At 35.7% G+C, this 144,179-nt stretch overlaps 1 protein-coding gene across 3 annotated transcripts; it reads left to right on the top strand.

The window, feature by feature from the left end:
* Positions 1-81,593: 81,593 nt before the first annotated feature.
* On the top strand, positions 81,594-134,518 carry LOC143237029 (putative nuclear hormone receptor HR3). Of its 3 annotated transcripts, none has more exons than XM_076475859.1 (11): positions 81,603-82,262; positions 117,095-117,168; positions 117,940-118,025; positions 121,290-121,431; positions 123,176-123,395; positions 124,679-124,887; positions 125,655-125,776; positions 130,101-130,233; positions 130,378-130,485; positions 130,952-131,068; positions 131,565-134,518. In XM_076475859.1, exons 4-11 carry the CDS (start codon positions 121,419-121,421, stop codon positions 131,822-131,824), a joined length of 1,182 nt encoding a protein of 393 aa, XP_076331974.1. In that variant the 5' UTR covers positions 81,603-82,262; positions 117,095-117,168; positions 117,940-118,025; positions 121,290-121,418; the 3' UTR covers positions 131,825-134,518. The 3 variants fall into 3 exon arrangements, with proteins under 3 accessions (XP_076331973.1, XP_076331974.1, XP_076331975.1); XM_076475860.1 differs by lacking the exon at positions 117,095-117,168 and adding an exon at positions 98,808-99,166; XM_076475858.1 differs by lacking the exon at positions 117,095-117,168 and having other exon boundaries at positions 81,594-82,262.
* Positions 134,519-144,179: the final 9,661 nt, after the last annotated feature.

The raw sequence follows: 144,179 nt of genomic DNA, 5'->3' as shown, positions 1-144,179 counted from the left end.
ATAATGGTTGAAACTAATATACTTTATGTAATGTTTAATCTTGTGTGTTTTGGAAAGTGATTATAAAACTTATTACAAATGTAGAATAAAAAAACTTTTTATAGTAATATAATTTACCTTATCTTAAATTTCAAGTTAATTTATGAGCCCTTTTGATATAAAAAGTAAATATCTGTAACTCAAGGATCTAAGACATATCTTCACCACCTTATGACGATTTGATATTTCTAAGAACAAAAACCTAACAAAACAGAGCTGACAGATGAACCAGTATTCTCTAATTAAAGTATAGTAACAATTGAAGACCAGTATTTGTGAATGAGAACACATTATACGAATATAATACTAAGTTGACAAACAACGAACAGTAAGCTTACTGAAATTGTTTTATTTTGGGAGCATAATATAATATATCTTTTGACAGAATATTGGCCTGTCTTCTTTAGATATTGTATAACTTAGTGTAAAATATTTAGGTAAACTGAAAGTTGTTAGGTATTTCTTCTTGAGGGTTGCGGAATGGGTGTGCTATTGGTTAAATCACAAAAATCTATCAGGCGATAGGTGTTTTTAACTAGCCGCTTTCCCACTAAGAACAACATTTTTTCGAAAAATTTAACTCCAGGTATTTTATGTAAATAAATTAACTTCCGTGTATTTTTGTAAAAATAAGTAACTCACGGATATTTTTAAAAATTAATGTCCGGGTATTTTTGTAAAAAATTAGCCTTTGAGTATTTGTTGTAATAAAAATAATTAACCTTCAGGTATTTTCATAAAAATAATTAAGTTCCAGGTAATTTCTCTAAAAAAATGTAAACTCTAGGTATTTTTCTAAAAAGATTAACTCTGGACATTTTTGCAAAAAAATAAATTAATATCTTGGTATTTTTTCTAAAAAAACACCTTTGGGTATTGCTTCTAAGAAAATTAATCTCCAGGTAATTGTAAAAAAAACCTTCGAGTATTGTTTCTAAAAAATTAACCTCCGAGTATTTTATCTAAAAATAATTAAACTTCAGGTATTTTTTATAAAAAAATTAAACCCCAATTACTTTTTGTAAAAATATTAGTCCCCGGGTATTTTATCTGAAAAAGTAAACTCCAGGTTTTTTTGATTAACCTCTTGATATTTCTTCTAAAGAAAAAAAAATTCTATAAATGCTATTAAGATAATTAACAAAATCAACTAGTACCACTCTGCCAAATCAAAATCATCGACGTTCCTTAACCACACTTCAGGTTTTTTTCGCTTTTTCTAGCAGTTCATTTCAAAACTGTCCAAACGTAATAACAGAACTAAAGGAGAACACACAGATAAAGCTACTTTCTGTTTATAAACTCTGTTATTAATAACACACACTTCTACCAAGTTAATTGTATTCATTATTTCTGAAAAATTAGTTTTTATTTTATTTTACTTTTCTCAAAATATGCTGTTGCTTTTCCCACTTTACTGAACATCGACATGACGTCAAACGACACCAAAATATATTTTTTAACTAAAATTATGTGTTTAGTTCTTTCCACAAATTCAAACGAATTTTTAATTTGATTTTACCCTTAAAAATGAGAATTTTTAGACATATAATCTAGGTAAAATAAAGTTGCTTGGGGTTAAACTTTCCTTTTCATAAGGTGTTAAGAATTATACAACTATTAATTTTTCTTTAACTTATTTATAAGATTTACGGACCTTTTTTCGAAATTTCTTCAACTTTAGAAACATAATCATTTTTATTAAGAATCACAATTTGTCCATCTTTATCTGTCTTGCAAACAAAATCTTGTTCCTTCAAATTAAAAAAAATCCAAATCCTTTTTGTTATTATTTTTTAATTTAAAATTATCTAATAAAGAACAACAATCACTTCTAATAAAGAACAACAATCACTTCTAATAAAGAACAACAATCACTTCTAATAAAGAACAACAGTCACTTCTAATAAAGAACAACAATCACTTCTAATAAAGAACAACAATCACTTCTAATAAAGAACAACAATCACTGCTAATAAAGAACAACAGTCACTTCTAATAAAGAACAACAATCACTTCTAATAAAGAACAACAATCACTTCTAATAAAGAACGACAATCACTTCTAATAAAGAACAACAATCACTTGTAATAAAGAACGACAATCACTTCTAATAAAGAACAACAATCACTTCTAATAAAGAACAACAATCACTTCTAATAAAGAACAACAATCACTTCTAATAAAGAACAACAGTCACTTCTAATAAAGAACAACAATCACTTCTAATAAAGAACAACAATCACTTCTAATAAAGAACAACAGTCACTTCTAATAAAGAACAACAATCACTTCTAATAAAGAACAACAATCACTTCTAATAAAGAACAACAATCACTTCTAATAAAGAACAACAGTCACTTCTAATAAAGAACAACAATCACTTCTAATAAAGAACAACAATCACTTCTAATAAAGAACAACAGTCACTTCTAATAAAGAACAACAATCACTTCCAATAAAGAACAACAATCACTTCTAATAAAGAACAACAGTCACTTCTAATAAAGAACAACAATCACTTCTAATAAAGAACAACAATCACTTCTAATAAAGAACAACAGTCACTTCTAATAAAGAACAACAATCACTTCTAATAAAGAACAACAATCACTTCTAATAAAGAACAACAATCACTGCTAATAAAGAACAACAGTCACTTCTAATAAAGAACCACAATCACTTCTAATAAAGAACAACAATCACTTCTAATAAAGAACGACAATCACTTCTAATAAAGAACAACAATCACTTGTAATAAAGAACGACAATCACTTCTAATAAAGAACAACAATCACTTCTAATAAAGAACAACAATCACTTCTAATAAAGAACAACAATCACTTCTAATAAAGAACAACAGTCACTTCTAATAAAGAACAACAATCACTTCTAATAAAGAACAACAATCACTTCTAATAAAGAACAACAGTCACTTCTAATAAAGAACAACAATCACTTCTAATAAAGAACAACAATCACTTCTAATAAAGAACAACAGTCACTTCTAATAAAGAACAACAGTCACTTCTAATAAAGAACAACAATCACTTCTAATAAAGAACAACAATCACTTCTAATAAAGAACAACAGTCACTTCTAATAAAGAACAACAGTCACTTCTAATAAAGAACAACAATCACTTCTAATAAAGAACAACAATCACTTCTAATAAAGAACAACAGTCACTTCTAATAAAGAACAACAATCACTTCTAATAAAGAACAACAGTCACTTCTAATAAAGAACAACAATCACTTCTAATAAAGAACGACAATCACTTCTAATAAAGAACAACAATCACTTGTAATAAAGAACAACAATCACTTCTAATAAAGAACAACAATCACTTCTAATAAAGAACAACAATCACTTCTAATAAAGAACAACAATCACTTCTAATAAAGAACAACAGTCACTTCTAATAAAGAACAACAGTCACTTCTAATAAAGAACAACAATCACTTCTAATAAAGAACAACAATCACTTCTAATAAAGAACAACAGTCACTTCTAATAAAGAACAACAATCACTTCTAATAAAGAACAACAGTCACTTCTAATAAAGAACAACAATCACTTCTAATAAAGAACAACAATCACTTCTAATAAAGAACAACAGTCACTTCTAATAAAGAACAACAATCACTTCTAATAAAGAACAACAATCACTTCTAATAAAGAACAACAATCACTTGTAATAAAGAACAACAATCACTTCTAATAAAGAACAACAATCACTTCTAATAAAGAACAACAATCACTTCTAATAAAGAACAACAATCACTTCTAATAAAGAACAACAGTCACTTCTAATAAAGAACAACAATCACTTCTAATAAAGAACAACAATCACTTCTAATAAAGAACAACAATCATTTCTAATAAAGAACAACAATCACTTCTAATAAAGAACAACAATCACTTCTAATAAAGAACAACAATCACTTCTAATAAAGAACAACAATTACTTCTAATAAAGAACAACAGTCACTTCTAATAAAGAACAACAATCACTTCTGATAAAGAACAACAATCACTTCTAATAAAAAACAACAATCACTTCTAATAAGTTGAACTTTTTATTATTTAATTTTTTCAACTTACTTTTAATTTCATTTATGACAACTTTTGTAAAACCTATTATTGGACCAAACGTGAAATTTAAACCTCTGTTTGAAACATCAACCCGTTTAGCATTTAGCAATAAACCTGATTTATTTAAGATATTAGGGTTATTTAAAAAAAACTATTGCACTTCACTGACAATGGATGCAGTTCATAACGTTTTTTATCCAATCTTTCACTAAACTACAGTTACGACAGAAAGTGTTCGTACCCCTGCGTCCAGAGTGGTTTTTTGCTCATAACTTAAACAAAGTATCACGAGTAGGCTAATAGAAGTATTTATATTATAAATATTATACTAACACACATCTACACAATTTTTTGTATAAATTAAAAGACGAATAAACTGTTTATAAACAAATAACCAGAAATAGGAGGAGCAGAAAGTGTTCGTGTATTTCAGAACGTGTGAAAAAAACTGATATTCCGGTAAAACTTTTGTTTAGTTTGATGAATAAACTACATTATACCATTCCAGAACTAGACACTGGGTTCATAATGATTGGAATTTAGCCAGCAAAAAATATACTTCCGGCAATTTAGCGCCGTCTCCGTCATTATCTGCTTGGTCATCATGGCGAACAGGAAACAAGTGTCCAGTGATTTAAAAAACCGAATTATTGTAAAATACAAGTCTCATGTGTCTCTTTCCGGTATTGGTACACAACTTAATGTGCCGAAATCTACTGTTCAAAGCATAATTGCCAAGTTTAAGCTTACAGGATCAACTCCTAACCTCCCTCGTTCCGGACGCCCCACCAAAATTCCATAGGAAACCAAGAGGAAGGTTCTCAGAGAAGTTAGTAGGAGCCCTCGTTTAACACGTAATGACATACAGAAACTGGTAAGGGAAACTGGGGTTGAAGTAAGCACTTCTACAGTTACGAACATGCTACGCTCTTCTGGGTTCAAAGCATGCCGTCCTCGTAGAACTCCATATTTAAAGCCTGTTGATTTAGAAGCACGATTGAGGTATGCAAGAAAGCATGTAGATAAACTCTTTACCTATTGGAAGAGTATTCTTTAGTCAGACGAGACTAAAATAGAGCTTTTCAGCCACAATGATGTTCGCTATATTTTCCGTAAAAAGAGGGAACGAAATCTTCCAAAGAACACCGTCTCTACAGTTAAACACGGAGGCGGCTCGATCATGCTATGGGGTTTCTTCAGCCCTTCTGGTGTAGGCAGCCTTCACCGCGTCAACGGAATCATGAAAAACGAAGAGTACGTTGATATATTAGGCACTTATATCAAGAATGATGCTCGGAACTTGCGGCTTGGGTGTCGTTGGATCTTCCAGCACGACAATGACCTAAGCACACATCGAAATATGTGCAATCCTGGTTGAGAGGAACCATATAAGCGTTTTGGAGTGGTCACCCGATCTCAACCCAATTGAAAACGTTTGGCATGAGTTGAAGACCAGGGCTCATCAGCGTCATCCGAAAAACTTGCAAGAGTTGGATGCTTTCGGTAAAGAAAAATGGAAGAAAATACCAGTCGAGTACTGTTAAACTATCATGGAGAGCTATGAGGAGAGATTATGTCAAGTAATTCACCCGAAAGGTTACACAACTGACCATTAAAGTAGACACACGAACACTTTCTGCCCCTCCTATGTTTGGTTATTTGTTTATAAACAGTTTATTTCTCGTTCAATTTACAAAACAATTATGTTGATGTATTAGTACAATATTTATAATATACTGTACTTTCATTATCCTAATCGTGATACTTTTTAAGTTATGAGGAAAAAACTACTCACGACGCAGGGGTACGAACACTTTTTGTTGTAACTGTAATAAAGTTTTAAACTTTTTGTCAGATGTAATTTTTAATTTAGTAATATTGTTCTGTTTAGATAGTTATCCATGTCTTCCTCTCTCATTTCATACAGTCTTCATTCACTTTTTACGCAGATTTAAATATAATACATTTTTTCTCAGCTTTGGAACTTTTTTGCCGAATCACATTATTCGGCATCTTCTCTTTTGTCTTTTGAAGTTAATAATTCACTTTCTTATATATGTAAAAACGGCTCGTTTGGGTTGAGAAAATTTTTCACTAAGATCAAGACAAACTTCATGTTCAACAACCACAACTATATACAAACAAATGGCCTAAGCATGGGCAACCCAGTATCACCAGTTCTAGCCAATATTTTTATGACACAAGTTGAAACACAAGCAGTTAACACAGCATTACATCCACCACTATACTGGTACAGATATGTAGACGACACGATTGCGGGATTCACATCTACAGAACACACACTTAAATTTTTCAATCACATTAACTCTATGTATCCCAACATCAACTTTACATGTGAACAGAAAAGAAGCAATCAAATATCATTTCTTAACCTCAAAATTACAAGAACCGATACACAATTTAAAACAGAAATCCACCGAAAAATCACCCATACTGGACTATACATTCCTTGGGACTCAGCACATGAAACAAAACAAAAACTCAACATACTAAGAAACCAAATAAACACAGCCATAAAATTATGCTCACCGGATAAAATTAACGATTAATTAAACAAAATAAAACAATACTTCATCAACATCAATAAGTTTCCTCCACAAACCGTAGAAAACATTATACGCACACACCTAGACATAAAGCAAAATCAACCAACAAAAGTAAATATACCTCATGAATCAAAAAATCACGAAACCATATACTGCTGCATACCATATATTCCCGACATCAGCAGAAAAATAACCAACATTTGGCAAAAACTCGTAACAAAATATGACATTCCAGTTAATACTAAATTTATTCAAAATCAGGCACAAAAATGAGGTCTATACTATGTAAAAACTACACTGACAAACGTCACACCAACAATGGGAAAATGGAAACCAGATTTAAAGAACGTAAAAAGTCACCTTCACACGTTTTCGAACACTGCAAGTCAAATAAACACAAAATAACCATAAAAAACACTTAAATGCTAAATATAGAAACAAACATAAACAAACGCAAAATTAAAGAAGCCTTACTTATACAAAAACTTAAGCCCAAAATAAACCAATACAAAGGAACACCTGTATATCTATATTAAAATATAATATAATAAATAATAATAAAAAAATAAATAATATAAAATTGTATATTCAACATCTAAACACGCCCTCTACATTCCGACACTCATTACACAACCCCTTTCAAACATGTAGTCAGCTTCCGGTCAGTTACCTCTCTCTTTCTTTGTGAATCTGACGATGACCGAAGAAGGTCGAAACGATGTTCACTCCTCCACGTAAACTGTTTTCTCAACCCAAACGAGCCGTTTTTACATATATATATTTCTCTACAAGTGGGTTTTCTCGACATCACTAATCCACTTTATCGTTTCTGATATTGTATGTAGTAAGCTACTGGTGTTTTATTGTAATTTAAAAATGGAAACTGTCTTATTTATAGAATTGTGTGTCAGATAATCGTTGTTTTAAAGTAATCGTCAGGTTTTAAACATTGAACGTTACACGATGCGAAGTAATGTTAATAATGACATTTCTGGCTATAAGGTACTTTCTATTCCAGAGCCGAGTTTTCCTGGTTTATAGAATTAGTATTTATTTTATCCCATGCAGCACAACAAGTTCGAAGCCTTATAACACTATTATTCGGGATTTGATCCCTGTAGTTGATCTGATCAGAAATTCCATAAAAAATTAATCGGTGTGAACGTTTTACTTTAATTTAATTCTAGCTATTTTTTAATGCGTGAAATTAATTAATTTATAAATTAAACACAGGTAACTTCAACAAACAAACTAATCGACAGTGTAGAAGTTTTAGTCTCAAAGTTAGGTTATATTATAATAATAGATTTGACTGCTGGCTAGATATCCGACTAGAATATAATAGTGTTGAATGCTGAAGGGTGTGATTACATCAAAGCAACTTTAGCATTGAGTGGAGAGCATACGTAAACACCATATGGTTGGTGTTTCAAGTGAGAAGCTAGATTCAGGAGGGCCGTATGGAACTCCGAGACGATAAGCAAGAAAACTTTAAACTACCAACTGTGGCGACATTTTAACTACCAAGCATACACGTTTTCAGGCGTATATGCTTTTCAAGGAACGTTATGATCTCCAATGTGTGGCTCACAAAGGCATGTTTTGGCAAGGACTAGCGATGACTAGCTAGTCACCACAGAAAGGACAGGAACCCTACCGAGTATTAACCCATATATAGTCATGGATAACCAGAGAGTTAGAAGTAGTGTAGATACAGATGAAAGTGGGACCCGTGCACAGTATTCTGTTGTACAAAGCAACAGAGAAGATAAGGCCCTTCGCCAGGCATATGATCCGAGAAATGATGATACTGTGTTCAATCCCTCGGGAAAGTGACGATCTGATATGATTAATCTGAATGGCATAGGTTACAACTAAAAGATTGCTACATGAAATATTAGACCAGGTGATTAAGGCACTCGATTCGCAATCTGAGGGTCGCAGGTTCGAATCCCCGTCGCAACAAACATGCTCGCCCTTTCAGCCCTGGGAATGTTATAATGTACGATCAATCCCACTATTCGTTGGTAAAAGAGTAGCCCAAGATTTGGCGGTGGGTGGTGATGACTAGCTGCCTTCTCTCTAGTCTTATACTGCAAATTTAGGAACGGCTAGCACAGATAGCCCTCATGTAGCTTTGCGCGAAACAAAATAGAACATGGAATAATATCTGCATAATGATGAAAGTAAAGGAAGGAGGAAGAGGTCAAAGCGTGTCTGACCTGACCCTCCAGGGTACATAAGATCACTTAAATCCCAGAGAGAAGTGCAATGGAATATTATGGTCATGTTTTCAGAGAGCAGGCAATACAGAGAACAGTACTGGAGGGTAAGACCAATGGAAAGAGACAGAGGGGGAGACCAAGAAGAAATTGGATGAAAGACATCTGTAGACTGGTACAAATGGACTGTGCAAGATCCTTCACAGCGTCACAAAAAAGGAAGATATATCACACCATGATGGAAAATGTTCTGTAAGAGAAAGCCAAACCAGACCAGGTGCTCATGTTCTGTCACATCATATCTGCCGTCCAAATGTTATCCTATTTAGAATCACAGTGAATCAAAAGGTCAAACAGTATTTTTGTAGTTATTATGAACTTTATTATGTGTCGCCGAAGTTCAAACTCTCACTTAAATTTTATCACTGTTCCTCCAAATTTTAAATACATTGAGATAAAACATTAACTAATTTATTTGATTGGTTAGTTTATTCAAAAAAAGTAAAATATTATATGTTTTATATAGAACTTTTCTACTCATTTAGACGTCTTATAAGCATTTTCCTTTCATTTTTTCTTTCTAGGATAAGTTCATGTATTTTGTTGTGCCTCTTTATATGTCTCTTAAAACAGATAACTTGTAAAGCTAATAAAGCTATAGCAATAACTTAAGAAAAGTAATTTAATATAAGATTATCTGGAAGATTTAGAAATTAGTTTCTAATAAGAACTTCAATGTTTATGTTATTTTTGTTCTTCCTTTGAATATTATACATATAGTCATAGTCAGGTGATTTGGGCACTTGACTCGCAATCTGAAGGTCGCAGGTTCGAATTCCCGTTCCCCTAAACATGCTCGCTCTTTCATCCTTGGGGGCGTTATATATAACATTTGACGGACTGTCCCACTATTTGTTGATAAAAGAAATAGTTCAAGAGTTGGCGGTAGGTGGTAACGAGTGGCTAGCTGTCTTCGCTCTATTCTTTCACCCCTAAATTAGGGACGGTTAGCGCAGATAACCCTCCTGCAGTTTTGCGTGAAATTGAGAAACAAAAAATATATGACGACATCTAGCGTTAGAAATTACACTTAAGATTTTAAAATATTTACGACTTAAAATATTTCTATAAAAATGTCCAGGTTAGAGTCAAACAACCTGAAGAGTATCTTTAACTGAAATGTCTAACATATCATGGAAAAGCAATACTCAATGAAACATGAAAAGTATGGCATATTTAATCTAAAATAACTTTCAAAGGAGGCAATAGGCGGCAGTATAACCACAGTAAATCACACTTCACTATGTAACAAAATTTTTACTTTTTCTTGTTCCTGGGCAGAAAGTGTTATTTTCCAGTTGTTTATGCCTAAAGTAAATGGAAAAGACCTATTTTTCTCTTCAAACTTTGCTTTTGTGACCTGGGTAATAAATTTTTCAAATTTATCCATTTTCCAGAACATTCCAGGCAGGTTCAGTGCTGAGTAGCTGATAGAAAATTTTCTCGAACTTACAAGAATTTTCAAGAACTTTCCAGAATGTTGTAGAACTTACAAGAATTTTCAAGAACTTTCTAGAATGTTGTAGAACTTACGAGAATTTTCTTCAAGAACTTTTTAGATTTTTCTAGAACTTTCCATAGTAATATATATATAGGGGCTCACCACTCACCACTTCAGTTTATTTCTAGCTGCCTAAGTGAGCACATAGACCTATATGCGTTTATCAGAAATGGCATCAAGAAGCTGCAAGCATTCTCCATACACATACTGCTATGTATGTGGCCAATTTATCAAGACAGAAGCGAAAACAGGCTCTGTGACAGCAACTGCTAAAATGTGTTAAGCCTACAAGGTATATTTCGACATGCCTGACGGGGATCAATACAAACCCTGGGCACCTCATTTTACCTGCCATCATTGCAAAAAAAAAAAAAAACTCCAAAAGGTAAGACGGACACTTTTTGCTTGCTTGAATAGTAAGATTTTATATTATACAAATTTTAGACCTTTTAAAATTTAAGTATCTTTTAATTTATTTATTTTTTTAGATTTCTAATAGTATATAGGATGGTACAGAGGGGAAAAGAGAGCCATGAAGTTCGCTATTCCAAGAATTTGGTGTGAACCCACTGACCACTCAAGCAATTGGTACTTCTGCATGGTGGACCCTTCCAAAAGTCGGGCTGGCAAGAATGCATCTGCTATCATGTATCCGAATCTTTCATCATCCATTGTCCAAGTGCCACACTGCTCTGAGCTTCCTGTACCCACTCCTCAGAACAGAAACCATCCTCAGAAGAGAGCAGCAAATCAGAAGAGGAGATAGACGTTGAAGATCCAGATTACAATTTCAGGTGCAGCTGGTGAGAGAAACCCATACTACCCCAACTAAAGAGACCTCAATGACTTGATCAGAGTTCTTGGTCTAACAAAGTCGAATACCGAGACTATTTTTGGGGGCTGATACGTGAAAATGATTTAAATTACAGTCGCAAATCTCGAAAAACTACTCACTTCTAAACAATTTTGTATAATTTTAGTATAAAAACAAGTAAATCTTGATTCATATGTTGTTTTATTCAGACCTTATGTAAGTGAAAATGTGCAAATTTGCCCGTTTTTACATAGAAAATAGGTTACTTTCTAAGCTTCATTATCCAGTTCACAAAAGCAAAGTTTGAAGGGAATAATGTCCATTTTTTGTATTTTTACAACATAAGCAATTAAGAAATACGTAACACATACTATCCAGGAACACAATTTGTGTTGCATAGTGTAATTCGTATTTTCATCCACATTTCATTACTTATGGATAGCTGCAAAGATTCTCTATTGTTGACTCTACTGACTAGAAGGAAGGCAGCCACTCAGTTGCACTTTAACTCTTTTTCGAACTAAGAGATTGGTTATTACTCTTATATCGCACTCAAGCATTAAATATGGCGAGCATTTTGTGAGCTCTGAAGTACACAAGGCCAACCCACGCCCCCATATTGTTTAACTTTAGAATATTCATATGGTCACAGGGGCAATCCACGTCCTCGCATTGTTTATCTGTAGTATATTCCGAAATCCACGGGGAATATATAACTCATGCCCCCACATTGTTTACCCGTTGTATATTCGTAAGTAAAACTGGCTTGGTATGCAACGCGTTATATTATTTTTTGATAAGCGCAAAGTTACACATTAGACAGTTTGTACTTTGTTCACCGGAGATATTGAAATATCCGATTTGGAGCGCTATAACTCAAAAACTGTCCATTGAATCCCTGAGAGACAACAAAATAGTTAAACAAGGATTACACAGGCCTGCAGTGGATTTTCATTGTCTTGAATATTTTACAGTGTACAGTAATTCTTGTACACTGAATTTGAAATTCATTTTTCTCCACCACATACAGTTTTCTTCACAAAACGTCGTATGTAAAACTTCACATAAGTGGATCATTTTCATTCAAATCTGGTTACATTTTGTTATGTTTAAAATGTTAAGAACCACTAGCTACAGGTTTCTCTAAGCCACTCGCAACCTGAGAGTCATATCGATTGTTCTAGAACCCACAAGAAGCACACCTCTAATTAACAGGCATTTCTGGATAGTTTGGTTTGTTTTGAATTTCGCGCAAAGCTACACGAGAGTTATCTGCGCTAGCCATCCCTAATTTTGCAGAGTAAGACCAGAGGGAAGGCAGCTAGTCATCACCACTCACCGCTAACTCTTGAGCTACTCTTTTACCAACAAATAATGGGATTGACCGAACTTTATAACGCTCACACGGCTGAAAGGGCGAGAATGTTTGGAGTTATGGGGATTCGAGCCTGCGACCCTCAGATTACGAGTCGAGTGCCTTATTCACCTGGTCATGCCTGGCCTTCTGGATTGTATTTGTTTGTGCGTGCATTTTGAGATTATTATTTTTTTCAATATTATTTATTCGTCGCTATAGCTACAACAGGTTGTGTAAATGACCCAAACGTATTCTGTTATACTTGTGATAAATTTGATCTAAGTAAGACTCTTTCCCCTCATTTGTAAAAAATCCTTATGTTATAGAAAAAAAAAGAAGATTATTTTCCAAATCTGCGAATTATGGAAAATCCGTTATTAAAACAAGAGCAATTTTTATGAAATTTAAATTCGCAAGTGTGTGTTATTAAAGCAATCTGAAACAGGTGTTTCAAAGATGTGTTAGATTATAAGGATTATTGTAGTAATCTGAAACAGGTGTTTCAAAGATGTGTTAGATTATAAGGATTATTGTGGTAATCTGAAACAGGTGTTTCAAAGATGTGTTAGATTATAAGGGTCGTTAAAGTAATATGAAACATGTGTTTCAAAAATGTTTTAGATTTATCGTTGTTCGGTAGTGTTATACACCTCGCCAATTATTGAATCAACACCAAATAGTTTGTACTGTCGATAATTAAGATCATGAAGCCAAGAATTTAACCAAAAGGTACACAAAGGTATATCTGCACCTTGGCTTCTATAATTTTGAATTGAGTTACTAGAGAGAAGACAACTAGTTAATAGAACCAGCCAATAACTCTGCAAACATTCTCGTCTAACGGCCATTCTTGTTGCGTTTGTTTTTTATTTGTTTGTTTGTTTTTATTTCGCGCAAAGCTACAAGTAAGCTATCTGCGCTAATCGTCCCCAATTTGGCAATGTAAGACTAGAGGAAAGGCAGCTAGTCGTCACAATTCAACGCAAACTTTTGGGCTACTCTTTTACCAACGAATAGTGGGATTGACCATCATATATTAACGCCCACACGGCTGAAAGGGCGAGCATGTTTGGTTCGACGGGGATTCGAACCCGGGACCCTCAGATTACGAGTCGAACGCCTTAACCACCTGGCCATGCCGGGCCCATAAGCATGGAAGAATGCATTTCTAAAAAGATTAAGCCATCTGTAGCTCAAGCGATAGCTGACTTTCTTTCTTTAAAAGTCCCAGCATGGCCAGGCGGTTAAGGTGTTCGACTCGTAATCTGAGGGTTGCGCGTTTGAATTCCTCTCACACCAAACAAGCTTGTCCTTTCAGTCGTGAGAGTATTATGACGTCACGGTGAATCCCACTATTCGTTGGTAAAAGAGTAGCTCAAGAGTTGGCGGTGGGTGGTGATGACTAGCTGCCTTCCTTCTAGTCTTACACTGCTAAATTAGGGACGGCTAACGCACATAGTCCTCATGTAGCTTTACGCGAAATTCAAAAACAAACAAACAAACGTTCTCTAAAATTCATTGCTTCATTGGCTTGAGGCAAGCTTCCTATCTTCCAGTACTTCTGGTAAGTTAAGTTGAAATAACCAGAAACATAAATAATTAATCAGTGAAAGTACCAGCAAGAATCGTATAGAAGTTTATTTAGAACACGTGGATATCAAAGAAACGCTTCAGTATTACATATAAGAAACTTTTAGGCAAAAGTGGCTTTAACTTGGTTAAATCAATTAACATGTTTGTTTTAATTTTTTTTTGCCTCATATGACCTAGTGATTAGCGAGTTCGAGCTATAAATCCGACGATGTATTGTTTGTATCCCAATGGAACAATAAACACTCCAGACTCTTCTTTTGTAAACAAACCAACAAAAATCTGATTTACTTTTATTCTCCAAATTTTTGTGTTTTCGTCAAAATTTTGACTCCTAAACTTTCCTGTCGTTCCTGTTTTTATCAACACTCCCAAACTGGATTGTGTTGAAATACCTTTTGTAACAATTTAGGAGTGTTACCGGGAATGGACACATGGCATTAAATTATCTATGATGGGCACAAATCAGTTTGTTTTGAATTTCGCGCAAAGCTACACGAGAACTATTTGCGCTAGCCATCCCTAATTTTGCAGTGTAAGGCTAGAGGGAAGGCAGCTAGTCATCACCATCCACCGTTAACTCTTGAGTCACTCTTTTACCAACGAATAGTGGGATTGACCGTCATATTATAACGCCCCCACGGCTGAAAGGCCGAGCATGTTTGATGGGCCAAGGACTAGAACCGTCGACTCTCAGATTATGAGTAGAGCACCCTAACCACCTGGCCAGGCCAGGGCCGAAACAGCTACCGACATTTTCATTTTATAGTTTTAAGTCAGTAATAAACATTTTTGTTAATATGAAAACCACAACAATAGAATAAACTAATTCTCGTTTATCTATAAATACATGTATTATAACCTTTAGAAATATAAAAGACTGAGAGATGATACAGTTATGATCAAAACCGACTCTAGTGGTTAGCATATCAGAGTCAGCAGACCATGAGTTCGAGACCTCATGTTACCAATCGCTCTTGGAATGTTCAGCTGTGACTGCATTAACAGTCAATCCCGTTATTTGACTATGAGCAGTCATTTTATACGGCAGGCACTATCTATCAATTTTTTCCTTCTTGTCCGAAATTCAAAATTAAGAACGGTTTTGCCTGAACAATATGGGCTCAGTGACCTGCTCATCCAGTTCAATATCTGCATATAAACAAACAATTTTATATTACTTCTGTCAAGGGCCTGTATGAATTTTGAAGAAAAAAAACAATTCCGGTGATTTAATTCTTAGAATAATAAAATTGTGCGAAAAAATGGTTCTTTCAGACTTTTCAGTACAGAGTGATAGTAGAGAGAAAATAGCTCAGTAGGTTCTCGCCTTGGACTCGAAAGTTGGATTGTACTCCACTTGTTCCAGTATGTTGGATTACCTGGATCTCAAGCTGTAGTGGACTAGCATTCTCCAGTCCAGATGGAATGGGTAACCATTCTGATACGCTCGTGCCATTTTAGTTGGAATTTGAAAACAACGGCCTTACGTATCTTTCAAAGGCGTGACAAATATACCTAGTAGTTGTTTTAAACTGGCTGAACTAGAATATCTAACGTGGATCTAATAAGAGAGCAATTTAAAAAAAACAAACTTTCTTTCTTCTGCTTGTTTTACTCAAAACTGTTTCTCAACATTGTAAATTATTGGTAATTAAAGCAGAACACCATCAGCATTGATTGTTTGTTATGAATTTCGCGCAAAGCAACACGAGAGTTATCTGCGCTAACCGTCCCTAATTTAACAGGAACGACTCGAGGGAAGGCAGCTAGTCATCGTTATTAATTGTTTGTTTGTTATAAATTTCGCGCAAGCCAACACGAAAACTATCTGTTCTAGCCGTCCCCAGTTTAGCAGCGAGAGACTAAACGGAAGACAGCTAGTCGTCACCATTCAACGCCAACCATTGGGCTACTATTTTACTACCGAATAGTGGGATTGCTCGTCACATTATAACGCCTCCACGGCTGAAAAAGCAAGCATGTTTGGTGTGACGGGGATTCGAATCCGCGGGCTGCAGATTGTCAATCGAGCGCCCTAACCACCTGGCCAATCAGCATCGAGCTACTCCATTAGTGGTAAAACTAATGATACAGAAGAATTCTTTCAGGTAATGAACCTTAAAATAAACTCTGTATTTGTCTGGTGATAAAACTGTCTTATATAATAGTTATCTAACATAAACTGATGTGTGTGTTTTCTTATAGGAAAGCCATATTAGGCTCTCTGCTGCTGACTTAGGCACATGCAGCTCAACTTAGAACTCCTACTGCAATAAATGAAATAAAACTCTTTTGAGAAATAACAGTTCGCTAATTATTTTACTTCATCCACAAAGTATACTGATATTTTGTCCTGAATGTTTTTTGTTTCGTTTTTAACGCAAATTGGGTCAAGCGCGGGAAGTGATTAGCGTATCAATATGTGGAGCTAGCTTCTGTGTTTCGTGTACCCTTACACATAAACACACGTATCTTACAACAAAATAAATTGCGATTCGCAGTTTGGAGCAGTGGCGTATTTAGGTAGGAGCTAGAGAGGACTCAGCCTCAGGGCTCATAGTCTTAATGGGAGGTCATTGATAATTTTATTCTATGTCAAATTACATGGGATGTAGGTCTCACAAAAATGATTAGCCCCTGGGCTCACACAACCTTAAATCCTCCACTGCTTTGGAGGTGTTGGTGCGTTATAAAAGTAGCAGTAAAACTGTACTATTTGATCTGAGAAAAGTAGTTCGAGAGTTGGTGGTGAATGGTATTTACTAGCTGTCTTCACCTCTAAACTATCATTTTAGAATTAGGGACGGCTAACATGTATAACCCTTAAATAGCGTACGAGAAATCCAACAGTAAAAAAAACAAAGTAACAATAACATAGTTTGAGCTTTAGGTGTGAAAGTTAATGATTATATGTTGACTCTATTTCTAACTGCCTCAGAATAAGCAGTAACATTTTTAAAAACATATATATGAGGATTCTGTCTGTACATTTGGAGAATCCAAAGTTTTTTAACCCACTCTTATCCAATTTAAAATGGCGGCCCTTGACAACAGGTACTGTTAAACAAGGGTAACGGGTACTAAAATTGTATAGGCTTATTGGAAAAATATCCTAATTCTTCCAAATTGAGAATGATATACGAGTGAGAAAGCTGATTCTTATATTCCATGAAACTTCATTGTTGATTTTGTTGGTTTGGAATCACAAATAGAATGTTTTCATCGTGTGTCCAAATTCCTTTTTATTTTTTAAGTGAGAAACATCTTGTTGGTAGAACCATTTCTATCGCATAAAATAACGCAGTTTTAAACTGTGCTACCTGAAATATAACTTTCAATTCCAAAATAAATGTATGGGGGTGGGAGACAAGGCTTAATTGGCCAAGCGTAGCGATGAAATGTATGCCATAGGCATATTCATTACGACCGGATTCTGGGACTCGCTTTAGGGCTTTTCAAGCTCCTGGGTCCTGTAATACGTTTTAATAAGTTTTCCTACTTTTCTGGAGAGTAAATTTTCTATTCCTCATGCATTTTTACTGGGCAGCTTGAAGAGTGCTCCAGTTTCTTACGCTCTGGAATTGGTGGCAAGCTGGAGTACGGGGCGTAAACTTTTCAAATATAATTAACAGAAATATTTTTAAAAACCGTTAACGTACAATCAGCATATTCTGTATTTTATTGAAGAAAATCAATAAACGCCCTCTCATGATTAATAGTATAAGAAAGCGATGGTACCTAAGTTAGTTCTCCCAGCCACCACCCAATTAATTATTATTTCCAGATGCTGTTGATAATCTCGTGAAAACCCGTAGACCGTTGTTCTAACAAAACTCACGTGAATGATCACAAACCAGCTTTCCCCAACACAATAGCTTCTTTGGTCACTGGTGTTGCGTGGGCTACGATTATTATGTGCACTCATCAAACGGGTTACGCCACGGGCTACAGGATGTTAATGAAGCGTGTTATTGTAGGCAGAGAACTGGTAGATAAATGAGATTTTTTTTTTTTTGGTTCTGCAACAACAGACATCCACAAGGTCTCGATTTTATCAGATAACGAACAATTCATCCAATTAAACTGGACGTACAGATTTAAGCTAAAATTCTGCTGTTTTTTTTTTATTATAATCACGTGTTTACCATGCAGATTTTTTCATCAGCTGTTTGTGTCTGACACTCGAAAGATCGTTTTGAAACTTCTGAACATATTACATAATATAGATTTATATATTCTTCAGTTTATATTCAGATATAATGTTAAATTAAAAATGAGTTACAGGACTTTGAAAATTAACAAAAATTCAAACTAAAACATAACAGTAATTTAAACTTCACGTTTAAGACATAAAGTAGATTTTACCATTAACGTAATATATATTGAAGGCATTAGAGAGCGCTCAGATACTATGATGTTATTTATAGCAATTAACAAAACAATAAAAAGTTTAAGTATGATCGAAAAAATTCACGAGGTGTTCATTGCACTACAAAGAGATTAATAGTTACATATGTTTATTTCCAGTTATTTAACATCTCGATAGTCTTGCGAACTTACCTAACACATTTATATGGTAAAATTTTATTTTAGAAATAAGCCCTACATTTTGTGAGGCGAGGCATGGGTTGATGGTTAGGGCTCTCGACTCGCACTTTACAGGTTGTGTGTATGAACTTCTGTCATAAACATGATCTCCCTTTCAGCCACGAGGACATTATAATGTAACGGTCAATGCTATATCTTCTTTAGTAAAAGAATTAGCAATGTTGGATGTCTACTTCAACTCCCTCCCAAGTTGCACAGTGGTATACATGCAGAATTACAACGATAGAAACCGGGTTTCGATATTCGTGGTGGTCAGAGTACAGGTAGCTCAGTATGTAGCTTTGTGCTTGACTTCAAACGAAAAACCCTCCAGTCTAACACTTCAAAATTAGAAACAGATAGCGCAGATAGCCCTCGAGTTACTCTGCGCAAACCCCAAAGCAACAAATGTGTGTCATGACGAAATGATTAAAACTCGAATAATGTTTTGAGCATTTGTGTTCTCTACTTTATTTTGATGCAAAATTTGAAATGATCCTAGAATTAGTAATATTAGACTAACTCTGTAATATTATAAGGAATGTTTCACTCTTTTTTTTTTCATATTTCCTACCCCGTCCTACCAACATGTTCGCCCTTTCAGCCGTGGAAACGTTATATTGTGACGGTCAATCCCACTGCTAAGTTAGGGACGACTAACGCAATAGCCCTAGTGTAGCTTTGCGCGATAATCAAAACAATTCAAACTTATTTCCTTTCTTGAAAAGTTACTTCAACAAGAATATCTTTTATCAATTATATATTTGGCGAGCTTAGCTGTAAGCCAAAAACTATAACTTAACTCTGTAACTAGTAAAACTTCCAATGTATTTAAATATTTTTTTTATTAAAAAGCCCTTAGTGGCATAGCGGTATGTCTTTGGACTTAAAATGCTAGAAACCAGATTTTGATACGCGTGACGGTCAAAGTATAGATAGCACATTGTGCAGCTTTGTGCTTAATTGAAAAATAAAAATTTATTAAAAGACCAATTTATCTATAAAACATATATTTTCACTCATTAAACTAACTCCAAATACTTTTGAACTTGTGCATAAAATTCTGAATTCGACTGAATTACGAGTTTTAGGTCGGACTTGGCGTGGTCTAGTTGTTATCATGCTCTACTTGCAAATCCAAAGGTTCTTGGTTCGCGTACCGTTACTGTAAAAACACGGTAGGCACCTTGAAGCTTAATGATGCACTACACGAATCGTTAACAGTTAAGTACCACTATGTGTTCAGACAACAGTGGTGAGAGAGTTGGCGGTAGTTGTTGTTAAACTAGACTGACAGATAGCTTTTGTGTAACTTTACGAAGAAGTTCTAAAAACAAAACCAACCAAGGTAGATTTTCCAAGTAACTAACTCCACAGTTTAGTGTGCGCGTGTGTTTGTGCGTGTTTAACTATAGCAAAGCCGCATCGGGCTATTTGCTGAGTCCACCGAGGGAAATCGAATCCCTAATTTTAACGTTGTAAATCCGTACACTTACCGCTGTACCAGAGGAAGACCCACACCGTAGTAACATGCTTGTTTAAAAGCTATCGTTAACGCTTACAGCTATTGATTTCAATTCTCATGTCCAATTATTGCTGAAAGGAAAGCGTAATGGAGTTTATGCTTTACTTTTAAAGCTTTATCTTCTATTTTTAGCTAAAGTTGTGATTTCGTTTAGAGAAATGTTTGCACACATTCTCAAGATAATAATGGCAATAACTTCCACGAAAACCGAAACCTGCCATACCTCGAATTTATCTGTATAAATAATCCTCAATATTTGTGTGTATATCTTGCCTTACGCGTTTCCAGATTTCTTGATCAGTTAGCACCAAATCATAGGCCCGGCATGGCTAAGTGGGTTGAGGCGTTCGACTCGTAATCTGAGGGTCATGGGTTCTAATCCCCGTCGCACCAAACATGCTCGCCCTTTTAGCCGTGCGGACGTTATAATGTTACGGTCAATCCCACTATTCGTTGGTAAAAGAGGAGCCCAAGAGTTGGCGGTGGGTGGTGATGAATAGCTGCCTTCCCTCTGGTCTTACACTGCTAAATTAGTGACGGCTAGCGCAGATAGCCCTCGAGTAGCTTTGCGCGAAATTCGAAACAAACAAACAGACAGCACTAAACCTGACACAGAATGACGTGAGGAAAGTCATGGAAAGGTTGGACCCCCACGTGATTTCCTTTCTAATCTCGGAAAACTACCAGATCAGCACAACTTGACGTAGTGATATAGAATGATATAAGAAAAGTTATGAGGGGGCTGGAACCCCCATAGAATTTTATATTTGTAGAATTCTTGAAAACAATGATTTCCTTTTTAGTATTGGTACCTTTATATATGTTATTGCTCTTTTAGTGTTTATTATATTAAGATAAAAATGGAAGCACAGTTTCCTATCCTTTGTTACAAACAATATTTTATTTCATTCGTTCAACGGATGGATATTCTAGTTAGTATACAATACGTTCTACAATGAAAACAATAAACACAACACGCGTGAATCTCAGTTCTGCTGCAAAGTTAACCCTAAGTGAGATTATTTAAAACGACTGTGTCCACGTTTTAAGAAATTAAAACACCTAGTTCGAAACCTCATAAACTAGTTACGTTAGCATCTATTCACTTACGGAATGATGCATATAATTGTCAAAATATTTATGTTTATATAAAGAAACGAAGCGGTCTGTTTCAAATGTAGATGTATTTACCAGAACGCGGACCTTTCATGATACGTTTTATTCAGCTGGTCAATTAATTACGCAGTTCACACTACTAGAAAACACGCGTTCAAATCGCGTACAGTAACGCATACTGTGTTGTCTTTCGTGCTAAAAAAGAATAAAAACCGACATAACCTCGCTATAGTAAGTGCGCATGCGTCACCTGCTATCGAGAGAATATTGAGGTTAACACCTTCCAGTGCTAGGTGGTGTTGCAAACGCGTTTGTTTTACAGCTACACGTGAGGGCGTTCGGTAGAGTAGACGCACGACCACCTGGCCCGGTGCCCGCTTCACCCAGGAATGGATTTGTTGGATTTCACCTTGCAGAATGTTAAAGAAACCTACCGGGATCCTCCCGTGATTATGGAAATTCTTCGCACGTAACGAAGGTTTTAGGAATAGTCACGTTACAATACTGAATGACCATATTGTTGTTCCAAGGACACATAAGTCTGTACCTGACCTCGGTACCACGATTACATCTTCATACTACGGTTGCCAAAATGCCACTACTTACTTACAATACTTATTTATCTTGAAGTATAACACTACAGTTCAAGGTTTCCTATTGTTACTAAAAACAGTTTAACTCATACTTCCTGCACGAATTTGAATTTACTGCGAATTGTATTTGATAATTATATCACATAGCTGCTTGATTCGACAGATATATGAGCTTAAATAAACAAACACCTATTTTAAATGCTCAAAAATAGCACGTAACTTTACAATTAAAATGACTTACTTTCAACTTACTGACAGCCAGAGAATTATTTCTTTGTTCTCATGTTGATGAGAGTGTGGGCCAAGCAGGTTCGAATCCCCGTCACACCAAACATGGTTACCCTTTTAGCTGTGGGGGCGTTAAAATGTTTCGGTCAATCCCGCTATTCACTAGTAAAAGAGTAGCCCAAAAGTTGGTGGTGGGTGATGATGACTAGCTGCCTGCCCTCTAGTTTTACACTGCTAAATTAGTGACAGCTATTGTGGATAGCCCTCGTGTAGCTTTGCGCGAAATTCAAAACAAGTAACTGTAAGTATGATTACAGTCATGTGAAAAAGTTAGGACACCCTATTAAAGCTTGCGTATTTTTGTAACATTTTTGGATATATAGATATTTAATCTCAATTTTAACAATACTGAGAGATTATAGTAATATAATTAAACAATTAAAACTGAAGAAAAGACTTTTCAAGATCTTCTGTAAATGTAATGCTACAAAAATGCATATTCTAACTGAGGAAAAGTTAGGACACCCCCACATTTATTTCCACTTAAAATGGCTCAACTCACACACAGGTGTATCACACCAGGTGCATGTGATCAGAAGATCGTTACTCAGCATTTTGAATGAGGCTTGCCCTATTTAAACCTCAGACATTTAGTTTGGTGTGTTCCTAACTGTTGAAGTGAGAGTGAGCACCATGGTGAGAGCAAAAGAGCTGTCTGAGGCCTTCAGAAAGAAAAGTGTAGCAGCTTATGAGTCTGGTAAGGGATTTAAAAAGCTTCCAAAAGATTTTGAAATCAGCCATTTTACTGTCTGGAAAATAGTCAACAATTGGAGGGCTTTCAAAACAACTGCCAACATGCCCAGGTCTGGTCGTCCAAGCAAGTTCACCTCGAGAGCAGACCGCAAGATACTAAAAGAGGTCTCCAAACACCCTAACATGCTATCACGGGACCTACAGCAGACTCTGGCTACTGTTGATGTGAAAGTGCATGCCTCTACAATCAGAAAGAGACTGCACAGGTTTAACTTGCATGTTAGGTGTGCAAGGAGGAAACTTTGCTCTCTAACAGAAACATCAAGGCCAGACTGAGGTTTGCCAGAGAGACAAAGACCAGAACTTCTGGAATAATGTTCTTTGGACAGATGAGTCCAAAATTAAATTATTTGGACACCAGAACAGAGGACATGTTTGGTGTAAACCAAATACAGCATTCCAGGAAAAGAACCTCATACCAACTGTAAAGCATGGAGGTGGAAGTGTCATGGTTTAGAGCTGCTTTGCTGCAACAGGACCTGGACAGCTTACAATCATAGAATCCAACATAAATTCTACTTTTTATATGCAAAAACGGCTCGTTTGGGTTGAGAAAATATTTTACATAGAAGAGCGAACAACGTTTCGACCTTCTTCGGTCATCGTCAGGTTCACAAGAAGAAGGTCGAAACGTTGTTCGCTCTTCTATGTAAAATATTTTCTCAACCCAAACGAGCCGTTTTTGCATATAAATTTTCTCAACAAGTGGGTTTCTCGACATCACTGATTATAAATTCTACTGTGTATCAGAGGGTGCTTGAGGATCATGTGAGGCTATCTGTACGAAAATTAAAGCTGAAGCAGAACTGGACTCTGTAACACGACAATGACCCAAAACATACCAGTAAATCCATCAAGGACTGGCTGAAAACTAAGAAATGGAGAGCCCTGGAATGGCCGAGTCAAAGCCCAGATCTTAATCCCATTGAGATGCTGTGGGGTGACTTGAAACGGGCTGTATACGCAAGAAACCCCTCAAACATCTCACAGCTGAAAGAATTCTGCATTGAGGAGTGGGGTAAACTTTCTTCAGACCGATGTCAGAGACTGGTAGATGGCTACAATAAGCGTCTCATTGCAGTTATTTCGGCCAAAGGGGGTAACACTGGCTATTAGGGGGTAGGGTGTCCTTACTTTTTCCTCAGTTAGAATATGCATTTTTGTAGAATTACATTTACAGAAGATCTTGAAAAGTCTTTTCTTCAGTTCTAATTGTTTAATTATATTCCTATAATCTCTCAGTATTGTTAAAGTTGAGATTAAATATCTATATATCCAAAAATGTTACAAAAATACACAGGCTTTCCATAGGGTGTCCTAACTTTTCCACTTGACTGTACATGAACACGTCTATTAATGCTTATTAATATAAATACGCATAGTGTAGTGACATATAGTGTCATTATTGAGAGTACCTTTAATAATAAATAGTTTATTCAGTTGGTACTAGCTATCTAAAATCAATTTTTATTGACATGTACGATCTACACCTTAAATATCTAATTTATTTCATACCTTCAATTTAATAATTTGCCTACATTATATAACTGTAGCGTGATTAAGAAGAGAAAGTATTGGAAAAACGTTATATCCGGCAGAAAAAGTTACATTTAGTAATTTATATTCGATTGTTAGAAGGAACAAGTTATAATATTCAATTAAAATTTTTGAATTAAAAAAAAAGACATATTGAGAAAGAGAACAAACAGAAGCTCGTTAAAAAATTCTTTAAATCTTGAAACTCTAATCAATAGTAAAACGTATCCGGAATTAGAGTTTCAAGCTTTAAAGAAATTTAACGAGCTTCTGTTATAAGTGTGACAGATAAACACACTATTTATTACGTCATACAAGAGTAAACGGTTGGCTCAGTTGACAAATCCATCAGTTCAGAAATAAAATTAGCATCACCTAAATTAGCCTCTGATACCATTTTTATTCTAAAATGATAGATTTGTCAACTGAGTCAACCGTCTACTCTTGTATGACGTAATAGTATGTTTATCCGTCACACTTATAACGCATATTCACGACCTAAAAGAAATTCGGAGTGCATTTTTGCAGAAAAGGGTCACGAACCTTGAACTTTCGTCCCTCGATGAGATAGAGGTAAGTCTAAGGATTTACAACGCTAAAATCCAAAGTTCGATTCACCATGATGGACACAGAAGACAGCCCAATGTAGCCTTGCTCCAAAACAAACATGAAGTTCCTACTAGGTGCTTCCCAGACACATTATTACAACTACAAGTAACTGAAAATAAGATTTGATGTCACAATCTATTTTATTTTTCTTTATTAAATAGAATCAACAAAATAAACTATAGATTTTCAACTTCAATGAAACGATCAAACACTAAATCTGGTGGATTTTGAAGGGTAAGTCTTACAAATGTAAGTTTTCTTTTATTTGATATATCGAATTTTAACGAAAGTACAGAAAATCTGAAATAGATTTCCCGAATCATTTTAGAAAAAGTAAAGAAAAAAAACAATTCGATGATTACTTTAATAAAGTTTCATGAATTGAAATTTTTATTAGTAATTTTAATGTGTTATGTTTTCTGTACTATTGGTAAAAATATTGAATGCTTGCATCAAACTATGGCTGCATATTGTCTGCATAATGCTTTCTTGCCTTGGTAGTTTAACTGCACAGTAATATTATGCCTTATTTCGTGGTATGTTTAAGCGACATTGAATTTAACTTCTAATAATAGGATAGCTCTGCTGAATAACAGTGATGCTTGAGAACGAAATCAAGAGGTTGAACACAATGTAACACACAAATGAATGATTTCAATCATCACAGTAACACAAGTACGGTATGTGTACATTTCCTTATGCACATTGGAACGGAGGATGTTTTCTTTTCAAACTTACTTCTTTAAGGTCGTGTCACAAACTGTTTAAATCCCTCACTTCACAGGTAACGTCCAATTTGTTCAGACAGACTAGTCCCACCAACGTGATTTGTCACTGTCATTTAAGCATAAAGAAGGCCATAATCTCGAGATATCTCCTGACTTACCACTGAAAGCTATTGTCTATAATGCATTTTTGCACAATATATAGCATTGTAGCCAACCCACGCATGTGCAAAACAGGTATTATTTCCAAGGGATGACAAAGGAACACTGGCCCGGCATGGCCAAGCGTGTTAAGGCGTGCGACTCGTAATCTGAGGGTCACGGGTTCGCATCCCGGTCGCGCCAAACATGCTCGCCCTTTGAGCCGTGGGGACGTTATAATGTGACGGTCAATCCCTCTATTCGTTCGTAAAAGAGTAGCCCAAGAGTCGGCGGTGGGTGGTGATGACTAGCTGCCTTCCCTCTCGTCTTACACTGCTAAATTAGGGACGGCTAGCGCAGATAGCCCTCGTGTAGCTTTGCGCGAAATTCAAACCAAACAAACCGAACCGTTTGCAAAGTCTTGTCAGAAGTGTAGTGTTATTATGTGAAAGTGTACTTTACAGGTATTACGTCATCGAAACATGAGGTTTTTTAGTATTTAACTGACATAAATAAAATGAGACTGAACACAGTAGTTTAAAGACACATTATTGAAACAATAAAAGAAAAATGACGCGTCAAATTGAAGCGACGACACAACGTCCTTTTGTCTCCAACCTAAGGGCGGTACTTCAATGACAGTAACACAAGACAATCACCACGGCTACACTGTATCTTTCTAAACCCAACTTTTGGCTGGTTTATTAGAGACAGTAACACAAGACAATCATCAAAGCTACACTGCATCTTTAGAGATCCAACATTTGCTGGTCTCTCTGTGATAATAACACAAGACAGTTCTTGACAAACATGATACAATTATCAAGTCTTGTGTGTCCAACTTATACTCAAAGTCTTATCAAAGTACTCTTGTCAAATAACTACACTCATTGTTGATTACAAAAAAGTGGAAACCAGAGTTTCCTTTGTCTCCATCTCTACATACATGCTTTACAAAAATGAACTAATAACTTACATCGTGCACTGGTTACATTCACAGGAAAATACACCTGCTCTACTTATAACCATGAGTGACAGTCTAAGGACAGATATAAGTGTAATTCACAGCTGGACACATCCCGTTCATAACACTTACCTAAGTACATGCAACCTGTGTTTAGTGTTTGTTTTAAATGCTCTAGCATAGAGGTACAAAAATATATTCGTTTGTTAAGTTATGAAGTTGTTACAGTTATAATACTTGCGTAACACGTTGTATTCTTGCCCCATGAAGCCTATTTTATTTAATAGATATTTTAGAGATATGGCGTTATGTCTTCAATATATTTTTAAGATGAATCTCTTCTTAACGACATTCAGCTATTGGCACTGTGGTTATGGGAATAATTATCATTCCAGAGGTCGTTGTTGGGATCAGAGCACGTGTAACCAATCAGAACAGAGAGCCTTTTGCCGAATGCCAAATGTTGATAAATGTTTCACACATTTTCCTTGTGACAAAATTAAGGAGTGAATTTTAATAATTCTTAAACACATTCACACACAAGGGACGTAGGATGTGTAACTGTCTTCCTTTTTTTATATATGTCCATGACGAGTCTATCATTCAACTAGATTTTCGAATGATGGAGAAGGTTGAGGTGTCTCTCATTAGGAAGTTTTCATACAGGACGACGCTCTCTAGTGAGCATGCTGTGTAATTCGAACGGAGAATAATTTTCGAATGTTACCATAGTAACATTCTTTCATGAAGTTTTCTTACTTCTTATCTCATGAATAAAGTGGAAGCGAGGTCAGATTCCACTTACCTGTCACCATGTAATAACAGCCTCATGTCATGAAGATAACACTTGTGATGAGAAAAAAGAAAAAAAAAAGACAACCTTTGTTTTATCTGAGCTGAAGGTCACGTGACGTCAGCTAAACCGGAAAGACTCATAAAAGGCGACATTTTGTAGATGAGCGTCCAGAAATTGTGTGTTTTTTTTTTTTATCTGCTGATATGAATCGTTCATTAATTTGACTTCAACTTCAAGGAAAACCAGATAGAAAACGAGAAATAATAGCTTCAAGACATTCTCGAAACCTGTTTCTACCAAGCACGACGTTCTTACAGACTCTAGTATCATCTAATATATAATTCAAATTATTGTTCTCCGACAGTAGGTGTCAGATAGTTTACACCATGTAGTTAAAATCCCTGGTGTCATGCTGAAAGGCTGTTGTGACAAGAAATATTTGATTATCTTACTTAAATAAATCCAACCTTTGTGAAACTCATAACTCTCCCTGTAAAATCAAATCCCACTATAGTTAAGTATTTCTATAACTTAGACTGTTACAGACCACGACATATTTTTACCTAGAGGTATAGTGTTTGTCGAGGGTACAAATAGTAATTGTTTGTCATGTAGGTGTGGCATGTTAAATAACTCCCAAATTTGGTACAATAAAGTTTATTAACGTCCCAAATAAACTTTGAGCCCCTCCATTTATTTTGGTGATTTATTGAGGGAAATTATTTAAAAACTAGCCTTCGGTCAGAAGAAGTTCTAAACTTCCGGGAAGAGAGGTCACCAACTTCCACTTTACGAATAATCAGTTATTTACCATAAAGTTTCAAATGTGTAGTAATAATTATAATCTACAGAGCGCGGTACCGAATATTGTAATTCATTGAAATATTATGTGTATAGACCTGATTGGAAAACATAAATAATTATGTGTGTCTGGAATAATTTATTAATTAAAGTTTCTATATAATGTATATATTTCTTTTTAAAACATTTTTATCAGCTCGTACACACACATATACGCCCTTCCACGGAACACATAAACACATTTCACATCATATTAAAACTCCAAACAAATATCTGGTACACTGGGCATGAAGTTGTTGTTTATCATACCAGACAAATTTATTCAACTTAGAAAGAACTTAAATCATAGATAACCTACTAGAAGTAAAATTATGTTGCAATGAAGAGGTATCGTCCCACTAGATTGCCTCATGTATACAAAATTTTTCAAATCGGCTACACTCCGTTACTTGTGGCGTGTTAGTCCTACATTCCTATAACTCGATTTCTTGTAAAACTACCCCAACCACACGCAAAGTTAGGGTCGTGGTCTTTAAACAAACGGGGGAATTTTTCTAATTAGAATTCGAGACTTTAACAATTCGCATGCAAATACTTTGGTATCGATCACTCGTAAATGTAAATTAATTGAGACTGGAAATATAATGATCATGGCGGAAATGACGTTTGGTACCTCGATCAAAATGTGGTAAAAATATTTAACATCTAAAAGGCACAAAATTTGTCACGATAAAATTCTCTTTAAAATCAATTAAAGGTTGGGCGTGGCCCGGTGATTAGCCTGTTGGAATATAGTCCCGTACTTGAAGGTTATGGGTAAGTTATAGGTGTGACAGTCAAATCCAACTATTCTATTAACAAGACTAACCCATGAATCAAAATTTGATGGAGTTTACTAGAGCTGTCTTCTTTCTAGTCCATGGTTTAGACATTATGAAGAACTAACAACAATAACAAATCCAGCAGACAAAAGCTAACCTAAAGCTTCCAGAAGTAACTGCTAGGGGTTGTTCCAACAACAACAAGCACGTGGGCTTGACTTACGTCTTTTTGTTGTTGTTTTTCATTAATGCATGCTTTAAAATAAAAACCTTTTAAACGGCCACCCTGAACCCTTAAGGCTGCTGTAGGTTTTTAAACAATTACACACATACTTACAACTGTTGAAATATGCAACAATATTTATTTGCGTTTACCATAAAATAACACGATGAACAAGTCACTTTACTACGTTCTACTTTTCTTTTATCGGCTAATGAGATACATTTTATTATTTCGAGTTGGCACAATGTTTGTGTTTTGTTATTCCAAAGTCACATCGGGCTATCTACTGTGTCCACCGAGGGTGTTCGAGCCTCCTGATTTTAACGTTTTAAATCAGAAAACTTACTACTTTCCCACCAGGGGAGGGAGGGGGGCTGTTGGCACGTGGCCAATCACTCATTTATTTCTTGTTTTCATCTTTGAATTAATGATTTTATTTTCACTAAGCTATCGCCTTTTTTTCATCAGCACACAGTTGTTGTTTTGCCCAAGGTCACCAGAAGCAAAATTATACTGATAAAAACATCAAAAATGAACTTATCTTTATAGACTTACAAGTTTCTTGTCAAAGTGCTCGTGTCTAATTGCCACCAGTCTCATTCGTTATAAATTATTCTTATAAACGCATTTCTGTTAATCTGAAATGAGGTTTTTATGGTCAAAAACAACAAATTTGTATGTCTTTACATTGTAAAATGTAATTTTCCAGCATGTGGTATCTAAAGATCAGGACTTAGAAATCCTTCAGAACGTATGTTTTATAACTGATTAAAATGAAAAGTGATAGATTTGACGTTTGAGCTTCTGAGCTTAAATGGTAACAACCCGGGGGAGGATACAGAGATTTTATATAAATGGTAACAACCCTGAGGGGTTACGGCGGTTTGCTGTAAATGGTAACAAACCGGAGAGGGGTTACGGGGGTTTTCTGCACATAGTAACAACCCGGATTGTTCACGAAGGTTCCCTGTAACTGGTAACAACCTGAGGGTTTACACAAGTTTCCTTCAGGCATGATTCACTTTGTTTCTCGAAACATAATCTAATATAATTTGTTGTTGTTGTCTCTTGAAATACCGTTGCTTTATATTATAGGCCTGCCATTGCCAGATGGTTAGGGCGCTCAATTCGTAATCTGAGAGTCACAGGTTCGAATCCTCGTCATACAAAACACGCTCGCCCTTTCAGCCATGGGGCATTATAATAGGACGGTCACTGACACTATTTGTTGATAAAAGAGTAGCTCCTGAGTTGGCGGTGGATGGCAATGACTAGCTGTCTTCCCTTTAGTCTTATATTGCTAAATTAGGGACGGCCAACTCATATAGCCCTCATGTAGCTTTGGAAGAAATTAAAAACAAACAAACAAGCAAACTTTACACGTGTAAAATGCTCAGGCTCTACTGAGGAGTTCAATAGGTACCGATGAAGCTCCTCCATTCTCCCAAGTTACTTCTGTAGCTATCCCGAAAGGATCCGTAGCTATAAACCCACCCATGGTACTAGAGCACTTTTGCCGAGTTTGATTACTTTATGATGATAAGAAACCCACTTGAAGTAAATATGTATCCTAACGATAGCTGGTGTATACATGAAAACTTTAGTTAAAAAACAACAACAACTACAGAACAACGTTTCAACCTTCTTAGGTCATCTTCACGTTGACGAAGAGAGTTTGCAAATGACCATTGCTGGACACATGTTTTACGGACGAGAGCGTGAACGGGTACGTGGTTGTAGCGGGCGTTGTAGTGAGACTACTTAATATAGGTATAAAGGTGTTCTGTACTTTATTTTAATTAAGTTTTAATAACAATATCAGCCATCTTTTGAATAAGAATTTGGTTCAATACCTTGTGAGTTTCCAGACAAACAGACAAAAACATTCACACAGTGTGAATTAATACAGGATTACCAAGAGTCTTAAAGAGCGAGCCCTCGAGCTAATTTAATAACACTTTTTATTCCACTTTTTATTATTGTTTGCTTTCTGTTGAGTGTGACCTAATGGTTAGTGTGCTGATCTGAGCGTTGGAAAATCCAAGGTTCGAGCAACTTTCAACTGTAAGGGTTTGTGGTATTAATAGTGATTTTTTTGTCCATTCCGTTAAAAGTAACTGAGGAATTTGAAGGATGCTGCTGACTGAGATTTTGTCAGTGTTTCAAAATTAAGAATGGTTGTGCCTCAACTACATGGATCTCTGAGCTGGCCTGTTAGGCCATGGGTTACATAAGTTGCTGTTCTCGTTGGAAATGCTAATATATTTTCATCACAACATGCTCTCTCAGAAAGTCTTTAAAATGTTTATCAAATTATGTAAGAAAGCCACAAGAGTTTCTTTTGCAAATAACCTAGCTTCACAATAACTACTGGTTGTGATCTAGTAAACAGGAAAATAGTAAATATTGTGTGACACATTTTACTTTGTTTATTAATATCATTTAAATATTTGCGTTAATACGTCTTGTTTGGGTGTGACCGTGCATGGACTAGGAGTTAACGTGCGCGGGCTGTGTGTGTTTGTAGGTGGTAGCTTGTTTTACCACAGCGTGGCGCTATTGCATTGAGTCATTCGTAGGGTTTTGTTTTTGTTCAGAAATGTAATAACACTGCCTTCACTTTTACTAAAGTAGAAATATTTAAATAAACCCCATTCGTCTAAGCAAAGCACGGATACTTCACACATATCATGTTTTCCAAATATTTCTAGCTTTTAAGTTTGTTTGTTTTGAATTTTCGTGCAAAGCTACACGAGGGCTATCTGTGTCAGCCGTTCATAATTTAACAGTGTAAGACTAGAGGAAAAGCAGCTAGTCATCACTACTCACCGCCAATTCAACTCTTGGGTTACTATTTTACCAGCGAATAGTGGGATTTACCGTCATGAGATAACGCCTCCACGGCTGATAGGGCGAACATGTTTAGTGCGACAGGATTCGAACCCGCGACCCTCAAAGTACAAGTCGAGCGCCCTAACCACCTGGCTTGGCCTAGATTGAAGTAATAAACGAATAAATCTAATGGAAGTAACGTACTTGTGTCTGAGAACGTTCTTTGTATAACAGTAACGATATAGAACAATTCATCCGGTAATTAACAAAATCACCTCCTCGGTTATAACTTACGTTTAATTGTTTTTTACCATCTTTAGAAATTTCAAAGCAAAAAGTTTTATTTATTTGTTTGATTTTTCATGACTAGAACCCTTTCAGTGGCTCAGCAATAACTTTAAAGGCTTATAACGCTAACATTTGAGTTTACATAACCGTGGTGGGCACATCGTAGATAGCCAGCCCGTTGTTCAGCTTTGTGCTTAACAATGAAGTAGAACAAAAGAGACAACGGAGGGAAGTACATATACGGTTACTATGGCCTTTGGGAACATGTAACCGATTCTACGGTTCTCTGTGCTATGTAAGAATATCTTAGCGTGGAATCATTTGTGGAAACAATCGCTCAGTCTGAATCGAAGACTACATAAACACAGCTTCTTCTTACGGAAATTAGCTCAACGGACTTAAGCAGTCAGCTGACTTGTGTTTTCGAGAAACACGTGCCAACAACTGGTTGTATGCGTGACGCGTGTCTTTAATCGATCAATAAAGCTCTTGTGCGCCAAATGCTGCTTGATCTCTTAGCAACTGACGTACGGATCGATTTCTGTAGTCAACACCAACCCCGGAAGTCGTAACAACGAAATTGTAATTATATCTTTGGGCAAGTTTCAAATCTCACGTCTTCCTCACTTTCTTACAGCTGTTCCTCTTTTTTTATCTCACTCGTACAATGAAACACATACCTTCGATTTAATAACCAAATCTTGCTGGTTTGTTTGTTTTGTTATTATGCACACAGCTACACAAAGGAGTAGCTATGCTCTGCCCACCACGGGTATCAAACCCCAGTTTCTAGAGATGTGATTCCGCAGACATACCACTGTATCACTAGGAGAGGGTGATCAACTGTAACTCAAATATACTTATACCATCATTTAATAATAATACTTTAAAAATGTCCCCTTTTGATTGTGGAGAAAAGTTACTTCTGTTATATGTATCTGTTAAACACAACATTTTATGTAATAAGATAGCTATCGAAAAACTAAATCGATGTCTTCAGAAAACATTTATCTTTTCCCGATATCTATACGGCAAGCCAGAGGAAAGCAAAAGGTACTATGTTTACACGTGCTTGATGTCAGTGGATACGTCAAGTGTTTAAATAACATATTCAGAGCATGCGTCAGATTTTTAAAACACAAAACACGCGAAATGAATTCAACTTTCTTTGACTGAGAACGCAGGTCGCACAATTGTTATTTGACAGAACACACACTGGATATCTTAAACTTTTCTAAAAGAAAACACATGCCACATATCTCTTTTGTTTTTAAACAGAGAACAAACGTCAGATAAAATTAGATTATTTTTTGACAGAAAACACGCGTCAGGTAAACCGGACTATTTTTCTTTCTGCAATAAATAAATTCACTCGTTTTGTTTTTTTTTTAATCTGACTTCTGTTTTATATCAAGTCAGATAATTTTTTCAGATAATACATCTAAGATTAATTCAATTTATTTTGTTTTGACAGTAAACACACGTAAGATTTTTTTTTTCAGAGAGAGCAGGCATCAGGTATGTTCCACTATATTTTTGACAGGTAAATTTAAGTTTTTTTTATCGACAGAAACTCGCAACACATAAATTAAACTTTTTTTTTCTAACAGAGCACATCTCAGATTTTTTTAAGACAACGCACAACACCTGGTTTCTTTAGTGAATTTCAGACAAAACTACAGGAGAATTGTTTGCACCTAGTATCGAACCTGAGCAGATAAGCAGACAAAATTGTTTAATTCATAGAAACACTTAGAACTTTGTTTGTTTTTTTGAATTTTGCACAAAGCTACTCGAGGGCTATCTGTGCTAGTCGTCTCTAATTTAGCAGTGTAAGACTTGAGGGAAGACAGATAGTCATCACCACCCACCGCCAACTCTCGGGCTACTCTTTCACCAACGAATAGTGGGATTGCCAACTCTCGGGCTACTCTTTCACCAACGAATAGTGGGATTGACCGTCACTTATAACGCCCGCACGACTAAAAGGGCGAGCATGTTTGGCGCGACGGGGATGCGAACCCGCGACCCTCAGATTATGAGTCGCACGCCTTAACACGCTTGTCCATGCCGGGCCTCAGTCAGAACTAAAAGTCTAGACTTGAAACTGATAAAATAACAAGTAAAAGTAACAGTTTTCAGTGAATGTTTGATAAATTTTGCTCAAAGTTACACAAGAGCTATCAGCGCTGGTCGTCCTTAAGTTAACAGTGCAAGACTAGAGTGAAGTCAGCTAGTCATCATTACTCACCGCCAACTCTTGGACTACTCTTTTACCAACGAATAGTGGGATTCACCGTCGCAATATAACGCCCCCACGACTAAAAAATGGAGCACTTTTAGTGTGATGGGATTTGAACCCGCGAACTTCAGATTGCAAGTCAAACGCCATAACAAGCATCAGACAAATTCAACTTTTTTTTCTTTTGAAGAATGAGTAAAAGTACACACACATACACACATACATACATATATTAGCAACTTACGCCCCCCAGTGGATCATTGGTACATTTAGGAATTTATAATGCTAAAACCTAGGGTTCAGTTTTCGGTAATAAACGGAGTGTAGGTAGTATAGTCCATTGTGCAGTTTTCGCAAAGGGAACACCTGTAACATGACGTCAGCTATATCCATGAATGACGTCAAAATGACGTTGTTATTTACGCAAAATAAATGCGATAAGGTGAATCATGAAAAATAAATACGGAAAAGTAAATCATCAACTATTGAAGCGACTTAATTAACTTATTTTTAATACGTGAAAGCTGCATATTTTATAAGTCTTTTAAAATTTGATTGTGGGGTCAATGGCTTCATAATTTAATGACGTTGTTCTGCCGTCGACCACACTTCCACGTTTGCCTATAGATTGATGAAATGCAGATATGGCGACAAAGGTTTTATTACCGCATACACGTGTTAGGCTCAGTAATTAAATCTAAGCAACTGATCACAAACACGTATTTGCCCAGACGACTATCTCGAAAAACGAAACGAACGGTTTACCAAAACCAGAAATGAATTCAGATAGAAATAATAATAATAATGGAAACTACTGAGGAAACCTAAACAATCAGATAGTGTCTTTTAAACTGGAGTGATTGTAGGTTTAACTTTTGTTACTTTTCAGTTACATAACCATAAAAGATAATTAGCCCTATTTTCAAATTTAATTATTCAAGTCTCAAAGAACATCGTGTCTTTTTTTTTTTTACTCAGGTAAAGTTTAGTGGTAAACGTAGTCTCACCAACATCAGTTATTTTTCACAGTAGTTAGGCTTACCGTTAACGATAGGATTTCAACTAGCTGTAGTTCTTGCTCAGAATTTAAAAAGAGGTTATTATTTGATTACATTACTGCTTTAACTGATATACGTCTGGGATATCGTTGAACAACAAGGGTTGTTTAAAAGTGTATAATACTGAACAATTTAAAGTACTGTAGTATTGAATAACGACATTATTTTATAACTTTTACAAACAATGACACAACATTTTATTTAGTAAACCAAATAAGAATAGACGTGGAATGGTTAGGGCATGATACTCGTAATCTGAGGGTCTCGAGTTCGAATCCCTGTCACACCAAACATGCTCGCCCTTTGAGCGGTAGGGGCGTTATAACGTTACGGTCAATCCCATTACTCATTGGTAAAAAAGGTAGCTCAAAAGTTGGCAGTGAGTCGTAATGACTAGCGTTCTTCCCGATAGTCTTACACTGCTAACTTGGGGACGTCTAACACAGATAGCCTTCGTGTTGCTTTGCGCAAAGTTCCAAATAAACCAAAAGCCAATAATAAAACGTAGTTAACCAACACTCGACAGGGGTGTTTGGTAGGAACATTACGATAAGCTGGTGGATTTAATTCTTAGTTTCAGTCGTGATAAGTGACGTGATGTTATTAGAAGTTACCGTTTGTTTTATTTCTGAGTTTTGCGCAAAGCTACTCGAGGGCTATCTACGCTAACCGTCCCTAATTCAGCAGTATAAGAATAGAGGGAAGGCAGCTCGTCATCACCACCCACCGCCAACTCTTGACCTACTCTTTTACCAACGAATAGTGGGATTGACCGTCACATTATAACGCTCCCACGGCTGAAAGGGCGAGCATATCTGGTGTGATTACGAGTCAAATGCTTTAACCACCTGGCCATGCCGGGCCTAGAAGTCACTGACAATAGGTTTAAGATACATTCAACTGTTGAATTACACGTTTCAGTCAAAGTGTGTCAGTAATATGTAACGTGCATTTATTTGTTACGCTATTCAAGTTTTTTGTTCTAATGTTTTTAATGTATTCTGTAGAGACATGTTATTTTATACCTTTAAAATCACACCACAGTCTTTTTACGTTTTATGTACTTTTTCTTTATACGTGTCTTTGATAACATAAAGTTGTTTATTAAATGTAATTATGAGACGATATTCCCAACACTGAAAATTATAAGCTGATTTAAATACAATTCGTTATGGAGGTAACAGCAGATAGATAGCTTTTAAACATGAATAGAATGTAGGAACATTGTAATAACAACAACAATCACAACAACAGCAAAAGTTATGGGTAACAAATTAGAATAAAAAAAAACGAATTTACTCTCCGCTGCTGATTCGTCAGGCCTGGGGGTAAATATGTGTGTTTTCTTATAAAGAGCCACATCGGGTTATTTGCTGAGTCTACCGAGGGAAAACGAGCCTCTGATTTTAGCGTTGTAAATCCGTAGACTTATCGTTGTACCAGCGGGGTATGGGGGTAAAATAACTTCCAACATTTATAGAAGATAACAGTGCTGAGAGGCCTGGCGTGGCCAGGTGGGTTAATGCACTCGACTCGTAATCTGAGGGTCGCAGGTTGGAATCCCCGTCGCACCAAACATACTCCTTCTTTCAGCTGTGGGGTCGTTATAATGTGACGGTCAATCCTATTATTCGTTGGTAAGAGTAGCTCAAGAGTTGGCGGTGGATAGTGATGACTAGCTGCCTTTCCATTAGCCTTACACAGCTAAATTAGGGACGGCTAGCGCAGATAGCCCATCTTGTAGCTTTGCCCGAAATTTCAAACCAAACCAAACAACTCTAAGTGTATTCTGATGTCAAAACAACCAGCAACAATAAAGAGAAATGAAATATAGCTTTTCTGTACAAGTACGCAGAAACTGTTTACCTTGTTTCTTTAGGTTTTTTCAAAGTTAATGGATTTTGTAGTTAAAGAATACCTGTAATATACAACTTACACACGTTCAAAGTACATGGATCGCTAAATGAGATACAACAGTCCTTCAACTGACTACAATTATTCTTTAAACAATATACCAGTTCCTTAAACAAATAGTATTTATTTAGATACCCACAATAATACATGAACGGGACACAGTAGTTCTGAAGAAATATACATTTAACTTTAAAATAGACGTAACAATCTTTGAAGTAGATAAAAAAATTAATCAGATAGTTATAGTTTTATCTTACAGAACTGCAGGAATCATTAAAAAGACACAGTAGTCCTTCAGGCAGACAAAGTTGTGTTTTCAAATAGATACAGCAGTTCTTCAGACAAAGTAGTTTTTCAAATAGATACAGTAATCCTTCAGACAGACAATGTAGTTTTTCAAATAGATACAGTAATCCTTCAGACAGACAATGTAGTTTTTCAAATAGAAACAGTAATCCTTCAGACAGGCAAAGTAGTTTTTCAAATAGATACAGTAATCCTTCAGACAGACAAAGTAGTTTTTCAAATAGATACAGTAATCCTTCAGACAGACAAAGTAGTTTTTCAAATAGATACAGTAATCCTTCAGACAGACAAAGTAGTTTTTCAAATAGATACAGTAATCCTTCAGACAGACAATGTAGTTTTTCAAATAGATACAGTAATCCTTCAGACAGACAAAGTAGTTTTTCAAATAGATACAGTAATCCTTCAGAGAGACAATGTAGTTTTTCAAATAGATACAGTAATCTTTCAGACAGACAATGTAGTTTTTCAAATAGATACAGTAATCCTTCAGACAGACAAAGTAGTTTTTCAAATAAATACAGTAATCCTTCAGACAGACAAAGTAGTTTTTCAAATAGATACAGTAATTCTTCAGACAGACAAAGTAGTTTTTCAAATAGATACAGTAATCCTTCAGACAGACAAAGTAGTTTTTCAACTAGAAACAGTAGTCCTCCAGCCAGACAATGTAGTTTTTCAAATAGATACAGTAATCCTTCAGACAGACAAAGTAGTTTTTCAAATAGATACAGTAATCCTTCAGACAGACAAAGTAGTTTTTCAAATAGATACAGTAATCCTCCAGCCAGACAATGTAGTTTTTCAACTAGAAACAGTAGTCCTCCAGCCAAACAATGTAGTTTTTCAAATAGATACAGTAATCCTCCAGACAGACAATGTAGTTTTTCAAATAGATACAGTAATCCTTCAGACAGGCAAAGTAGTTTTTCAAATAGATACAGTAATCCTTCAGACAGACAATGTAGTTTTTCAAATAGATACAGTAATCCTTCAGACAGACAAAGTAGTTTTTCAAATAGATACAGTAATCCTTCAGACAGACAATGTAGTTTTTCAAATAGATACAGTAATCCTTCAGACAGACAAAGTAGTTTTTCAAATAGATACAGTAATCCTTCAGACAGACAATGTAGTTTTTCAAATAGATACAGTAATCCTTCAGACAGACAAAGTAGTTTTTCAAATAGATACAGTAATCCTTCAGACAGACAATGTAGTTTTTCAAATAGATACAGTAATCCTTCAGACAGACAATGTAGTTTTTCAAATAGATACAGTAATTCTTCAGACAGACAAAGTAGTTTTTCAAATAGATACAGTAATCCTTCAGACAGACAATGTAGTTTTTCAAATAGATACAGTAATCCTTCAGACAGACAAAGTAGTTTTTCAAATAGATACAGTAATCCTTCAGACAGACAAAGTAGTTTTTCAAATAGATACAGTAATCCTTCAGACAGACAATGTAGTTTTTCAAATAGATACAGTAATCCTCCAGCCAGACAATGTAGTTTTTCAACTAGAAACAGTAGTCCTCCAGCCAGACAATGTAGTTTTTCAAATAGATACACTAATCCTTCAGACAGACAAAGTAGTTTTTCAAATAGATACAGTAATCCTTCAGACAGACAAAGTAGTTTTTCAACTAGAAACAGCAGTCCTCCAGCCAGACAATGTAGTTTTTCAACTAGAAACAGTAGTCCTCCAGCCAGACAATGTAGTTTTTCAAATAGATACAGTAATCCTTCAGACAGACAATGTAGTTTTTCAAATAGATACAGTAATCCTTCAGACAGACAAAGTAGTTTTTCAACTAGAAACAGTAGTCCTCCAGCCAGACAATGTAGTTTTTCAAATAGATACAGTAATCCTTCAGACAGACAAAGTAGTTTTTCAAATAGATACAGTAATCCTTCAGACAGACAAAGTAGTTTTTCAAATAGATACAGTAATCCTTCAGACAGACAATGTAGTTTTTCAAATAGATACAGTAATCCTTCAGACAGACAAAGTAGTTTTTCAAATAGATACCGTAATCCTCCAGCCAGACAATGTAGTTTTTCAACTAGAAACAGTAGTCCTCCAGCCAGACAATGTAGTTTTTCAAATAGATACAGTAATCCTTCAGACAGACAAAGTAGTTTTTCAAATAGATACAGTAATCCTTCAGACAGACAATGTAGTTTTTCAAATAGATACAGTAATCCTTCAGACAGACAAATAATTTTTCAAATAGATACAGTAATCCTTCAGACAGGCAAAGTAGTTTTTCAAATAGATACAGTAATCCTTCAGACAGACAATGTAGTTTTCAAATAGATACAGTAATCCTTCAGACAGACAAAGTAGTTTTTCAAATAGATACAGTAATCCTTCAGACAGACAATGTAGTTTTTCAAATAGATACAGTAATCCTCCAGCCAGACAATGTAGCTTTTCAATTAGAAACAGTAATCCTTCAGACAGACAATGTAGTTTTTCAACTAGAAACAGTAGTCCTCCAGCCAGACAATGTAGTTTTTCAAATAGATACAGTAATCCTTCAGACAGACAAAGTAGTTTTTCAAATAGATACAGTAATCCTTCAGACAGACAAAGTAGTTTTTCAAATAGATACAGTAATTCTTCAGACAGACAAAGCAGTGTTTTCAAATAGATACAGTAGTCCTTCAGACATACAAAGCAGTTTTCAAATAGATACAGTAATCCTTCAGACAGACAAAATAGTTTTTCAAATAGATACAGTAGTCCTTCGAAGAGATTGAATAGCTTACTTAGACAACAGTATCTCAATCAAATAAAGTTGTTTTTTCCAACAACTCCTTGAAACAAATACAATAGTTCTTCAAATGCAACACTAATTCACAGACAGTCCTTCAAATAGATAAATCATTCCTTTAAATATTTCTTGTAGTCCTTGTAAGAGATACAATAGTAATTGCAACATCTACTAAAAACCTTCAGGTAGATATGGGCATCTTTCAACCTATTCCTTTCTTATTATTGTCAATATTTTCTGTTACTATATTATTACACGTATAGTAAAATAACGTAAAATATAAAGATCGCGTGAGCATGCACGCAAAAGTACGTTAGGTCTTGAACTGCATTTTGGTAGTAAAAATACATAATGTAATTATCCTCTGATATAAATTGTCTGGTTGACCCTTAAACAACTTTGCTCATAAAGAAGTAAGAAATCACGTGTAAAAAAAGGCTGATTTATCAGATGCTGTCAGCAATTTTAGGGTTAAGAAATGGGTGTGACAACATTGCAACTGCCCTTTATCCGTTTTACGTTGTTGCTGACTCATTTATTTGAACAATTAAGGTAAAAACAGACAAAGTCTTATTTCAATTGGTACCTAAGTTAAATCTCACTATAGAAAAAAGCCAAGACTGGAGATATATGATCCTTTTAGGGTTAACAACTGTGGTGAAACATTGTAGTGTAATTGATAAAACTATCAACTTAGAACCTCCTTCCTCTCCCGGTGGTTCAGAGATAATTATTCCGGAGTTCTGGACCAACGATAAGGGGATACTTACAGAACCCATGCTTCCCAACTTTACCTCTGCATGTGCCTACAGTGGACTCTACCACGTGATCGGGTCTTGTTAGTTAATGGAGAAGACATCATATAGATCTCAGACCATATAATATGATACTACGCATGCACACACAGCAAAAATGTAAATAAAGTAGACCACAATATAATGTATTTTGATTTTAAACTTAGCTGTCAATAACGTGTATACAGATGTGTCAGTTGCATAAATACGAGATCCCCATAACATCTGAAATATTTAATTTAGATATTTTTTTATTTATTTATTTTTACTGAAGTTGTTTTGGCAACAGTCAATGTTGGTGCAATGAAGTCACTTATGATCTTCATATAATAACAATTTGTGCTGTCATCTAGCGACCAGAAATGAAGACGTTATTTATTAAAGACGGAAATATAAAATTGTCATTAGCTGAACTCACCGTACAGCAGTAGTTTTCTTTTTTAATATCCCACAAAAATACGTGTCGTAGAAGAATTGAAAAACATGGCTGTTAAACTAGCTATCGAACACTAAATAATTGCATTAGTTGCTCAAATAAAGTTATAAATTAACTTTAGCAGTTATTTCTAAACATCACAGAGAAATGGATTGAATACTGTGGCCATTTTTGTTTAACATAGCGATAACTGTATTTCTCGAAAACGTTTTGGAAAATGACGACAATCCTATTTAAAAGAAGCTCATGTTGTGATATATATATAGATATATATAAACAAAAATGAAAAAAGAAACATTAAGTGCAAACCCATTTCAAAGAAATGTTTATATAACTGAACTATCAGGAAAGAAAAAACAGTTTTTGTTTGTTTTTAAAGCAAAAGCCACATCACGATATTGGTTACGTACACCACAGGAAATAGAGCCCTAGATTTTAGCATTGGATCTCCATAAATTTACCACTTTTCTACCGTGTTTGTTTGTTGTTGTTGTTTTTTGACAATAACTTTCATCTGAGCATCAATATCGTAACAGTAATAAACAATCAAACTTAATTAAACAAGTAGATACAAGTTATTACTTGTCTCTACTGAAGCAATCAATATTCCTAAGGTTATTTGCTTTGTTCACCGTGAGGAACTGAAAGCCAGATTACAACGTTATAAGTCAATAGTCTTATCGATATCCCATCGGGAGACACACCACTTCGTTGAAAAGTGTTAATATTCTTTGTAGGTAAGCACAAACTACACAACGGACTATCTCTGTGCTGAGTAGACAAGGGATATCGAAATTCGGTGTTTAGAGTAAAAAGTTTTCAGATTTGCTGTGCTAATAGGAGGGAAAGCAAAAATTAAAAGGGATAAATTTTCTCGGGCAGAAAAACTCACATTTCCATTTAACACAAATATTAGTTATTTTCCTTGAAAGTTGAAAGTAGGTATATATTTGGAACTCACTATGAACTTTTCAGAGAAATGTTCTTTTTTTTTGTGCCTCATTTATACATACATTACATCCTGTACGAGGCTTCACGTAAACCACAAATTTTCCTGAAAGTCTGGGAGAACTAGAGCACCACAGAGCTGTACTAGATTTGTTTTCCATGAAGTGACATAACACCGGGGAGAGGTCAGTGGCCCTTGGAATCTGGCTCAAACTGCAGTCACAACGTTAATATCTTTCGGGTTTCTTTGGAAGAGCCACATGTCATGTATCGCTTTAGTACGATGAGATACGGTCACACTTTACAATGATAAGTGAGTGTTAGTAAACAGGTGGTATCGATATTACACAAGATAGGGTTGGAAAGGGAAAACATGAAAAATGAAAGTAAAATTTGTCTTTCTGAAGTACATTTATTTGGGTCACCATGTCGCAACTATTCAGTCTAGTTTCTAGTGTTGTTGTTTGTTTGTTTGGAAAACCTAAAAAAAAGTTATCCTCGCCAGTTAAGTGCATGTTTTTATCGTACATTTTGGTTGACCTACCTGCAGGCGAGGGCATGTTAGGTTGTTTACGTAAACGCATGGGGCAAAACCACCAAAATGTTGTTGCAATGCGAGTACAGATAAAGGACAAGGTTCCTGAAAAGGAATATACGTGTCAAGTTTAACTCTAAACGGCCTACATAAACCGAATATGTCAGCAGAGTGATCATATTTGTAATTAAGCACAAAGCTACACAATGGGCTATCTGTGCTCTGCCCACCACAGAAACTCTGTTTCTGGCGTTGTAAGTCCGTAGACATTCCGTTGTGCCACTGAGGGGTATGGAAAAAACCAATGAATTTGCACAATGACGCATGAAGTGGATCGTGTACTGTTGCAATGACATGTAATGGATGTTTCGTCACTTAAAGAAAGGTGTCGCTCTACTTATATAGACGACCATTATTGTGCAAGGTTGAATAAACATTCATAAAAGTAAAGTGTCTTCAAATTATGCATATATATTATATATATAAATGTGTGTGTGTTTTATAAAACATTTTCCAACCACTTCATAACACGTGACTGTTAAGGAAGGCCTACACGTTACAGCATTAATATTATGTCCTTTACTCACTAAGTATTTATTAGTTTTTCTTTCTTTCTTGACGTTTTTTGCGTTAGGATGGCCATTAAATTTATCTTTTGTTTGTGTTTTGTTGTTGTTGTTTTTTTTTAAATATAGCTAGATGAATAGACAAATAGAACAGGTAGAAAAACATGTGTCCATTTCACTGCAAAGAACAGTGAAGCGTCTTATGTTAATTTCATTTACAGCCTGGTGTATAAATATATCGAGTTAATAACTTCTCCATAGTTCTATTATATTAATTCAACCTACAGATTTGCGCGAATATCCGAAATAAATCATATCAGTATTATGGTGAGAATACAGAGGTGGGCGAGCTTTCTAAATTGTAAAAATATTTTCGTGAAAAACAAAGAAAAAAACGGAAATGAGTACTCCAACAAGTTAAAAATAAAATAATATTTCACGTGAAGGTTATAACATAACACTGTTAAATACAATAAGAAAATAACAACTAGTTAAATAACCACCAGTCTTATTTAACTATAACAAAGAGTAAGAGCTGTGACTTTTAATGCCATCTATCGGTAACCTTACAATTGGATTTTCATTGATCACTGCATGAATTATTTAATTCATTATAATTAATTTCTTTCACTGGGGCAATGTAAATGCAAAGGACGATGGAATATAAAGTTAAAGCCTTAAGACTATTAACTCGACTTCCTAATGGCTCATCAGAAAGCTTGAGGGCATATGACACTAAACTTCTGGTGACGTATACATCGTGAATAGCCCATTGCACAGTTGTACGTTTAATAACAAAACAAGCAAACAAACGTATTTATTTCAACCAAAATCAAAATTTGTTTTCGTATTTAAATAAGGAAACTTGATTATACTAAAACAAGTTACGTGTATGTGGAATATTTTCAGGTGAAAATCAAGACTTAAGAAATAAGTAGAATTGAACACGCTTCTTACTAGTAGCAAATATGTCACACCTTATTTTACTTCATTCAGTAAACTGAAAAGTTACGAAGAATTTTAGTTATATATTATTTAGACTAAATATTATAGTACGTATTTTATCAAGAAAGAAAATTCTAAGTGCTTTCAAAGAAGACATATGCTAATTTTGTGTATATAAAAGAAGCAACTAGTATTTTGTAGAATAGCCTTCCAAGCTTTAATAAATTCAGTATAATTTTTTTTTTATTTATGTAGCCGTAGTTTCCAGCAAAACCTTCAAATGCTTCAGCGCCCTCTAGGAAAAGATAATCTGATTGATATATTTTGTTTATTAGGTGGTTTAGAAAAATAACTCGTAGGAAGTTTACTCTTTTCTTGAAATGACAATAACCACAGGATCAAGTTTTTCTTGTTAACAGATAGTTGTACGTTGTCCTGAATGTGGTGCTGTTTGAATAATTTAATCTTTGTTTCTCAGCGCCACCTGGTGACGACCTTACAATAGGATTTTCATTTTTCAATTCGGGAATTACTTAATTAACATCACCAAGACATACACACTACAATAGATGGTAAAATGTAAAAATAACGCACTGAGGTTTTATATATTCTGGTTCCTTAGTAGTATGCTTGAAGAACATAACCTCAGAGTTCGACATTCGATGGGCACATCGTAGGTGGCCTATTATGCAGCTTTGCGCTTGACAACAAAACATGCCAACAAGCATATTTATTTCAATTAAAACAACAAACGTTTCAATACTTCGATGGCCAAAACTAGATTATATCAAAACGAGTATTTCTAAAAACGTTTCTGTGGCACACACTCAATAAAATCAAGGTTTTTGAAATAAGAACTACCGTGGCTCTCCCTGGATTTGTTTTGTAGGTGATCCTGTGTGTTAACGTCTTAACCAAAACTGGATTTGTTTGTTTGTTTGTTTGTTGAAGGTACGCGATGCTGGGCCCACCACGGATATCAAAACTCTGTTTCTAAAGTTATAAGTCTACAGACTTTCCGCTGTGCCACTGAGGTCAAGCACATTAAGCCTTACTTTATTTCATCCAACATATATAAGTTTTTACAGCTAAATATGCTTCAATAAATGGAAATGTCTATTGCAAAGTACACAGTGCTCTGAAAGCAAGTGCAATTATAACTGTACTGCGAAAAGCAAGTTTATATCGTTGATTCTATTATGGATATTGGAAAGTAACACAAAAAAACAATTATACCCAAGTCTTTCACTGGTAATAAAATGAAATACTGTGAACATTTAAACAAAATCTTATAGACTAACACAAATGTTGTTTACAATCTCACACCGACGATTACCGTCGATATTTGTCACGTGAATTACATTCAAGATAAACGTAAAACCCACTCTCGAAAACAGGGATTCTCAAAACCTAAAGTACAAAATATTTATTATCACAGATAACTGATAAGCGAAGTGTACATGAAAAAAAAAAGTATTATCATAGTTGTTGTACCTATAATCAAGGCTATAATTAGCCAATGGTGAAAAACGTACATGTTACGCATATATATATAAACCAATAAAGAAACTGTAGATACAAATGTATAGCGCAGAGTTTTAGAGACATTTGGGCCTAGTTTTTTTCTTGGAGTTTTTCACACTCATAAATGGTCCGACTAGGTGGCTAGGGTGCTCGACTCGTAATCTGAGGGTCGCGAATTCGAGTACCCCTTCGCACCAAACATGCTCGTCCTTTCAGCTGTGGAGACGTTATAACGGTACAGTCAAACCTACTATTCATTGGCAAAAGAGTAGACCCAGAGCTGGCAGTGGGTGAGGATGACTATTTGCCTTCCCTCTAGTCTTACACTGCTAAATTAGGGATGGCTAATACAAATAGGCCTGGTGTAGTTTTGCACGAAATTAAAAAAAAACAACTGATCCCTTGCATAAAAACTAACTGAATCCCTTATATTTACTTCCTTATAATTGTAAATACAATAATGCCTAATTGATATAACTGAAAACTAAACCAAACTTAAAAGTGGCTCTAGTGCTTATTTTAGAATTGCACGTGTATCAAATTTATGGCCAATTATTTTACATATTTTCTATAAACGGTTATATTCTACCAGAATAGAGTAACTACTCTTACATTTGTCAGGCCCTTTGAGACTTCTTTTGACCCCCCCCCCCCCGCAATTGCAGGGGCATGCTTATGGCATGTACTTTTTACTTGTTTTTCACGAATAGGCTTACATTGTTACAAAATATGTCAGAAACGAAATTAATATTGTATACATATAGATAATAGATATAGAATATAGAATACATATAGATAATAGATATAGAATATAGAATACATATAGATAATATTGTATACATATAGATAATAGGTATAGAATATAGAATACATATAGATAATATTGTATACATATAGATAATAGATATAGAATATAGAATACATATAGATAATATTGTATACATATAGATAATAGATATAGAATATAGAATACATATAGATAATATTGTATACATATAGATAATAGATATAGAATATAGAATACATATAGATAATATTGTATACATATAGATAATAGATATAGAATATAGAATACATATAGATAATATTGTATACATATAGATAATAGGTACGCCAGATGTACTTCTACAGGTTCCCCAAAAGTGTTCTGTTTCGAGAATAAATAAGACCAAAATTACGAGAAACAAATATTTCTATTACTGGTTTTTGAAGTTCGAATGTCATGCTATGTTGTAGCCTACTGGGTGCATAATTCTTCTCATGATTCATGGCATGCGCACATTTTACTGATGTCACGACAGTACAAAATGCGGTGCTATGATTCCATTATGTAAATTTACCATCTACTTACTGACTGGTCAACAACACACTACTGTATTGTAGTGCAAGTAGCTGATCCCTCAAGGCGGCCTTTGGCCCTCTTTGGAGGAAATAAGCTCTGGGGAAACATACCCTGTAATTAAATTATTTAAGTGTAGAAATCTCAGGTGAAAAATTCTCAGTCATAAAAATATGGAATATTTTCAACCCCCTCATGTAAATGATCAAATTTAGATACTACAATAAAAGCAGTACTTAAGATCATATCACTAGGAGCCAACACAAGAAGCAATTATAGTGTGTTTATTAGTGCTGTGCAATATAATTTACTCCAAGTCAAAAATGTTACATAAATATCTACAAAGAACTATTGAGGTTAAAAATATCCTTTTGTTTATTGTTTTTATCTAACTCCAAACATCAGTTTCTCTAGCTTTTAAAATAAGCGACCGAACAGAAGGCTTTCCTAAATCTCTCGTTTTGTGTATGTTTTATCTGATTTTGTACTTAATGTTAAAACTCTGGTCAGAAGAAACTTTGCTTTATCCTAGCTCCACCTAGGAAAAAAATTATTCCAGTTATTATATATATATTTTAAATTTATTAAGGTTATGTAGAGGAAATGTTCATAGGAAATTTCCATTCTTTTTGAAATAACGACACCATCGGAACAATATTTTCTTTGACGACAGATAGTTTTTGTACCTTGGCCTGAATATGTTAATCTTTCAATAATTCATTTGTTTGTTTTTCAAACAAAGACGTTGTACCAATGGTATGTCATCACTTAGCGGGTTGAACGAACATTACAGATGTGTTCCTATATAAATACTTCCCAACACTGAGATTTTCTACCTGACGTTATTTAAATAATTCTTTATCCTCACTAACTTTTAAAGTTCGCAACAGACATGGAAACTATTAGGTGCGCGATTCTAGATCTTTCTTTTTACGAAGATAAAAAAATCTCATTTTGTTACGTTTCTAATAACGTTTTCGTGGGTTCGCTGTGTTTAAAAACGTGAAAAAACTGTGATTTAAAAAAAGCGAAAAAAGAGACAATTTAATATGAATTTCAAGTAGGGCTGAGCAAGTTTACTGTTTCATATGTAATATATTAAGTACGTCAATAAAATAGTAGGTTGTTGAAGAACTTTAAAAAGATATACTTTAGTTTCTTCACTATAACACTAATCATTACCATTAAAATTTCAATGTTTTCAGAATAAATAAATAAATAAGGTTTTCATATTTTTTATGACATAATACATTTATTTTCGACATTGAGGCTATTTTATATATTTTTTATTTAGCTAGAGTTTCTGTCTTTTCTTTTGAGTAAGATCACGTCTGACCTATTACTTAATATTTAAATAACGATTTTGTATTCAGAATAGTCGATTATAAATTAACTTGTTGATTATGAGCCTTTTAAAACTATGCGTTAGGCTTAGTAAGAAGAAAACCGTTCAAAGGGGGGTGGAACTGACGGATATGCGATATTTAAACTCAGGTTTTATTTTGGGACAGAGCAGGATTTTGTTGCGACACAAAAAACTTTTGGTTCGCGAAGTTGGTTACGTGGCCATTCCAGTTTTGTTCACGTAGCTCAACTCAGCTTGGCTGGCAGCTCTGTGATTGGTCAATTGCTCACGGATCTCGTGACCGCTCTCAGAGAGGAAGAGAATAGCACACGTATGATAGCAGCAGGAACCGGTGGGTCCTGTGAGGGGAATGCCCTCTCTGTGAACTAGTTCATCTTCCTAGTGGGTCAAACTGAGGCTCAGGAAACTTGGGCAGCTCTCCAATTAGGAAAGTACGTAGCTGCGTTCGACAGGGGCTGAATATCTTAATATGAACAAGATAAGTCTACACAGTTTGGAAGGCTTCACGACAGCTGTAACCATAACTGCATCCAATATTTCAGCCACTTATTAACATTAAACATTTCACGTGAGATAAAGAGTTATCGGTTCAAATTTCTATGTATTTTAAAAACCATATTTTCTTTGCTTTTTTTCACACTACTACTACACAGTCTATGAGGCTGACAACAGAATCATCACAGTCGTCAAGTGAACGGGAATTTGGACGCGACTTGTGGTAAGTGTGTCGGGCTACGGGTCGAAGGTTTAAGGCTCAAGTTAACACGATGGTAGCTAAATACAACATTTGTGCTAACTACAGGTGTGTTATAAAAGTGACAGTCAATCTCGCTATCCAGTTTATTCCATATCCCTGGTGGATGTAGATGACTGGTTAACTTACTTCTGGTCAGTGGGACGGCTATGCCTGAACCGTAAAGGTCATTTGCTTCATTCCTCATTAGCACAGTTGTACATGTGTGAACTCACACTGCTAGAAAGCGGGTTTCGATACCCTTGGTGGGCAGAGGACAGGTAGCCCATTATGTGGCTTTGCGCTAAATTCCAAACAAACAAAAACATTTATTTTACTCTATGTGTCTTTTTCTTTCTTTACATTTCTAATTGGCCCGGCATGGTCAGGTGGTTAAGGCGCTCGACTCGTAATCCGAGGGTTGCGGGTTCGAATCCCTATCACACCAAACATAATCACCCTTTCAGCCGTTGGGGCGTTATAATGTGACGGTCAATCCACTATTCGTTAGTAAAATAGTAGCCCGAGAGTTAGAGGTGGATAGTAGTGACTAGTTGCCTTCCCTCTAATTTTACACTGCTAACTTAGGGACGGCTAGCGCAGGTAGCCCTCGAATAGCTTTAAAGAAATCTAGTCATCACTACCCACTGCAAACCCTCGGGCTACTCTTTTACCAACGAATAGTGGGATTAACCGTCACATTATGACGCCCCCACGGTTAAAAGGTTGAGCATGCTTGGTGTGACGGGGATTCGAACCCGCGACCCTTGGAATACGAGTCGAGTACCTTAAGCTCCTGGCCATGCTGGGCCATGTTTTAAAGCAGCTAAGCTAAAAACGAAAATCTTAACTTTAATGATGGAAAGTCAATTTTACTTACTCAAGTAAAATATTGTCATTCATATGATTTGTCGGCATACTACTTGAATGAAACACAACATGTCAACAACAACCATTGAGAAGTATTTTCATTGCTGGCGTGTTTCACTTTAAAAGGCCAGCGACATCTATTTTTTGTAACAAAAAAAACACTTTCTTGATATGGCAGCTGGCATCATGCCAATATGAGCATATCTTTCTTTCTTTTTACTTTTTTTACCAGAAGTCGTGTTGTTTTACTATGGGCCTAAAACAGCTTAAAAATAACTTAAGTCACACTTTGCAGAAACTTACAAATACTTACTTGCGCTTATTTGCTAAACGATTCACTCGAAAAAAAAAAAATAAACAGAATTATTTGACTTTGGATCATATAGACCTCCTGCAAGCAGTGTGACTGAAAAACAAAAGCTTCTTACACTGGTAACAAAGACAAACCTTGGTAGTCTAACTAGATATTTTTGTTAAGTCGTTTTAAGGTTGAAAAAATATAAAAGACAAAGTAAACAATTTTGGTTGTTTGAATTCCGCGCTATCAGCGCTAGCCATCCCTAATTTTGAAGTGTAAAACTAGAGGGAAGGCGGCTAGTCACCATCACCCACTGCCAACTCTTGGGCTACTCTTTTACCAACGAATAGTGGGATTGACCGTACCATTATAACGCCCCCAAGGCTGAAAGGCCGAGCATTTTTGGTATGACAAGGATTCAAATCCACGACTCCCAGATTACGAGTCAAGCAAGTGCCTTAACCACTTGGCTATGCCAAAGTTAGGTTGGTTTAACAAGAAGTGGTGGTGAAAATTCGTAATCATGATATGACCTTCACGGTCACAGACGTTGCTTTTCAGTTATTTTCCCATTGTGCAGTTGGTTTTTTAAATATGGACATTTTGGATCCATTGTTGCTGGACATTAGTCATTCAAATGTATCTCCACTTTCTGACAATACACGTCACATATCGCTGGTAGTGTGACTTACAATCCAATGTAGGTTTATTATCACTGAACAGGCAGGCCCGGCTGGCCAAGCGTGTTAAGGCGTGCGACTCGTAATATGCGGGTCACGGGTTTGTATCGCCGTCGCGCCAAACATGCTCGCCCTCCCAGCCGTGGGGGCGTTATAATGTAACTGTCAATCCCACTTTGCGTTGGTAAAAGAGTAGCCCAAGAGTTGACGGTGGGTGGTGATGACTAGCTGCCTTCCCTCTAGTCTTACACTGCTAAATTAGGGACGGCTAGCACAGATAGCCCCTTCGAGTAGCTTTGTGCGAAATTCCAAAACAAACAAAATCACTGAACAGGTACGATTATTTTATTTGTAACTATGAATTATTGAAATGTAAAAAGATAAAAGAAAATCATTATGATTCTGAAGTAACGTACCAGTGTTTATAGTTATATACAGCGCTATTAATAGGTCATATGTCTACCTAATATTATGGTATAAAATAGTTTTTTTTTTTTTCGCGCTTACACGTTTCTAGTCGTGTGTTTAGTAGTTGCTCATTATAAATAGTTGGTCAAACGTGGCTGACTATTTTTCGCTCTGACACTCACCTGATGATGTCAGATAAATTTAGTGAAACGTTGTATACAAATAACAAAAAGTTTAATATATACAATCGATAACAAAAAACTGGTGTAAAAGTCATTATTGTTATTTATCAACAGCCTTTCGTGTAACATAAGATCTAATCACTTACACTTGTTCAAAAGTCTTCCCATTATTCATACCATCTTCGTCCAGTCCTCGTCCTTCTCTATTTCAGTCGCTCAGCAACAAACCTGAAGGTTTGTAACTCAGGATGAATACAACACAGATTGCGGCCAGTTGTGTAGCTTTTCGTATATCAACAAACCTTTCTTTATAAATTTAATCTTCAGGTGATTTTAAAACTCGATGGTATAACAGCAATGAGACACGTGCACTTCACGCTATACGGTAATATTTGTAATAATAGCATGATATCAGTTTGTCGATTCGAATTGCTTATATATAACGTGTTGTGAACTTCGGTATAGTTTGTTTTGAATTTCGCGCAAAGCTACTCGAAGGCTATCTGCGCTAGCCGTCCCTAATTTAACTGTGTAAGACTAGAGGGAAGGCAGCTAGTCATCACCACCCATCGCCAACTCTTGAGCTACTCTTTTACCAATAGTGGGATTGACTGTAACATTATAACGTCCCCACGGCTGAATGGGCGAGCATGTTTGGTGTAACGGGGATTCGCACCTACGACTCTCAGATTACGAGTCGAATGCCTTACCCACATGACCATGTCAGGTCGTAAACTTCGGAACTGAAATAAATCATTACAGTCAGTTAACAGGAAGAAAATGCAAGTTTTTAATTCAGTGAGCAGTGTTTTTATGAGACATAAAAAATAATTTAATGAAGGTACATTTACTATTAAATTAACGGTGTTTCTGTAAGTTCTGTAATACATTAAACAAGCATATGTTTCAGAGAATATACGTTTACTATTAAATTAGCGGTGTAAATCGTAAAACAAGCAGATGTTTCAGAGAATACACGTTTACTATTAAATTAGCGGTGTAAATCGTAAAACAAGCAGATGTTTTAGAGAATACATGTTTACTATTAAATTAGCGGTGTAAATCGAAAACAAGCAGATGTTTTAGAGAATACGTTGAAACGACGCATAATCTAAAAGCTTTCCACATTTGACATGTTTTTGTCATTTGTAATCATCTTAACGTGTTTTACAGTAAATGCATGTCATTGGAAAAATTGAAGAGACTAAAAAAGGTTTTTAAAATAACCAAAAACCGTTTCTGACTCATTGAAATTCACTATCTTGTTAATAAATAACAACAACACTGAAAACATGTCGATAAATTTAATCATTCGGCAAACTAAATATATAATTAGTGACGATAAGTGATTAAATATAGCGTCGTGTTGAACCAGATGGATTGTTTGGGTTATGTTGAAGATGTCCATCAGATGACGCTGATATATATATATATATATATATATACAGGGTGAGCCAAAAGTAGGTGGACTTTGAATATTTATATATATTAATGCAATTGTATATTATAACACTATATTATTTGTGTTATATAATTACAATTTTATAATTACATTTGTTTTAATTTAATCTGTTTTTTTTTTTTTTACCCATAATGTCACCTAATTCAATATCACACCATTCTAATTCAAACACACACACATATATAAATTTGGTATATGCATGTTTACTACGTGTATTAATATGAAACAGAAGTTGTTTTATAAAGTTAAGCCAAGATTTATTATCTTCAGAGAGCGTTTTTAGAAAGGTTTCTTTTACTAAACAGTTTATCATTGGTTACAACAGTAAACGGAATTCAAAGTGTGTAACCAGAATAAAATAATCTCATATAACTTTACGTTTTTATTGAGAGTAATTACAATAAATATTTAAGGAAGCCATCAAATGAAGAGGATAAATAAAAAGCTACAATGTAATCGTTTATTGTAAGGGTTACATTTATATTTTGTATATTTTATGAAAAGACGATTAAAAATATATAATACTTTAATGGAAGAGTAAAACTGTGTGGTAACTATCGAGTAGACTCCAATAGTTCCAGGTATCCACTTATCCGTGACAGTTGGAGTTACATAAATGTTTATGCAAAAATATTTCCAATTTCCCTACAATTCAAAATATGTTTTTTGGGAGGGAGCCACCAGTTACTATGGATAATATTGAAATTATTTTCGATTAAAAACGACAATAATACATTTTGATGTCGAAAATAAATAAATTGTATTGTTAACCCTTAACCTAATTCGCATTTGAAATTACTTGGAATAAAATGTATGCTAATTAATCTAGTTCACACCATCACAGTTATTCTTCAAACAAATGGGAATATAAATAGCGTCTACACAAGTGTTCTACGTCTATGATATCTCCAGCAACCCTGATGAGCTTTGGCATTGTGCAAAAGGCTTCGTGGGCACTGTGTATGGCGAAATAGCGTGTGTTTGACATCTGATTACGAACTGTTATATTTTCACTCATAGGTTATTGTAATTCAATGAATTATTAACTTTTTGAATTTCATCTATTCCCAGACTAAAAGAGCTTAGAATTACATACAATATTCTGCAACGTAACCACTCTCACCGTGCATGTACTAAACACGTCACTGGTGGCCATTTCTACAACAAACAAGTAAAAAACCTGTATCCCCAAGGTACCAACCACCTAACTATACAGTGAAAAATATCATTGCCCATCTATACAGTTTGCTTCCCCACATTAAGTGATTGTAATGATTTATTTTAATTTCGAAGTTCACAAAATGCTATATATAAAAATTACGAATCGATAAACTGGCATTACGCAATTATTACAAATATCATCTTATACCGTAATGTGAATGTGTCTCATTGCTGTTATACTATCAAGTTTGGAAAGAAAACTAAAGTTTAATTTTATAAGGAATAGTTTGTGGTCATGCGCAAAGCTACACAATCGGTCGACATTCGTGTTATATCCATTCCGGGTTATAAGTTGGACGAAGATGATATGAATAATGGGAAAACTTTTGAACAAGTGTAAGTGATTAGAACTTATGTTACACGAAAGACTGTTGATAAATAACAATAATGACTTTTACACCAGTTTTTTGTTATCGGTTGTATATAGCACACCTTTTGTTATTTATATACAACGTTTCACCAGATTTATCTGGGATCAACAGGTGAGTGGCCAGAGCGAAAAATAGTCAGCCACGTTTGACAAACTATTTATAATGAGCAACTACTAAACACACGACTTGAAACGCGTAAGCGCAAAAAAAAAAGTATTTTATACCATAATATTAGGTAGACATATGACCTATTAATAGCTCTGTATATAACTATAAACACTGGTACGTTACTTCAGAATCATAATGATTTTTTTATCTTTTTTTACATTTCAATAATTCATTGTTACAAGTAAAATAATCGTGCCTGTTCAGTGACCCCGAGATAATAAACCTACATTGGATTGTAAGCCACACTACCAGCGATATCTGACGTGTATTGCCTGAAACATGAATTGAGTTATACTTTTGACTGACCACTGGCCAACAACAATGGATCCAGAATGTTCATATTAACAAATGCCAACTGCACAACGGGACAGTTTGATAACAGGTTTTTTTTGTATATTGAATTATCGTTCCCCCTTTCTTTTACCCCCACCAGTGTTTGTTTTCGACAGAAACACCAAGTCGGTTCATTTATGTCACTCCGCTTATAGAAAGGGTGCACAAGCGTATTTTGACGTGATGAATCTAGTCGTATTTCTTACCACTTTCTACCCAGCGCCTTTTCTGCCTTAGTTGCTGGGCGGGTCTAAAACGTATGTTGTTACACACATACACAAACCAGCGAGTGCATCAACCCAATGACCCACATTTCTGTTCACTAGACAGCAAGCCGCGTTATCTCCTCTAATTTTACCCAGCTGAACGAAGTGGGCGATGCAGAACGCTGAAATTGACCCAATTGCGCAGGTCCCTGTAGAAGTTTTGTGTAAGCTCAATTGAAAACCAAAATGAATTCCTTCCCATTTACCGTCCCAATCACTGCCCAGCATTCTAAATAGTCTAGATACCCGTTTTAACTGATACTTTTAAATGAATAAAATATACTTAAAACTACAACAACAGCATCAAAAAGCTTATGATATTTAAATAACGAATCGAGTAACTTTTAACACTTCGTTAGTGTTTAAGCGGATATATATCACCAAGTATTAGGTCGTTACAAACGAAATAACCAACTTTCACTCAGTTGAAGAGTGAGTGTGATTAGAATAAGTTGAATACAGTAATTTGACTGTATGCTATTCATCATTGACGAGCGTGCTGTGCTTTTCTGTTGTCTGTCATGACAAGTTGTATTATAATTGTTCTTGTGTTGTTGTTGTTTTTTGGAACCCTATACAAGATGAAACCTTTAAACGAATTGAGACTACTTTTTTCTATGAGTTCAAATTGGGAAAAAAATGCAGCTGAGGATGCTAAAACATCAGTGTGGCGTTTGAACAATGGACTATTTTTCAACAGACTATTCGGCGTTGGTTCCAGTAATTTTGTTCTGATGAAATGAACTTCAATAATACAGGCTGAGGAAGGCCTCAATCTGTTGTTAATGAATAAAGATTAAAAGCTATTGTGGAAGCTAACTCACAAACGACAGTTCTGGCACTTGCAGCAAACTTAGAAGTTTCCAGTGCAACTGTTTCTTGTGACCTAGCTGCAATCGGAAAGGTTAAAAAAATTGGACATATGGGTACTGCACGAATCGACGGAAGGGCAGAAACTGGTTAGGAACAAGAGGGAGTCATTCTTGAAGCGAATCGTTACCTGCGACGAGAAGTGAATCCTATACTACAACCCGAAGAGATCAAGTAAATGGTTAGATGCAGGTGAATCTTCAAGACATGCGTCGAAACCGCCTTCGCACCCAAAAAAGGTGTTGATGGCAGTATAGTAGCCTGAAGAAGGAATAATTAGTTACTCCTTTCTGCAACCAGGTGAAACAGTTATACCACTATTGTACTGCTAATGTGTTGATAAAATACATCGAAAATTAACCACCAAACAGCCATCATCGGTGAATAGGCAACGACTATTCTGCTGCAAGATAATGATAGATCTCATACCTCATTGAGAGATTTGAAACACGAAAGTTTGGAGCATCCACCAAATTCACCGAACCTACCTCCAACTGAATGTCACCTTTTCCGGCATTTGGAGCTGTTTTTCTGGAACAAAACATTTAGAAATCAGGAAACTATTGTCGAAGTTTAAAAAGTTTATTGTTTCCAAAACAACGGAGTTTATAGACAGGATGTTGTCATTAGCATCCTGTTGGGAAAAAACATTGCAGCAAATATAGCATATTTTAATGAATAAAATTGATGTTTGTCAAAAATATGGCGTTTTAATTTTTACCTATACCATTGGCCATTTCATATGAAACGAAGTAAAATAACATGTGTCTTAAACATGTACACATATATCGAAAAATGACCATTTCTTACTTGATTTTCCCAACATTAGGAATATAAAGTCACGGGTTCCTGTTTCTGACTCTTTGAATCAAATAAAAGTTTTTTTGTGATTTAACTCACAAGCAATGTTAGACAAATACAACCAGAATGCTCGCGTTAATTTGAGGCATTTGGGAATCCAAGACGTGAGATCTAAATCAACTTATTAGTGATCGTTCATCACCCCTATTTCTATAAAATGGATGATACTTTATCAACGTTGGTGTAAACAGCGTATAATTAGGTGCCTTCTAAACTACTTCCACAAATAGGTTTTCAACAAAAACTGAATGGTATGAACTAGCATTGTTAATCCGAGGGTCCTTGGTTTGCTTCTCGCTGCTTCAAAATCGCGCTCTGGACTTGACGGCCATGGATGCATTATTGATTAGAACATCCCAAGTGGTAATGGTGGGTGATGTTGATTGGCTGTCTAAAAGCTTACTATCAGTTTAAAATTAAAACTTTTGTGCAACTTTCTTCACATATCTGAAAACAAACACTTTCAACCAATCATTTACAAACATTTCTGTATTGAAAAACAAAACAAACTACGACAACATAAAATAAAATATGACGTGTTTCTTCGAGAACGGATTAAAATAAATAATGTATTTTTTTGTACGTTTGAGCTTTTTCTACTGGAAGCCAGTTGGAATACCACTTTAGTATCATTTACACTTATACAAGGATCGTTTTATATATATGTATATATGTCATTGTTTCTACCATTTTTTTGTCTTCATTTCCGGAAAATTTTTCACGGATTTGGTTTACGAATGTGGGTCAATTTAGCCTACCTACGTGTGAGGTAAATTAAGAAACGATGGAACACGATGGACACGTAATTTACAATAGGCTTTCAGCAACTTACTTCAAGGTAAAATTACACTTAAAGCCATGCCTCGTTTCACACAGATAATGTATAAGATAGTTAGCGGAAGAGTGAGATAGTATAGTAGTATAATAAATTACTTTGTCCTTTGCGATCGCCGATTCCGTTCAAAACTCGACCTATTTGCTTCTTACCGTATCAGTTGCCAACAGCCTATACTAATCTGATAACGGTTTAAGTCTTGCTGCAAGTGTTTTTGTTTTCCTTGCTCCCGTTGAACCGTACGAAACAGCGCGAAAATATACGTATCTCCCACGAACGTGTACTTGCAGCGCCTATTGACACAACCTTGAGAAGGACGCATCTCTCCGCGCATGTGTTAGCGAGTTAGTTGGGAACCTGATGACAAACGGGTTCGACCTATATTTACATAATAGGTTTGATTTTGTATTATAAAATAAATAAAAAGTAAACACATTCTAGAATAATTATTATAAACTTGGCTTTCATTGTTTTTAGTGTACACTCAGATTTCAATAACACTCCACGCGAAGCAATAGCTTTCGAAACTATGGGAACAACCAAATATTATACGCATATAGTCCTTAATCCTATTATATTATTATTATTATTTGGTAACTTACAGCTGCGCAAGAATTGATGCTAGATCAAAATTTTGTGTAATATTTTCGTTTTGAGTTTATTCATTGATGACGTATATTTTACTGCAATTTACAGCTTTGACAGTAAGATTAGTTCTTAGAACAACCACAACGTTTCGGTAACTGGCGCAATCATCCAAACTTTTTTTACATGATAATGATCGCACCAGTGAACGAAACGTTGTGGTTGTTCTAAAAACTAATTTTACTGTAATTTGCGCGATATTGTTGAATAATACTTGTAAGTCAGTGCTGCTATATTGGTTACAAAAATAATCTATGACTTAAAAACTATCGTACAATCAGCCCGGGATGGAACGACAACTGCAGAGATGTTGGAGTTTACTCAGAATTACATAAATGTTACCTATCTGCCCTAGTCAACACCAATGCCTGCCACCTCTTGGACTTGACTTTCACTCTTTTAACTCACACACTCTTCAAAATGCAGAGTTGCTTTTTTCTTAGTATTATTATTGTCAGTAACTAATTTTAAATTATTATTTGATAAAATTCTTATAACCAGCTAACCGACTGTAATCACATCTGCCGTGTAACCCTTAAGGGATCCTTGAGAGTTGACACAGGTGGTCACGTCAGCATTTGGATGTGACACTCTAGCAACTTCCTTGTCCTTTGTATCCATTTATGACTGATGTACCTCTGGACTGAAAGTCACCAAACCTTCCATGAACGCTTAGGCCTTATTCCCCCCCACCACCACCTGAACTTAACATAGGAAATTAGAAATGTTATTTAGTTTTCATTATAGAAACGTATCAGAAATATAACTAAGCCGTATAATATGAAAAAATATTCATTTCAGTATTATAATATAATCTATTGGTTATTAGAGATAAATAAAATAAAGGAAAGAATATTACAAGCAACGTTATAATGTGACGGTAAATCCCACTATCCGTTGATAAAAGAGTAGCCAAAGAGTTGGCGGTGGGTGGTAATGACAAGCTGCTTTCTTTCTAGCTTTTCACTACTAAGGTAGGGACGGCTATGGTAGATATCTCTCGTGTAGTTTTGCGCGAAATTCAAAAGGAACAAAAACAACTCAGATTTTACCTTACGTGTGTTCTGCTTAAAAAAAAACAACTGAATTTATTTCGTCTGTACCTCTGCGAAATACAAAACTTGAAGTTGTCTGATGTGTGTTTGGTCCAACAAGACTTGGTGGTTATGGCGCTCTACTCGCAATCTAAGATTCGCGGGTTCGAGTCCTCGTCAAACTAAACATACTCGATTTTTCAGCGGTGGAGGCGTTATATTGAGACGGCCATTCCCATTATTCATTGGTAAAAGAGTAGTCCTAGAGATGGCGCAAAATTCAAAACAAACATTCACTGGGGACGGGTATTTTGCTTGTTATTTTATCAGTTTTAAGCCTAGACTTTTAGTTCTGAAAGTCCCCCGTTAGTAAAGCGGTATGTCCACGGATTTACAACACTAAAATCAGGGGTTTGATTCTCCTTGGTGGGCTCAGCAGATAGCCCGATGTGGCTTTGCTATAAGAAAATACACAGTTCTGAAAGTTTCGCTGAATTAAACGAATTTGTCTGTTTGGGTTTGATACTCGTCTCATCAACACAAAGCTTACGAAGAATCTTATACCTCATCTCTCACCCCTTCTTTTAAAGTCTGAAATGACTGTAACACATTTGAATGTTATGAGGCTAGAGGTCAAAGCTAACTTTTTACAGGTTTCCAACTCTTAGTTTAATAATATTACACTCGACATTTTTCTCCTTACTTCTCTTTGTAGTATTTTTAGTAGCTCAAAAATGATAACTAGGTAAAACTAGGGGACTACCTCTTAAGAGCATTTGATATACGACTCTCCCAGTAGGTGACAAGTTATGGGTACAAATCGAAGGCAAGGAAAAATACATTGTGAAAAAAAACACCACTTAATACTTGATGACCAATGGCTGTCTGGTAGTTAATTTAAAATGAAATTTTACCTTCCTTTACAAAACGAATGATATGTATTTTTATGGTCTAACTTAAGTAGGTGATTTTCTATTCAAATCTCACAACATACCTCTGCTAAATTCTTAAAGCAATCGTTCAAGTGCTATTCCAGTCGCCCCCCACTAGTAGAGCGGTATGTTTATAGATTTACAATGCTAAAATTAGGCGTTCGATTCCCCTCGGTGAGCTCAGCAGATAGCTTGATGTGGCTTTGCTATAAGAAAGTATGCAAAAACACACGCTATTCCAGTTCTTGAGGTCATCCCAAAGTCATTTTATATTGCTTGAAAACAAGAGGGCTATTGTATAAACTAATCTCTTCACGTCCCACGGAATGACTTTTTCCAGCTTTGGACTATAGAGGGATGAGAGGTTATTTTCTTCTGCTTTAATAATAAGTAATCACAGTAGTTACGGTAACTATCGTATTTCATCAATCTGACATCTCTGTGCATCAGTCCGTGAATAAGCAATATCCTCATTTTCTGTTACAACTGACAAACTTATATAGAAAAGAAAAAAACTTAATAAAAATAATTATATATTTTCATGTTATTTAATAGCACAAAAAACAAAACAACAACAACAAACAAACAGTGAATCAGTCTCAAGAAAGACAACTCGGTTTTCAAGGAAAGTGTGTTCATTCTTTAGATTGGCTCTATTTCTCAGAAAATCAAAGAAAAATATATATTTAAATACGCTCGTTACTCTGAAAGCGTTTCGTACGACTGGATGGATTTGGACAATGTTAGAAATAGGATTTGGTTGTATATATATATATATATATTTATATATTTATATATATGTGTGTGTGTGTGTAAGAAACTGGCTACAATGTTAAATTCAAGCATAAGGTTTAAACATACACGAAAAATAAAGTTTCAAAATCTAGGTTAATACAGTAAAACAACGTCCAAGCATTTCATCTTATTATATTTGTTGACTTAACGGCTAGTTGGCTTTGTATACATACATTAATATCAGAAGTCACGTAATTAACAAAAAAGAAAGTTATCCAAATGAACTGCACTTTAAACGCGCTAATGGACACGTGCTACAGCTGAAATATTGTTGGTAATGATTTTAACTACAGGTTGTTTTCGTGGGTTTACATCAGCGTTTCTTTGTTGGTTTATCCTGATGCACGAATCATGTGAATATAATATAAATAAAAAAAATGTTTGTTTGTGTTTGAATTTCGCGCAAAGCTACACGAGAGTTATCTACGCTAGCCGTCCCTAATTTAGCAGTGCAAGACTCGAGGGAAAGCAGCTAGTCATTGCCACTCGCCGCCAACTCTTGGGCTATTAATATTATCAACGGATAGTGGGATTGATCGCGACATTATAACGCCCCCACGGCTGAAAGGGTGAGCATGTTTGGTGTAACGGGTATTCGAACCCACGACCCTCTGATTACATTTGTTTGTTTTGGAATTTCGCACAAAGCTACTCGAGGGCTATCTGTGCTAGACGTCCCTAATTTAGCAGTGTAAGACTAGAGGGAAGACAGCTAGTCATCACCACCCACCGCCAACTCTTGGGCTACTCTTTTACCAACGAAAGTGGGATTGACCGTCACATTATAACGCCCCACGGCTGGGAGGGCGAGCATGTTTGGCGCGACTCGGGCGCGAACCCGCGACCCTCAGATTACGAAGCGCACGCCTTAACGCGCTAGGCCATGCCAGGCCTCTGATTACGAATCGAGTGCCTTAAACATCTGGTCATGCCGGGCCAAAAAAGAACCAAAAGAACTCTCGTTCACAGATCCGATGAAAAAGAGATAAACAAGTGTAAAACAAAGATAAGCAGGAAATAAAATCATACCTGCTCTTAAGCCTACAGAACTAAGACAATAAACAGTCACGTGATCGAAACGCTGGTCTGTGAAACAGTCACGTGATGACATGTACAGACATTCTTTGAACGTGACCAAAATCATGTTTCTTCTTGTAGTTACTAATGATGTGGAACAGATATAATAAAAAAAAATATTAAGTGTAAAAGCAGGTATATGTTTTCCTCGATATAAAACTTATTATACAGGGTGGCCCGTAAGTCCCTACCCATCCATATATCTTATGTATCCAGTGTATTTGTGTGGTGGTACTAGTATTCTTGCGCTCATGTACCCACGTACTTGTTACAATACGATCTTCAAGTGTAAATGGGCTTACATCGGCCATATTTCTCTAAAAAAAAAAAGAAACAAATTTATAATACATGCGTAATTGAATATAACATAATAACATATGGATGGGTAGGGACTTATGGGCCACACTGTAGTGAAACTATTTTATTTGGTTTGAATTTCGAGCAAAGCTACTCGAGGGCTATCTGCGCTAATTATTCTTAATTTTAATGTAATAGACTAGAACAAAGACAATTTTTCAACACCACCCACCCCAAGTTCTTGTACTGTTCTTTTATCAACGAACAGTGGGATTAACAGCAACATTGTAACGCCCCCACGGCTCTAAGTGCAAGCATGTTCGGTGAGGGGAGTTTCAAACGTGCGACCCGTTTGAAATTGGGTAAAATGTTAATGGGGGCCGTAACTGTTGCAGTAAGTGATAAAAAACAAAAACAAAACCGTGTCAGATCACTTTGTGCGTTAAGTGAATGTTATTTTTTGTTGTTGTGTCTCCATTAAGTATTATCATTTGTATTTTTAAGAGGCATGGATAACTTACAAAAACCTTGATACGACTAATATACATTGTAAAGCCAGGTTATGACAAAATACTGGTATTTGTGTGTAACGTAATCTTTCCAACGTTAAATTTTGTGTATTATATTTGAAGAAACAAACGAAACACACACACACCAAAAACATACAAGAATGATGTATTTAAAACGTTGATATTGCAATAAATGTCACTTAATTAGTACTTGTACATGGACTGATCACTGCACAAGCTGAAACTAGTCGTTAGAAATTAGCTGCTGTTTATATGTTTGTTTTCTGAATTTTACGCAAAGCTACACGAGGGCTATCTGCGCTAGCCGTTCCTAATTTAGTAGTGTAAGACGAGAGGAAAGCGGGTAGTCATCACCACTTGTCGCCAATTCGTTTACCAACGAATAGAGGTGTTGTTCGTCGCATTATATAACGCTCTCACGGCTGAAAGGGTAAGCATGTTCGATGTGACGGGATTCGACCCTCAAATTTCGAGGAGTCGAGCACCCTAACCACCTAGCCATGCTGGGCCTTACAAAGAAGGAAACCTTATAACGCAAATGACTGACGATTTTCATGAATGTTAGTTACTTGTAGAGTCAATAGAATAATTAAAATTACAGTAAAAAGAATCAGCAGAACATTAAAAGACGTAAACTGCTGTCTCTGTGTTAACTGATGAAGATGTTGTTATCAGTTCTTCCTAAAATCTGACTTAAATAGAATTTGCAATAGTTACAACTCACTTGTTTAATATCACACCTGGAGAGTTGTTCTCGAACATTGGTTTTATATATATATATATAATTAATATACATATATACTACATAGATCATTACAATGTAGTATTTTAGCCAGTCTGATGACCTCTGGTATTAAAGAAAGATCTCTTCAGCACTAGATATAACAGATATAATGTTGTTGACGTATTATAACATTTCAATCATGGGTTGTTAGATCTATGTTTGTGACTTTATTTTTAGGTTTACACAAAAATAATCTTATATTATAGTATTCTTCTTGATGTAATAAATCAGTGCCTGCATCCCATTGCATCGAACCCAAACCTCTTATGCGCTAAGCGAGCACGCGACCAAACGAGCTAAAAGGGTTACCACTTAGCAATTTCACGCTACCACATTTCTCTCCCCTCTCCTAAGCAACGTCTGTCCACGGGTCTAATCTCAAGGTCGTGAGACAACCACTAGTTGAGTGTGATTACTATAGAGTTAGCCTAGAAGATACTGCTAACATGGCACGTTTTTAATATTCAAATTACTACAATGATACACATCAAACTATGATAAAATTGAAAACAGACAGCATGTTAAAAATAAGCACGTGTCTTTGAAACGGAATATTTAACGTAAATTCTCCTTGTGTTATACCTAGCAAAAAATGTGATTTTATCACACAATATTTTTATTTAATTCATCATTGTACGACGCATTGTATTTAAATATATCTTCAGAGTAGAATTACTTATCTGTCGAAAAATTTAAATTAGATTAACATGAGGCGCAATTTTTAAAAATTACTTGTCATAAGTTACACTGAGTAATGTTATGTGCTAAACATTCAGAAGTAACATAGGCCTTCGATGGTTTTACTGTCTTGAAGGTTTTACGTTTTCTGCAGTAATTCGTACACGCTGAATCCGAAAATGATCCGTTTCTCTCCATCACGTACAGATTTTTCACAAAACGTCAGAGCGCAATACATCAAAGAAAGTTTGTTTGTTTGTTTGTTTGAATTTCACGCACAGCCACACGAAGGCTATCTGCGCCAACCGTCCCTAATTTAGAAGTGTAAGACTAGAGAGAAGGCAACTAATCATCATCACCCACCACCAACTCTTGGGCTACTCTTTTAACAAGGAATAGTGGGATTCACTGTAACTTTATAACGCCCCCATGGCTGAAAGGGCGAGCGTGTTTGGTGAAAGAGGATTCGAACCCGTGACCTTCATATTACTAGTCGAGTGACTTAACCACTTAGCCATGCTAGGCCCATAAAAGAAAGGCTGCAACACGTAGGTTTGAGACTAAATGACGTAGATTTTCACAAACAGAATTAGGGTTAATGATGATACATATTCGTTTAAAATCAATGTTCTTCCATTTTCTTTAGCTTATTCATGTTTTTATGCGACCCGGTATCGCCAGGTGGGTAAAGGCGTGCGACTCGTAATCCAAGGGTCGCGGGTTCGAATCCCCGTCGCGCCAAACATGCGCGCCCTTTCAGCCGTGGGGCGTTATAATGTTAGGTCAATCCCACTTTTCGTTGATAAAAGAGTAGCCCAAGAGCTGGCGGTGGGTGGTAATGACTAGCTGCCTTCCCTCTAGTCTTACACTGCTAAATTAGGGACGGCTAACGCAGATAACCCCTCGAGTAGCTTTGCGCGAAATTCAAAATAAACAAACATATTTTTGTTCCCAAACATATTAATAAAAATGTTCATTGTGGTAAAGGAAATAGTAATTTGATCTAATTAAGAGTTTTTCTTCTAGATTTGTAAAAAAAAAAAAAAATCCTTACGTGATAGAAAAGCATGAATATTATTTTGAAGTTCGCGTAGCTGAATTATGAAAAGTCCGTTATTAAAATCATAACAACTTTTACGAAGTTTAAACTAGCAGGCATGTGGCATATGCAATTAGTTTGTATTCAGTAACACGATATTCATTGAGTGATGAAATGAAACCTCTCTATTTTTGTTACCCATGTTCCATGTAATGTACTAAATAAATAAGAACATTGTTAGTTTTTGTTTTGTTTTTTGTTCTCTACCACAAATAAGTCATCATTGTTCAAACCACTTCTACTGAGATTTAGTATTTACATTTCGAAACTGTTTATTTATATTAACTAGGTTATACAAACATTTACCTTATATAAGCTGGGTGTGTTTGCAGGTTAGCAATCTTCTTCTTAAATATTAACCCTAATCTGTTTACCAAATGTCTTTTGATGTTTAATACATGCATTTGTAGCTAGATCACGTGATGTTAATGGTATAGACATCATAACAGCTGTTCTGTTTAGTTCTAGCACCTAGATCCGAACCTGTTATCACAATGGGACTGTTGGCGCGCTAGCTGTCGTAAATAAGACGAAAATAATATTACAGCAACATGTACTGCGCCACGAAAAGTTTAATTTATATTTGTTGTAGCATAAGAATAAATTTAGAAACCACACACACACACACAAAGCTGCAAAAAAATGTAATAACCAAACTTTCCAAAAGCATAATGGAATAAATAATCTAAAAAAAAAAATCGTACAACGAATATGCCACAACCTTTGTAGCTTTAGTAGTTTGAATAAATCAGTTCACTGGAATTTGATACAAAGTTTTAATACCAGCAACTTAAATAACTCAGCTTAACGGTATTTTACATTAGGGTTTAACACCAGCAACTTAAATAAATCAGTTCACTCGTATTTGATACAAAGTTTTAATACCAGCAACTTAAAAAAATAAATCAGTTTAGCAGTATTTCACACAAGGTTTTATCAACCAATACCAGAAGTTCAAATAAATCAGTCTAATGGCATTTCACTTCATTAGTTTAAGTATATCAACTTAGTATTTCACAGTAATATTTTACCAACATCACCACTTTGAGTAAACCACTTCGTTGGTATTTCACGTTAAGTGTTGTCACCGCCAACAGTCTGAGTAAATAATATCAGTGATACTTTACACTAAACCTTTGCCAAAATCAGCAGTATGAGTGAATAAATTCAACCGTGTATTGCTCAGAGCTTTGTCAACATAGAACAACTAAATCTATATCTACCAAATATCGTAACGTGATAATAGACCTTTTTTTTTTAAGTTAAACCATTACCAAAGGAAGATGGCCTGGCATGGCCGAGCGCGTAAAGCGTGCGACTCGTAATCCGAGGGTCGCGGGTTCGCGCCCGCGTCGCGCTAAACATGCTCGCCCTCCCAGCCGTGGGGGTGTATAATGTGACGGTCAATCCCACTATTCGTTGGTAAAAGAGTAGCCCAAGAGTTGGCGGTGGGTGGTGATGACTAGGTGCCTTCCCTCTAGTCTTACATTGCTAAATTAGGGACGGCTAGCGCAGATAGCCCTCGTGTAGCTTTGCGCAAAATTACAAAAAAAAAACAAGAAAAGTTTTCTTCCTTTGGTTCTTGGAATTTCGCACAAAGCTACTCGAGGGCTATCTGTGCTAGCCGTCCCTAATTTAGCAGTGTAAGACTAGAGGGATGGCAGCTAGTCATCATCATCCACCGCCAACTCTTGGGCTACTCTTTTATCAACGAATAGTGGGATTGACCTAACATTATAACGCCCCCACGGGTGAAAGAGATGAGTATGTTTGCTGCGACCGGGATTCGAACCCTCGACCCGCAGATTACGAGTCGAAAGCCTCAACTCACCTGGCCATGCGGGTCCCAGGAAGAGAAGGGATGTATTTGTTTGGAATTAAGCACAAAGCTACTACTCTGTGCTCTGCCTACCACGGGTATCGAAACCCGGGTTTTAGAGGTGTGAGTTTGTAGGTATGTTGTTGTTTTGAATTAAGCACAAAGCTACACAATGAACTATCTGTGCTCTGCCCACCACGGGTATCGAAACCCGGATTTTAGCATTGTAAGTCCGCAGACATGCCGCTAAGCCACGGAAGAGTCGTCTGCAGATATACCGCTGTACCACGAAAGACAAAAAGAAGAGAAGTCTACTAAAAAAAGGTGTTAAAAAAAGAGAAAAGGTGTGAAAAAAATTTAAAAGATGCCATATTTGACGTTTAACACCCAATAATTCGCTCTCGAGTGAAATATCCGTATGTCTGGAATCTTACAACAATAGAAACTGGATTTCGATACTTGTGGTGAGACGAGCATAGATACTCAATTGCGTTGCTTTGTGCTTGATTGCAAACAGATGAAATAAACCAAACAATTCAAAGGGGAACAGGCAATCCATTCTGACATTTAAAATATATAACATTAATACTCTCCAGTTTGAGGTGTCTGCGCCCCCTACATATTAATATACAAACTACTGTCACAGCAGGCAGTACATCAGTTAACACTTCAAAGACTATAATAAAAAATTAGTTTACACTCATATTTCGCCACAACATTGCGCTTATCAGATCTGATTCCTATGTATATTCCTCTGCGTATGTCTCTGTTACAAGTGAAACCAGTCTTAACTGGTAAGGTACTAACACTACTAAAAAGTAAAATAGTAGTCTTCAGAAAACGTTGCGTACTATGGTTTTTAATTAAATTCATTCTGCCATATTCTCTGTGAGCAGAAAGCAAGAATCCATCTGACACCAGCGCGATCTGAGAAACTGAAGAGAAAAACAAGAAGAAATAATTAACTACGCTTAGAGTCACCTATAATCTGAATCTCTATCAGAACTTCCATCATGTGACGTCAACAAGGCCAATCCATTAAAAGAGAGCCGGAATTTTCGATTTCTCTGTTTCTCACGCTAAGAGAACTCAATGACTTAACCCAGGAGTTCCCAAATTTTGCCAACCGGCGTACCCCATTCAGCACATTATTATATTGGCGAACCACTTCTTTAAAAAAAAAATTGTTTTTCTCATGTCTAACTGACGTATCATATGCGTATTTTACTACCTTTACAGTTTGGTTTCAGGTTTAAAAAGTACAATGAAAAAATATTTAAATGTGGAAAATTAAAAAACAACAACCTTATTTTAATTTGTGTGTTTTATTATAACAAAGCCACTTCAAGCTATCTGCTAAGTCCACCGAGGGAAATCAAACCGTTGGATATCCATAGACTTACCACTGTACCAGCGGGATACTACTTTAACGTGAAGGATGACACTGGTTTTCTGAAACAACCTTGTCAATTTTTGGGTCAATGTCTGATAGTTTCAAAAGAGATCTGGCTCCACATTTGTGTTATTTACATACTTTCATTTTATATCCGTCAATCCAACTGGAAATCAACTTTTTTCTTGTTTTTTTGTGACCGGTAGGCAACGCTGCCAGGTTCGCAACGAATTTACATAATTTAATTTATGTTGATTACAGTTATTAAATTGGGAATTATATATATTGCTATATTCGTATTATAATGTCTTAGCTTTTTATTTTATTCATTACTCTTTCAGTAAATGGTAATTCCATAAATTTGGCCCCCCGCTAGTAGAGTGGTAAGTCTACTGATTTACAACGTTAAAATTAGGGGTTCGATTCCCCTCGGTGGGCTCAGCAGATAGCTCGATGAGGCTTTGCTATAAGAAAAACACAAACACCATAAATTTGACGTACTACTGCGGACACCCAAAGCTCGCGCAACATAGTTTGGGAACATCTGACTTAACCAACAAAGAGATGGTTTTTAAATATATATATGTAAATGTATAAACAATAGAACTCAGTAAAATAAAAAATAGAAAAACGCATTTTCTATATAGTTTTAGCACAATTAGTTACGCACAGTTATTAGATGTTTATAAGGTAAGGTTTTAACACCTTTGTCCAAAGCTTTGCGCATTTTTTTCAACAGAAGTTCGAGATTATCTACACAGAAGTGAAGTAATAAAAGGGATTAAAGTTCCCCGCACACCGCTAGAAATCGGGTTTCGTTACCCGTGGTGAGCAGAGTACAGATAGCCCATTGTGCAGCTTTGTGCTTCATTCCAAACAAAGACGAGGTTTGATTACTCAGAAACTTTGAACAAAGTTTTGTACAATATTCTCAAGAGAAATTCTGGGTTATCATTACAATGGCGAATTAATAAACGATACAATGCGAGGTTTTCAACTACCTTCGACTAAAGTTTCGTCTATTATCTTGAAGAAAGTTCTGGGTTATCCAAGAAGTTAATTTTTTTGAGATATCAAACAATGTGGAACATTTCTAGTCAAGTATATTCCACTCAAAAGTGCTCAGAGACATTGTTATTATCATGCCTCTCGATTCCATGAAGGAACAAAGGGCCGCAATCACTTGCGGATTCATTAACATTGTTAGCCTACTGCACAACCCCTAACCAGGAGGAGAAATCTGAGCCGTCCCTAATTTTGCAGTGTAAGACTAGAGGGAAGGCAGCTAGTCATTACCGCCCACCGCCAACTCTTTTACCAACGAATAGTGGGATTGACCGTAACATTATAACGCCCCCACGGTGAAAGGGCGAGCATGTTTAGCGCGACTGGGATGCGAACCTGCGACCCTCGGATTACGAGTCGCACGCCTAACGCGCTAGGCCATGCCGGACTCAAGAGACATTATGAGAAGTTATTATATAAATAAATTCAACATACAGTTTGAAACCTCTACTATAAAAGATACGGCGGTAATAGATCGTTTATTATAAATGCAATACAAGTATTTTATTGAACTTTCATAAACAATATCAAACCGGTCCATATATAAACTTCCACTTACAGCGTAAGACATGTTTATAAACAATATTCACATATCTATCTATGAATCTATATATATATATTCATATATCTATCTCTACATCTATTGTGTGTTGTGTTTAAAATAAATTAAATTAATATCAGCACAGTTTTTCATCAAAACATTTCAGATTTAGATTTTGGTACTTTCAACCCAAACGGTATCTTATGTGATTCACAGACTAAATGACCAGGTCAGAGACCTTCGGCTTCAGACATATTTATTCCTAATTTAAAAGTAGTGACTAGAAGGAAGACAATTAATAAATAACTGTAACTGCTTACGTAGCTATTCTTCATCGAAAGGCTGTGATTGGCTGTCACATACCATGGTTGTCGCACTCTATAACCAAAAGTGCGAACTTTGTTCAAAGGCATATCGTATCTTAGAACATTCCGACCCGCAGCCCAGGACACTAACCACCATCCTACCCACGTCTGCCATCATAATTTTAATGCTATTATTCTACAGATTTTAAATTTTGTTTTCGTGCTACAGTACAATGTACAAACCGTGACAGAAGTTTTTATATTAATCTTGCAGCGAAACGGTTGTCGAAGCTGTGTGCTTATATTTCTAGTCTTTATTGTTTCATTCAACCACGCCATAAAATAGTAAGCCCTTAAGTCTGAAAACATATAGATTAAAGCAACGTTAGCACTATTCAAACTATAGATACATATATAAAAATACTCCAAACATATCAGTTTTTACACAGAGGGTAACACGAGTTGAACTTTGCTACTCAAAAGGTTCAACGCTCCAAACTATCGCATATATTCCTATCACTATGGTTGTTGATAGTGATAAAATACATAATTTCTAGAACTTTCTCGAGAGTCAACAACTCTCTCTAACAATGTTTACTTGCTGCTTCAAATATTTATCTTGTTAGATCACAGATAGTATATTGGTACTGATGTGAATACAAACCTTGGTGCTTTTAGCCAAGCACCAAAAGGAGCCCTGGAATGATTAGAAAAAAACAACAGAAAACTCAACGATAACAAGGGCTTGTCACTCACTTTACTTCGTTTTATCTCGCTCCAAGCAGCTTCCTCTATAGAGCTCTTTAACACTGCTACGAAAAGACGTTTCTAGTCCTGATTTCTCCAAGCCCGTTCCCCTGGCTGTGGTTTCGCTAGATAGTAGATAGGGACAGTGGGAATCTCGTTAATCCATTCATTAATGGATTTAAATGGCAATTTCATTTAAATACAAAATTATTAGCCTAATATTAATAACCTTTCAAGTTGCTCTGGGGCCTATTAGGCCCCACTTTTCGTAGGCCCCACACGTCGTCAGTTGTTTTGTTTTTTGTTTCTTTTTTAATTTCGCGCAAAGCTACACGAGGGCTATGTGCGCTAGCCGTTCCTTATTTAGCAGTGTAAGACTAGAGAGAAGGCAGCTAGTCATCACCACCCACCGCCAACTCTTGTGCTACTCTTTTACCAACAAATAGTGGGATTGACCGTCACGTTATAACGGCCCCATGGCTGAAAGGGCGAGCACGTTTGATGCGACGGAGATTCGAACGCCTTAACCCACCTTGCCATGCCGGGCCCCAAGTCGTCAGTGTTAACCACTAAAGGCATGGTGCAATTCACTCAAAATCGTGTTATCAATCAGATAATATTTAAATTAAATCTAGACATTAAAGAAGCCACTAACATTCACACGTAATTGCTGAACGACTTTCGCCACTCAATCCTAAAACAAACAATTTTAACACCAGAAAAATCGTAAAATGTCTATTTCACTTCTTGGAAATTGGAAGAAGGTTTCTTTAAAACAAATCTCATAGAAGTTGGTTGGTTGGTTTGGCGTTTTATGGCGCAAAGCAACTAGACTACCTGCGCCAAACAACTGGTAAAAAAAATTAAAGGTAAAGTAAAATCATTAAAATACGTAAAAAGGAATTATAATAAAACAAAGTCTGATTTTGAAATAAAAACTTAAATAGCAATAAATCCAATTTTTAAATCTAGTTTATAGCAGTAAGAGAGAAAATAAAATAATTATGGGTTTTAAAGGACTTCTGTAACATAATTTTAATTATCATAACTCGCCAGGATGACTAGCAGGTAAGTTCAAACATCAGCGTTAGAGTCCTGAAGTTTCGACTCGGCATGGCCAGGTGGTTGAAGCACTCAACTCGTAATTTGACGGTCGCGGGTTCGAATCCTCGTCACACCAAACATGTTCGCCTTTTCAGCCGTAGGGGCATTATAATGTTACGGCCAGTCCCACTATTCGTTGGTAAAGGAAGAGCCCAAGAGTGGGCGGTGAATGATGATGACTAGCTATCTTTCCTCTAGTTTTACACTACTAAATTAGGGACGATTAACGCAGATAGCCCTCGTGTAGCTTTGCGCGAAATTCAAAACAAACCTAACCTAAAACATTATGCAAAAGACAAATATTCCAAAATTATTTATATCTCTGTTTAGGACTTTCAAATAATACATTTGTACTAAATCCCACGTAATTTGGTCGAAATGTAGCCAAGAAATCAACCAAAACTCCTAACATTATGTGTTTATTCAATCGTTTCATCATCCACCTTGACTTCCTACAATAACTAAAAATGTGCAAGCTTAATACTTTTTTATTGTCAATGTGTGTTGTCTGTAGAAAATTCTCTTTTTACCAATTTATATGTAAATTATTCGAAACAAGGTTAATTAAATGTCCAAAAGCCTAAATTACGGGTTTATTTAACATTTTAATCCCCGTAAAATGATGAAAAGTGAGCATGTCCCAAGTTTTTTATGTGCATGTATGGACCCTATAAAAAGGTATTTTTGTACCAAATCTCATGTAAGTTAGCTGAACTAGGACAAGGAAGATGTCAAAATACCCTGAAATTATGCTTTTTTTGTGTCATCTTAACCCCTCTATAATTACTAAAAATTGAGAAGTCTCTCCCATTATTATTCATTAATGCGTTGTACCTGTAGAAAAGTATCTTTATAGCAAGTCTCACGTAAATTTGACCAAAATATTGCCGAGTAGTGAACGGAAACCGTAAAGTTATACTTTATAATATGCTCTGAATTCCATACAAAGATGTGCAATAAGCAAATCCAATTTTCTTTTGTATGTCAATGTACTAGGCGTTTGAAAATTTATATTTGTGCCAATTTTCATCTTGATTGTTGTAAATACGAGAGCAGAGGAGCCCAAAATATACATTTTTTTTTTGGTTTGATTGACCTGTGACCATATAAAATGCTTTTAAAATGACTTAAGCCAGAAAGAAAAAATGATTAAAGAAGTGTCTTGGCGTATTGGATCAAGTTTCAAGCTAATCCTCCGAGAAGTGAAGGAATGGAGATCAACTGAAATGTATTAGGAAGAATAAAAAGACAGAAGCAATAGAAAAACAGCATGTCCCTTTGTGGGGGCATAAAAAAAAACGTAACGCTAAAGGTCTTACTTGGGGAATCAGAAAATTCGAGTCGTTGTTCCAGATCAGAGAGTAGGTTTTGAAGGCTAATGTTTCACTATCTTGCTGTTTCGTCTAGACTAGCCCAGCATGGTCAGATGGCCAGGGGACACTCGACTTGTAATCTGAGGGTCGTGGGCTTAAATTCCCGTCGCACCAAGCATGCTCCCCTTTCAGCCATGGGTACGTTATAATGTGACGGTTAATCCCACTATTCATTGGTAAAAAAGTTGGCAATGGGTGGTGATGACTAGCAGCCTTCCCTCTAATCTTACATTTTAAATTAGGAACGGCTAGCGCAGATAACTCTCGTGTAGCTTTGCGAGAAATTAAAAACAACAACAAACAAACAAACTTTCTCGTTATCTCTCCCAAATGCCCAAGGAAAATAATAATTAAGCCTTAATCTCTAAGCACAATGAGGGTGATAGATCAGAGGTTCCTTAAAACCTCCCACTAACATGCAATTTATTAGGAGAATTTATAGCGTGATCTAATTTTCCTGTTCCCCCCTCCCAGTGGCACAGCGGCATGTCTGCGAACTCATACTGATAAAAACCGAGTTTCGATACCCGGTTGAGCAGACCATAGATAGTCCATTGTGTAGCTTTGTGCTTAATTCCAAACAATCTATCTATCTATCTAATTTCCCTGGTATATGGAGAATCGCACTTGCTTGGAACGACATCGAACTAGAATAACTGTACAATACTTACGTACCTATTTTCGTCATCTGCACAGAATGTCTACCGCTAGTACATCAGTAAGTCTACGAATTTACAACGCTAAAATCAGGGGTTAGATCTACTGGGTGGACTCAGCAGACAGCCCAATGTGGCTTTGCTATAAGAAAACACACCCACCCTTTACACAGTGTACGTCAGTGAGGAGTGCACACGTGGCTTTAAAGCAATTTTTTTTGTTCGGTGATTTTTCGTGCAAGGCTACTCTAGGTCACTTTGCGCCAGCTGCTCCTAATTTGGTAGTATAAATTAAAGGGAAAGCAGTTAGTCAATACCGCCCATCGCTAACCCTTAGGCTACTCTTTAGCCTAAGAAAAGTGGGAATAAGCGAAACATTACAACACTACCATGGCTGAAAGGGCTAGCACGTTTGGCGACGAAATTTGAACCTACAACAAACAGAATACGAGTCGAGCGCCACAGTCATCAGGTTACGACTTGAAACTGAATAAAACATTATGTTACGTTCAAATTAATACAACAGAGTGCAAGTTAACAACACATGAATATAAGTAAGTATTACACGATGAGTTAGAAATCAAACATCTTATTCCTCCATATAGTAGTATTCAAAGAAATGTATCTCAGAACGGCTGTGATAATCGGGTACCGAATTGTAGAGGGCGTTGCAGGTGGATGTTAGGTTATTAATTAGTATAGGTATAAAGGTGTTCCTTTGGATTGGTTTAATTTTGGTTTTAGTTACTGTATAAGTAGGGCTTCTTTGATTTTGAGTTTGTTTATATTTGTTTCCCTACTTAGTATGTGGGTGTTTTATACTCTCGTCCCTAAGACACGTGTTCGTCACATTCAAACTCTTTCTTAACCTGAAGATGACCTAGGAAGATCGAAATATTGTTCTCTCCTTATCAATAACAGTGTTAATACTCATACCAGCTGTTCTGAGATACATTTTTATTTCAATGACTCTCTCAGTATTTAATATGCTGAGATTTACTATTACATATGCAGTGTGCAATTATTACGACTGTAACATTGTAAACGCTTTGAATATTAATATAAACGTTTAACAATATTAAAAAAAAACTAGGTTCCATGTATTCATGTAGGTATTATTAGGTTGATTATGGTTATGCAGGTGTTCTTGTGAGTTGCACGTGTTTAGATAGGTGTTATTGTTAGCTGTATTTGTTTAGGTAAGTGTTCTTGTAGGTTACGTGTATTTATATGGGTGTTCTTGTATGTTTCATGTATTTAGATACGTGTTCTCCATGAACAGGAAGTACCCGTCTCAGAACTACGTTTAATTATGTCCCAAGGCGTTCTGTATGGTCAGGTAAAGAGCAGGTGTGTCAACTACTGTGAGCGAACTGTATACATGGTAGACCGTAAAGTACTTGTTCGTCAACGTCTGACATGCTGGACATTTGAAGAGACATTATCAATAGAAACTTTGCCCCATACGTGGGTGATACGGTGACATGTTAGACATGAACTTGAATGTATTTAGAATTGAGGCCAGTTCTTCATCAGGATCTGCCCATCTTCATTGCTACGGTGAGTTTATCCAGAAGTCTCACCCCCCCTATCGGGTTTCCATTTTCGTATAAGCCTATCACAAGCTAACAAAGACGAAACCCAACTGAATCCAGTTTCAATTTCTTTCTGAACGAATTAGACTTCATCCGCCTTCTACACACACTCCCTTAATGTGATTTTAACTCAACTGAGAATAACACACGTTTAACGTTGCAGTGATGTATTAGTAGAGTATCAAACCTGGAATCCCTCAGTCTGACTTCAATATATAAATAATGCATAACTGTAAACTTATTGTCTCTGATGTTGATATTCCATGAGACGGCAAGTCATAATTAAGAAGAGATCGGTTTGAAACTATGTTGGTTACGGTAAGAATATTTAAGTAGCAATTTAAAAACAAAATGTAACTGGTCGGTAAGGAATATCCAATAACAAATGTTGACTTACGCCGCAGTGATGGACATCAAACGATATGAAAAGGCAAAACGTTTTACCGAAACTTCACAAATGAAAGCGAAGTGGCAACGTCACTGTTTTTTGTGTGTGTTTTTTTAAACAAGGGGTAGTTTTGAAATACGAAAAATAAAGTTCAGTGATAATTACTGAACGAATAAATAAGCACAGTAGAAACCAAGGAGCGTTCCCCTAGTATCTATCGTTTTATTCTTAACCCAGTCATACTAAAGTTATCTAAACGTTGAAAGTGCAAGTGAAAATATTATCAAATAAGATACCTTTTCTTAAGGGTTATTAGGTCATGTGTTGTTGTTTTTTTTTAGCAACTCAGCATAACATGACCTGTTGTATTCGAACAATAATCGCAAGCCCTGAATGTAGGTCGTTGTTATAAAATAAGGTTGATTAATATCACCCACTTCAAAGAATGCAACTAGGAACTCCAGTATGACGTAACGTGGTTGACCTGCATAGAAACCTTTAAACTTTCAAGAAACGATTGTCTGTTTTGGATTTTACGCAAAGCTACACGAGGGCTATTCGCGCTAGCCGTCCCATAATTTAGCAGTGTTAGACTAGAGGTAAGGCAGCTAGTCATCACCACCAACCGCCAACTCTTGGGCTACTCTTTTAACAACAAATAATGGTATTGACTGTCACATTATAACGCCCCCACGGTTGATATGGCGAGCATGTTTGGTGTGACTAGGTTTCGAACCCACGATCTCCAGATTACGAGTCGAGTGCCTTAGCCACCTGGCCTAGTCAAGAAGTGAAAGAACTGGGTTTATTTGAGAAAATATTTCACTGAATGCCTTTGTTTTGAAGGACTGAGATCAGGTTTTAGCTTGGTTTGAATATTTAATGTTTTTCTTAAAGGGCTGTCATCATCTGAGCAAAGTGTTTACTGACGTATCAATAGAAGCATTCACAGAATTTATAGTCCTAAATAATAAACAGTACATACTTTTCATGTCTGCCCTAAATAATCGCTATTTGTTTAGTTGATCTTTTAAATATAAATTTTAATGTGCTATGTATATGGTTGTCTTTCCGTTTCAGTTATAAACCTACTTTAATTAAGTACGAGGTTTAAGTAAGTAAAATATTCGTACTTAAGGACAGAAGCGTATTATGTTAATATAACAATAAACTTACAAATAGCGATGTACAAGTACAATGAAGTGTGGGTTTTTTGGCGGGAGGCACACTATGTATTTCGAATGAGCATTGATTTGTCATCAATTTGAATTTCAATTGAAATTTACAGTATGTTCCCTTTTCAAATAAACAATCGCACTTTGCTTTTAACTTGTTGTTTGCTAGTTTTATTTATATATTTACAGGGGTAATTTTATCAGTTCTTTTCATAGGTTGTATTGGCACAAACTAAGTGTTGAAAGCAACTTTTAATTAACAACTTTGCGACGTGACTTCGCTTTATCGTCACTTGTGAATATCTTGTTTAACCATCCACTACTACTCCGGTTTACCGGCAGGTGGTTTAGTCAGGTCATGGGCGTCCGCAAAAACGTTTCCAGGACTTAGGGGGAGAAGGGGCAGTAGTGTGAAAATGCGGATTTAATAAATAAATAATTGTTTGCTTTTATTTTTTTTAATTTCGCACAAAGCTACTCGAGGGCTATCTGTGCTAGCCGTCCCTAATTTAGCAGTGTAAGACTAGAGGGAAGGCAGCTAGTCATCACCACCCACCGCCAACTCTTGGGCTACTCTTTTACCAACGAATAGTGGGATTGACCGTCACATTATAACGCCCCCACGGCTCAAAGGGCGAGCATGTTTGGCGCGATGGGATGCGAACCCGCGACCCTCAGATTACGAGTCGCACGCCTTTAAGAACCTTCGGGTCTACGGAGTTTTCATTGATGCATTATTTTTATCACCACAAACCTTCATCGCTCACGAAACAAGGGTTTCACTAATTCTTTAGAACTTATGCTTGCTATATTCGCTTTATGTTTAATTACTATTGTCAAGTTGCTGTCATGATATTGTTTGCTAAAAATTCGTCGATTCTCGAACCCGGCTAGCTGATTTTCTGAGATACGGCCTTGGTAAATGTGCTTTGATAGAAACAAATCTACGTACTTATTGTGCGTATGGGAAATGTACAAAGATACAATGTACGAAAATAAAGATAAAACATTCTATACTTTTGAGGTTAGCTTTTAAACAAATTGTTTTGTAGCTAAGCCTGAAGAATTTATGACGACAAAGATGGCTTACACTTCTTATTATCCTTCGAGAGATTTACTACGTGGGTCATAAGCACGAGTAGTGTCTCATGTTGAACGGCCCGCCTTTCCCAGCACCTCTTAGAGCGTGACGCGCTTAACGGTACACGAGGAAGATTGCGTTCGTGGTGTCATACAGCGTAGCATCGCTCAAACGCACTACCGCATTCCTGAGTCAGACGGTTCTATTATGGGTGGAGGGCAGTAGCAGGGCGCTGAGGCTTGACAAGAATATTTGGATGGAGAACTGCGAAGGCTTGTGCTAACAGTAATAGTTGCCTATGGCAACAAGCCAGAACAGTACCACGTCGTATCAGGCTTTAGTAGACTTGGAAAACTTGTTTAACCAGTGCTGAGGTCGGCTGGCCTCCTATTATTTCGTGAAGAGCACAGTTTTTCTCAGGGCTTTCGGTATACAGGTTACTGAGGCGACCTTTTGCTCAACCATAACAGTGCAGGTTTAACAGCTGTTACATGTACAGTTAGTTATCTTTTATTGAAGAACATTTTATTTTCTCTTACAGTTGCAAGAAATCAAAATCAGCCCTGCGGTTAAACGCGTTTCAATCGATAAGTGACTACAAAAATCGCCTTTCTCGAATACTTCAAGTGTTACTTGAACGTTTTATTTTCGCCGCTATCAGTTTTTGGTGCTGAAGTACTCTATAAAACACGACAACGCCGTTCGCGTACCGATGATTGGCTTAACTATATATAAATATGTTTGTTTTGACATGACTGTAAGTTCGTTTGAGTTTGAATATTTCGACCACTGCTGACAAATCAGATACAAGGTTGTGAAAGTTCAGTAGGCATGTATTAAACCTCCACATTGTAAAGAACAGACAAAAAAATGTTTATTGTACATAAAAAAGCGCATTTGTCCGGCGTAAATAAAAGAACTTTGGATGGATTCAAATATTCGACACGATCCTTGTTCGAAAAAAATAGTTTAAATCAGAAATAGGTACAACTAAAACAGTAATAAAGCATGTTGCTTAGAGTTGTATGTGTTTAGTATTGTTATTAATGCATCAAAGACTTCTACAAAATGTGCAAAAATAAAAATACATTGTTGACAGTTTCTAGGCGTTTAGTAACGTTGCTAAGTGATAAAAATAAAAAGTACACGAATATTATCTCCCTTAAAAGAACCCGGCTCTTCACGTTCTTCGAGAACTGGGTTTTCACATCTTACAGATCTATAATAAACCATAGGTACAATCATTATTACTACAGCTGTATACGTTTTTTTGTTGTTGTTTTTTTTTACAAAAACTGTTTCGTCTGATAAAACGCAATGACCAAAGATAATTGTTATTGTGTAAACGCGCTAACGCGCTCATACGCGGAAATACCAGATCTGCAAACATCCTCAGTCGAGACGGATAGGCAGATCACGTTAACTTTTATGCACCTCCGAATCGACGCGTTCTACCCAAAAGTATAAATTGGACTGCGCCTATTGACTGTGGCCCGTAGTGAAGTATTGAGCTAGCAGAGCACGAGACCATACGGAAGAGGGCTGACTGAGAGAACAGGTGTGAGAGAAGTATCAGAAGAAGACAACTGTTAACACGTACCAAATATTTGTAACCGCGCATTGCAAGCTTCTTTGGTTTTCAGTTCACCTGGTCTCTCTGTATCTGTCCCCGCTGTGAAACACTGCTGACAGTGGTGGCGGGACATGGTGTAATGAATAAAAAGCATGTGTGAAGATACCCGTAAAAATACAACAAACTAAGTAAATATACACACAGCTTAAATTTCCAGGATTGTGCGTGTCAAAAATAATTGGTTGTATTAGGAGCAATTGACGACAGATACTGAGGATAAAAAGGTCCCCTATTAGCGTTTTGTTTAGTGTGATCTGTGCTTTTAAGTGGCGTACATGCACGGACCCATGTCGTGGAGTAACTTTATCAAGGTACAGGTGGCTCAACCTCAGACATCGACTGGTTCAATTAAAGGTAGGTGTTACTGTACAATATAGGTGTGTGTGTATTTCGTCTGTTTGTTGGTTTGTTACATTCGTCCCAAGAAATTATCTTCACATGTGAGACATGCATGCCATATCACAATAATATTAATAATTATATCTGGTGCATGATGTTTGGTGTGACGGGGATTCGAACACGCTGTCTCACATTAGGAGTTGAGAGCTCTAACCACCTGGCCATGTCGGGCGGAAGACGTATTAAGAATAGTAATATTTGAAAAAGTTTAAAGTTGAAGTAATTTATTTTTGCTTTTAAAATGTGATATTTAATAGACATCCATTTCTGGAAATGTAGGTTCTCTATCATAAATTGTTGTTTTTCATTAAGCGCAAATCCACACAGACCTATTTGTGCTCTGTCTACCACGAGTATCGAAACTTAATTTTTAATCCGCTACTGGGGGAGCTTCTATCATAAGGTTATTATAAGCATCAGATAAATTGGTTGTTGTTTGTAATTAGGCATAAAGCTACGCAATGGGGTATCTGTACTTTACTCACCACGGGTATCGAAACTTAATTTTTAATCCGCTACTGGGGGAGCTTCTATCATAAGGTTATTATAAGCATCAGATAAATAGGTTGTTTGTAATTAGGCATAAAGCTACGCAATGGGGTATCTGTACTTTACTCATTACGGGTATCGAAACCTATATTCTAGCGTTGTAAGTCCGCAGACATACCACTGAGCCACTGGGGGGCCAGATAAATAGGAATTACTAGGTCCTTTTTTCTGAATTGTCTCTCCACGTAGAGGTGTATCTAACTCAAGATAATTATAACACCAGGGATCGGAAGTAGCAGAAATGGTTCCGTCGATTTCTTTTTGTTGAACTTCGCGTGAAGCTGCTCGAGGGCTACTACACTAGTCGTTCCTCATTTTCAAATGATATTCTAAACAGAAGACGGGTAGTTAACATAACACACACCGCCAAATGTTGAGCAAATCTTTACCAACGAATAGTGGGGATTGACCGACACGTTGTTACACCTCCATAGCTGAAAAAAAACAAAAACGTGCATATTCAACGATCCGCAGAATTCTAGTCAAACGTCACAACCACCACACCATGCAAGGCCCAGTTTCTCAGATAGACATTTCCCAAAGTATAGTTATTTATATCACAAGGCTTATCGTAAACGGTGGGAGAATAGGAGCAGATTCCTTTGTCGGATAATCAACACTTTAAGTATAGATGTATCTATCATAAGGCTTATCATAAAAAGTGGGTAAACAACAAGAAACAGTTCTCCCTGCCGGAAAAAATATATCTCCAAATACAGGTGTATGTATCAGAAACACCGGATACAGGAAGCAGCAAATCACTGCGTCGGATAAACATCTGTTGTGGTTTGATTTGTTTTGAATTTCGCACAAAGCCACATGAGAGCTATCTGCGCTAGCCATTCCTAATTTTGCAGAGTAAGACTAGAGGGAAGGCAGCTAGTCATCATCACTCACCGCCAATTCTTGGGCTACTCTTTCACCAACGAATAGTGGGATTGACCGTCACTTTATAATGCCACCACGACTGAAAGGGCGAGCATATTTAGTGTGACGGGGTTCGAACTCGCGACTCTCAGGTTACGAGTCGAGTGCCTTAACCACCTGGCCATGCAGGGCTAATCTGTTGTGATTAAGTTGTTCTAAAGCGTAGTAAACACTAAGAAATGAAACTTTGTAAATTCAAGTAAGACGTTCTATCATGATTTGTTATGACTAACTCATGTGAAAAGGCAAATATCATGGTTTTATAAGTTTTTTGAATTGTAACATTTTCTTAATCTGCACGATTAAAAAATTAGTATTACAATATTAGTTTTATTAAAACATATGTGTTTTTTAGGGTTTCGATATGAAACATTTCATCAAAAAAAAACAAGGACTTCAAACTACGTTGCCTATCGCCATATGTCTTTTGTAGACAAACTGTGTTCAGAAATTTTATTTATAATTGATGAAATGTGAACATTTTTTTTTCAAATCATACTCTACAATAGGGTAAAGACAAGTTGTACAACATTCAGCACCTGAATTTTTGAACAGAGTTAAAAAAGTACACTGAGGGTTTTTATTTCTTATTTCTAGCTCCTTTCAACGTCACCACAGCTCTATCACCAATGTGTTCGATAAAATACTTTTCTGTTCGGTTTTGTTTTTACCTACATCTAACATTAAAAAAAACTTATGAAAAGGGTGGCTTTGTGTGTTTTATATGTCTCCGTTAAGTTCTAATGATTGTGTACGTTAAGAAGGAAGATAGATATCGTAAGACTGTTGTATTTTACTGCTAACTTCACTATTGTGTATTTTGAGAACTTACAAAGGAACTAATCCACCGTCCTAAACCCTAAACTAACGTATTATCCAACAACACGTTCTTTCACGTGAATGAGGAGTGGGATAAGTAATGTTTTGAGCCTGACTTTTACCTGTGACAAGCACAATAACCGAGATCATATCCCTGTTTCCTAGGGTTCACTGAATCAGTAACACTCCGACTACGTGACAATATGTTTTTCGTGTGTGGTACACACAGTACTGATTTGACTTCTGTGCTTATTATGAGAGATAAAAATGGTGCTGATTTCGCTTAAGCATTTATAATAAAGTAAATACGGTGTTCATTTCACTGTGACGTGTTTATTCTACGTACTACGTATGTTACTCTTGTGACTGCAGTGTATTTATTGTATGAGGTGCAAACGATGCTGATTTGGTTTAAAATGTTTGATATATGTGATGAATACGGTTTTACAAAGTGATATACTGATATACTTACTGCATACATCAGGTGTCGTGTGACTTATCTGTTTCAGCTACTATCATTAGAGTTGTTTTCTACTGACATGAGGCCCTATGTGGCCAAGCGGTTAAGGCACTCGACTCATAATCTGAAGTTTGCGGGTTCGAATCACCGTCGCACCAAACACGCTCGTCCTTTCAGCCGTGTGGTCGTTATAACGTTTTAATCAATCCAACTATTCGTTAATAAAAGTGTAGCCCAAGAGTTGGCGGTGGGTGGTGATGACTAGCTGCCTACCTTCTAGTCTTAAACTGCTAAATTAGGGATCGCTGGCGCAGATAGCCCTCGTGTAGCTTTGCTCAAGAAACAAACTGACACGTATCATGCTGAATACAATGTCTGATGCATGCATTCTTTAATCGTCGAACAACATCAAAGTTGCACTCGTGTTATTAGGCTTAGCGTTAATGGAAATCAATCAAAGGAGTGTGTCTGCATCGAGAAATATACAACAACCTAGTGAGAAAAAGGCAACTCTCTCGACTCATCACTTTGTATTTTCCCAAACGTGTTTACATAATCCGAACATCAGTTATTAAGAGACGCATTACTAACACCGTGATTCACAGTTGTATGGATACTGGTGGCATTGGATTCGCGAATCTTTCTTATGACTTTATAAATTAATGTTTATTGGTTCGTGCGTGCACTTGCTGGGTTGTTGTTTGTTTGTTTTTTTCACCATCGTCGATTAATCTTTTCGGTTTGCTGTTCAATAACACATCTGTCGTTATCAAGATATCGTATTAGCTTTCCGGTTTTCCATTCATTACCATATCTGCAATTATTATTAAAGTATCAGATCGGTTTTCCGTTTTTTTTTTTGTTTTTTTTTAGTATCGTGCAAAACTACACGAAGGCTATCTGCGCTAGCCGTCCCTAATTTAGTAGTGTAAGGCTAAAGAGAAGGCAGCTAGTCACCACCACTCACCGCCAACTCTTGGGATACTTTTTTACCAACGAATAATGGGAATGAGCTTCACATTATAACGCCCCCACGGCTGAAAGGGCGAGCATGTTTGGTACGACGGGTATTCGAGCCCGTGACCCTCAGATGACGAGTCGATTGCCTTAACCCACCTGGCCATGTCGGGCCCCAGCTGTCCGTTAATTGCCAGATCTGTCAATATAAAGATATCAAGTTATAACGAACTGGTTAATACGAGCACGTAGAAAATAAACATGAAACTCGTATTGAGGCCTTAATAAGAAAATACCCCGAAGCCAAGGTTAATTAACACCTTGATTCAATCAGAAAATATACAAGAAACTCGTATTGGGGTCTTAATAAGAAAATGAGAACCCGAAGCCAAGGTTAATCAACACCTTAATTCAATCAGAAAAAAAACATGAAACTCGTATTGAGGTCTGAATAAGAAAATGAGAACCCGAAGCCAAGGTTAATTAACACCTTAATTCAATCAGAAAATAAACATGAAACTCGTATTGAGGCCTTAATAAGAAAATACCCCGAAGCCAAGGTTAATTAACACCTTGATTCAATCAGAAAATATACAAGAAACTCGTATTGGGGTCTTAATAAGAAAATGAGAACCCGAAGCCAAGGTTAATCAACACCTTAATTCAATCAGAAAAAAAACATGAAACTCGTATTGAGGCCTGAATAAGAAAATGAGAACCCGAAGCCAAGGTTAATTAACACCTTAATTCAATCAGAAAATATACAAGAAACTCGTATTGGAGTCTTAATAAGAAAATGAGAACCCGAAGCCAAGGTTAATCAACACATTAATTCAATCAGAAAATAAACATGAAACTCGTATTGAGGCCTGAATAAGAAAATGAGAATCCGAAGCCAAGGTTAATTAACACCTTAATTCAATCAGAAAATAAACATGAAACTCGTATTGAGGCCTGAATAAGAAAATAAAAACCCGAAGCCAAGGTTAATTAACACCTTAATTCAATCAGAAAATATACAAGAAACTCGTATTGGGGTTTTAATAAGAAAATGAGAACCCGAAGCCAAGGTTAATCAACACATTAATTCAATCAGAAAATAAACATGAAACTCGTATTGAGGCCTGAATAAGAAAATGAGAATCCGAAGCCAAGGTTAATTAACACCTTAATTCAATCAGAAAATAAACATGAAACTCGTATTGAGGCCTGAATAAGAAAATAAAAACCAGAAGCCAAGGTTAATTAACACCTTAATTCAATCAGAAAATATACAAGAAACTCGTATTGGGGTTTTAATAAGAAAATGAGAACCCGAAGCCAAGGTTAATTAACACCTTAATTCAATCAGAAAATAAACATGAAACTCGTATTGAGGCCTGAATAAGAAAATAAAAACCCGAAGCCAAGGTTAATTAACACCTTAATTCAATCAGAAAATATACAAGAAACTCGTATTGGGGTCTTAATAAGAAAATGAGAACCCGAAGCCAAGGTTAATTAACACCTTAATTCAATGAGAAAATAAAGAAGAAACGTAGAATGATGTATTAACTTAATAAGAAAATTGTTAAAAAAATAAATTTGTATTAAGCCCTTTGGTATCTTTCTTGAACAAATAATAAACTGGATCCTTATTTAATAAGAAAATAAGTAATAAATATATACATTTACTTTGCAGTAGTAATAATGCTTAATGGAGCATGTTAGAGTACAAGATTAAAAACAGGAAACTTCACAAGTCCCTGGTATATGATAATTTTCCGATTTTTTTGTTTGTAAGAAAACTAAAACAAGATGATTTGGTTGAACGCTACATCAGAATCGAATACGAATTTGTGTTATGAGTTAAAATACAAACCTACAAAACTTGTTTTTTGGTATTATGAACGAACGTAATTGGTGATAACCCCTCCCTGGTAGTGGTATATTTTTATCTTTATATAAATCACGATGGTATATTTCAGTAATACTTATTGACGAAAGCAACTTGTTTACAGTTTGGTTTCTTTAATAAAGTAACAAAAGAAAACAACAGTAGATCTAAATCAACAATGATCGTAACTTAAGTTGGTTTCCGATTCGTCTTCTCGATGGTGGCGCCACTCGGTGATTACTTACACAGTTAATGATAATAGATATTGTCAATAAGCCTTGGCCCCGATGGTAGTTATCTTTAAAAAGCAAAAACTTGTGTTTTGAATTTCGCGCAAAGCTACACGTGGGCTGTCTGCGTTAGCTGTCCCTAATTTAGCAGAGTCGAGAGGGAAGGCAACTAGTCGTCACCACCCACCGCCAACTTTCGGGCTACTCTTTTACCAACGAATAGTGGGATTGACCGTAACATTATAACGCCCCCACGGCGGAAAGGGCGAGCGTGTTTGGTGCGACGAGGATTCGAACCCGCGACCCTCAAATTACGAGTCGAACATATTAACCCACCTGGCCATGTTGGGCGTAAAACAAAAATCGACTTGTGCTTTTGATCATAAGAGTTTAGTATTTGAACGACTGCATCACAAGTTCAAGTTAAAAACAAAACCATTGCTGTAAAACGAAACAAATGTTTTGGCTGATGCATCATCTTTGAGCTCAATTTTATAGAACATATGCATGTTCAAAATTATAAGTTCAATACACATCAATGTAGCTTAAAGTAACATTAAAATTAAAACTGTACTACATTGCTGTTGTAAGAAAACACACAAAACTTCTGATTACGTTTCTGCACGGTCCCCGCTGTTACAGCGGTAAGTCTACGGATTTACAACGCTAAAACCAGGGGTTCTCAGCAGATAGCCCAATGTGGCTTTGCTATAAGAAAACACACACACATTTCTACAAACGATAAAGGTGGCGCAGTGATGGTGTCTGACGCCCGAAGGCAAACCGTAACTTGGCGCCTCCCCCTCCATAAAAATAATAAAAAAATAAAACCCAGCTCCACCCGCCCTTTGTACTCTTTTTTTTTTTGTAACCTTATGTACCAGTTCCACCTACCATGGTACAGTACCTCACCGTACTGTCAGGATTATCTGATCTTTATGAAAAAAAATGGTAATTCATAGAATGAGTTACGAAAATTAATTAATGGTAAAAAAAAAAAAGTTAAAGTCCATGGGAAGTAGAAACTAACACAATTGAATGCGTGGACGTATCACGTGACTGATTCAGTTGACCCTTACATGGCTGCCAGACATTTGGAAGTTATGGTTTATTCTTTATGAATGCAAATTATTAGCTAATTAAGGTTTTTGGTTTGTATGACGATGTTTTACATATTATTCTGCATATTAATATAAAATTTCACCACAACTCTCCTGATTGATATTATTACAGGACGAATAAATCTGGCATAATTATTTGGGTCGCCAAAATACGGCCTCAAACTGTCAGGTGTTCAGAAAATTGTAAAATTTGTTACTAGTTATGAGATATCATTGTATTTTAATCAATCTAACACTGAAAATGTGTCAACAAGTAGAAACACATTGTTATTCACCATAGTGAGAAAACAATAGCACATGTATTGTTCGTCGCTTTAGTATGAAAGTATTAGCACAAATACACTGTTGGTTACTGTGGTGTCATAATATTAATACATTTTAAACCACTAGACTGAAAAGAAATGGTAGTTGTTTGTTTGTTTTTATTTCGCGCAAAGCTACACGAGGGCTATCTGCGTTAGCCGTCCCTAATTTAGCAGTGTAAAACTAGAAGGAAGTCATCATCACCGACCGCCAACTCTTGGGCTACTCTTTTACCAACGAATAATGGGATTGATCGTCGCATATAATGCCCCCACGGCTGAGAGGGCGAGCATGTTTGGTGCGACGGGGATTCGAACCCGCTACCCTCTAATCAAGTTGTACCGTAAAACTCCAATAAAAGAGCTTGGTTTATGTCTGAAGATTCATTAGTTGCTTCGGTCAGGTCCTCGATAAAAATGACTAATAGTAAGTCCAGAATGAACTTTAATGTATTGAAACAGCGAGTCTGTAGTAGGACACTCACCATAGGACGTAACCCTCCTCCACATAAAGTTTACTTGTAGCTCTGTACGCCCCCGCTAGTACAGCGGTATGTCTCCGGATTTACAACTCTAAAATCAGGGATTCGATTCCCCTCGGTGGGCTCAGCAGATAGCCCGATGTGGCTTTGCTATAAGAAAAACACACAGCTCTGTACGTAGCATTTAAACTAGATCCTAAGGAAATATGTAATTGTTTATAATCACCAACTCGCACAATTATTTAAAAAGTTGAAAATGACACATATGAGGAATGTATATTCACTCTGCTCAGTGGTTTGGTCAAACTAAAGTTGTCTCTAGTTGTGTTGTGCGTCAGTAAATTTCATAACAGATTTTATTTTTTAACGCTAGATAACAAGGGATAACTACACGAATTGTGGGGTCGTTCTGTTAGAGTGATGTTGATTTTTTTAGCTACTTTTCTCCTTTTCCCTTCACCACCCTGCTGGGGTGGGTGGATCTGTCTGTGTTGTTTCATCTGATAACAACAGTCTAGAGTCCAACTCAGTGCTGTAAAACCATTTTCCACTTCTTGTTTACCACGTCTTTAAACTGTTCGAATACTACAATTTAGTCGTATGGGCAACAACATCTTTTGTTTTCACAGTAGATAGAAGGGAATGTACTTCCGTGTTTCACCTGAATTAGTACCCGCCGATCAGTGATCTCTGATTGATTAGGTACGGTGGCATACAGGGAGCAAAATGCACATTTTGTTTACATTGCAACAAACAATCGAGGATCATTTACTTAATCTACAGTTTGTTATAAGTAACTTTACTGATCCCACTTGTCCACGTTTTCCTTCTTAAATTGGCTGTAGTGTATTGTAGTGCAAAATATGAGAAACAAGTGTATTTTTTTCAAAGCAACTGTATTTTCCAAGTAGTACCCTAATTCTTTGTTGTGTTTTATTTGGTTGGAGTTGAGAGAACCTCAATGTTAAGTTGCAGAAATTTACCACCACGAAAAAAATTATTCGAAAATTACAAGAGAGGAAGTAAATGATACAATTACATCCGTTTTCATTGTATATAAATATGTGTGTGTTTATTTGTTTGCTAGAAATATTATCTCTCTCTTTTTTGTTCATTTTTGAACTGCATGAAGGACCATTTTCAATCTTGTGCTGTAGGCTCAAGTTGGACTCAGTATTAGTTGTGTTAACCCTATAATTACCTTAGGTGTATGTGTTTTCTTATCGCAAAGCCACATCGTGCTATCTTCTGAGCCCACCGAAGGGATCGAACCCCTGATTTTAGTGTTGTAAATCCGCAGACTTACCGCTGTACTAGAGAGGGGCTATAATTACCGATGGTTCGTATTTACCCAAACGACTTTTTAAAGACATTTTCTATTAATTACTTATGCACCACGTTGTAAATGAATCACTGACTTTGTTTATTATAAGGTTCTTTACAACATGAGTCACACACGTAAAAATGTGACTAATATTGCAATGAAACATTCTACCAACTGTTGCCAAAATGTCCTGTGTATTGTATTAAAAAAAAGTTATTTTACTTGCTGTTTTGGGGTCATTTCATTAAACCGAATGTTATAATAGACTAAAACATAATGTTATTTATTATGATGCAGTGTTTGGGTCCCAACGGTAAACAAGTCGATAATCCAAAGGTTATATGGTCTTGAAGTAAACAGTAGGAGTTTCGTTTAAGTTTAAAAAGTATTCATTTCCACAACAGACTTATTTGTAGGTCATTACAGATACAATGCATGGTAATTATATTAGTTTAATGTCCGTGGAGAAGAAAATTTGGAAGGTCACGTTTTTCTTTATCTGTTTTACTGAGAAGACCGAGAGTGGCCCACTCGTTGTGTGCCGAGGTGAGGTTCTGTGTTCTGTGGTCAAATTCTACGCTTGATCTGACAAGAGTAGCCCAAGGGTTTGCGGTGGGTTGTGTTCATTTTGAAATCGGGGAAGACTAGAACAGAGTACTTTTGTGCAAGACTCAACAAATACTTAGGACAAAGAAAATCAACAATTGCTTCACAGAAAATCTGATAGCTACTGAAACAGTGTATAAACCAATACAACCGTTGGTTCAAGAACGTGAAGCTATCCGGATATTAAAATATAGGACCAAGTATGTTAACAGAGACGAAACAATGGTGTCTTACCTTAAAGTATATTACATTAGCTATAATGGTATTTGGAAGTAGTTTGTTGTTTTTTTCGTAATTGGAAAGTTAATATTAATATTAGTATTGAATTTAAACAATAGCTGCAGCATTTGAAATTATTTTAGGTATGATTATAGTAAATTAAGTTATGAGATCTTTTTTTACTGCTTCAGTTGTACCAAGAGAATGGAGAGCGCGTATACACGATTTGATTTTCTTACTTAAAAGATTTCTACCAGCCTACCCATAAATTGAAATTCTTTAGACAGGCTTATATTAAATTAATCTGAAACTTTGGACGTGGTCAAATACATAAATCGAAAGGATTAAACCCTTCTGAGTTCAAAACTATAATTAGATCTCAAATCGATCAAGAGATGACGGAGCTATGAGCTGAAAGTTTGTACTTGGAAAAACTGGGAACCATTCTATGAGCCGTTATGCCGCAGCTAAACATTCGGAACCATTCTATGAACCGCTATGCCGCAGCTTAAAAAAACAATATTTAAATCGCTTTGCTGTTACTGTATAATTTGATTATTTACCTACAAAGAATGTCGGAATTTGTATTTGAGCTATTAAAGAATAAAACATCTCTTTTTAATGGTAAAGATGGATTAATAGGCAGAATGTCTGAAAGAAAGGAGGGGGGGGTCTAATTCGTGACGTCAAAAGCCAACATATAATAAGTGAAGCGCAGTCACCATACTAAATACCACAGGAGTTTTGAGACATGCGACTATTTCAGGTCAAAAAATATAAAATTCTTCATCACGCTCCGTGATTGGCACAGTGGTATGTCTGCAAATTTACAACGCTAACAACCGGGTATCGTGGTGGGCAGAGCACAGATAGTCCATTTTGTAGCTTTGTATTTAATTACAAACAAATAAACACGTTTCATCAGAAGAATGTGGATTTGTAGAAGACGTTAAACATTGTAAGAAGCTGTGCTATACCTATAAAACATAATTTTTTTACACCACGTGCGTGAATATATAGAACGAAAAGCTGTAAATCTCAATACATATTGCACATTTCTTGCTACACAAAAGTCTGTACGAGCATGATACAAATATATGTTGAAGAATGTTTAAAAGGCGACTGTGGCAATCGAGGGAGTCATTGCATAAAGATATCTTTCTCTGTGCGGCCACCGTTTTCTTTACTGAAGTACGTATCGTCTGTAAGCGTGATTCTATTTACACATCACTCGTGAGTCGCTAATCTAATTTCATCAACGTAATGACCAAATATTATTTGTTTTATTAATATGTTGTTCCCCATCTCATGCGAATAGGTTTCATCACATCAGACTCTTTATGTACTCACAAAACAATTCCTATCTCTTATTAATAATCAGTTTACAACTTATGCCTTCCAACAAATAAAGCGCATGGACCAACAGGCTATATAGATTTTGATGGAAACCTAGATGGCGCAGAAGACATTAATACAAAAAAAAATACACAAAATTATCGTTTCTTTTTTAAATTACAGCTTTTGGAAAATTAGCACAGTTTTTAACAGGTGTTTACACAGTTTCAAGTTAAAACTATGATAAAATAGTGTTTTTTTTCTAACAAACTTTGTTTTTTATGTACACAGGTGTTTTGAAAAATTAGTGCAACTTTTGTTTTTGAAAATTATCGAATCGAACTGCAAAATGTAACACGTGTTCTATTTTCCATGAAGATAAGCCTACAGTGGTTTTGACATTAAAGATTCTTTACTGTAACTTTTCCTACCACGTGATCCGTAAAGAAATATTTGTGCTACATAAAATCTTGTTAATTATGATGGTATTTAACGGAAAGATTATTATATAGCCAATATTTATGTGTCACTGCAATAAAAAAAAAGAAAGAAACGCCGATAAGGGTCTGTAAAACATAATGTTTATAAACTGGTCTTACTGTATTACTTCAGGAGCGAAGTGAGATATTGATGCGAGTCTGTGAAACGTAGTGTTTATAAACCAATTTTACAGTATTATTTAAACAAAATTAGGTGATGATAAAGTATATTGTTTTTGTTTTGTTTTTTACAGCAAGTAGGGAAAGAACCTTTTCATTCGGAACTGTCAGCTAGATAGATGGATATTCTGAAATGTAATTTCGCTTTTATTTCAACTTGTGATATGTGCTTGTTAGTGTTAACTCCTGAAGTGTGTAATGAGCATGCCCCAAACTCAGAGAAAAAGATTTTGTTTGTTAAGCACAAAGTGCACAGTGGGCTATCTGTGCTGGGTTTCACATTCTTAACACGTGCTCTTCTCCTCAAAGTGCTCCGGCCTCAGGAAGCGTATACAACTAGCATAATTTGTCTCCCCTCCCGATGGGACAGCGGTAAGTTACGGATTTACAACGTTAAAATCAGGGATTCGATTCCCCTCGGTGGACACAACAGCCCGATGTGGCTTTGCTATGAAAAACACACACATCTAAACAACCCCTTGGTGGCTTACTGTTGCGTCAAATCATGTCTTAGTCATAGACGTTTTTCTTTTATATGTCATGACACGTACCTTCCAGTTTTCGCGATGCTTCACAATGAATAGCCAGCGAGTTTGCAATTTTAAGGGTGTGGGAATACGTTAACAAAACCCTCATGATACTAACTAGATGAAAGCCGCAAAATATTTGCAATGAAATTAGTATCGTTATTGCAATAGTACCTCTTTAAATATATTTCTATAATAATATAAAAAACATCCCAATCGTTGATACTGAAATAAGTCCATTTGTTTTAGGCTTGACATTAGTTAAGCCTTTTATTAAGTAGGCCTATATTCGACAAATTAACACTGTAACTTCTATACGTTTTTTGCTTTAGTTAAGCCTAAGCTATACTGCACTCATTACGATCTATAAATAAACTTGTAATGTTATTTTACGACCTAACATTAAAACTTTTTTTAAAAAGCCTTTTGATAAGCGTTTAATGTATATACTGGCATTCACCTTTTGCTTCCGTTGAAAGAAGTGCGTGTGCATTCGCAGTTAGAGTTAGACGCGCTCACATTTTCAGGAGAAACAAAAATTGTTATATGAGATAATCATTTGTTATGTTTCTTTTGTTGTTAGTGCAAAGCTACGAAATGGACAATCTGTTAGAAGCCTTCAAGACTTACCGTTTGGCAACCAGGAGGTAGTTTATTATGCAAGAATATGAAATAATGTATAAAATACTCAGCTAAAGAACTTTATTGAAGTAGCAGTGCGTAACAACAGTGAAAAAAAATCTGTGAAACGCAGATCAGTTGATAATAGTCGTTACGCTGCTCTGTGTGTTCTACGTGATGGAACACATTACTGTAGTTGTATAATGATTATTACTAAAAGGTTTGTATTCTTGTGTGAGAATACGGCGTAATAATATGCATCAACATGGGGAGACGGTAAATTAATAAAGTATGGTTTCATGAAAAGTTAGGGAATTATGTGTAATTTATATATTATATATAGTTAATAGAAATCTGTATTCTTAAAGGAGATAATTACGTTTACAATAAACTAATATAGTGTACAAATATACGATTGATTGTTTTGTATTTCGTGCAAAGCTACACGAAGGCTATCCGCGCTAGCTATCCCTAATTTACCAGTGTAAGACTAGAGGGAAGGCAGCTAGTCACCATCCATCGCAACTCATGAGCTACTCTTTTACCAATGAATAGTGGGATTGACTGTTACATTATAACGCCCCCACGGCTGAAAGGGCGAGCATGTTTAGTGTGCCGTGGATTCGAACCTCCGACCCTCAGATTACGAGTCGAGTGCCTCATCCACCCGGCCATGCCGGTCCTACAAATAGACGAACACCAGTGAGCTAGCTAGTGAATGTATATTGAATCAACCGAGTGTGATAAATTAGAAAGTGAAAACCTACACCGAATTCTTATAAACTATTACAGATTAACAAAGACGAGAAAACATGGTATTTTTAATAAGTGTTTTATTCTTTGCTGTTTTCACTTCGTGTGTAACAGCTTTTTATGCATTTTATATAATATATTTTTGTTCACTGGTGAAACAACGGGTAACTTTAGACTCACAACGCTAAAATTTAGGTTTCGATTCACCGCAGTGGTCGCGTAAGGTAGTCCACTGTGACTTTTCTCTAAAACAAACAAAAAACAATAATTTAGTTTTTCAAGTAAGGAATTCTCTCGTGTGTCATTTTTCTCTCTGATAGTAGAAATAAGAATCAGGTATTTTTTTGTTGCTATCACCGCTTAGTGGGTGGAGGGAGCTTCCGAGGTTTCTAAGCCAGCGGTCTACGAGTTACAGTATGTAGTTGTTGGTAGTGAAGTGTAAGTTGTTTTTACGTTTTTTCAAAACGTGTCCAAGGTTCGAGGTTGTTGTAAACAATAAATCAAGAGAAATCTCGTTTCTGCAGGGCGTTCTGTGCAGTGGAGAAATGACTGTGACTCGCACCCTGTTGTATTTGTCGATACTTTAAGCAGATAAGCTTCACGCACATTGTAAAAACAGAATCGTGACGTCTATCTTTCCAAATTTTTAATTAGATCGTGGCCTAGCGTTTAGGATTACGCATTATAGACATGTAGGCCCAACGTTTGCGTTCTGTTACTGCTAAAAAAGAATAAAAAACGTTCCATACTTTGGAGCTGTTATTGTCAATTTCTTCTTGTGATTTTGAACCGGCCTGGCATGGCCTAGCGCGTTAAGGCGTGCGCTTCGTAATCTGAGGGTCGCGGGTTCTCGCCCGAGTCGCGCTATACATGCTCGCCCTCCCAGCCGTGGGGGCGTTATAAAATGTGACTGTCAATCCCACTATTCGTTGGTAAAAGAGTAGCCCAAGAGTTGGCGGTGGGTGGTGATGACTAGCTGCCTTCCCTCTAGTCTTACACTACTAAATTAGGGACGGCTAGCACAGATAGCCCTCGAGTAGCTTTGTGCGAAATTCCAAAACAAACAAACAAACAAACATTTTGAACCATTAGTGATGTACGAACCATTATGTTTAAGAATATCTCTCGCACATTGTAAATCTGGCGTAGAATTAATTATTCCAGTGTTATATTGTTAGGTTAATTGATTTATTCCAAGAGTGACAAGACAGGATCCGCAGAACAATGTGGGGGTCTAACAGGAAGCCTATAATGAAGCAAAGCTGAATTATCTCAATGTGATTGAGAAGGAACAGTCTTTAATCACAAACACAATCAAAGTAGTTTGTTTGTGAACTTTGGACAGAGGAAGGCAAGTTTTCCGGAGAGAGCTCTTACTTGCTGTGAATAAAAGTAGTGAAGTTGTGTCTGTGGTAACATGTGGCCTAGACAGAGGGCACGTGTCTTTTAAAACTACTGTTACTGTAATTTCTCTATGGCTGCTGTACACTAGATATAGAAATTCGATTTCATGCTGTTTAAGTTTTAATTCAAAAACTAAACTTTTTGTTTTATCTTGATTCATTTTTACGAATTTTAATAATCTTACTTTACTTTTACCGGATGTTTGGCGCAGATAGCCAAGTTGCTTTGTGCCATAAAACGCCAAACCCACCTTTCCACCAATAGAATTATATATATGAAACAATAATGCTATGTTGTTGTAAGGCACTTGCACTGACCACGGGACTGTTGGTCATTTTAATTGAAAAATAAGGGATATTATATCTTCATGATAATTTAGTTTATTAAATGCTAGTATTTCATAAACGATATAACAGTGAATCAGAATATTTACATGGGGTAAAAAGGTTTGAAATAGAAAATGGAACACATAATCTCTTAGCAATATAAATTAGATTAATAAAGGAAAATGAATACCACGCTGAAACTTGATAGAATTCTAATAGCGTGAGTCGTCATAAATGTGACGTCATTTTTATAAGCAACTGATGTAATATTTTGTTTTCATTTGCTTTTAGAAGATTGCAACGTACCAGAAGCTACACATGTATATGTATTTTATCTTTTTTTTTCTGCCGGTGTATATTAGATCTTTTATACCCTAACTGTCACGCGAATAAGCACGTGCGCGCAAACACATTATCATAGAACTAGCATACTTTCGCTTCTGCTCATGGTGTTGTTAAAACTATTGTGAACTGTAAGAGCATGTTTATATGAAAGTTTGATTGCCAAGCCCATAGTGTTGAGTTATGCCTTTTCAAGAAACATATATATATATAATTACTTCAGAGAGTACATGTTGAAAGTTGAACGAACTTCTCTCGTTAGAAAACTGCTTGGAACTGGGACATATACGCAAACACTTAAATTGTATCTTAACAAATACTTCTTTGTACGTGGACTCAGTATTATTTTTAACTTGTTATATTTTGTATATTTAACTGTGTCAGGAGAGTGCTTTTCTTATAACAAAGCCACAACGAGTTATCTGCTGTGCCTATTGAGGGGGAATTGTACCTCTGATTTTAGGGATGTATATTCGAAGAATTACCACTGTCCCAGAAAGGGATTGTTGTGTTACAACTTTGAACATTTATTATTCGCGGGAACAAGGGGTGATGAAGTACAACCATATGGTACGTGAGTTTTGGGGCGTATGCATTGAATCACGTGAAACGGACATCTGCTTTCTAGTTCTTAACGGTACTGTTCGTTTTGTTTTCACAGACAGGTTGGAGACCATATACCATGACCTTCAGGTATTGACATCTTCAACCCGAACGGAACTGTATTTACGTGAGCTAAGCGCCAGGTTAAAGTCCTTTAGGGCTCAGTATAGCCATTCCTCATATTGGATTATTCGTCGGATGCAGGGCAACCAGTCAAGGAGTCCTCACCATCACTAGGTAACGAGGTTGACTGCTACTCTTATAACGTCCCTCTAGCTGTAAGTAGGGAGCGTGTTCAGAGGCTCGTATCTTAGATATTCCGATCCACAACCCGGTGAGCTGCCTTGATCTAGATTACCGTCAATAAATCGAACGTTATCGGCCAGTTTCTATAGGAGTTGCTGTATAATTTTCACAGTTAAGTACACCGACCTGAGTTGCTCTTTACTATAGGAAAAGTGTTTAAATATTAACATTTTAAAAATAAAAGTTCTCTTACGTAACATAATATTGAAATAATGTATAACTTATACAAATGTTGTTTTTTATTTTTATTTCCCAAACTGGGTACCGTTCAATACAGCTAAAATCTCTCATAGCTGCTGCGAGATTCAAATGTAATTTAACCTTTTAATAGTTATCGGTTATTTCTTCGTCTGTATTCTAATTTTGTTCGTAAAATCGGGGAGTGCTATAAATATTTATAACTTGTCTAGATCCTCGTATCTGTTATCGATGCCTCTAAAAAATCCGTAAATTTTTAACTCTGCCATTGATACACGTGTCACACACATCTTAGAGCGCTATCATGAACGCATCTATGGTGTTCTCCTTCAAACTTCCAAGTTTCAGATAAATAGCAGAAGGTTAGAATATATATTTTCTTCTGAACAGTACTTCCAGATACACCATGGTTGTTGGTGTTACTAATCTTATGATTTTGTCCTAGTCGAAGTAAAATGATCGTCCATGACGGCAAGAGCGGTATGTATGTCTGTGGACTTACAGTGCTAAAAACCGGGTTTTGATACCCGAGTACAGATAGTTTTTTTTTCTAGAGCTTTGTGTATAACATAAAACAAATAAACTAGTGAATTGTTTTACTGAATCGATTGTTTGCAGTGTAAATGAATATTTTTAGTAAATCTGTTTAATGTGTAAGTCACGTTTTAGTAAGCAGTTCAACCTGCTTCAAACCGGCCTGGCATGGCCAGGTGGGTTAAAGCGTTCGACTTATAATCTAAGGGTCGCGAGTTCGAATTCCCGTCGCACCAAACATGCTTGCCCTTTCGGCCGTGGGGGCGTTATAAAGTTACGGTCAATCCCACTATTCGTTGATAAATGAGTATCCCACAAGTTGGCGGTGGAATGGTGATGACTGCTAAATTTGGGACAGCTAGCGCAGACACCCTCGAGTAGCTTTGCGCGAAATTTAAAAAAAAAAAAAAGCTTCCAACCACGTGCGGAACCGTTCTGGATGAACCTAGTTTTCTTTGTATCTTGGACCGTGTACTCAACAGCCTGGTCTCGTACGATTCAAAAGTCCTATTATGGAAATAAATAAATCCAGATGGAATTTATTGACAAGTTGTTGCTACTTCTTAGGATCAGTTTTATTTTGAGGTTAATAAACGCTATGGGGTCCGACAAACAAATGTCAGCTAGGAACAAATGCCGAAACAGGTTTTCACAACACACAGGCCCAGATGACCCAGTGGCACAGATGAGGATCGCTGAGCCATGAACCGGAAGTAACACGACGGAAATATGTGACACAACCACGCAAATGACATTTTGAACATTTATAATTGCAGTAAAGGTCTAGTAGTTTGAGTTTTCAAAATTACCTTATCTCGCTTTTCACAGCACTCACCTAAGTGTGAGGGTCTTAAGTTCGATTCATGCTCACATTGAATACAGAAAACAAATATTATTATAGTCACCACTTCCATGGGGCTTTTCTCTAACTAGTTTTTAGACTTACTGTTTACACTTAGGGGTAAGTGTACAGTAACACTTTTCGTGTGACATGTACATTAACCTTCTGGCGGCAGCGTTGCTTGCGGTCCACATCTACAGGATAGGTTTGCGTGTATATGTATCCATTAGCATTAGCAATATGAGTCTAACACTTACAAGCGCCAACGTTAATAGAAAAAAAAAAGGCCTTTTATGTGAGACAGTGTCAATGCTACTTTTAACTTTTCTTGCATGTATTGAACATTGTACAAGCATAGAATAGCAAAAATTCTTATATAACTATCATTACTTTAACCTTTTGCAGAATTCTTGCTGTATTTTTGAAATAGAAACTATATACGTACGTATGAAATGACATAGGATGATCCAAAGGACTAGGTCACCATGTTCAAAATAACCTTTCTGGAATAAATAGGTCAAACCAGTCCTACTGAAGTATACTCTGGGTTAAATATAACTCAACTGTACTGAAAGAGTTAGAAGAGAAAAGATGCACTAGTCGTACGCCATCTTTTTTTTTTTTTTTTTCTGGTAGCCAGTGTACAAAAATAAAGTATACAAGTGTATACAGTGTACAAAAGTAAAGGGCCATTCCGTACAGCACGAGTCTCCACCAAGGAGCATTCATCATATTCGGCCCTCAAAAAATAAGAAAATGTATAATATATCCGTGGAATCAGCATTCAGGGTCATAGCAACAATATTCATGTCACCATAGCAACTGGTACTAACTTTGATGAGATGGTTTTCCGAGGAGGCTGTCCAAGAACTCCACCTGCAAGGTTGAATATTCAACTACTACACTGTTGTAATGAATACCGACGTGGTAAGCGTATTGATTATTGCTGATGAAATATGTCCAATTTTAATGAGTATTGCAAGGAAAATGCAAGTGAAACCTTTGAAAAATCCAGTAACTTTAAATGATTTGTGTTTTACTCCATATAGCCATCACTTTTTTGTTTTAACTTATATATAAGAGAAAAAATTACTACTGGAGTAAAACGGAAAACGTGAAGAAACATTCGTCACCTTATCAATCATTTGGTTGGTTACTTAACGAATAATTCATTATTCAAATTTTACGACTGTCTAAGCATATACCTAGCACCGAGGTATCAATTATGCATTACGTAGAAACAGTAATTACAATTCACTGGAGATGAGAGCCCGGCATGACCATGTTTTTAGGGGGCTCACAACTCGCAATCTGAAGGCCGCGAGTTCGAATCCTCCATCTCATCAAAGGTGGAAGCGTCATAAGTGACAGTCGATCCTACTATTCGTTAGTAAAATAGTTGGCGGTGGGTGGTGATGACTAGCTGCCTTCCCTCTAGTCTTTAACTGCTAAATAAGTGATGACTAGCGTAGGTAGCTTCATTAGCTTTGTGCAAAATTCAAACCAAGCTTGTACTGCACGCTATTTACTTTAATATGTGTAAGAAAGAGCATATAGTGACCAGATCATAGAATTGTAACTTTCGTTTACATCGGAAGATGGTAAAATATAATATTTTCTCCGAAGTTTTCTGTTGTTTGTGTTCGAAAGCCCCTCAGTGGGAAGGAGAACAGTAAGTTTGTGTACGTAAAGTGTTAAATTCCGAGGTTCGATTCCATATGGTGGATATTTTTTCTTATAACAAAGCCACATTGGGTTATCTGCTGAGTCCACCGAGGGAATCGAACCCCTGATTTTAGCGTTGTAAATCCGTAGACTTGCCGCTGTACTAGCGGCGGGGACTTCCCACAGTGGACGCAGCAGATAACCCAATGTGGCTTTGCTGTAAAATAAACAAACAAACATTTTCCCCCCAAGTTGTGTTAGTGTTAAATCAATAATGTTTCGGAATGCTTATTATATTAGAAGTTATTTTGATTTTCTTGTACTTGTTTTTCCTCCACAAACGGAGAACACTTCTATCAGAAAAATGTAAGAAACAACAACAACATTTTCAAACAGTGTGTAATCACTACCAGTTCATCAGTTCGGTAAACTTGATTGAAATTTCACGATTACTCGTCTTTCTTCAGTGTTTGGCCCGGCGTGGCCAGGTGGTTAAAGCACCCAACTCGTAATCTGAGGGTCGCGGATTCGAATCCCCGATACACCAAACATGCTCGCCCTTTCAGCCGTGGGGGCTATATAATGTGACGGTCAATCCTACTATTCGTTGGTAAAAGAGTAGCTCAAGAGCTGACGGTTGATGGTGATGACTAGCTGCCTTCCTTTTCGTCTTACACTGCTAATTTAGGGACGACTAGCGCAGATAGCCCTCGTATAGCTTTGCGCGAAATTCAAACAAACCAAACAATCTTCAGTGTCCAAATGACACAAACACACACAAATAATTTAAAATAAATATTAAAGAAAAATGCCTTTTAAGAAATTATCTTCTTACCATTCTTACTCACGAGATGGCCGTCTTACGGAATCTGATACATCTCTGATTACAAATTTTAGGTACTTAGACGTCAGTAGAAAGCCCTATATCAGTAAATCTCCATACCGTGATATATACTAGTGGATAAATGTTTAATGTATCTTGATTTACTACCACTAGAGGACGCTAAACGTAATCGTATATCAAAATTTTCACATTTTGCTATCAAGTGTTCTAAGTAAACACTTATCTGAATAATACGAAGCCATAAGTTCAGTAATTATATATTTTAACAGATTCATCGAAATCTATGTATAAAATTAACTCAGAATGTTCTGGAAAAACCAGGAACTTCTGTCCGAGATACATTTTAAACTGATTATGATTTAAAAGTTAATCTTATTAAAGAGGATCATTCTGAAAGATCTGTGCGTTGTTGTTTGTTTTTCTGTACCTTTACTAAAATTAGGGAAGCTGTCGTTCCGTTGATCTCTTGTTTTGTAGTTTTTAATGTTAAAGATACTTGTGAGCTCATTTCAACGTTTCTATAAGTTTTATATACAAGTTTATTATTGGTACATGTGTCATAAGATGTGGAGTTGTAATTATTTAGATACAAGATTGTAACGTGGTTGTGAGAAGTTGATATTTTGTACACTTGTGACTTTACGTTAGGTCTTTAGTTATTAAAAACTTTAGTAAAAAAAAAACCCAGTAAATATACGATGCTTTAAACCTCCTGGTGACAGTAAGTTAGTAACTCATGTAATAACTGTCAGCTGTAGAAATGTGTGTCAACCATAACGAAGAAACAGCCAAAATTATATATGCTTTTTTTTTTTTTTCTGGGCCAACTTCCTGGTTATGTTGGCTAGACCTGAGTGGGCCATGCTTGAGCTGTGTCTTTGAACCTTGCCTGGCAGGAATTCAGTAGACCCACATTTCTCGAATATAGGGAACGCCCCGGCGACCGATAGGAGCTTGTTTGGCTGGGTAAAGGAAATATTCACATATTTTAGGATTGGTATTGACCCAACACAAGTAAATATAAGCAATGAAAGATTCTTCGCCCAATTTCGGGCATGCAACGAATTTTTTGCTGAAACTGACTTTTAAAACCATCTCTGGGAAAATTGCTAAATATAAGTCTAGTGAAAAAGACCAGCATTACTTACTGTAATCCACAGTAAACACTTCAATGTGAAATACACTCCTCGTTTCATTGATAAAAAACAAAGTTTCTATTCTCATAGGTAAATAAATGTTATAACGTAAAAATCTGAGATTGAACAGGGAAAACTTCAACTCTCATTTTCAAAATATGTCCACTTGTCATTAACTACAAGAACATGACTTAGTCACATTGAAAACTAACTTTTTAGTAGCAAAATAACGAGCTGAATAATAGTGGCGTTTGATTTTGTCAGTAGTAAACTTTGGTTGGAAAAAGTAACAACTTATAAAGAGCCAACCAATAAGATAACGATATTTAATTTTGCTAACAGCTGATTTGTGATGTAGTGTGCAGAACTTTTATAATGTTAGTTTTGAATTATACAAGTAAATCAGAAATTGAATAGAAGGTTCTGTGACGTTTGCTAACGATTTAGAAACAGAATAATAGAACTACAGCTAGTGTTACCAAGCGATGCATGGCCAAGCGCGTTAAAGCGTTCGACTCGTAATCCGAGGGGCGCTCGTTCGAATCCCCGTCACACCAAACATGCACCCCTTTTTAGCTGTGGGGGCGTTATAATATGACTGTCAATCCTACTATTCGTTGGTAAAAGAGAAGCCCAAGAGTCGGCAGTTAGTGGTAATGACTAGCTGCCTTCCCTCTAGTCTTACACTGCTAAATCAGAGACGGCAAACGCAGATAGCCCTCGTGTAGCTTTGTGCGAAATTAAAGAAAAACAACAAACATAAGCCACAGAAAGGTAAATAATTAAACTGTTTTCTTGTGTGTTTATGTTATTGAAATAATTGGCATAGTTTTGGATTCATATAGAATAAAGCACATTAAACATCATTCATTTTTGGACTCGTATAAAATTTGAAGTATCACTGTACATTATTACAATGAGCCAATAGAAACATTGGGTTTCCATGTGAGCCAGCACGCATGCATGCACAGACTGACTGGCACACATTGTTCTTTTAATTACATAGGTAGATTGGTGAAATAAATCTGAAAATCAAATGTACTGGAAACATCACTTAGCATATGCTTTGTTTTAGCACAACTTGAAACCGTTTTTTTTTACGCAAATAAAAGTTATATTTTAGCTCAATAGTTCTAAATTTATTACTGCTTAATCAAGAATAGAATCCGTTTAGAAATTAATATTTAATCGAGAACAATACGTAATAAACTAGCATTATTTGGTCAAGAGCAGTATGTTATGAACAAATGTGTTTGAATTTCGCGCAAAACTGTCAGAGGACTATCTGCGCTAGCCGTCCCTAATTTAGCAGTGTAAGACTAGAGGGAAAGCAACTAGTCATCACCATACACCTCCAACTCTTGGGCTACTCTTTTATCAATGGCTGAAAGGGTAACATATTTGGTGTGATGGGATTCGAACCCAGAACCTTCAGATTGCCATGCCGGGCCGACAAGAACAAATAATTAGATTTAATCCAATGCAACATACAATTAACAAGAACAGCGTGAACAATTAATTCTATTGGCAATACGTAATGAACAATTAATTACATTTGAAATACAAGCAATTTAATCCTTAATAATAATAATAATAAATCCAACAACTCGATAGCGAAAAACTAAAACTTTGAATGTATACATTTCATCCCTTGTTTTTTTTTAATTTCGCGCAAAGCTACTCGAGGGCTATCTGCGTTAGCCGTCCCTAATTTAGCAGTGTAAGGCTATAGGGAAGGCAGCTAGTCATTACCACCAGCTGCCGACTCTTGAGCTACTCTTTTACCAACGAATAGTGGGTTTGACCGTCACATTATAACGCCCCAGCGGCTGAATGAGTGAGCATGTTTGGTGCAACGAGAATTCGAACCCGCATTCCTTAGATTACAAGTCGAACGTCTTAACCCACCTGGCCATGCCGGGCACCCGTGGCTTATTTAAACAATACCACTACATCTCAATACAAATTCCAACAGGCGTCTAAAATCGGCAATTAGGCCTAAAATTTAAATATGATTGGTACGCGAAGTTTGCCAGCTATGCCAATTAAACTGACATAACCTCAGTAATTTCTCGAAGCTCTACAGCTAACACATTGCAAGGAAGAAATTAGTTAAAGGTTTTGAATAATATACATATGTAGTTTATACAAACATGAGAAATTTACAAAAGAATCACAGGACGACATTTGTTTTTTACACTTTTCTGATACCACATTTTCAGGACTCACTGATTTATAACTATTATGTTTTTAAATCTCTCAGTAGAAGGGCTCAGAGTATTTTTTTTTTCTAGTACATACTTTTTAGCTCACAACTCCGTAACCTTTTGACCGATTTGAGGCCCAATTACAATTTTGTAATTAGGAGGTCAAAGCCTTTTGATTGGCGTGTTGTCCACGCCCAAGGACTCATAAATAATTTACTCTAATTCTACCTTAAAAAATTTCAAGTGCCGCAACTATTAATGATTCTCTATTGTTTTAAACGGTGCTTAAAGCCAAGACTTCTCCAGTTAATTAATTAACACATTTTTTGTTTCTCCACCTTTAACACTGTGCCCCCTGAGTCATCGACGAGTTTCAACACTTAACAACACTAAAATTCGATTTTCGATAACCCTCGGTGGAGATAATTCAGATTACCTATTGTTTGTTTTAGCACAAAATCACACAATAGGTTACTTGCATTCTTTAAGTTTCTGAGTTGCATTAATTTTTGTTTGTGAAGGTTTGTGTGTAGGCCCGGCATGGCCAAACGTGTTAAGGCGTGCGGCTCGTCATCTGAGAGTCGCGGGTTCGCATCCCCGTCGTGCCAAACATGTTCGCCCTTTCAGCCGTGGGGGCGTTATAATGTGACGATCAATCTAACTACTCGTTGGTAAAAGAGTAGCCCAAGAGTTGACGGTGGGTGGTGATGACTAGCTGCCTTCACTCTAGTCTTACACTGCTATATTAGGGAGGGCTAGCACAGATAGCCCTCGAGTAGCTTTGTGCGAAATTAAAAAAAGAAACAAACAAGGTTTGTGTATCTCTGTGTGTCTTTCTTTGTGTACACGTAATAATTTCAACGCCTGACACAAAAAAAACCATTGATAGGATTAAATCGACCTATGAACTGTTGGGGGGAGGAGGTTATCAGTTTTGAACTAGAGTTTTTGTTACTTTACATATAAAAATGACATTTGTTTCAAAATAAAAGGACTAGAAATTAAAATGGTGAAGTATGCAAGTTCACTGATAAGTACATAAATGTATATATTATCCTAGATGTAGTTCTGTAGGGTTCTCGAAAGTGTTCTATTTCAAGAGTAAATAAGATCGAAATTAAGAGTAATAAATATTTTTATTTATTGCTTTTGAAGTTCATAATGTCATGCTGTGTTGTAGCCTAGAAGGTGAATAATTCTTCTCGTGATTCATGGCATGCGCATGTTTCATTGACGTCATGACACTAGAAATTGCGACGTTAAGTGCCCCTTATGTGACGTCATTTTAGTGTCTACTGATTGACTGGCAGACAACACACTACTGTATAATGGTGCGAATAGGTCAAATAAGTAAGCCCTTGAGACAGCCTTTGGCTCCTTGTCGGGGAAATGAAGAGAAATAGAGAGAGAGTATTTGTCAACTTGCATATACTTATATGTATAGTAAGTGTACTGTGTGTTGTTGCTAGAATTCTTCTATAGTAGATGCTTGTGACTTGTTGGCGGGTGTGTTTGTGTGTTTTCTTATAGCAAAGCCACATTGGGCTATCTGCTAAGCCCACCGAGGGGAATCGAACCCCTGATTTTAACGTTGTAATTCCGTAGACATACCGCTGTACTAACGGGGGGCGACTTATTGGCGCTAAATTAAAAGAAATAAAGGAACAGCACTCACTTCACTTATTTTAAAAATAACATATTTATTCGGAACTAGTTAAACGTACGTACAACAAATTCTTCTTGTCAAAAGTCCACTTAGGCCTATTCAATTCCTTTAGAATTTCATTTAACAAGCCGAACTATTTTTTTCTATTACTATCGCCAAACTATCCGAGCATAATCCATTCACGTTTCGTCGAGTTATCACGGTTGTATTCTCTACGTCTAAAATTGTCTACTTCTCTTTCATATTTAGGCCTCCTTTCAAAAAACGTTTGCTTTTCGCCTATAGACCTGTTACCAAATAATCGTTTACGTTTTGTTAAAGTCAACATGGGCAGGTTCGATTACTTTACAACTAACTCTTTTTAATGAAATAAACTATTTTTCTTATCTCTTTAAATACTGTAAAACTCACTTTAATATATGTCGTTAGTCCTTCCACTACTATAGTGATTTAGCTGTCCGTTTCTCGCGTATCTCATGCTGCTTACATGTTTATTCTTCAATCGTTTTCTCATTATATCCTCGACACCAATAAATTTCACGCGACGTTCTATAATCTCGATATCAATGAGTTATAAATCCAATGTACGACTCTTACCGAGTTACGTAACTAAACTTTTCGTAACATTTTCTTTAATGACTTCTAATTCTCTTGTTATGAATAAAACTAAACAATAATAAAATATTCACTTTAAGAGTAAACTAATTCACTTTATCTACACAAAACAGTCTTTTATATCATGACACAATCTAACCATTTCTCCAAAACTAGTATCTTATTGCACTTATTTCTAGTTTTTATATTATCTGTAACATGATGTACATTATGTATGTATGGAACAGAGTTCCGTTTTGTACACAACATTCATCATAATATCAGTATTTCTTTTATTTTGTATCCTGATATTCGTGATGTTTCGACTTTGCTAATTCAGAATGACCACAAAAATGTCTTATATGTATAAGAGTATTCATGTCTTTATCTGAAAATTGTTATATTTGAAATAATTATCACAAATCTGCTAAATGAAAAAAAAAGTTGAACAAAATATAAATAAATTAAAACAATGCTAGAAAATTGCGTTTCAATCACGCGCTTTCGATACTGTATTCTAAATCAATAAAAATAATACAAACATTTTACGACAATATTTTTATCAAGAAAGAAAAGGAGACATCCAAATATTATTGGGCTTGGCATGGCCAGGTGGTTAGAGAGCTCGAGTCGTAATCCGAAGGTCGCGGATTCTAATCCCCCTCGCAACAGACATGTTCGCCCTTTCAGCCATGGGGGCGTTATAACCGGACGGTCAACCCGTTGGTAAAAGAGTAGCCCCAAATGTTAAAGTTATAACTGTGTAAGCTCTCCGTTGTTTTTTAAATCGGCCATAGTATAGAATTATTAGAAATCTCTTACAAAAGAAAATATTCTGACAAATCCTTTCTTTCTTGGAATCTTGGAACCCAGTTCGATCTTTGCGGTGTGCCCAGCACAGATAACGTAGCTTAGTACTTTTCTGTTTTCAGCATTTAACCTGAAACTCATTAGATGCATATCAATGGGCATATTAATTCAGAACTCCATGATGAAAAATGCTGACAATATTCATGGGGAATTTCACTGTTACTCATTTTGTTAAAAGAAAAAGAAAAGGACACTGAAAATGCCTATTATTAAATCATTTTTCTTAGTTAACTGATATATTAGTCCAACAACTTCAGACAGAAAGTGCTGAAACAACTGAAACTTTAGTCCAGCAGCCCCTGACGGAAAGTACTGAAACTATTTATGAGGAATTTCACAATACCTTGTTCTTCCAGGAAAGAAGAACGTTTGTTACTAAATCATGTTTTAGTTAACGGATACATTAGACCAGTAGCTCCCTACGGGAAGTGTTGACACTATGAATACATTAGTGTAGCAGCCCTTGACAGAAAGTACTGACAACACGATACCTTAGTCCAGGGGTTCCCAACCTTTTGGCACTCGCGACCCTTTACCTAAAAGTTTGAAACCCATGTGACCCCCTACTTAGGGCTTACTATCAGCAGCTTAATTTTTCTTTTATTTTCTGTGAAGGAGAGGGAAAGAAACATCTAAAAAAATATTTAAAAATTCTGTAATTATTTATTAGCAAATAAAATCATGTTGGTCCAACCTGAATTCACAAAAAAGAACATATATTTCTTAAAATAATATTAACATAGGTTTGAACAGCTATCCAACCCAGCTAGTGAGATGCCTGATGTTGCATTTCAGCAGCAAGCTTTGAAATTCGTGGCCGAGCGTTTGTTAGAGCCAGTCTCATGTCATCTCCAAAATCCAATCTGTTCCTATTCTTTGTTTTTATTTTGACAAGAGTAGAAAATCCTGCCTCACACAAGTAGGTAGAAGCAAATGGAACAAGGACACGTAAAGCTATCATGCTGACTTTGGAGTATGACTGATACATAGCGCACCAGAACTGAGTCACGGATTTCACCTTGAAGAGATCACGAGCTGAAGAGTCGTTCCTTAGATCCAGAAATTCATCTTGGATATCATCTGGGATGCTGGATACATCAAGTTCAGTACAAAATGGGTTCCTTACCAGGGCCTCCTGTTCCTGTGATAGCTCAGGGAAGTAACGCTCGACTTCCTTTTCTAGAGACTGAAGATGTTCGGTAATCTCATCCTTGAGGAACTGATCCAGTTGGATCTGAGACTCATCCGTCACTCCACAAAGTTTTTCAAACATAGCAATGTTTCCAAGATTGGTTTTCCGACGCCAGTTCTGCAGTTTGGGAAACAAAGGCCCGAAGACTATCTTGAAAAAGGAGAACATGTGTTTCCCTCCCTTGAAGCTTCAAATTGATCTTGTTCAGCTGGTCAAAAAATGTCGGCTAGGTACGCAACCCTTTTATTACATGCTTCATCTTCGAAGTGAGCTACAAGATCTTTCCTTTCTTGAGTCTCCAGGAATAGCTTTATTTCATCTTTCATTTCAAAGACACGATTAATAACGTTTCCTTTCGACAACCAACGTACTGCTGTGTAGAAGAGAAGGACTTCGTGGTCAGCATTCATGTCTTTGCATAGTTCTTTGAATAGGCGAGTGTTGAGTGCTTGAGTCTTCACATAATTTACAATTCTGATTACAGATTCAAGCACTTCCTGTAGAGAGGCAGGGAGAGTCTTACTGGCGAGAGCATATCGGTGAATCATGCAGTGGATGCCCTTTGCTTGAGGTGCTAGCTTCTTCTCTCTCGACTGGAATCCTGATTTCGATCCCAGCATAGCTGGTGCCCCATCCGTACAAACCCCACACACGTTTTCCCATTGAAGATCTTCGTCTTGAGAAAAAGTTGAAACTTTTCCATGACATCATCAGCTTTTGTTGTGGTTTGAAGTGCACTGCAGAATAAGAATTCGTCTTTGATGTCACCTGAATTAATGTATCTCACGAAGACAAGCAACTGAGAACATGAACTTACATTTGTTGACTCGTCGAGCTGAAAGGAGAACAAAGGGGAACCCTTGATTTCAGTCAAAACCTGTTGAAAATACTGTATAGTATTATTTGACAGGGATACTTGCTGCATATTCTTTGCACTGGGTTCTCCAAGAATAAGATTTACTGCTTTCATCATGCAGGGTTTAAGACGTGTTTCTCCAATCGTGTGAGGCTTTTTTTGTTTAGCAATTTCGAATGCAATCTCATATGAAGCTTCCACTACGGCTGCACTCTGCTGCTGAAACGACCCACTTCTATCGATTCTTTGGCTTTTAAGACACCGTTCATGCCGTTTGAAGAAATCCAAACCCTTCTTTGCGTGTTCTGGATGTTTTAAAACACACTGTGGTTTCTCGATGCCGTCGTTGGCGAGCATAGTGGTGAAGCCAATGTTGAGGTAGCATTCTGAGTATCTGCGCCGTTTAGCCATGGACACAACTCAGCTCTACTGCTTACTTATCTTCTTGTTAAAATAAAATAAAAATGTTGAATAATGAACGCTTTGGCAACTGTAGATCTTACACTGACTACTTGTGGGGGTGCAGGTAGAGTAATGATGGGGTAAGTATTGGGAGGGAAGGGAGCGTGGCCAGTCACGCGATTCGTCATCCACCAATCAGCAACGGACATGTGACTCACGTGTCGACAGCGAGCACACACACACTTAATCACAGCTAAACAGACACACAAGCATACGTACATGCGCGTGCACTCACATACTCGCTACTCACTAGTACACACATACATACAGTTGCAGACACATACACATTCACACAGGCACATTCACTCTCAGGCACGCATACATACACCATAATATCACCTAATGACATTGAACTAACGTAGCACACGTTTTGCTTTGCACCGAAACAAAATAAATGTAAGAGCATGAAAATGTAATTGATGAAATAAAATTAATGTTATCCCAAGCTACTTCTAACAAGGCTATGCGATCCCCCAGGGGGTCGCGACCCTCCGGTTGGGAACCCCTGCCTTAGTCCAACAGTTTCTGACAGAAAATAGTTAGCCTGGAATGGCAAGGTGTAAAGGCACTCGACTCGTAATCTAAGGATCGCGGATTCGAGTCCCGTCGTACCAAATATGTTCTGGGAACGTTGTAATGTAACGGTCCATCCCACTATTCGTTTGTAAAAGAGTAGCCCAAGAGTTGGCGGTGGGTGGTGATGACTAGCCGCCTTCCCTCTAGTCTTACACTACTAAATTAGGGACGGCTAAAGCTGATAGCCCTCGTGTAGCTTTCCGCGAAATTCAAACAAAAAAAAAACATGTTGCTATAATTTATATTAACAGATACAGCGATTTGATTTGTTTCTTTTTTCCCCTAAACTCAGAGTCTGGTTCAAAATGTATTCGCACTATAATAAGAATATTATTATTAAAAAGTAAGTGTATGTTAGCTACAATAACCCTAAAATGTAGTGTTTTATAAACGAAGGGGATTTTAAAGCGAAATTCATTATTGATTTTTTTTTCTCTTTTAGTGTTGTATTAGCTCGCATGAGGGAGGCTCGCGCAGCTGTTCTTCCTCTACCAGAGTGACAATAAATTATCTTTTCCCCGCTGCTGCTCTTACAGAACGACTATTAAGAGATGGAGTCTTTTAGAATAAAACATTCTAGTTCAGTGCATAAACCCGCGAGTGCGAGAGCATTGACTTTCGATCTTGAATTCAGTATGCTCGTATATAAAAGTTAGTGTGCTCTTGGTATAGTAGGGGTCAACAGGAATGTGCTTTGTTATTTCAGGATCGTATATTTCACTGGAATGGGGAAGCATTAGTAGCAAATATCGTTATTCCCATCTTTTATCACCAACCTTCAACGGAGCCTCTGAGTTTAACCACTAGAGGGCTGTGGCTTAGCTTGTCTAGATGTCGTGTGTAAATAATGTGATAGCACTGTACATCTCTTCCGAATGAAGTTAGTTCGCTCTTGCTTGGCCAGTTTTTTTCACACCGCGTGCTGATTGTTTAAGCTCTTGGAGTCCATATGTGCCCTGGTGCTTTTGGTTTTACGAGTTGAAAATTGGTGGCAGTTTCTGTATATTTTAACAGGTCGAAAATCCTGGGTAGGCAATTTGGGCACCACCAAGAGTTCCCAAATGAGCCCAGAGGCACAGCGGCATGTCTGTAGACTTACAGTGCTAGAAACCGAGTTTCGATACCCGTGATGGGCAGAGCACAGATAGCCCGTTGTGTAGCCTTGCTCTTAACTTCAAACAAACAAGCTAGACCTTGTGTAATATAATTGTAATTAATATGAAATATATAGTAACGAAATCGTGATTCTTGTTTATGCGTACTTCAGATATTTCACATGGTTTCAAGAAAATAAAAAGTAAATCTTTCAAAATTTACTTACAGAAGAAACAGTTTCTGTTGTAGACCATCCCCAGAAGAAACAGTTTCTGTTGTGGACCATCCCCTTCTCTCGTAATCTATTTCCGCTTATGTACCAGTTCTGTGCCATTTTCAGCCTTCATCTAGCTATTACTTGCAAAACTATAACACAAACCCAAAACCTAAAAATATATATAACAGAGACGAACTATCTTATGACAAATTTATTAATAAATCATAACAGCAGTAAGTAAGAACGAAAGATTTGTGTAGATCTATTAAAATCCTTCAAGAAGGTGGCGAGGAGTGGATGGGTGCATCTGTCTGACTTCTTGCTTAAACACCAACCAATCTATTTTAACTAAATGGAACGAAGTCGTTAAAACTTTTTCCACAAAAATTTAAAATTAGAAACAGATTTATGTAGTGAAGTCCTAAAAATTGAATAACATTTTAGAGAGATGTTAACGATTATTTAGAGGGTTTAACAAGGGTAAAATGCAGAGCTTTCACTAACCAATAATATTGTACATATTGTGTAAAGTACAACAGTAATAGTACACACTAACAAGACAAGAGAATCTTCAGGATAACATGTTCTGTTATCTAATCTCTATTTTGTTTTACGTTTTAAATTAGGTATTTTTAAAATATAGGTCGTACCCTTCCCCTATAGTGGACCAAAAACTGTACAGTTCTATATTTGTAGGGGTTTTCTGCACATCGTATACACAAAGTGTATTTTTATTTCTCGCTGTACAGACTCTAATGAAAGTTTCCTACATTGTATGTATTTTTGTAAAGTGTGGTCCTGTTTCTTGCTGTACAGACTCTTTAGATCGTTTAACCAAAATCTAGTGTTGGAGTTTGTCCTCCTGGACTGTTTCTGCATATCAAAGGGCGCCATCTTTTACACTATGCTCATTCGCCCCACTCATAAGCTAATGGGACAAAATGTGGCATACACTCAGGCACTACGAGCGAGTGTATACCAGTTTCTTTTCCTCAGGTACGGAACCCCTTGGGATAACTACAGAAGTAATTAGGGATAATGGAAAAGCTCGATGGATACAATGGGGTCTCTGTAAGTTATGAAGTTCTATTAAAACCCAGCTGCGGAACGCAGGTATTTTACGCTAGTAAACACAGTCCATAGTAATTTATCCTTTACTCTTACTCTAACGTTTGAAATTTTTTATTTCCGCATAAGTTCGAGTGTTTGATTGCTATACGTAGAGAGACGAAGAACAGGATTTCCCTGCTATGTTTACAGTCCAGAATTACGTAGAGTCAGACAGTTGCAACAAAACCTCCAGGTATATAAACCTGGAAGTTAGCTTGCATTAAACCAGAAACTGAACAATTTCAATTCCACGTGGGAAACGCGAAGTATACTCGAGTGTATGACATGGCTGAAATCTTGTTACAGAAAAAGTGGCTGCATGTCTTGGTTTATTCATCATGTTAAACTGTTTTCAAAATGTTCATAACGTACGCTACAAAAACAAAATGTTTCTGATAGGCAGTTAATACCTGGGTTGTGAAAAAAGGTCTATTTCATGTGACCTTTGATGTTGAACGTTACCTTGACCTATTTTCAAATACTGGCTTAAATCCAAGAGAAATTATGCTAAAACACATTTCTGCATGTCTGATAGATCTGTTTTACTGGCTTTTGTGTCCATACACATGATTAAAATGATATTTCAGGCACTCCGGGAATTATATATGCTATAAAATAAGAAGACAAACCTATGGAAGGAACCTTAGAATAAGATGATGCGTTCGTTCGTATGTGATACGTATGGTTTTTTTCTTCACTTATTGTTTCTTTTATTTCGCTATCTGGATACTAACTCTGAATATGGTTTCGTATTTAGTTCCAACAAGTTTTGTTGCTGAGTTTCTTCTTCTTGAGGTATATAGTTTAATGTCGTGAAACGTATTATATATCTGAATTTTATTTACAAGACGAGTTGTACACGTGCCAATAGTGTCTCTTGTTCTTTGTGTGTGCCCACACCTAATATTGTAGTATCCACCACCTAATCATTTACGGCTCTGAATGTAGAAATTCACAGTGCTATTACAATACTGTTCTAAATTTCTAATTGTTTTAATTGAATTATATAAGGTGCTCTCACCTTTTTTAAAGCTGTTTGTGAAATGTAAAGTAGTCACTGTAATAACAGTCCACTTTCGAGCGCCATGTTGTTTGGTTACAATCGACCTGTCAACAAGAACAGATAGAATCACGTTACTGTTCATGTGGTGACACCTTTCGAATAATTTTATTCAAAAATATGATAATTATTCGGTTAAAACATATTAGAAATTAAAACTATCGAATAAAAGAATGGCACAAACCAAGAACATTTTTATAATCTCAGGCAGCTAAAAGTTATTTAATTTTAATTTAATCTTTTGGTGATTATAGCAACCTGGACTTAAGCCTTTCTTCCCACAGAAATTGATTTAATATTAACGTAACCCGAAGGTACAACAGTGTTAATCGAGGTTGCAAGGTTATATCGACAGCCTACCTTAATTATGAACCATATTACAACTATCGTAGTATGATTGACCTACTTAAAACTGCTATTGTAACAGACGCTGTCTGCCTGAATTATACCGGATTGCAACGATTTCCTTATCTCTTACTTCATTTCGGATAACAGAAAGAAAGATCTCTTCTCTATCAACCGGACAAGGTGTCCTATTTACCACCTTTGCGTTACTTAGTTAATATTAACAGCGAAACTGTTTATCGGTTGAATATTACAAATAATATTAAAATTGCTTATGGTGTCGTTTAGTGTTTATGGTTTTACACTAAAGAAACTGTTATTAAAAATACACTGAAATTTACAAAACTTACATTGTTTTTAAAAACCTTGATTTATGTATGAAATTAAGCACAAAGCAACACAATGAGCTATCTGTGCTCTGTCCGCCACGGGTATCGAAAACCGGATTCCAGTTTTGTAAGTCCACAGACATAAAACTTGGTCTTAAAAAAACATTAAAAGTGAAAACAGTTATTATCATTTATCTAAACGATATATTTGTATTTATAGTTATAATTTTGTTTGTTTGAAGTTAAACACAGAGCAACACCATGGGCTATCTGTGCTGTACCAACCAAGGGTATCTAAACCCGGATTAAAGCGATGGTAAGTCCGCAAACACACCGCTGTGCCATTGGGAGACAATAGATATAAAAACGTTTAATTGAAAACATATTGAAAGGTGAAAGCTGAAAAATGATTTATATTATTTTAAATTTAATCGAAAATACAATAAAGATGAAAATAAGTTAATCTTTTTTGACAAAATACAAACACGTTCTATTTGAAACTAAAATATAACAAAAATAGAAAATTATATATATTTTTAGTAACTATTTTGGTTTTTGCTGTATAATTATGTAACATGTACAAAGTTTTTAACTTTGTTCATTGTTAACTTTACGCGGTGTATGATAGAGATCTTTATACCATGTAATTTATACCGGCAGCCCCTCCTAGTGGCACAGCGGTGTCTGCTGACTCACACCGCTAGAAATCGGATTTCAATACCTTTTGTGAACAGAGATTGCTGTTCTTGTTTGTTATGAAGCACAAAACTACACAAAGGGCTATTTGTGCTCTGCCCACAACGAGTATCGAAACCCGGTTTTAGTGGTGTGAGTCTGCAGACATTCCGCTGTGCCACTGGGGAACTTATGGTAGTGTAGTAAGAACTTTCATATATATATGTAGCATTAATCACATACAATCTTTTATTTAAAAGAAAAGTAAGAACTTTCATATATATGTGTAGCATTAATCACATACAATCTTTTATTTAAAAGAGTTATTTTATTTTATTTAAAATTTGAGTTTTAATTTGTTGAATTTAGAAGCTTTATATTATGTTATTCACAAAATGGCTGCTTTTTACAGCTCAGATAGAAATCATACCGTGTAAAGTTTGTGGAGACAAATCTTCAGGCGTTCACTACGGGGTGATAACTTGTGAAGGATGCAAGGTAACAGACTTTTCTTCTTTTTTTCACCTGTCTGATTAAACCGTAAGAAAACTGGAAGTGCAGTTAGCCGATAATTTCTGAACTGGGTATTTAAACTGGGCAGTACAGTTTATTCTCAGAGACTTTGATGTTAAATATTACCTCGCACGTTTCCAATACCTGATTATCATATTTATTCCTGAAAAAGACAGGCCTGTCTGTCTAAGACGCTAGGATTTTATTGTGTTCTTTCGTTAGGTGATTTACTAAATGTTTATAAGGACAGTTTTTTTTTTTTTAAATGTCTATAAAACAAATTGAAGTTGTGGATGCATTCTGTGAAGAAACAAAATAAATTTTGCAAGGAATTATATCTTTTAAAGTTGCGCTTTAAATACTAAAATTTGGTAAAACATTGTAAACTCGTAGGCCAAACGTATACGGTAACAATCACGTAAACATACAAAACTTCGTACGGTTCGGTGACATCTGGAAGACAGTAAACTATATCGAAAAACAAATCGTCCACTGGACAACTCGAAATACAACTAGTCCAAAACTCAATTTGTCGACAATTGTATCATTAGATGGATTTGTTATTATATTTACGTTTACTTAGGGAAATGCATGCATGTTTACATGTACATAAATCAGGCTTACAACGTACGTGAGCATTTTGTTGCATTTTGAATAGATGAAAGTGGAACGAATAAGAAAAGAAAATTGAAATACGGTGGTACCTCGGTTCTCGAACTTAATCCCTTCCAGAAGGCTGTTCGAAAACCGAATCAATTTTTCCCATAAGAACTCCTGTAAATTAAATTAATCCGTTACAGACCTCCAAAAATTACGCATTATGAAGCATTTTAAGTAAAAATATTACTTATTTATACCTGTCTCATAATACTTACATGCATAAAGTCAACCACAAAAACAATAGACACAATAAAAAAACAATAACTGAAAATTTAACTGCACTTCACCTGTGCTGAGGAGAGCTGATGGTGTAAGTGAAAGGTGGTGAGAAACATGGAGAGTAGGAGTGTTATTATTGTTTGGAAGGGGAGTCACCTTCCATAAAAACGTCAGGTAACTCTCATTCTCAGGTTCTTTCTCTTTTCTGTCTCTTTGCATTGCTACAACCTGCTTGAGACTCACTGGACCTATTTCTTACTAAAAACTTGACTAATGAAGTTCGTTTCTGCCTGGCACCCTCCTTATGTCTCACCACACTATGTATGTCACTTCTCTTCCTAAGTTTTTCAAATCACCCCCTACTAGCCTTAAATACATCACTTGTATCAGCACTCGTTCCAGGGGTGTTTTCCAGGAGGTCAACATGCAAGTGCTTTGCTTTCTCACAAATGATGGTCTCAGAAATGCTATCATCAGCTAACTGTTTTTTCGTTTACCCAAATCAACAACAGTTTTTCTACCTTTTCCATTGTTTGTTATCTTTGTTTCGTAAGCACTGTCACTCCTTCTGCAACATCAGCTCCTTTGATGACCTCTTTATTTTTCCGTATGGTGCAGACTGTAGACTTCGTCATACCAATGTTTTGTTGTTTTTGGAATTTCGCACAAAGCTACTCGAGGGCTATCTGTGCTAGCCGTCCCTAATTTAGCAGTGTAAGACTAGAGGAAGGGCAGCTAGTCATCACCACCCACCGCCAACTCTTGGGCTACTCTTTTACCAACGAATGGTGGGATTGACCGTAACATTATAACGCCCCCACGGCTGGGAGGGCGAGCATGTTTGGCGCGACTCGGGCGCGAACTCGCGACCCTCAGATTACGAAGCGCACGCCTTAACGCGCTAGGCCATGCCAGGCCCTCGTCATACCAAACTGTGTAGCAAGGTCAGACACTTGAACACCACTCTCATACTTTGATATGAGATCTTTTTTCACCTCTATTGTGGCTCTAACAACTTTTCTGTTTGGTTTGCTGCTTTCATTATCCATCTCTGACCCCAGGGTGGCTTATTTAATCAGAATATTTAGAAAAACAACAAAAAAAAACGAGAACGTTCACAGCAGATTTTAGCGGGGGTGTGGACTGAGCGACAGGTGTGGTTAAAATGTTTTGGGCAAGCTTGGCGTGGGCCGAAAATGGTCGAAGGGTCGTTCGGGTCATCAGTCGAGTTATTTCGGGGGTTCGGGCCACGACAGCTTGGTTAGGGAACCGAGTTTATGTTCGACAACCGAGACATTTTTTTCTCAAACAATATGTCAAAACCGAATTGTTCGAGAAAGGAGTTTTTCGAGAACCGAGGTACCACTATATTGAAATTTAATGTATTATAGATGCCTTATAGTAAAACTAAAAATAACGTAATAATGATTTTATACAGTAAAAAAGCTACAGTTTTGTCAAAGAACTGAAATAATTATATTACTTTGATAGCCATAAGCACTCGCGTCGCTAGTGCTTTTCGTGGTTTTTCTAACCACTATCAGCAATACTACCAGTATATTCGAAATATTGATATGCCGATGTGTCTGTCAACAAGTAATAATATTGTCAACGAATGGGTTGTCACCGAGTTGTCTGTCGACTGTTAATATTGACTCCGATTGACTATCGCCCACTGTAATCCTGAACCTTCTGTATACGTCAAATATCTTTCGGCCACGTTTTCGTTATGGACCTTAACCGCCATCTCTGGAATTTTTTTTTTTTTAAATTAAGCACAAAGCTACACAATGGGCTATCTCTGCTCTGCCCACCACGGGTATCGAAATTCGGATTTTAGCGTTGTAAGTCCGCAGACATACCGCTGAGCCACTGGGGGGCAAATATTTGAATAATATTTTGGCATGTACGGTTTAAAATTATTATTACTTTCTACTTGTATAAGTAAGGCATTTTGAAAATTGTTTACGATACTTGACACATCCGACATTTTAGTGATATAGACTAAAGCATGTTATGAAAATTGACATGTTGAACCATTAGATGAAATAGTAATGTGTTATATCAGCCATAATGTTCGAAAATTATAAATCAGATGTGATCTAATTCACTGAGGTTATAAGAAACATAGACAAACAGAGAACGCCAAAATCACTAAAAATGCCAAGTTTAAAAGTATACATGCTATAACAATAATAGATTTGCGGAAAATGTGTGTTCATCTTTTCCATTCGTTAATTAAAGTATTGTCTGACAAAATATATGTGTTACTGTTTGAAAAATCTATAAATAATATCAATATAATATTCCTTAATTGTCATACCTAAAATACTCTGAATGAAATAAGAAGCGATTTGATTGGATATTTAGGGTTTCTTCAGAAGAAGTCAGTCTAGCGTGGTGAACTACCAATGTCCAAGACAGAAGAATTGTGTAGTGGACAGAGTGAATCGAAATAGATGTCAATACTGTAGGCTGCAAAAATGTTTAGCGTTAGGAATGTCAAGAGATGGTAAGAAATTAATAAATTTTACTAATTTGTTGGTACTATATAGTGTTTCATGGGGTGCTAGCATGTTTTGCGTTCTTTTCGTTTTCCTAAATGCAGTTTATACTACTGAACCGAGAGAGTGCGCGCCATTTTATTGAATGTCACACATAAGGTTTGCATTGTAGTTTTTAATGAAATACGCCAAAATAAGGTTGTAATTTCCTAATTGGCGTGTTGTTTTTTAAGTATATAAGTTAATATTTTAAACAAGATTCAAATAAACAGTTCTTCCTAAGTGCAAAGCTACACAATGGGTTTGCACTGTGTTCATTGTAGGAAATGAACCCCTAATATCAGGGTTATAAGGTTCAAGTTTATTGCGGACTTGCTCTAGGTTATTAAAACAAACAGATTAAAATGACTTTAAGCATACAAACAACCCCGGATTAAAGTATTGGCTTATTGGGCTGAAGCCCAGGGCCTCACATTAATTAGGTGGCCTCAAGCTATGATGTAGAGGTTCTGTCTCGAGGGGGCGTCTATAAGTTGAAAAGCCTAGGGCCAATAAAACACTTAATCCGGCCTTGCGTACAAACAATAAATAGACGCTTAAGAGGATGAGCTGTGTACAAATAACTAAAAGATATAAAATTATATGTATGAAGTTGTAATAACATATTAATGCTGTATTTCTAGCGCAAGTTTAAGTGAATGTAAACAAGTATTTAGTATACTATCTACTTGAAACTGACCACGCAGATGCAAATATATGACAAGTATGGTAATTTCAAGTGTTTTTGTATACATTTATGACCCTCAATTTAGTTTAAAATTATACTTTCAACTATAAATTAGACGTTAATGTCAGTATATCTATAACAGTATATCTGACTTATAACCCTTGAATGGTTAATTTCGATTCTAAAAACCCATGAAAATGAAAGCAAAGTTGAATATATGTTATAATATGCCAGCCATAGATAGTCCTGTATATTTTGTTACTTAATAAGGTGCATTCATAAAATATATAAGCTACTAATTGAGCATAATTGTTTGTTGTTACTAGTTTTGCCTATTAATTTACATTTTACTGTAATATTAATATTTTGTTAGAGCTTTAATCGCAATTTCAGCATTCACTGTATGCATTTATTCTGTTTTGTTCTTGTACAGTGTACTGTGTAGTCTGAACAAGTAATTTTTTTGTAAAACAGTTCAAGCAATCCCAAGAAATACTATTCTGAAATTAAATCTAATTATAATGTTTATTTTTAAGTTTTATAACAAAAGTTGACATACTCTGAGTTTGAAATAAGTGACAGTAAATTTTTGTTTGTTAATGTGATTTATGTGGAATGTTACACACACTGTCACTATTTTTTACCTTTAAATATTTTAGGAAATAAACTACTGATTCACAAATTCCCTTCTTTAAGATCACCTAATTAATTTTAAGGATACGTCAGACATTTACCTTTTATTTTTCAGTCTTACAATAGTTTATGTTCTGTATTTTTTTTACATGTTTTAATTTTCTTGCTTGACAAAACAAAGTAAACTAAAGTACCACGATTAAATTTATTTTGTGAGAATGAATTTGCACAGTTCTCCATCGTACACTTCTAAAAAAAAACAAGCAACATATTTCTTTCCACTACTTTTGGAGATAATTATATGTCACTATGTTTGTTGTGGTGTTACTTCTACATAATTTGTTACTTTTTCTTTTGTGTTCAATTTACTTAAGTTTTATTTCTGTTTTCAGCTGTCAAATTTGGAAGAATGTCAAAAAAACAGAGAGAAAAGGTAGAAGATGAGGTTAGATTTCACAGAGCCCAACTAGTCCATCCTCAGTCTCATCAACAAGGTCAGCTAACACCTCAGCAACATCCACCACAAACCACAGAGACCTCACCAGACAGTTCTGTCTTTGAGCAACAACAGCCATCTTCATCCAATCAGCAGCCTTCCTATGTGAATGGAGGGTATGGATCAGCCAATAAAATACTTTCCTATCTTTTTATAAACCTTTAAAACTTATATATTAAAACTCTTCTCAGTGGCTTGAAAACTGAAAGCAATCTGAAATTATTAATTACTTTTTTTTTAATTTTGTGATTTATTATTTATGGCAAAGCTACTAAAACTATCGGTTTCTGTACCTAATGTGGAATTAATGAACAGAAGCAAAGAAGCTAGTTGGCAGTGTGCACCCTACCACATGTGATCCAGGCTAAGACATGCACTCTTGTAAGGCTTCCAGAGCATAAAATAAGGAGAATACTTTGTGGAGACACAAGGATTCAAAATCAGTTTTATCATGAGGAGAACCTGTAGTCTTGTGGTTATAATTACATTTAACACAAACTGGAGTAATTTTATGTAGAAATATACTTGAACAAAAGCAAAGAACTTATCTGATTGTCTAAACAGTTTTGATGAAAAAAAAATCAAAATATAATAACTTCACTAACTTTCATAGAACTACAAATTCACATAAAAATTTCGTATAATTGGAAGAAATATATATACAAATTGTTTATGTAAAAATTAAATGTTTTGAGATACATCAAGTAAATATTGATAAAGAAAGTTGTTGTATCAGTATGAGTTCAAATATCTGGGGTACAATGCAAATTCTGATTTGTATCTGTTTCTCTATTTACTGGGCCAAACCATTTCATACATTTCTCATATCAAACCACTACAATCTTTCACATACCTTGCTTTGGATGTTTGAGAAGTTATTTTCATTTTTTTTTATTTTTTTGGGGGGGGGAATATACAGAAAGGACTCCAGTACATTTTTTAATATGTATAACATCTAAATGGATATTTTCAAATATAAAACTTGATAAAAAAAATGTAAATTTCTGAAATTTGTGGTATGCTGAATAACCGTGTTTACTCTGGTCAATGACTAAATTTAACAACTAACATTTTGTAAGTGCAGTTAAAAGGTTAAAAAAGTAGTTAAAAACTCTATGTGAATTATTGCAAAATCAAAAATATTAGTATGCCAGAATAATAAGAAAAAGGCTAAGAAACAGTTAATGGCAAGTAATTCTTGATGACGAGAAACCCATTTGAAATAAAAATGTATCTCAGAACGGCTGTTAGGAGTATTAACACTTTTATTGATAAGGGGAGAACAAAGTTTTGACCTTCCCAGGTCATCTTCAGGTTAAGAAGTTAATGGTAAGAATTGGGTAGTAATACTTATTTTCCTAACAATTAACTTATGTTAATGCATTTCTTTCCCTTGTAGGTATGCTTACAATGGAGACCTCAACACATATACTCCCAATGGTTACAGTTACACTCCTCAGGCCATGACCTTGGACTTAGCTGGAACAGATTTTGCAGACAGCACAACATTTGATCAGTTTCAGCAGTTAGAAACTTCTTTACCAGAAACTAATGGTCTCCTTACAACCACAGTCCCTACAACCACAATATCAAATAATTCCCATTTAGGTTAGTCACAATTTGGCCATAGAAGATCACATTCATAAAATCTATTAAGAAAACAGTCATACAGTTATGACTACTGGAAATCAATGGTTATACATTTACATTATGCAAACTTACTTCACCCAATAAGTAATTGTTTTAATGTGTCTAATGAAACTCAGGAAAGGCGTTCCTATGACAGGAAGCTACATGTAAATATCATATTTTACTATCATAAGTATCAGATGTAAGAGCATCAACATTATTTTTGATTAAATGCTGACTTCAGACTTTAAACAATAATGTTGTGTTTAAAGTGAACCTTCATTTAACATGAAAATTTTTCATCAACTCTCTTCAAAATTTCCTAGTTTTTTTATAATTACATATACATCTTTAATTTTTGATAAGTAAAATGAATCCAAAGGAAAAAGTAGATAATATTTTTAAGTATATATATATATTCTGTAGGTAAACTGTCAAGAAGAAATCCTGTGCCTAACATCTAATTTTCTGAACATAAGTAGTATAAGAACTTTTCATTTACCCTCAATTATTGAATCTGTACTTGTGATTGTATTGAAAATAAGGGTATTAAACCAGAAGTTTTCTTAATATTTTGTTATGTTTTTCTCTTTGCTTCTGTTTTTGTGTTTAAAACAAGGGTCTTCATCAGGACTAACAAAACATTAAAGTGATTGGTTTTGATAGGAGAATTTTTATTATTAATATGATATTTTAAATATTACAATTTAACTTAATAACTGATAGCCGTTCCATTCATGTTCCAGAGTTATTAGCTAAGACCATAGCTGATGCACACAACCGTACTTGTTTATATACAACAGAACAGATTTCAGAACTTTCGAGGAAGCCTCAAGATGTCTCACTCCTTTTGTATTATAAGAACATGGTAAGTTTCGTTATTAATATGTTTAATTGTATATTGGTTTGCTTGTAATTAAGCACAAAGCTGCACAATAAGCTATCTGTGCTCTGCCTACCACAGGTATCAAAAGCCAGTTTCTAGAGATGTAAGTCAGCAGAAATACTGCTGTGCCACTGGGGGATGTTAATGTTATAATATACTGTAATTATGAGTTTAAGTTGTTAAAAGAGTGCTTTACTAGCAATGCTGGGGAGCTAATTTTTTATTTCCTTATTCTTCCAAAGTATAAGTTGACTGATTATAATTCAGCACAAAGCTACAATGGGTTCTCTTTGTTCTGCCCACCACAGGAATTAAAATGCTGTTTGTCTATGATGTAACTCTGCAGACGTATCGCTGTACCACTGGGTGCCTGATGTATAAGAAATCTTGCACTTGAATCTAATGTGGAAAAAGAAAACGAATTACATTACCATAAGATAAATAGGTGTCATCATATAATACTAAGATAAGATCTGGAAACAAGACCTGTTTATGAGAGGGTATAAACAGGTAATAGCTTGAGTTGCCAAAAAATATTAACTTGCTAGCACTAATTAGCTGGTTAACCTTTTTAGCTTCATTAGTAGAAAGTTTGACTGGTATGCAAGAAGTTCCAGGTTTGATTCTGAGATCAGGAGATGCAAAAATAGAATTATTGCAATTAAAACCTCTTCTGTATTTGTTAGGTAACTACAGAACCAGATTATTTGGCTCCTGCATAAGAAAATCTTTAATGTTTTGTAAACACAATTAATTCACTACTTGCATCCTAGTGGTACAGAGGTATTTCTGCAGATTAACAGCTCTAGAAACCAGATTTCAATACTCATGGTGAGCAGAGCACAGACTGCCCATTGTGTAGCTTTGTGTTTAATTACAAACAAACAAGCATTCACTATTTGAAAAAGAATCCTAAATAAATTGCTTTATATTTATAAAGCTACTTTAAGTTGACTGATAATGTTAAGTTGATGGTGTTTGTAACTTTGATACCCACAAATCATTAGGCTAGGAAACACAGTAAAGTTAAGTTTTCTTCTTGTGTGATGAACATCTAACATAGGGTTGGATACGTTAGTAGATTAGATAGAAGTATGGCTGGATGGAAGAATGCAGATGGTTGTTATAAATTGAGTCCAGTTAAATTGGATTAATGTTACAAGTGGGATGCTTCAGGGCTCAGTCTTAGGACCTTTGCTTTTTTTTTATTTACATCAATGACATAGAAGAAAAACAGTCAGTAAGTTATTTAAATGTGCAAATGATATTAAGGTCTTGAGTGTTGCTAAATATGAAGAGGGCTCTTCTGTTTCACAAAAGAATTTAAATCATTTAGTAAGTATGTGAATAACTGGCAGGAGGGTTTTAATTACAATAAGTGCAAGATAATGCATGTGAGTTGTCATAATTTAAATCATTTAGTAAGTATGTGAATAACTGGCAGGAGGGTTTTAATTACAATAAGTGCAAGATAATGCATGTGAGTTGTCATAATTTAAATCATTTAGTAAGTATGTGAATAACTGGCAGGAGGGTTTTAATTACAATAAGTGCAAGATAATGCATGTGAGTTGTCATAATTTAAATCATAAGTGTATTTTGGGTGAGAATCTTGGTATAATAGTTGATCAATCTCTTAAGTTATCCAACTACTATGTGGTTGCTAGTAGTATGGCAAATAGGATTTTAGGTTGTATCTAAAAAAATACTGAATAAAAATTCTAAAGGGGTTATAATTTCATTGTACAGATCACTGGCTATGCCACACTTGAATAATTTTGTTCAGTCTTGGGCTTCTTATTTTAAGAAGGGCATTGAATTGTTGTAAAGGGTTCAGAGGAGGGATGCTATAATGGTGTCTGGAGTGGAGGGGTGTCATATACGGGGAGAGGTTGACATCTCTCATCAAAAATAGAAGAGGTAGAGGGGATCTGATTGAAATGATAAGACTGTAAAGAGAACTGATAGTGTTTAGTGTTGATGTATCTTTTTGTTTTTCCTATTTAACTGTGATAATAGTAGGACTAGGGGACACAAATATAAATTTTGACATGGTAGGAGTCATGCTCAGCTGAGACAATTTTATTTTTCTAACCTGGTGGTTGGTCATCAGAATTGGTTGTGTTCAAATGTTGTTGAGGCAATAAATTTAAGTGGGTTTACTCATGAGAAAGCTTGATGTGTGTGTGTTCTTATAGCCACAGCAGGCTATCTGCTGGGTCCACTGAGGGGAATCGAATCTCTGATTTTAGCATTGTAAATCTGTAGACCTATCACTGTACCAGTGGGGGACAAAAAGCTTGATAATAACTAGCTTTATTCTTTCTTTTTTTTAATAGTTTTAGTTTAGTTTAGAAGATAGAACAGCTGAGATGAACCAGTAGGTTCCTTGTTGTCCTAAAACATTAAGCTGTGTTATTTTGGAACTTATTCTACCAATTACTGAATACAAACTACAAATTTTCTTGGGATAAAGAATCAGATTTCTTAGAAGATGACAGTTATAACTAAGATGAAGAAAAGTTATTCTTAGCATTTCAAATTATTATGATATCAAAAACTGTTCCTGAAGGTTTTCATGATTTATTTCAGTTGCATGTTAGAAACAAAGTGGAATAAAAATGTATCTAATATTCAAAGGTAAAAGTGTATATATTATTTTTCCTCTGCCTTTGTTACTGAATGTGTAATTATTTAGAAAGATAAGAACAAAAGATTTGTTCCAGATGACTGATAACTGTACATAAACAGGAAATACTATGTGGGTGCTAAGATGGTTTATTTATCTTAAATCAAAGTTCTTTTCAGTGCACCCCCTTTAGTACAGTGGTAAGCTTACAGATTTACAATGCTAAAAACAGGTGCTCAGTTCCACTCGGTGGGCTCAGCAGATAGCCTGATGTTGCTTTGCTCTAAGAAAAACACACACACACACTCTTTTCAATACTCATGAATTTTAATTTGGAAAAAAAATATATGTGTGTTATATCAGCTACAAGTATAATTTTGATTTGGACATTTTCTTTGTAGTTTGTTAAATAAAAAATTGTACACCTTATTAAACTGATTGAATAGCAAATAAAGATGTTTCTTTTTAAATTAAGAAAAACTAAAGCTTTTACACAGGTTGTAACCATAAGAGAGTTTTGTAAGATGAAGTGTTTTAATAACTTTTATTTTCTGGTTTTGTGTTTAAATTGGAGACACAAATTTTTTTTTAAATACATTTCTCAATCTTAAAAGCAAGAGGGTATAAATTGTTTTTGTAGTATCTAAAAATGTTGGTTATTGAGATTGAAATAAATAAACAATTACATAAATAAAAAAGAAGTGATTTATTGTGATGACGTTAAATTTTATGTCTCTTAAACTTCTGATTTTCTTATGTTAATTTCCTCTTCACACTCAGTCACTCAAATCAGTCTTGATTGACTTAAAAAAAAAAAAGAGTAGATTTTGAGTTCCTTCTGGATGATATAGCATCATTTGGCATCTCAGAGCTTTTGTTGCAAAGTTGAAATATATTCTTGCAGAAGGAAAAAAAAGTTTATGACTTTTATAAATTGGTGTGCTTGTTTGACGCATTAATACATTATGTATTTAACATAATGGCCCCAGCATGGCCAGGTGGTTAAGGCACTCAACTCATAATCTGAGGGTTGCTGATTCATATCCCTGTCACACCAAACATGCTCACCATTTCAGCTGTGGGGGCATTATATTGTGACAGTCAATCCCACTATTCGTTGGTAAAAGAGTAGCCCAAGAGTTGGCAGTGGGTGGTGATGACTAGCCACCTTCCCCCTTAGTGTTACAATAAACTCACATTTTCTTCCACTAGATTGATGTGTCAGGTAATGTATCCACAAGTTTAGTTTTCTCTTCACACCCAATACTGTAAAAACTGGTCTTGTGTATAATTTTATTTGTATTTGGATGTTCTTCAAGTTTGTGAAAATAGGCTTTGTTTTATTCTTTGACTGGGTGTTCATGTTTAATATTTCAATTTGCAGCAAAACTTTAGCTTGTTTGCTGAATAAATATTGTATATTGGTTCTATTTTCTTAACTGTTTCATTTCATTGAACTTTGGATTTACTTTTAACACAACCAAAGTTATATTTTTTTCATATAAAATGTTTATCCTTATAATTTTGTTTTTATCAACTGAATATGAACTAACTTTTATTTATGAAACATAGAAACTATTGACTATTACTACAAATGCAAGTTTTGTTGCCCAAGAAGTAAAATATTTTTTTAGTTGGTCATAATGACAATTGTGATTTCTTTAACATTTTTTTAAGGCTCAAGACGAACTTTGGTTGGATTGTGCCCAAAGATTAACAGCAGTTGTTCAACAAATTATAGAGTTTGCCAAGATGGTTCCAGGATTTATGAAGCTGTCCCAAGAGGACCAGATTGTATTATTAAAAGCTGGTAATTCAGAAACTTCTAAAGTTTTATGAAAAAACCAACTGTAAATTTGTTATAGAATAGATTGAATGACTGTAATTAGGTGTTATTTACCATTAATATAACCTTATCTGTTAGAATTAACCTAATTTATTTTTTGTCAAACAGGAAGCTTTGAACTGGTTTTGTTGCGGATGAGCCGATACATTGACCTAAACACGGGTTCTGTTTTGTATGGAGAAAATCTTTTATCTGTTGAAGCATTCTTGACATCTGGTAAGTAAATTGATTATTTAAGATATTTTTTGTCATCACTTGGAAAAGTTTCAGTAAGTAGAACATTCAACCATGTGTTAAAAAATGCTACCAGTTTATGCATTATTTAAAAGTATGATTCATATTTATTGTTTTTGCTTTACATTTCAATAATTGAGGTTACTAACAAACAAAATTTATTATTTCCATGTTCGTCCACTCATTGATCATTAAAACAACAAACAAGCTAGACTATGATCTATATATATGGTTTGCTGTTTCATCAAAAAAATCTCAAGTTTTCTTTTAATATTTTAAAAGCCTTAAGAGCTACAGATGTGCCATGTTTTTATCTGCACATGTTACCATCAATTATTTAGTTTACTGTTTTAACAAAACTAAACTATCAGTGAAAGTGTGTCATGTGACAGTTATTTTTCCAACTATGTCACTTAACTGTTAGTGCTATTATACTTTTATACAATAGACACAACAGAAATGAAACTTGTGAACAGTAGTTTTGATTTTGCCATGAGCGTAGCTGAACTTAAGCTGACAGAGACAGAGCTAGCCTTGTTTTCTGCACTTGTGCTGCTTTCCCCAGGTAAGCTGTGTAATTCTTGTCTGTAAAATTATATTATATGCAAAGAGCTGGACATTAATGTTAAAATTAAGCTTCTTTTTAACACATATTCATTTACATGATTTATCATATTTATTATATCCTAATGTCAACTATTAAAAATCTTGGAACATTTTCTCTATGTTTGAGTCCAGTGAATGTTCATAGCAAATAACTGCCACCCATGTTTGTATGAAGGTTTGTCTGGATTAAGAAAATTATCTGAACATTAACATTACAAGTAAAATTATACAAATACCCTTGTGTTTATTAACTTTATTTAGTTTAATACTGCATTTGCTGGAAATTTCTTTTGAGGAAAGAAAACCTAAGAATTTCCAATTAAGGTTTTTATCTAACTGTTAGCAATAGTATTACAGAACAACAAGTTATTATAACATGTAAATTATAACAGTGTTCTAATTTTTTATATTTCCACTGAAAAAAAGTGGTTCTAAATTTTTTATTTCACCCATAGATCGTGTTGGACTTAAAGAAGTATTGGACATTCAACGACATTATCAGGCAATTTTGAAATCACTTCGTTTTGAACTAGACCGCTCTCATAAACTACCATATAAAGGAGATGTCAGTATATTGGACTTTCTGTTAGCTAAGATTCCAAGCCTTAGAGAAATTAACCTTCTTCATATGGATGCTTTAGCAAAATTTCAGCAGATGTATCCTCATCATATGTTCCCTGCTTTGCATAAAGAGTTGTTTGCAATTGATATCTGATTGCAGTTAATGTTTTAAATAAATGCCATGACCTATCTAGTGGATACCTGAGACCTGAAATTTCTCTCGAGCTAAAGGACAACACTGCTTGATATGTCCAACTAACTGCTTACTATTTGAGTGACTCAGACCTGTCAGTACAATTATCAAACCTCAAAGGAGTTTTGTTGGTCTTAAGTTAAAACTGTTCTCATACTTCTGAACATCCAGTGCTGATTATAGGACAGAATTGTATTGATATTTTCTTGGTGTCTTAAGATAAACTGTTGTTAAGAGGTCCGGCAGATCTAAACAGAGAAAGAGCTGCAAGAGGAGACTGAAAGTTTGTCTCTATTCTTCACGTAACAAATAAAACTTAAAACAAGCAAAGTTATTAGGAAGATGTATTTTAAAGTTCTTTGAAAAGTTGTTGAGACTTTAGATTTTAGGAAAAAGAAATTATGTTAGACAATTTTTTCTTGTCGTACGTTGTTATATGATAAAATGCAAAACAGCATGACAAACACAGCCATACATATACAAACTTCTCACCAGAAAATCTTGGTGAATACAGAGGCAGGGATATGTGTGTTCTCCCCTTGGTCCAGTTGAGCTAATTACTGCCATCTTAATAGCCGATTCTCATCCAGAGGTGATTGAGAGATCTTAGGAAACATATTAAGCTCACTTATTTATGATGTATACATTTATTATTAATGTTGTTTGTAAATTGTTTTATAAAGTTTAAGACTTACTTTCAAATCTCATGTTCATCCTTATTATTAAGTAAAAACGTCAAGAGATTCTACCTATATTTCAGGGCACACATGATAAAATGCTTTATGTGCTTAAAGATTAATATTAAATGTCATTTAAAAGTCCTCAGGGGATCTCATTTGTTTCTGTTTCATTTCATTACTTTTCAAATAACCTACTATGTTCTTGTACTCAGTTCCTTAGTGACTGTGTTTTGTGAGTACTGTAGTAGTCAACCTTTCTCAGTTGTTACAGAAGGAAGGGGAGTGGTTTTAAGAAGACATGGAACTAGAGTTTTACTCCGTTGGAGCATGTGGACACACTGATGGGGCTAGAGTTTTACTCTGTTGGAGCATGTGGACACACTGTAAAACAATTATTTTCATAGTTTTTACCCAGCTAAATTGTTCACGATCTAAAAATGAATTAATTAATTCTTATAGAGTAATTGAGTCATGGAAAGATTAGGGAAAATCACTGCCTCATTAAAATAATAGCATCTACCTCACATCAATGTTATGAACAGTATTTTTTTTATTCCAGTATTTCCACCAACATTTGAAGTTATAATAAACTCTTGGTCTCTGATATGTGTGTGTTCCATGAGTTCTGAATTTTTATGATATGGTGTACAAGAGACTGACTGTTAGTGGTCAGTATGATTTAAAAGTGGATCATATTTTTGTAGAATTTTAATGATCAGATTTTAAGGGTACTTTATTATTTGTTGGTGGTAAAGGAGGTAAGTTGTGCACAGTGACACGGGATGGTCGTGTTCAACTGCTCGGGCATCTATGTGTCACAGAGAGGGAATTTTTTAAAGTATTTGTTGTCAAGTAAGAGCCTGCATCGAGCTTGGCTGGGTAATGGTATTGTTAACGTTTTTCTTGTTAATAAAAATAAACTGCCCTATTAATGTAAATCAATAAAAATGAACTGCCCTATTAATGTAAATTTCACATGTTATTTTAAATAATCTTGGTGTTTTTTTTTTCACATTTATGTCATTAAAATACCTACATACCATTTTCAGTAAGTGTTATGCATTTAACTTCTATAATTAAACTTTTGGCACTAATGCAAAAATAGGATGATTTTTTTAAAGTGACTGTATTTTCTTTCTTTGGATGTTGCAGTGATATAGCTGAAAGAAATAGGATATATTATATTGATACACAATTTTGAAAGCCAAAAAGAAATGTTTTGTATTTATATCGATATTATCGTGGCAAGGTTGGCTTCCTGATTTTCTGATATTGTAGTTTTATTGAGATTAAGAATATATAATTTAAAATTTGTTATAAAGAAAATGTGTTTTGTTATGTAAATATGATGACAGGGAAACCAACTTGTCTGAGAATGCACTATAAAAATTATATACTATAATTTTGTATCATTTGGAAATTCCTATTTCAAACTTATCTCTAGTTAATCAGTTGAAAATACCTTGAAGAGTACGGAAACTACAAGTACAAAGTTTACTCTCTAGACTACTTAAACAGTGTTATAGGTTCTTACAGAGGACTACAGTGGTGCTGACATACGTATGGTAAACGAATTAGCCATGTGCCTTCATATCCATTAACATTTAGTGACTCATGATATAATAATGCCTTTGAGTGCCAATGTCTTGTTTTTACAGTGTTTTATAATTAATAACTGGTAATCTTGGCCGAGAAAAATAATGAAAAGGTGTTATTCTTGTTGTTTATTACGTAAGTAGTAAATAGAACTTTGTCCAAATATATATTTAAACCACAAAGTCCACTGTAGGAGCTTCCGTTCATGGCTCAATTCCATTTGACCTGATGATTATACAGCTTGCAAAACGCATATCTTAATTTAAACATATTTGGGTAGAGTTTTTTATGCTTGATGGTTTGGTCTGTTTTGTCCTTAATTCGGGGCTTCATCAGAAACGAAATACGAAATAAAATCATTATACAATGATTGTATTTTGACCTCTTTGACTGTGTTTTCAATTTTATTATTATACTTAACTGTTGTAAGAAAAAAAACAAGTAATAAACGTAATGAAACTTATATTGAAACGTTCACCCAACCAGTTTGGTAAGAGGTGTAAATTTAGGACATTAGAATGAATAATAATATAACACGGTAAAAATTTATCCACTCATTGCAAGCATTAAAAACGTGATTAGTGCCAGAACAAAGTAATTAAGGTATGTGGCCTGGTGATTAAGGCACCGGAGGGTCGCGGGTTCGAATCCCGATCGCACCAAACATGCTAGGCCTTTCAGCCGTGGGGGCGTTATAATGCGACGGTCAATCTAACTATTCGTTGGCAAAAGAGCAACCCAAGAATTGGCGGTGGTGGGGGTGACTAACTGCCTTCTCTTTAGTCATACACTGCTAAATTAGGGACGGCTAGCGCAGTTTTGCGCGAAATTTAAAACGAACCAAGAAGGTATGAAACTGACGATCAGTCTTTGATTTACACCGAAACATTTATATCGGCACATACAGTTGATAAAAACCTTTTAACAGATAAACTTGCCAACTGATTGGTAGTGTACCGAACACAACTAGAGGCACCTAGTTCACTACTATAACATATAAAATAATATGGAGTATACTTTGTACTGACAAATTATCTGGAATATTTGTCCTGAAGAAGTCAACAAACGTACACAGTAGCAGTGTAGAAAATAATGAATAGAAACAAATATATCTATTTGTCCAGTTCTTTATTTTTACGGTACTATTCAGATGATAAAATAAAAAATATACTTCTATTTACAGATTATTGAATTTTACAGTATTGTTGAGAACATAGAAAATATATACTTTTATTTACCCAGTTATTGAATTTAACTATTAAGCAAGTGGAACACATATTTTGTTTAAAGAGAATGGAACTTAATCACAAACAGTTAGATAAGTTCCTTAGACGAAACATTTTTATGAAGTTTTATTTTTTTTAAATAAAGCTTGGCGTCTGATACATATGCATCAAACAATGCATGATCCTATAAACACATAACAATTTACTGTATGTGTTATGAAAGGAAAGTCCACTAAAATAATTGGTTATTTTTTCGTGAAAATCCGATTTATCTATACTTGCTTATGGTTTTATATTTCTGCTTTGGAATTATGTTTAACTGATTTACAAAAGGTTTACTAACGTAAATTTTATCTAGTATGGGGAAGACTTGAGCTAAATTAACAGTTTTGTGTGTGTGTGTTTATGTGCTTGTTTTTGGATTTCGCACAAAACTTAACGAGGGCTATCTGAGCTAGCCAACCCTAATTTAGCAGCCTAAGACTCGAAGGAAGGCAGCTTGTCACCATCGCCAATTCCTGGGCTACTCTTTTACCAACGAATAATGAGATTGACCGTCACACTATAATGCCCTCACGACTGAAAGGGTGAGCATGTTTCGTGTGACGGGGATTTGAACCTGCGACCCTCAGATTACGAGTCGAGTACCTTAAGCGCCGGGCCTATTTATGTGCTATTTAAGAAAAATACGTAACAGGCCTGGCTCAGTATTCAACTGTTAATAAATAAAACTTGTAATAATGAAGTACTGTATACTCGTTTAATAAAGTAACGTCAGTGACTAACAACAAACACGATATCTATACGTAACTTTGAATGATATGTTTGAAATAAAGTTTACTTATTTTTGATTGTATAATTTTATGAAAGGTGCTAATTGCACGCTTACTCATAAAGCTTAATCAATGTGTTATTTATCCATTTAAAAGTAGAACTTATAATGGGTGGTGTTTGCAGTTTTGATTATAGAGTTCGGTAAATGAATGAAAGTGGTTTTCACACTATGATTACAAAACTTTACAAAGATGTTAATTATTCATTTAAATGTATATGTTGCTAAGAATTTCTTGACACTCTTGAAAGCACATTTCAGTAAAAAATATACATGTATATATATCTAACGTGCAATTACATATAGCTGGTATTTATAAGGTTTATATCGTTATAAATGCTTATGAGAGTGTTAGATATACGTTCTTTATCGACGTTTTTAAAGTAGGACAATGCTTGACATGAACATGAACATTTTTAAACATTAACTAATTTTAAATTATCATATGTTATGTTTGATGTTTCAGTTTAAATGTTAGCTATAGAGTGCTTAAAGTTAATCATAGAACATGTAGATTATTCTAGTTTAGTAAAGAACTAGTTACTGTTAAGGTGACGTCAACAGCGCGTGATTGTCGAATAATTGTTGATCACGTGTCAGTTGGTTTTTCAAGTATTTAGTTTTAGTGAATAAACAGTTAGTGATCAGTTTAGCAAAGTGAAGTACTTAGATCACTACTGTATGATAAAGGTACAGCTGTATATAGCAGTAATGGTTTTAGAGGTTTCAGCGTTTCCATAATCAGCAACATACACCTGGCTTTCTTTTGACCTCTCAGGTCACTTGTCCTTCTTATTGCTCTTCTTTCTCCACTTTCAGAATCGTTTCTTCTCTTGCAGTTAATATTTTTTGCTTTAATCGAGCCATGAATCCAAAGATAAGTAGTTACAAATACCTCAGTCTCCTTTCTTGTTATGTTTATGTTCCTGGCAAGGCATTTTACAGATTTCAGTTATGAGTATATTCTTTCAATAAAAAAGCTTTTATAGATCGTACTATTAGATCACGGTTACGTAGTCTGGTGTCTCTAACCCGTTTTTCGGCTTTAACGTTTCATTTCCCTAAATTTGGATCAGTTTTTCGCAACCAGGAGTTTTAAAATTAGTCAAACATCCATACCAGTGTTCGTTACATTGTTGAAAATTAGTCAAACATCCATACCAGTGTTCGTTACATTGTTGAAAATTAGTCAAACATCCATACCAGTGTTCGTTACATTGTTGAAAATTAGTCAAACATCCATACCAGTGTTCGTTACATTGTTGAAAATTAGTCAAACATCCATACCAGTGTTCGTTACATTGTTGAAAATTAGTCAAACATCCATACCAGTGTTCGTTACATTGTTGAAAATTAGTCAAACATCCATACCAGTGTTCGTTACATTGTTGAAAATTAGTCAAACATCCATACCAGTGTTCGTTACATTGTTGAAAAGTCAAACATCCATACCAGTGTTCGTTACATTGTTGAAAATTAGTCATCCATACCAGTGTTCGTTACATTGTTGAAAATTAGTCAAACATCCATACCAGTGTTCGTTACATTGTTGAAAATTAGTCAAACATCCATACCAGTGTTCGTTACATTGTTGGTTTTCACTCTTGTTTCCAGAGCTTCAAATAATTGTTTCTTTTCCTTCAAAGTTTACACAGGCTGAATGATTATCTGAGGTGTACACAACCCGAACAAAGACTGAGTGCTCTAACTTTAATACATAATCAATGTTTATGTGTGTGTGTGTGTTTTTTTCCTTATAGCAAAGCCACATCAGGCTGTCTACTGTGTCCACCAAGGGGAATCGAATTCTCTGATTTTAGCGTTGTAAATCCGTAGACTTACCGCTGTACTAGCGAGGTACCATAATCAATACAACTCTACAATCAACATTGAAACTATAAGTTATTTATACCAAAATATTAGTTTAGTACTGCATGCACGTACCCATGTGATAGCCAATGATTGAAATAGCTAATATACTATTGTCGCACAGAATTGTTTAAATTATTAATACAATTTAACAATTAACAGGCACTCTACATGTAGTTGGTACAGTACTTAATTATAATCAAACATCCATATTTATGTTAACTTAAGTCTAGCTACCCGTACAATTTCATGGCAGAATGCTGATTTGTTCACTTTTCATTGGATTGCATCTCAGAATGGCTGGTAGGGGTATTAACACTTTTTGATATGGAGAGAACAACCTTCCTAGATATTTTTTCTTAACGTTGTTCTCTCCTTATCAATAAGTGTTAATACCCATAACAGCCGTTCTAAGATACATTTTTATTTCAAGTGGGTTTCTCGTCATCAAGAATTATTTTCAGTGGATTCTTGTGGAGTGAACAGCCATGCAATTGTTTAAACTATATTTCGAGCAAACTTGTTTCATAATTTAATCTCATAGCACATATTTTTCGCACATTTTCTGCTCTCAGACCCCGTATTATTAGCAGGCTTTGCACAATACGTGTTGGCTTTTTATTACACTAATTAGAACCCCATTTAATTTAAAACAGCACAACTTGATATCTAGTTGCTAGATGGCAGCACAAGTCTAATAATAAAAATGTAAGTTGAAAACAAATGTTTACGTGGGTATGTTTTTATTTTCGGATTATTTCCAAGAATCATATGTCTTACTTTTCATAAACTTATGCTCCTCGGTGGCACAGCGGTATGTTTGCGGACTTACAACGCAACTGGGTTTCGATACCCGTGGTGGGTAGAGTACAGATAAGCATTTGTGTTGCTTTGTGCTTAACTACAAACAAAACATAAACTTGTGAACTCTTCTAAAATTATTTACTTAATTTCTCTTTAATACTTCACTTAGTACGTGCCATGGTATCATTGAATAGAAACATAAGAGTGTATTTAGAATGTGTGCGTTTTGATATGTCTATAGGAGTACTTTACCACACTGCTCATCACCCTACAAACAGCATTCATTGGTCAATCTTTCGCTCTTTAAATGTCATTGGATAATAAAAGCAACTGAAAAATTTGCATGCTATTTTTAGAAACATAAATTTATTCCTATTCTATAGTTGTTGTTTTTTTCATCGGGTAATGTTTATATACGTGAATACAAGCGTATATGATAAATTATTACATACAAAAATTAAAATAATATTTGCTTTCAGAAATATATATAATAATTTTGCCCAATGAGTCTGGACCAACAAGTAATAAAAGGAAACCAAAACAATTAATAATTTGTACAACAACCGAGCACATGTAATAAGCGAAACTTCTACACATCTTGGGGCACAACAATAACAACAAAAAAAAAAAGAACAAAAACGTAAACGAAATACTGATTATAAAAACACTACCCCAAAATAATTAAATCTATTTAATTAAGAATCACCCCTAGTCGAAAGTTTTCGGATGCAACCAGGGCTACATTAGAGCTGAGGCTGATTGAGCTACAGCTCTCGGCCTATTGAAAAAATAGGTCCTCTACGCTCAGAAAAGAAGAAAAAAAAAGACATGCATTACAAAATATGCGTATTTCCGCATCAGCAGTGGATTTAAGGGTTTTAAAAAAACTGAAAACACATGCGGTCCTTCTCATTTGTGATAGGCCTACGTTTATTACGGAAAAGCTGAGACAAATATACAATTTCAGATTAAACCATTAAATGATGTATCACTGAACGACTAGAACTATCGGTGACACGAAAATGGCGACATCTGTTTAACATGCGCGTTTTCTTATAATAAAGCCACATCAAGCTACCTGCTGTGTCAACCGACGGGAATCGAACACCTGATTTTAGCGTTGTAAATCCGAAGAGTTACCACTGTTTTATTGAAAGATATCTAACATTCGACCGCTACTTTATATCTTTGAGCATGTGTCTGTCAGCAGTTGATACAGGAGTTGGGTTCCAAGGGTTCGAACCCCGCCTTTTTTTAATGCGAAGTAGTTTCAATATGCATCATATTTAGCATTGTTTTCAGGCCCGATACGGTCAGGTGGTTAAGATACTCGACTCGCAATCTGAAAGTCGCGGCTTCGAATCCCCGTCACACCAAACATGTTCGCCTTTTCAGCCTTGGGGGCGTCATATGTGACGGTCAATCCCATTATTCGTTGGTAAAAGAAAAACTCAGGAGTTGGAGATGGGTGGTGATGACTAGCTGTCTTCCTTCTAGTCTTACACTGCTAAATTAAGGACAGCTAGAGCAGATAGCCCTTGAGTAGCTTTACGAGAAATTCGAAACAAACCAACTATTGTTTATGGATTTTCTAAAATCTGAAAAAAACAATCATCATTAAAACTTAAAAACAACTCGTTGTATAAATTTTCAATTTATGTTAAGACTTTCAAGAAAACATCCTATTCCATTGATCATATATTGAAAATTGAGATTCGTTACAAGTACTTACATGTAAATGTATCTCTCATTTGTGTGATATCTTGGGTTCGAATCCTTCCTGGTATTTTTTGGGGGGGTTATAAAATACAAAAGTTATAAAAATGAAAATCTGAAACTTTCTTCGTTTCAGAGCAAAGCCACTTTGGGCTATATCTGCTATGTTTAAGCGTGGAATCGAATCCCGAATTTTAGTGTTATAAGTTCGGGGACTTGCTGACTTCCCATCGAAGGACATCACAAAATGTTTAATTTCATATAACATCTTAATGTGTTTTATTTATTCAGGCTAAGAGTTTAATTTTTAAACAAAGAAAAAATGCACATTAATCCTCCTAGCGGTAGCAGAATGAAATAACTTAAATAAAAATAATTAATTTGGTTTGAGATCTGTTCCACCAGAGTAACTATTAATAAAAACTACAATATTATCAGGTAGTTAAGCCGTCAGTCTGAGAACTTAAAACTCTAAAAATCTGTTTCTGTAGAGTGGAAGATAAAGATTTCTGACTGCATGTGGTTGTAATTTCGTTCAAAGTTACGAGAGGGCTATCTGCTCTAGTCGTCTCTAATTTAGTAGCGTACGACTAGAGGAAAGGCAGCTAATCACCACCACCACCACCACACCGCGAACTCTTGGGCTACTCTTTTATCAACAAACAGTGGAATTGACCATTACATTATAACACTCTCACAGCTGGAAAGGCGAGCATGTTGTGACGGGGATTCGAACCCACGACTTTCCAATTACGCGTCGAGTGCCTTAGCCACCTGGCTATGCCTGCCCAGCTATAAAGAAAGGAGAAAGAAGTCCTAAAGTACCTAATTATTCCCGGTACACGCAAGAATATACCTGAATACCAATAAAGAATTAAAACAAAAATTTAAAAATTCACAGTGAACAAAGAGTGAAAAGAGACAGATACTAGATTAATTAGTATAGACAAATTTTAGATTAAAGAATAAAGAAATGTAGCTTCACGTGACAATTTGAAGCCATTCTAGAAAGAAAAAAAGAGTGCTTTAGTTTTATTTCGATTTCTTTTCTGGTGGTTACAAAAAATCGGTCAGTTTGACCAATCTTGTATAGAGTTAGAATAGAGAAAACAGATATATTTTTAAAAAAATTGTAAGGAAAAAATCTGCATTAAAATATATATTTTTAAAAAACTTACTTTTTGTGTACTGATGACTTGCAATGTTTACTGAAAGTCTGCAAATTTTGTAAATATACACTTATTGCATTAAAAGTTATAGTAGTAAAACTATATACAAGTAATAATGTTCATGTTATCAGTCGCTGGGATCCATTCCGTATTGGGAAAGCTGACACTTTCGCTACAATTAGATAATTCGTGGGTATCGGGTTCGAATCTCCGTCACACCAAACATTCTTGCTCTTTCAGCCGTAGGGGCGTTATAATGTAACTCTCAATCCCATTATTTGTTGGTAGAAGAGTAGCCCAAGAGTTGGCGGTGGGTGGCGATCACTAGCTGCCTTCTCTCTAGTCTTACATTGCTAAATTAGGGACGGCTAGCGCAGATAACCCTCGTGTAGCTTTGCACGAAATTCAAAAACAAACAAACAAATGAATAGATAAAAGTGCGTTTGTCACGGCCTTTAGCAGTTAAATTTAAAATTTAATTAAAGTACTTTCTCATCAATGTATATCAATAAATCTAGCTTTAAACATAATTTACAGATCAAATTTTAATAACATTAATGTTCCGATTTCGTATTTTTAAAAGTATATGTATATACGCCTAAATGTCAAACCGCACTTTCTGTATATTGCATGACACTGCTTCAGTCCAAATTATTTACTTTAACACTCTATGTTACCCTCTAAGGCATTGCAATTTTCCATGGAATTTTGCACTTACATTATATATATTCTTGAGCTAAACTCTCAATTTCTAGAGAGAATTTGCCACTGATATGGCTTTTTTCTTTATGAAGATTTTTGCAATAAAGTTCTGTTGAAATGCCATGCCTTGCATTGAACATCCTGCTTTCAAAACGTGTCATAAATTCTCTCTAACGTTAGATATTGTATTATTTGTAAAGCGGAGGTTTAAGGGAACTGAGAATTATAGGGTCTAAAGGTCTGTGACAGTGGAGTAATAATTTGGACATCTGAGCGCCATTTTCTTCAATCTCACTGTCGCTGTCTCTGCTTCACTAAGTATAGGAATAATTTATATCATTTATGTGTTATTTATTTGTTTGTTTCTAACTGAGCACAAAGCTACACCACTACCGGTATCGACACCTGGTTTATGGCGGTATAACTTCATAGAGAGATAAATAAAATATGTACATTTCAGGGCATTCTGTATGCGTAGAAGTACTTCACATTCTAAATTAAATAAAATATTCCTGAGGTCACATTATTATAAGTAATTGTAATTTTCCGTTATAATCTGCAGCCGTTCTAGAAAGAAAAAAAAAGTTTGTTTGTTTTTGAATATTGCGCAAAGCTTGTTTGCTTGTTTTTGAATTTCGCACAAAGCTACACGAGGTCTATCTGCTCTAGCCGTCCCTAATTTAACAGTGTAAGACTAGAGGGAAGGCATCTAGTCATCACCACCCACCGCCAACTCTTGGGCTACTCTTTTACCAACGAATAGTGGGATTGACCGTCACATTATAACGCCCCCACGGCTGGGAGGGCGAGCATGTTTAGCGTGACGTGTGCGCAAAGCTACTCGAGAGCTATCTGCACTAGCCGCACAATCTGTACTAAATTTTCTATTAATTTTCGTACATTAATTTGTCAGGTTCGCATCTTGCGGTCGTTTGTAATATCATATTTCCTGCACTACAAAAAAATTATATACCTTTGTTTTGTTCTTGGTGAAAAAATATAACGGGTTATGTGCGCTCTGTCCGCTGCAGGGAATCGAATCTCGGGCCCACTGAAGGGATGTATCTTTGAATATTTTGCTCTGTTTAGCAGGGAATTTTATGATGATTTTTCTTCTTTGATTAATTTCTTTGGTTTAATTTAGTAATAGTCCGGAGAAGTATATTCACTTGTTTACTTCTTTATGTTTTATATAGTATCTTACAGTATATTTTCATATGTCAATTTCAAATTTAATATTTCATTATCAAAACTAAAGTCGATCATATTTTGAGAAACTGGGAGTGATGTTTTTTTTTATTCCATTTCTTGTAATATTGCTTTTACTACATCCTCCGAAATCTTTACTTGGTCGCGTTCTTTTAGCACTTGTATGCTTCAGTAAAGGCCGAATTGACTATCTGATTATGTTCTTGTACTCACAAGATCGCAAAATAAGAAGAAAACAGGTCACCCAGTTACTGACAAAATATGCCCACGGGATTTAGTTCTTCAATTAATTAATTATTATATTTAAAATGCACCAAGTTAAGGGCTGGAACAGCAGCATTAATTAATACGGTAATATTGTTGTACAGCTAAATATGCTTAAGAAGTACAGTATTTTTAGAACATTTGTTGATGGGACACTAGAACAGAAAACTGAAATGCATGGTTACCTGATATTACTAACACATTTTACCGTTCGGTTATTGTGTAATAAAACTTAAATTAACCCTATTA

This window comes from Tachypleus tridentatus, chromosome 13, assembly GCF_004210375.1.
Source record: "Tachypleus tridentatus isolate NWPU-2018 chromosome 13, ASM421037v1, whole genome shotgun sequence".
In the NCBI taxonomy this organism is placed as follows: Eukaryota; Metazoa; Arthropoda; class Merostomata; order Xiphosura; family Limulidae; genus Tachypleus; species Tachypleus tridentatus.
The sequence above is the reverse complement of the archived record's forward strand: the minus strand, read 5'-3'. Positions and strand labels throughout refer to the sequence as shown.

Coding starts and splice junctions, on each gene's coding strand:
- LOC143237029 (XM_076475858.1), top strand. CDS start 82,184: ATGCACGGACCCATGTCGTGGAGTAACTTTATCAAGGTACAGGTGGCT. Junction 121,432..123,175: donor GTTAGGAATGTCAAGAGATG/GTAAGAAATTAA, acceptor TTCTGTTTTCAG/CTGTCAAATTTGGAAGAATG. Junction 124,888..125,654: donor ATCAAATAATTCCCATTTAG/GTTAGTCACAAT, acceptor TTCATGTTCCAG/AGTTATTAGCTAAGACCATA.